Here is a 144,179-nt window from a genome sequence, read left to right on the forward strand (position 1 = left end):
TTTCAGTTTTCTCCACATGGTCGCCTCCAGTCACACACTGAACCGCTGCAGCTCTTTCACAAGTTCATTCAGCTGTTTTAGTCCTTATCCTAAAAAAAATCTCTACTTTTATTCCTCTGTAGGTCAGGATCACTCTGTGCTATATCATTTGCACTCTGTCGCTCCCATTTCCCCTTGGAAAATTAACTTTCTCACCCTCTGTGCTCAGACCAAGCTTCAAGGCAGAGCAAAATTAGAAGGGGGGGAGGAAAGGGGAAAAAGAGAGGGAAGAGTTGGGAGTTTGAGAAGTGCGGGCCCCTCCCACTTTCCGGAGATGCTCCAGCCCATCCCTAAGTTGTGGGCCAATGGGGCTGGCTCATTCACTCCTTTTACAATAGGTAAGGAGAGAGAGGCACAGAGCAACAGATATATATTCAGACAGAGATAGACAGAAAGAGGGAGAGATACTGAATTTAGCAGGAGGAGAAAGACAGTGCAGAGAAAAGATTTAAGAAGGGAGACGGAAGGAGGAAGGGAAGTTAAGATTAAGTGAAACCCTAGGGGAGTAAAGTAAAAGCTCGGAGACAAGCAGATTAATGGAGATGAAGAAGCAGATCTTCTGACAGGACAGATTTACAGTGTGGACAACCCACTGGGAGGAAAAGCAGTAACTAAAAAAAAAGGAGGACAGGAACATCTGAGAGGAAACCATTTATCACAGCTGCCTCGTAAGACATTTCATAGGACAGAGGGGAAGCTCTTTGCAGGTGTAGATGCAGACAGGTGGACGGACAGACATGCTGCTTGGGGTACTGCTTCTCTGTGCTGCTGGAGGAAACTGGGGGTCCACCCCTGGAGCGTGGGGGTATGGACAGGTCCAAGACAGACAGGAGTCTGAGGCAGCTTGCCCGGCCCCTTGCCAGTGTGAGGAAGATGGCATTTTTATCATGGTGGACTGCTCGGAGCTGGGTCTGTCATCTGTGCCGGCGGGCCTGAGCCCTTTCACCACATACCTGTAGGTAACATCTTGAAGTTAAAGAATGTTTTACTGCCTGATCAGACCTGGTTTCCCTGAAATACCTTTAAAATTATGGATCTCTTGAAGTGTTTTAATGGCTGTTTGACTGTGTGGTTGTGCTTAAAGAGTTATCATCATCTAAACATCTGGCTTGCTTATTTTTTATGATGGAAACTTATATTCAAAATATTGTTAGAAACTGTAATACTGCAATAATGGTTGCATGTGTGATCACCAGTCAATGGCATAACACACATTATGTTAAAACTGGAACTAGAGCAACTCCAGCTCAACATATCAATGTAAGAACAAGTGACAGCGCGTGTGGGGGCGTTCGAGTGAGTGTGTTGTGCTGTCCACTACGGTTAAATAGCCGAAGTACTTTCAGTGTCAGGTTTCTCAACACCAACTGGAGACCATGAATATTTGTGTATGGGTGTATGTGTGTGCTCACACACATTGGAGTTGAGCATGGCTTCTGCATGGTTTGGGCTTAATTTCTCTCCTTTGCCAATTAGTATCTCCATTTCATACCTACATGTTTTCATTTCCCTCTGCCTATTTTCAATTCACATCTAAAGACATAAGCTAGTGGAAATTACTCTTTTTTTCATAAAGTTGTTTTTTAATAAATTATTGAGATAAATTGTTATAAAAATTTTAAAATTTCATGTATGTAATTGTTTCTTTCAATTACCGTACATTATATTTCCATATAGATGTTTCATTGGCATTTGAACCACATGAACAATGACAGATTATGAATCCTGATTAAATCAAAAAATTACTAAGCAAACTTTAGCTAATAGATATCATTTAAAGGTGTAAATAACTTTGTTTTTTCACAGCAGATTATGTTCAGAGGGTAGGAAATGTTCTTCTGGAGGGTACAAAATGACATGCAGACAGCTCCGTTTTGTATAATTTTGTACATGTTGTTCGTACAAACTTCTCTACAGCCATTGCAGTCAATGCTCCACAAAAGACCATCGTTGTTAGTTGTGCTCTCTTTTTATTCGCTTCCATTGTCTTATGAGCTTGTCAGAATACTGTCAGCTCCCATTGCTGAATAACTTTAAAATCAATCCAGAGACGTCCATTCTTACATCCACACACAGTGTGCTGCTATGTGACATCAATGTTGTTCTTCTTGGCATGTGGAAGAAGTACACACAGAAGTCTGCTTGCATCATTCGGTGGCACCACACACACAAAAGACAGGATTTCAGTCAAATATTGAAAGTGAGCATCAAAACCTGCTGTGTGAATCTAGACAAAGAGAAGGGTTAAAATGGGCTGAAGTATGCTTCAGTGTTTGTTCGTCTCCAGGCTTTTGTGGACTTTACTGATGTGCACGAACATATATTTGTTTAAAATGTACTATGTCACTCTCACACGTTGGTCTCTCATCATCAATCAGGTAAAAATAAAACATCTACAATCATTTCTATTTGTAACTTCACAAAATGACTCAGTTGTGTAACTAATTCATAAATGGCAAAATACACAGTTTGTAGATGATTTGTGCGGTTATGTGTTTGAAAGGTTGCCATATCCTCCAAATGCATCTAAGAGCTACCAGCCACTTTAGAGGTAATAAGAGACACTTTAGACATCTTACAGAGCTCTTTCTCGCACCACCCTGCTGTTGCCTAAAAGCACATCTGTCAAATGTCTTCACGGTACAAGCCTTCAGATGAAAGATTACCAACACTCTGCGATACTGAAGTGATAAAAAGTGATAAAAGTGAAATCCTGACTTATAGAGGTATGCTTGAATGATGCCTTGCTCTATGGACGTCTTGGGGGCCTGCAGCAATCAGATTTCACTGTGAAAGTTTAAATACACATAGTGTTTAGGTTTTAACTCTTAATCAAAGAATCCCTGTATAGTGGAAGCAAACAATTTACGTACACTATAAAAAAATAACAAGAGAAGATATTATTTTTGATGATTTTTTTAACTCCTTAACACTCAATACCGGAAAATACAATGGAAAAATGGCACGCAGGTTCTTTGCTGCAGGTTATTGAACCGACAATAAAGTTATGCCTTTAAGTCATTTGGGAAACCCATGGTGGTAATGATGCGATGGCTTTGTAAGCTTTTAATTCACACATTTTTAGATAAGTGAATGCAGATGTATTTTATGGCAACACATCAAACTCACTACTTCCTTGTTCGCCATCACTAAAAACAACAACAAATAAGCAAAATATCAGAAAGAGAATTGTGACCCACCACAATCGAGCAGCATGGCATAGAAACTTGTTACAGTTACACCTGTTCTATCAGGAGCAATGGGCAAAAAAATAGTACTATCAAGTGTACTACTAAATACTGTATATGTGTATGTGTGCATGTTGCACCTAAAACATGTTTTGTATGGCCTTTTTACATGTGTAGCCAATGAAAGGTTTGTAGTTCTTAATGCTGCTGATAAAAGAGATTTTTTTTATTTCCTGTGGGCAGGATTGCGTCTTATCCTGCATAAGGACAGTCAGGATTTTCAGAATTGGTATTGCTTGGTTATAGTGACAGATATAAGGGCTTGTCCTGCCACAGTTTCCAACAGTGAGAAAGAATGGCTTTGTTTGCAAATATCTAATTATAACTACATATGAGCATAGAAATTATTGGTTTGGGGCAACAAAAAAAACAAAAGCAAAACGAGAGTGACCTGAAAGACTATTCCTCTTTGGCAATTCTAATTGCTCCTAGCTGCTCCTCTGCAGCCACACACAAATACTCATCATTCCCTGCAAACACAGGCTTAATTGTTCATTTCCCTCCGTTACCTAACATTGGAACTGACCAATTAGTGAGTTTGAGGGCTGATTTAGAATAAGATAAATAAACTCAGAGGCCAACTACACACACCCACCCCGACTCACTCACACACATGCAGTACTCTTAGAGAAGACAAGAAAGGAATGTGGGATGGCAGTGAAGATGCCACAACAAATGAAGTTCCTACAGGAAAAAAAAAGAAAAAAAAACTCAAAAGATTTCTCTTTTAAGTTGTTGATAAAAATGATGAAAGAGAAACAACTTCTGCCTGACTGCACTCAAGTGCATGCACAAACACACTAGGTCCAGTCTCCATGGCGAGGATATACAGTTCAACATATTGTACAAAAGTTTATGACAGGGGTGAGCTGATCTCCACCAGCATCTGCTGAAGTGTCCACATCACCCCGTTGGGGTGTTCAGGCAGGATTAGCCTCTGAGTGCACAGTGCAAAGAGATTTTCTTTGGGATTTACTCGGAAACTGTCCACCTTAAAAACTGCATTAACACAAATCTCTGAAAGTGTATGACATCATTCGCTCGTGTCACCAGAGAGCTCTTCAAAGCCAGCCAAAATGTTCACGCTACGACATTGGAGAGGGTGATTCGGGCAGCGCAGGGACTATTACGTCTTCCAGAGTTTATTTGCAAACCTGGAAGGCCTTACTGAATTCATGTATAAACATAATTAAATGTGAATCAGCAAAAACAATTGTATCCTAACACTGAGGGGGAGTGCAGTGTGGAACTCTGCAAAGGAATTTAACCACTGGGAGGCAAAAGGTGCTGCGAGAGGCTCAGAGCAAAGTTGCTGAAGATTTATGGCAATAATCGTTTCTGTGGGCAACGCATAAAATGAGCTGTCATGTGTGACGCTTTGAAAATCCTGCTCTTTGATATGAGATTAGGAAGGAAAGACAGTGCCCCAGGGTGAGAGACTTTGTGAGTGTGCATGGATGTGTGCAATGCTAGAGAACACTAAGTACAGTGGAGTTGTTTGAGGATCTAAATAGTTTGATGTTTAGCTGAAGGCTGAGTGTCACAAGAGACGGGGTTACAATGATTCAGTAAGTAGCCTGTATGTAAGAAATGTTATATGACACTAAATGAATTAGTCAACTGTCCTAATGACAGAACTGCTCATACTTAATGCAATTTTTGAAATAGCAACTAACTTGATTTTTGTTTCATGTTATATTGCATGCGAAGACTGATAGCATTTTTATATTTTGCCTTATTACAATCAAAAATGTCTGTTTTTTGCTGGGGTTTGATTTCAGCTCTCCCAAGTCAATACTTTGTAGAGCAACTTTCATAAGTGGGCCAATCTGACAGATGGTTGTGCTTTGATCTGAATCATTTCATTGTAGGCTTGTTGTACAAGGTTATTGTCCTGCTGAAAGGTGAATTTCTGCCCAGTCTTGAGGCTTCTGCAGCATTTAAGGATTGCCCAGTATTTAGCACCAGACATCAATCTATCCGATCTGTCAAATGTTTGAGTTCCTGCAAAAGTAAAGTGTTCCTACAATATGATGCTGTCACCGCCAGGTTTTATAGTGAGAACAATGTAGTCAGCGGAATGTTGGTTTACTGCCAAATGTAGGGCTTTGCATATATCTCAAAATGTTCATCTCACAAGAGCACCTTCTGTCACATGTTTGCTTGAATCCCAAGTAAGATTTATTTCTTTAAATAGTAGCTTTTCGCTTGCCACTATTCCAGAACGGCCAGATTTGTAAAACACACAAAAAAACAAAAAAAAAAAACAAAACAGCAAAAACATCAGTGTTGTCTTAACCATTAACAAACATGAACTGGTACCTTTAACCCAAAATAAAGGCATTTTGTGTCAAAATAGGAGAAATGTTTGGACTCCAGACATGTACAGCTGTACATAGACAAGTGTGAATAGAACAGGTTCATTGGACAGCATGCCTTAAATCGTCATCAGCTGACCAAATACAGGACATGAGGGTGTAAAATAATTGTAACATATTTCTTAACACATGTCTGATGCTGCCAATGTGTATTGACCTTAATAGTAACACGTTTTTTTTTCCCCATTTTTTTCTCTGAAGAGTTTTTGCGGCGCTAGTGGCTCGTATTTTTTCTACAGTAGGCAGACAGGAAGGAGGGTGAGGAAGACATGCGGTAAAGGTCGTCGGGACTGGGAGTCGAACCCGCGACGTCCGCGTCGAGGACTAAGGCCTCCAAACGTGGGGCGTGCTAACCCCCTGCACCACCACAGCACGCCCCAATAGTAACTCTTTTTACCGGGTTGTTGATTTCTCCTTGTCCTCCAAAGTCACCTTGGATGTCTTAGCTGCTTCTACCATTAGTGTTCTCCTTAATGGCTAATCAGTTTAGGTGAATAGCCAGGATCTGGTAGGTTTTGTGGTTCTGTCTTAGTGTTTGCATTTCGAACGATTGATTGATTGAACAGTTTTCCACCTGATGTCAGAAATGTAGCATATTGTTTTATAACCTACATCTGCTTTAACCTTCTCCACAATGTAATCACTCTTCACACTGTTTGTTCACTGATGTTTTCTAACAAACCTCTGACACTTTTACAAACCAACTGTATTAATACTGAGAATTGCAGAGGATTTAATTTATCAGTATCAGAGTAAAGGGAACACATTAAGATGCAAGCCACAAGATAACGTTTTTAATTGTCAATTATTAAACAAATTATTAAAAGCCATGCATCAGTTTTGTTCCATTTTACAATTATGTGCTGTTATGGTGGTCTATCGCATAGAATCAGAATAAAAATATGTAAGCTTGTGATTATACGGAGAAAATATGGAGAAAGTGCAGAGGGTACGAACCCTTTTGCAAAGCACTGCAAAGTTCTAAGTCCTAAACTTTCCAGAGGCTCATCTTCAAGTGTTTCATGCCACTGTAATCGGTATTTCTTATGTGTATGCGTGTGGTGTGCGTGTGCATGTGGGGGTGCGTGGGGGTGTGTGTGAACTAGGAAAAGAGAGTGGAGCGTTTAGGTAAAGCTTCATGGTAAAGCGGTGGGTGCGGTGAACTTCTAACAGTGTTTTGGCCGAGGCCAGGAAACCACAGCTAGTGCATTACCAGACAGAGAAAAACCAAGGAGAGGGTGAGGATGTGTGCGTGTGCATGTGTGTGAGGACCACCCACACTGCAAGGGTGATTTCTTTTTTTTTTTTTCTTTTCTATTCGGAAGAGTTGAAACAAGAAAGCAAGGATGATGACGGGGCGGAATATGAAGAGAGTCGGAGAAATGCTCAAATCGGTATTGAGGACGCAGGATTGCATTTTGAATGACTTTGAAGATTTTATTGGGAGAGGCAGCGTGCGTATGGAGGGGACAACATCCTGCCTCTGTGGTGGCCATGACAGTAACAGGCGTGTGCGTGTCATTTAGCCATTATGTTGATGGAATGATTCCTATCAGGAGTGACCGGGGGTCACACTGTAAACATAGCCTCTTAGAGACAGAAGTTAGAGAAATTGTTGAGGGGAGCAAGAGGGGAAAGCAAACTGAAGTCAGAGAAGTGAGGAAAAAAAATAAAATAAAAAGACAACGCTCTGTGACGGGGTGTGTGTATGTATGTGTGTACACTGACAGCAGAAGGTTCTCTTTAGAGCAGTTATCAGCTCAAGCATCAGTGTCCTGGCTCCAGACGTCTCTGTTAGACCCCCGCTTTAACGACCCAGTCCTCCCTTGGTCTCTCTGTTTGACTCACCACAGCCCCCACCCATACCTATTCTCCTTTCCTCACCTGCTCTCTCCTATCAGTTTCAGATTGGAAGAATTTATATGCTCCAGCTTGTGTGCCTTCAGAGCAGGTGCTGAAGTTGCCCATGCTGCACTAAAGTGTAAATGTATCATTTCTTTAAAAAGTTCATTGCTCGGACCTCAGGTCTGAAGAGAAGAAATGAAGGGTGTGAAGTGAAGTCAGATTTTGTAAATGTTCATATGTCCAATCTGGCTGTGAGCCAAACAACTGTTGGAGAGCTAAGAGGCCCATATCAGTGACCTACACTATCACGGTTAATCTGCTCTGCTGAAAAGCGTGCAAAAAGAAGTTATTTCCCTTTGCTTTCCTTTGTCCTTTATTATCCCTCATCCGCTCTTTTGTTCCTTCCTTCCTTGACAAAAACCTAAAGTGTTTACTTCCAAGGTGTCAGTTCCTTAGAACCTTTCAAGGTTCCCCTGAGGCCCGGTGGCAAGCACTTGCAGAGAAAGTCTTTTTCTGCTTGTTAGAAGACATATATTCATACCAGAGGATTCGGAGAAAAAAAGGGATAGGAAGTACATTGGATTGTCCTTTCCTGAGAGTAATCTGGAAGGCCTTTTAAACCCCGCTCAAGGACAGACGGCAGGCAGGCAGGTACAGAACAACAATGAGAACAATGACTTTTCCCTTAGGAGCCACAGGCGGAGAAGACACTGTGGCCATGGTGTACTCTGCCGCTGCACATCCTGTCCTTTAGAAAAAAGGCAGAAACCTATCACGACACAAGATCTTTAAGGGAATCAGGATGGAGGCGGGAGAGATCAATGAAGTATCTGTTTGGACAGCATATGCACAAATGTCGTCTCAGGCCAGACACCGCTATCCTCGCCATTGTCTTCTTGTGCAATTCTGCTTGAATAAAGTCTTGTTTGGGGAGCACAGTTTAGGGTTTCTCCCCTTTGCTTGGATTCCCTCTGGTAGATGTTCTACTGGGCCAATCATCGAACAGAAGGACAAGTTGTGAACAATGACATTGATATTCTGCACTGTTTTAAAATTGCAGTCTGCATGTATTTTTAGCAATAGCAACAAAGGAAGTGAACGAAGCCATTAAGTTCACGCTGGTTACGCTTCCAAATATTGAATTACCATTAACAGCCGCCTCCTTCATTTCTGTCTTTGCAGTGAACGATAGTTGTTTATAGCACAGGCAATTTCTGTTAAGCTACACAGGGTCAAACTGGTGCATTACATACGTCACAGGTAAACATTAGCAATTGGGTAAAATTTAAAACCTCCAGGAAGCAATAATTTCTAACTAGCCCAAACTTTCAGTGCGAAGCAAATAGCGGTGGAGTAGGAGCTGGTTTTTACTAGGCTAGGTCACCGCTGGCTGAATTTATTAATCTGTATGTTTCAAGTAATGGCAGTGTGACGCAAATGTATGACACACAGGGGCTAGGAATGCCCTTCTTTTAATGTGTGGTTGTGTGGTGAAGGGCTGCTTGTGTGCCGGCATGGCCCAGATTCCTATTCAGGCCCTTTCCGATCCTGGGAATCCATGGGAATGTTTGTTTGTGTGTGTGCTCACGGGTATATGTGCATGAATTTGTGCGAAAGGACGAGTCCTTTCATTTTCACCACAGAGACGGCATTGTCCTGTCCAGGGACAAACTACAGTTTGGTGCAGATGCGTGTATGTTTCAATGATACACGTATTCAGTTATTAGTAGCTGTTTTTTTGCTTTGGCATAATGAAGTCATCTTTATGAGTATTTGTATTAATTTGCAATTAATACAAAAATATTGCTACTTCCTGTGGTCTTGCTCTAAATACATTATCACAAGTCAAACAACTGATATTTGCTGAATAATTAGTCAAACTAAGTGTCAGACTAGAGCCTGCAGGCGGATGCTAAACACATATGCCACTTGCGGCTTTAAAAGTGGTTTCCCAAAACCAGTTATTTCTTATACTATGACTGGCTGAGTTTTGTGTGACTAGACATATTTTTCCTTCTTGTAAGCAAGGGAAGCATATAGTGACATTTTTTTAATGCAACTTACTGTCAGTGTGCAGAAACATGTGAGGATGTGAGAGTGCTGGCTTGGTTTTAAAATCTCGTCACACTGGCACTTTCTCTGGTTTACAATCAAAAGGACTTCAAAACATAGAAACAATATGCTGGAAAATTTGTTAAAAGAGTGATGGCCCCAGTGGCCTTTATAAATAGTAAGAGAGAACAATGGTCCCAAGATCAGGAATCAAACCCCACACAGCTGCACTGAGGACTAATAACCTTTATATATGAAGAGGAGGGGTGTACTGGCCCTGGATGATACAAGGTTGTATCTGTTTTGAAACCATAACTTTTTAAACCGCTGATATACCTTGATACTTGAAGCTAACCGATACTTATTTAGTTCAGTTATTTTTCAAGATTCAAAAATAATAACCCCACAATTATCAGACATAAAGGAGAATGCGAGCGGCAGTGTTGACAGCAGAGTGTGTAAGACACAGACTTCTAAGTTCCTTCCCTACATCTCAACATAGTTTCTGTCTGTCTCCATCTACCTATCTGTAAGATTGCTGGCCAGGTCTGCTGAGCAGAGTGGTTCATATCGGACTGGCAGTCTGCAGGTGATGACTAGCAAGAGCTAATGATACTTAATGCTTCTTACAACAATGGTCACACAAACACACATTCACACACTTTCAAGATCTTATGGGGCACATTGCATGTGAATGTGTTGCACAAGCCTGAGAGCGTGTATTAATATAAATACATCCTTCTTCCACACACAGAAGAGCTGTTAGTGGGTAATGGTGGATAATGCATCAGTGTTTCCCACAGAGTAGTAATTATTATTATTGTTATTAACCTTTATTTCACCAGGAAAATCCCACTGAGATTAAAAATCTCTTTTGAACGAGAATTCTGGCCAAGTCTGGTAGCAGTAAACAGTTTACTGAACAGTCACACCAAAAAGGGAAGTTGAAATGAGGATCAGATCAGATAAATAAAAAGGTCTGATTGATGCAAGTTTATTATAATTATGAAACACTCACAAATATGGATAAATATCAAATAGTCAGCCAATTAAATTGTCAAAAAAATAAATGGAAATATGATATTCATATCTTTCTGTAAAGTCTCTTAATATAAGCTAGCTTTAAATGGAGAAAAAAAACAGAATTTGGGTCGTTAATAACTGGCACCTTAATATTTTTGCATAGCAAAATGATGCTTGTTGAGAATGGTAGAAAGCAGACATTTTTATAAACAACTCTTATCTTAAAACAGGAATGGATGGACTCATAGTATTAGTATATAAATTCTTTTTAATATATTTTTTGAAAGACATTCACTGCTGCAAGGCCACTGCAACTGCTGCCAGACTTGCTCATGTCTCTATTACACGTCTGAGAAGGAATAAAAAGGGAAATCTGGATTTTTACACGTGTGGCAAGAGGCCAAGCTAAATCTCTTTAAACCAACAGCAGCCACATGCCTTCATTGGAAGGAGGTAAGATTTCATCAAGTGCTGATCAACATTCTGTTCTAGATATTATCCATGGGTGCCCATAAAATAGACGGCACAACTGCGATGATCACAGCTCTGTAAATGCATGAGCAAAGTAGGACAGATGCCAGTAATGGAGTTGAGTGGTTTTCTAAAAAAAAAAAAAATGCATCGTCCTCCTGTTTCTGCCATTCAACCAAATGAAGTCATAATAGAGGATGACATTAATACTCATGAGGTTTCCTTTTACTGCTGGACTTTCTGCTAAGAATTGAATCAGCATGAAGGATAAAATAAATAAATAAAGCTCCTTAGCTTTATTAGCCAAGACTGTGCACAAACAAATAATTTGTCTTAGGATTTATGTGCTTAATGTGAAAATACATTTAGAATAGATACATAAGTAAGTATTTAAACTGAAAACACCTGCGTAAGAGTAATTTGTAATCTTTTCCAGACATTTGTAGCATCAGCAAATGTTTTTATTCTTAACCTCATAGCTTTCATGGTTAGAAAATATCACAAACATATTAAAACCAGAAAAAAAAGCCCAACTTGCTACATTGACTGATTAGTGGGCAGGGCAATGCATGCCTCTCTGCCTCCTAAAGTCATGGCCTACTCACAACAGCTGCCTGTCAGTCCTGTCCACATATTGGAGACAGTTGTATGTTGTGTAGCACCGACTGTTCCAATGCTTCCTGTTCCATTACTGAAGTGCTTGACCTTTCACCCCTCCCTCCGCTCTATCTCATGACAGGGTGTGTGTGTGTGTGTGTGCATGTGTGTGGGAGGACAGGGAGCGGACGTAGAGTGTGTGCGTGCACGTGGTTATGTGCGTGTGCTGTATACCAGGGTATGAATAAGTCCCAAAGGGCACGAGTACGTTTCCCATGACATGGCCTTAGACTAAACAGCCGTTCTCTCCACCCAGACATCCGCCTGCCATTCTCCCCAAAACCGCAGCAAGGGGAGAAGAGCACAAAACATGGAGGCATCTCTCGTTTTTTGTTTTTTTTTTCGTGTTTTTTTTTCTCTCTTCATTCCCCCCTCCGTGTTTCCTGGCACTTTTGTAGGCAGGTCCTCACCGTATCGCTCCTTGTCCAGGTGAAAGACTTCTCCCTCGCCCTCTCCCTTTAGTCTTTGTGCCCCGTGAATGAGAGACAGAGAGAATAAGAGAGGGAAAGATAAAGAGAGAGTGCATTTCGACACAAAGGCTGGTGTACCCCTCCCAGGAAGTCTGGGAGAGAGGGAGAATGAAAAAAACATCTTCAGAGGAAGGAGGAGGGAGAAAGGCATTGTGCCCTTCTTCCTGACTCTTTGTAAGTGTGTATACGTGTGTGCAAGCTCATGTGTGACCAACAAGAGAAACTGAATGCCAGTGCAGTCAGTCTATTCAGATTGAAAAAAAGAAAAGAAAAAGCAAACACACTTAAACCTCACCCTTGCATACAATCCACACATACACAAACATGCTGTTATGCACACAACCATTTAGAGCCTCTTAAAGGCAGCACCCAAGCGCTGACTACCAGTGGCATTGTGAGGAATAAAAGATCCTCTTTCATCGAGCCTTAACCATTTCAAAGCTCTAAGCGGAGAGGATCAGACTGAATCCAGCTGAAGACATCACTATCATAATTACTGTAAAAGAGAGTCAAGGTGCGGCTCAAGCAACCCTGCTGCAGAAGTCCTGCCCTCTGGCTGCTGATTTTCGCTGAAGATCTATTACTCTAATGTTTCTCACATCTAAGCTGCCTTCAAAGGGAGTGAGCTTACTGCCATTATTGGCTGTTTGTCGGCTAAATATCTCCACCTGAGGAATGGGGTAAGGGATTGACAGAGAAGCATGAAAAAAGATGGAGAAGACGAGGAAGTGAAAATAACGGCCTTAGGTTATGGTGCTTTTGATTTTGGGTGTAAGTGTTTTAGATGTTGTACCTACATGCAGCGTTATGACTGTCTTTCAAAACATATCACTTTTTGACACCTCTAGCATTTCTAGATATACTATCTCGGTATGGAAGCATTATGACGAATGAGAGGTCTTAACTGTGGCCCAATTGATGCAAAACAATTTTAATAAGCTACAACATCTGCATTGGGAATGCAAATCTGACATTTTCATTTTTACTAGACTGTCTAGATTATTGAATGATTTGAAATATTTTGCAATAGACCTTTATTTGGCCCAGTTCACTATTGTTAGAAATGATCAATCTAAACAACTCAGTGATTGGTATGAAACATCCCAAAGCAAGCATTTTTTTTTTTTTACATTTAAAAAGTTGGGCACAAAATGGTTGATTGTTTGGCCATGCATATAAAGTGTTTGGTTAGGCTATGGTTGCACTGAGATGCTACTTTTTTATAATCATATGAATGGAACTTTGCAACATTCAGTGTTGATATCTGCTTACTCTCGAGATTACAGCAACTACGTGGACTCATTGTCCTTGTTTGTAGATTTCTCATGCTACGAATTTGATTTGTTGATTATTTATTAAAATCATTGTTCAGGTTGGTGTAACAGAGACTGTCATTGGTTATCAGTATACTGTTTCACAAAAGACTTCAAGTCAGAATGAAATATCTTCTGGCAGTGACTGTAATTATGAAAGGACTGAGAAGGCACAGACGGTGGAAGTCAGTCTGAGTAGTGTCATTCCCATAGCAACCATGTACTGCAAAGCTTAGCTGGTTTCACAGATTCAAAGTTATTGTAGAAATCATTGAAGGTCTGCTTTCCTATTACAACACATTGATGAGACAGAACAGACTGCTGGACTTTGTGGGTTGTTAGTTATCACCATGAGTACGACTGTGTTTCTCCAGTCAATCCAACATCACCTCTGTAAACCAATTAATTTTCCATGCTTAACCTTGTTGACCTAATTGCTTTTTTTAGTCTTGTGTTGTCTTGTGCATGAAAACTGCTAAAACGTGCATGCTATATCAAACCTGCTGAGCTCTACTCCACACCTCCTGTGTTTCTGTGATGTCAGCTTCCTTTACAAAACATTTTTCCCCATTGAGACCAGTTCAATTGCTCAGAGCTGTTTGTCTATACAGCAATATGATGGACATATTTTTGTGAAAGAGGATACAGAGATCCAAGCTTGCTAAACCTCCTCCTATATGTTAGTTCAAAAATATTGTTATTTTTATGTTATTGACAAGAGAAACTGTTCTCTCTTTGTGCAAAGCTTTTCAATTAGTAATGCCTGACATAAAAAATATATATATATTGGTCAAAACATTTGGCTGTGTTCCTATACCTCATTCAGAATTTCTTATAGGGATCATTGGACTTCCATGCACACTGAAAAATGATGCTTGAGTGGTAGAGGGAGATGTTACAGTGAGTGGTCTTGCCAAATGATCATGACTGATAAACTGGAATTTAAACAAGCTGCAAGGCTTTTCATTAAAGCAAAATTTTCCCTGCTCAGCTTTGTCTAACTGATGCATGTCACTAAACACTAACACTAAAATCCAAAAACAAACACCTGGTGGTATCTGGCCTGATCTGTGGGCGTATTCACTCACCAGGGTGGTCCGTCAAATACACCCAGAGTCTGGAGTGTGGTGTACGCTTCTCATATGATGTGGCCAGTTGTTGTGCTGTGCTAAATCACCAGCTCTTGTCAGCGAGGCTTCAAGTTTAAAACTGGCAACAATGGAGCTAGGGGCACATTCACACCCACGCATACACACAGCCTTTGATCATGGTGGTGATAACATACTTCAGTAGTTCTGTTGATGCCAAAGTGGAAATTTGATAAATCACATTATTGTAACTACAGAACTGTGTAACTCCATGCTCCAATTGAAATTTAAAACACGGATGTACAGAGAAAGAAGGAGTGTTAGAGATAAAGAGGTATAAAGAGCAACTGAAAGGGCCAAGGCTTATGAATGGAAATGTGCTTCTACTTCTTCCTACTTTTGTTCCTCCCTTTACTCAAGCTCTGTGCCATGCATTCACTATCAATCACAACATAAAGCATTTAAATACCCGGTGTTTTATGTTTATTCCAATGCCAAACCTTTTCTTTTTCTTACATTCTCATGTGCAAAATTGTACACACTTAGTGGAAGAAAGACAGATCTATCAAAGCAAATCTTGAAACAAAGACAGAGTAGAAATGGGAAAATGTTCAAGTCTTTAATTTCTCGATAACTAGCTCACAGTTCCTCACACACTACTGGGTTTAACTTAATAAATTTAATATAAGCACAATGAAATAGAATTCCTTTCACATGAAGGTGAAAATGATCATTTAGTTTCTTACACAGCTGACATCCTCTGGTATCAGTAAAACCTTATCAGACATCAACGCAAATAACCTTAACTGTAGGCTGAAGAAAAAAAAGTCTGAACAAACTAACCAGACTAACTAATCAGAGAAGCCAAAGGCCTCAGACCAAGTGTCGCCACCCTCAGGCCTTAACAGGTAACACGTGGAATTCAGCAATTGTGTAACACCAGAGGGCACTGTTTTTTTCTATGAGCACACCTTAACCTCTGTTGTCATGTGATATGTCTGATATGCAGAAGGCATGCTTTCACTTCCTCATCTTTCTCATTGGGTTTTTTCACCATTGTGGTTTCAGTGTTAAATTAGATTAAAGCCAACAGCAACTTCCTAAGTAGCTCTAAAAAAGCAATTTCTTGAGCTACAATATCACATAATTCACTTTTGTGTCTTTTAAGGCCTGAAGGTGGCTGCAGACTTGTCACCAGTAGTTAGATAGTTCTGTTTGAGTTTATTAGATCTTGTAGTATTTGGTCTCAAGCCATTTGTACTAAGACTGATTTGCCTTAGACTGATTGATACGTGGCTGTTGAGTAAAATGGAATTAGGTCTAAGTTGGTTTGGTTTGAGGGCTTTTGGTCTTAGTCCAGGTTGTTTGAGGCCATTTGGCTGATGAGATTTGGTCAGAGGATGTTTTGCCTTGAATTGTTTTGCCTGTGGTCACTTGGTTTCACGCCATTTTGTCTGAGACAGTTTAGGATGAGACTGTTTCACCTAATTCTGGGATGATGCTGTTTGGTCTGAGGCTGATTGCCCTCAAGCCATTTGGGCTAATGGCATTTTGTCTGAGTAAATTCTGTCTGAAATTGTTTAGTCATTTTAGTCTGGTGCTATTTTTTTCTGCATTTTGTATGAGACTTTTTTCTCTGACAGCTTGTGCATCGGGGTCTTTGTTCTAAGTGCTTTTGGGCTGTTATCTAGTATCCCAAGATCATCTTATTTTTTGTCTATGGTCTTATGTTTGATGTTGTCTTCTCTACTGTCTGAAAAAAATTTTCTGAGACCAAAGGACTGTATTGCTAATCCTTGTGTAGAATCAACAAAAGGAGAATAAAAGGACCTGTTTAGAGTTGCTTTTCAGAGTATATAGTGATGAGCAGCTGTCTGGTTTCTGTGATGCAAGCACTGCTGAGGAGTCTTTAATTTCTCCTTCAACAGTAGAGGGAAATCTAAGCAGTGGTGTTGCTTTGTGAGACCCTTCTTGTTGAGAGATGGGTTCTTCTACAGGCAACATCAGACTGCTGAGTGTGATGGCTAAGATAGGGCAAAAACAATTCCCTGCTGAATTCTCTCATAAAAAATTAAGGGTGCAAACCACATGTGCTTCCATTCTGTCTCCCCCCACACACAGCAATCTATTTCTACGGCCCAGCAGCGTCGCTTGTCTGTGATGTGGTGAAAGGGTGACCAAGAACTGTAGCCACCACATCTGCAGACCCACTGGGAAACAATGGGGGTGTGAAAATGAGCGACAGACATCTTACCACACACACCACAGCCACCTATAAATGGAAGTAATATCATAAGGCACAAGCAGACACAAATACTGACACTCTGTGTTTCTCTCTCGCACACAAAAGTCACACAGTGGAGATGTGCATAAAATGAGGGATAGAGAAAACCAAAATTCTAACTGTGAAACTCCAATACACCACACAGCCTGAGAAACCTTTAAGCGCCCTTTCTCTCATTTCTTTTTGCGGCCGTTTGTTTGCGCTGAAAATATCTGCACGTCACAGCGCCAGCCGACACAATGCACATGTGGTAGTCATCAATCATAATTATCATGGTTTAAAAAAGCCACAGCTGTTATTTGATTTTAAAAACAAGCCATAACACAGTGCCTTCCAACGATACGTCAAGTTGTCAGCGGAGGCCTTGGCCTGCGCAGCAGAAACGTCTCTCTCGAGCTTCCCAATGAGCTTGCTGGAGCGCACAGCCGAGCTGAGCTGCATTCAACCTTTCCCCATGACTCACCAGCCTGTGTCTTTATTTTTAAACCTTTCCTTTCTGACTCTCTCTTTCACTTCATTGCGGCGTGCTTATTCTGTCTGAGCGCGGCGGCAGTCACGGACTTCACACAACGTTTGTTTATGACTTCTTTAATCAGGCCCAGATAATGTAGAGTTGTCTCCATCTGTGGGCACATCCCCAGAAACAGCCTGGATATGCCTGAATGGGAGGTGTGCGTGCGTGTGGAGGCGTGTGTGTGTGTGTGTGTGTGTGTGTGTGCAGCAGTGCTTTAATGATTGTTCTAGAATGCTCTAATAAATAGTTTGCTAAGTAGATTATTTGCACACGTACAATAAGCAGCATTGAGGTGTGTGTGTGTATTGTTTCCTGAGGCCACACAGATTTTTGGTGTGGTACATGATGTCACACATTTTTTTGATATGATAACAGTGGCATACACTGAAATTTTGGGGGGCACCTTGTGCGGCACATGGAAATGCTGGATGAGTTGGGAGTGTGATTTATTTATTTTTTTTTAACATGAACAGCTTGAACGTCATATATATACCTTTTTCATATCTATAGCCACATGCTGTCTGATTCATGTTAACCATGTTTTAACACTCTTGTTTTTCCTAACAATCAAAACAAAGAATAGTATTAAACAAAAGACGCTGAAGAATTTTATGTGATTGGGTTTTCAGTTTCAGAACAGGAGATATAAACTAGCAACTCCATTCTGAGTAAAGTCACCCCTAAGTTAAATATGAAGGCTTCATCCCATTGATGATGCCCTCCTCAATGGGATGCAGATAATGCTATTCAACATGGCGACGAGAGAACAGAAGAAGGCTGAAAGTGAGCATTAATGAAAATAGACATTTTAATGATGGTACAGGAGAATATCAAAACATTTTTAACAATAATAAAAAAAAAAAAGCAATACTGTTGCTGCTGCAAAATTGAGAGTTAGCAGGACAGAACCTCCGGGAATGACAAATCATAGAAATCTTCAGACTGAAATTTCTGCAGAATATTTACTCTCCAATATTTACAGACTCCCCCAGAAAAGGACACGTCATTTATGATTCTTTCCTTGTGCCAGGTCTCAGCTAAAAAGTAGGACAAGCTCGAGGTTTGCGCAAACAATCCTGCTACCGAGAAAGTTTGGTTCACAAAGTAAATTGTGGTAGTAAGTTGACCCGGGATAACAGCTATCTGGCTTTCTGAAACCAAAAACCCAGGATATGCACATAGTTACCCAGGAATTAACTCAGGATTTTTACACTTATTTCACTTCTGAAACGGGGCACCAGTGTTCAGGTGTGGCACGCAGCATGCTTCTATGTCCACCTATCTGCTTTGAGCACTGTGGTTCACCTTGAGAGAAGTGTGGCTTGTCATTGTGTGTTTATAGGGGAGTGTTGTAATATAGGCTTTTAAGTCCGGAACTGCTACTTGGGCCACACAGTATACACTGCAAAAACAATCAAAAGGAAAAAAAACAAACTATTTTGTTAGGGCACTTTTTCGTCCAGTAGAAAACAGACTGGTGCTCTAGCACCACCTAGTGTCTATGTGTGCATGCCCCTGCCTGGAAACTGTGTTATGATTTCAGACTTAACATTTGTTACACTTGTTGCACCGTTCACCTGAAATGAGAGCAGGAACAATATTTAACACAAATGCAGCAATGCGACCCACAGTTACTCTGAAATGTTCCAGAAATCCTAAATTAGGTAATCTTTTGTCTTTTGGCAGGACAAACATTAATGTGCTTCACATATTAGGTTATTGTGGAAGAAGGTCTGTGGGAAAAGGTGATCTGATTAGACGAGAGCCGTATACAAATGATATAAAATATGTCACAATAAAAATTACAGATTTTCATGTTTCTTAGTTTAAAGTTAATTATTAATAATAGCATATTATTGCACCTTGATATTTGGGGATTATCTAGAGGTCCTGTAAAAATAGCTTGATCTACTTCTTTTTCAGCAATGTATGCTAAGCCGACAAGGGACAATGCATCTGGTTTAATGAAAACCTTGGGGGAAAATTAGATACAAGAACATTCATAGGAAGGCTAATAAGTATTCAGAAACTTTAAAGTTTCAGAGAGCTTAAACTAATGACGGCACACACTGCAAAATCCAATAGCTCACCAGAACCTAAGAGTCGGATATTTAAATAGGACAGGTAGCTCTTTTCACTACATTTTGAGTTTTTAATCTTTGGTGTTTATCTGGTGCCTTTGATTCTAATTTTAAGGATTTATGGGTTCAATACAAAGACATTTTCCATGCACTTCAAAGGGGATTAAGAGCTTTTTTGTCTAAATATTTTTAAAAAGTCAATCCTTTCCAAGGGATTTGCTTATTTTCTTAAGAATTATTTAAAATTATAGCACCATGAAAGAATATTTTCACAAAGTATGTTGCATGCTTTGTTTATGCTTTATCTCAAATTTCGATCCTGCAAGATTTGGCTTTCAGGTGCTAAACTTAATCAGTCAACTCATTTCTCAGCTCAAGAGAAAGACTGATAGAGAATGTTGCTTATATCTGATGAGGCAACATTTCAAGGTGCCTGGGGTCATTGGAAGTATACAGAGAGCTTGGGTTACACAAACATGTCGAACAAATATCCTGTTCCTTCTTAAACATTTTCCAAATTTTATTGAATGTTTCTGTACATGGATTATTTCCGCTGCTTTGCAGTCTCCGTTCCTCCCTTGTTTCATTGGCCCTATCCTACTGAACAGCACCCAGTGTCAAAGCATTTCATAGTGCTCCATTTGATAAATCTGTGCAGAGCTTTAGGTTTGGCTCGCAACCAAAAATCCAAATGGTGGGGGCTGTGTTTCTAATAAACTTTATTAGCCAAGTAGATTAAAATTTGATGCACAGAAACTAAAAGAATGCATGTTATTCATTTCAGTTGAATGTGTTTGACGATTAGAAATCTCTGACTTCAGCTCTGCTCACATATGCATCCTTCACAAATGCCTTAAACTCTATGTAGTCAGAGCCAAGAGTCTTTGTAACAGGAAATTCCCATGCAAAGGAAAGTTGCATGCCATTATGGTATCTTCATAAGAAAGTAATAAATGCAAGCAGATGATGTAAAAAGGCAGACAGAAACATTAAGAACTGGCTGCTCATCCCCCCCAAGAAAAGTCCACCTCATCAGTTAGAGTTGAATGTTAGACTCCAATCAAATGTCCAAATGTCTACAGTAGACAGTTGCCTTAAAGTGATTTGCTCAGGACTCCCTGAAAGTTAGCTGTAGATCACACGTATGATGACAGATCTATTCAGCCCCCCGGCCAGCTTGGTTGATTAGACAAACAAATAGCAAGAGTGTCAAAACTCACAACTGCAAAGCGCTTCCGAAAGCACAGTTTACGCTTGCTAGCCTGGTGGTCTGCCATTATGAGCAATGGTTAGTGTCATACACATATGCAGGCACACACACAGATGAAGCTGACTCTCAAAGACTCAAGCAAGACCCCAAAGGGCCATGAAAGCACAGAACTGGTTGCTTTCATTGTGTTTATCAAACAGACAACTTTACACGACTGGGGCCATGCAGATATACTTGTTCCCTTACTAAAGTCTGAATCATTAGTTTGTCTTGAAATGTTTTAAAAAAGGGTATTTGTATTTTGAAAGTTTCTCTATCTGTGCGTCCTACACTTTATTTCACCATAATACAGCTGCATCAACACTCACCACGAAACACCCATTCTCACGTTAGCATAGAAACAAACTGTGTCTGTTAGAGCAATGAACAAAGAGGGAGGGTGGTGGTCTCCCAGAAAACCTGAGGGGGGAAAAAAGAAGAGTAATCAGAGAGGGAGAAGGAGAAAGCAAGAGGTAGATATAAGGGGAGCCTAAGGGGGTCAGATGTGAAAGAGAGTAGAGTGAGACATCTGGAAAAGAGAAAAAGTCCACAGGACAAGGAGGAAATTGCAGCTGCCCAACTGTGATTCATTGGGGAAAATTCTCTTCAGCATCTCCCTCTTCACCCTTTTGTACCCCGACCTCTCTAACTAACCCCCCAACCTCTTCCCATCTTGCTCCTGCTTCAAATGACATTTTGCCAAATGAAAACACATTTTATCATTCGTTTTTTCCCCCCACATCACACAAATAATATAAGGTATGCATTGATGCTTTTCCATTTTGTGCCTCCAGGGATCTCAGTATGAACAACATCAGCGAGATCCAGCCCAGAGCCTTCCATCGACTACACCTGTTATCAGAACTGTGAGTACAAAATCATTCAGCTCACACTTAGCTTATGAAACCCCGCTGTCAGAATTTACACTTGACAAGAAACACACATTTCCTGAGCAGTTGATATGAGCAGACCTTGGAGATGGGGTTGATGGGTCTGGCTTGCCTCTGATCTCTCCCACTAAGAAAGTGCCTGCAGTAACACGCTAGTTGATTTTGGGATGGTGGTAAAAAAAAAAAAGGAACAAAAGGGAACCGGATAGTCACTCGGAGAGGGAATGCAGTCCTTAAAATATTTATAGGTTAGGTTTTACTATCCAAAGTACTGCTTTCGTCTTCTACCTTGAATTATTTTTCAGAGAATGCAGCAGAGAAAAATACACTTGTAGACGTGAGTATTAGCCAAAATAGACACATTATAGCTTGAGGTCAATTTAATGTAATTATATAAGCAGCACTCCAAGTTAAAAGAAGAATGCTTATGAGGAATTTTCAATCCTTAGTGTACATAAATATGATCATACACAGTTTAATATTTCTTGTCCCGTACAGTCACAGAGTATTTTTTTCCATAATGTCAATAATTGGATGGACCAGAATTTTCTTTGGCTTAATCCAGAAAACTATATTTCTGTGCATTTTTGTAAATGCACATTTTAAAATTAGGACTCAACTACATTTGTAAGGCTGAAAACTACAGAGCATGCAAAAAACCTAAGTGCTGTTATGGACCTACATTTAACTAGCAATAAATCAGTGTACTCACATCTTTAAACATTGCTATAAATGTTTAGTATTGAAGCAGAACATGGGAAACTAGCTCAAGCTTCTGTTTTCAGTAGGTTTGGTTATTGTCGACACAGGTGTTGTGCAAAATCAAAAGCAGGTAGGTGCAGCTTATTGAAAAATCCTACTGCCAAATGCCTCTGGACTAGTCATCTCTTTAGAGAAAGGTTTTCTTAGAGTCCACCTCCACGTCTATGCTTCTCAGCTCTAAAAGCAACTCCCTGAAACCAGAGATGTGCAGGTGGCTCTTTTACGTTACAATTAAAACACAATTGTTCACCCCAGCTTTCCAATGAATCCTCAGGACATTTTTAGACCTGTGTGCTTTAGCCCAAATCAATTATTGAGTTGGTTGAGCTATGGCTTTTTTCCTGCTGGTTTGGTTTCCTTTCATACAAAGATTACTCCAAGTGAACTAAATCACTGCAAACCGCAAGAGAACGTCCAAGTTGTTTATTGGTAAGGTGTGTCCAGGGCAGGAGTATCAGATGTAAATGCAGAAAGCAGATGCTGTGTTCTGAGCTGGTAGAAAAAACTGATTATTTAGTCATATAATTAGAGTGCTTCCGAGTACCATTTCAGTCATTCAGCTGAGAAGTACTGAATGATTTTGAGGAGACGTCTCAATGCGTTGAGCTTTGGAAAACAGAAGTGTGACTTTCATTTATTAGTTTGCCTACTGTACTGGGTCCTGGCTAAAGGAAGGCATTTGGATCATCTTTTCCATCCACATCTGCTATGACACCTGAAGGAGGTGGTCTCAATACGTTGGCATGGAAATCTGTTAACTGTGTTCACAAACTGCACCAACGAGGGAAATTAGTCAGAGCTGGTTTTGATTGTGAAAATATTATCTTGTTTACTTTTTTAGTTTGTTTTTTAATCATGTATTATGTATAATTGGTATTTTGATGCCAAAAAAACCCCAAAAAACTATTATATATGGATTAAATTTCTTATGAAACTTAGCTGTGCTTAGTTTGGTCAGAACCAATTTGTTTTGTGGCAATAGATAGTTTAAAACTTAATGAAACTGTTGCTTGCTGCCCCAGCCCAGCCTTCACAGTCTTAGGAGTACCTTCAGATGAACAAATCTTTAATGTTTTGGTCACTAATTTTAATATTTCCACACAGGTGTCAAAACACTATTTTAAATATATTCAAACCTATATGACATAATGTTTATGTCTTAAGAAAGAAAGTTTCTAGTATAAAGTGTGCAAAATTCAGCAAAGAAATTCCCACAACCTTTTGAACGTAGACTCCTGTGGCATTGCCGATATTTGATCTGACACTCAGCACATTTAAGCTAAGTCCCTGTTTAAGAAAAAAATAAAAACAGCTTGAAAATTTTCCCTCAGGTTGTGAATGTGAGCATGTCACTCTTCTCAACTGTTTTTTCCTTGAGTCCTGCAGTGTGTGCGTGTAGAGGGGACATGGAGTATGTGTGTGTGTGTGTCAGCTTTGTGTGTTTGCACAGCACACTGTTTTCTTTACTAATTCTTGCAGCTGCAGTCTGTGAAGCATGAGATGATAGTCATGATGGTGATCGTGGAAGGAAAGAAGAATAACTGAGTAACCACTTGTTTTACAAATGCAATTCTGAGCATCTGTCAACCAAAACACCTTAAAGAACAGATATTGGTGTTGGTCGGACAATAACAACCACACAAAAGGGGGTTATGTTGAACATAGAACCTGACATTTGCCTGCCCTTGGAGAATTAAGGGAATGCATTCTTGGATTGAGCCACACCTGCAGATTTTGTCTAGAGCCAGTATTCTAAATGTTTTACAACCCCATTGATCTCGCTTCGCCTCTATTGCTATGAAATTCTGACACTTTATGGAGACATTCAGCTGCTGTGTACTTCTTCCAAGGAGGATGTTTCTACTCTAAAGCCAAGGTATGTTGCTTGGTCATTTCTGGAAATGTGCTGAGATGAGGAAGATGATAATAACGGTGTTCCAAGGCAGGGAGAAATATAACATAGTTTTTTGGGGGTTTTTTCACATCCACTTCTGTCTAGACAGTTTAGAGAGATGAGTTAAAGCAGACAACTGTAAAGCAATTATAATGAAAACAACTTATAGTGATTACCAAAACAAACCAATGGTCTAAGGTGGGCTGGTTTTGAAACAGACAGCTTTTGAAGTGGGGACTATCACACAGGATGGTAGCAGAAGGAGAGGCGAGGGCCAGGCATGTTGTGACTGGTAGAGTGGTAAACTGTTTGATGTTGGGCTGCACCTTACTGCCTGCCCCCCCTCTCTCTGTGTTTCCCTCCCTTCCAATTAATTCTATAGCCCCCTCTGTTCATTTCACTGCAGGTTATTACAAGCTGGAAATCTCTGCCTTTGATATTGCTTTTCTCCTTTTTGCTTTTCCCACATTTTTACGAACCAAGCAAAGCAATCAATACAAATCCGCTTTTGGCAACCTACTTGAATCTAATGCAGAAGAGAGAGAGAGAGTCAGATTTGAGAAGCTTTGGAGTGTCAATGAAAAATACAGCTATTAAGCAGAACCATTTTTATCTTTTTGCTCAGTTCTCACCCCTACGACACGAAAGTACGAACATTTAATCTCTATTAACCCAGAAATCAGTAATTACATTAACATGCAAAGCAAGTAGAAAATCTCACCAGGATAAACCTGCGTTTGATTCACCGTAGTATCAACACTGATACTAAACTGTTTGTGCAGTTGTTGTCTTTCAAACCCTTTCATTGCCTCTAATTGCCCTATTCTTTTTAAGCTTTCAGTTAATGCTTTGATCAGTGAATCATCTCTTAATTTACACTCAGACCTCAGTGACACGCAGCATGAAAAGAATAAACTGAGAGGTGGATGGTTTAATGAGAGGGCAGAGATGCCCACGCTTAAGACACATTGACTGCTTACTTGTCTGCCTGATATTTCAAAGACATCCCCCTCTCTTCGGTTGTCTGCTCTAGTATCAAAGATGGTCTACCTGGTTCTCATCAAATTGCAACTAGGAGGCAGAAGGGGGATGGTTGCCCTGTAAAAAGCTCTTCCTGTAATCCACTTTAGAAGGCGACAGTGGTTTCAGCCTATCATCTTTATCAAAGTCTCCACACACTGTGGAGCCACAGATCACATTTCACTTTTCCTTCTGTGTTTGGCTCTCCACAAAATCACCAGGTTTTGTCAAGTTGCATTGTATGTAGCCATCAATCAGCTACATTTGGTATTTTTACAATAGAACGGGGACGATTTGACACCCTCACCAGATTTTCTGCTTTGTGTTTTATTGGCATAGGAAGACATGTTGCCTAAGGCAAATAACTCTCCTGCATCACCTTCCTACCCATTCATTTTTGTAGTAATTTTAATTTGACCACCAGGTGATGTGAAAAAAAACTAAGTGGGTGTTGCAGCTCCCACTCATAATGTATAATGCAGATACCACTGTTACCAACACAGCTCCTACTTAAATTTCACAATCGCCCAATACCATCCTTAAATCCAAAGAAATACTATGAAAGTAAAGATGATCTCAACTCATGAAATGAACTTGAAACAGAAACATGACCTACTTTCTGATTAAATCAGTAATTTTTTCTGACCACTGGGGTCACTCAAGCATTCAACAGACATATGCCTTATGCATATACATTAATTAAAGAAGTGACAGAAACTGATATGCTACAAGATCTGTTTTATGGCTCTAGATGCATTTTTTCAGTACTCTAACAGACACAATGTGACAGCAGCCTAACATGGCCATATAGGAAAAACTATTTGACAAAGCAGCTGTTCTTTCTTTTTCTCAAATTCAATTTTGCAAATTTGCATTTTTAAAATGATACAAATAAAACATGACTGCTCCATTTCTTGGTCTAAAACTAAGTTGTTATCAATCTAGCCTTGTCTTGACCACAAACAGAGCGTAGAAAAATTCATCCAGCCTCGTCAAACAGCTTCAGCAATCACTCTTTCTGCAACGCAGTTAAAATGTAAGAGGAATGAGGTCGGGAGAAGAAGCCAGAGCTACCCTGCTCTACTTCTGTACGATAAGATTGTCTGCTGATAAGCCAGGAATATGATGCGGTCGGGGTTTGAGAGGTTATGATATTGGCTTCGTTGATGCTCCAGGTGCAGCCCACAGCTGGGACTATCAAGGTCAATTAGAAGTTCTCATTTTAAAGCTGCCAACATGACCATTTGTCAGCAAGTCTATCCCTGAGAAACACACAGCCTCTCACACAGAACAGACACTCCTGCTGTGTATGTTTTACTCCCACAAATTTGGAGGTTAATGGCAGGTTAAGTGGTTGACCTTGGGAGTGAGCTGAGGGGTCAAACACCAGTAAGGTTGCTACAGTCAGAATTTTACTTCTATGTGTCACAAATGAGCATGTCCAGATAGAAGACACTGCTGTGCAAAATGGTGCGTTCTCAGATAAGTCCTGTTTAATCTCTCTGTCTTCTTTCATCATCAGCTCCCATCACTCACCAACGCTCTGCTTTTCTTCTATCACTATGCAAGATTGGATCCAGAAAAAATGATCTTGTTTTTCATCCTTGCTCTCTAACTCTTTAATCTGTCAGTTTGTTTATTATTCTGAGGCAATAAGTGATACGTAGGATAATCAGCAGTTGGCACGCTTCAGTAAAGTCCTCGTTGATTAGCGCTGATAGCAGGGTGGTCTCATCTTCATGAAAAGCAGCGCCACTCCTGTTTTTCTCTCCCCTTTACATTTCAACACCACTGTCCTCTGTTGTTTTATATATAAATCATTTTAGCAGAGCTGTGCCGAGGTGTAGTTTTTAATCTATGCAGAGCAGGGGCCAAGAACAATTCTAGCAATCCCCAAATCAAATTAAAAGCAAAAACAGCCGGAGCTCCGGTTTGACAAGTGCAAGGCGCCTTTCATTAGAATGAGATTGATGAGGAACGACTCAAAGCCCGAGTGTGGAACATTCACTCAAACATGCGGTCCTTTACACACAAAAATGCACGTACTCATACCATGGAAAGAGATGGTCCATGGCAACTGTCAGTGTTCTGTTGATGTTGTTTTTTCCCCCCCTTTCTTAAATATCCATCTTCAATTTTGACACAAATTGTCTGTTTGACAAAGTCTGAAAATGAAGAAGGAGACAAAAGGCTAAAGTGTAATTCCAGACTGTTAATTTGGATTCTGTGGTGTAGTTCTTTGATAGCTCACACAAAAACATAAATACAAGGCTTATTATCTAAAACTTGAAATATAATATAATTGCAAGACTTTGATGCAATCATTTATTTTTCATCCAGTACATACACCACTGATCTCTACTTGTGAACAATAAACAGCAATTAGCTGACTAGCTGGTGTGTTTGTCATTTTATGTACAGTAAATATGTATAATGACAGAAAATTGGCTCTTTTTTGAGAATATTAATATTTTTTCAGAGGAAGCAGATAAAGCAGAGCTTATCACAGCATCTCTTACATCTCTTAGTGTCCAATCAGAAAGAGGACTTGCATCAGAAATCGGTGTGATCTTTTGGTCAACAGTGTTTCTTTACCTGCCTATATCCCGCATCTCCAACAGCTTCACCACTTGATGGTTCTGATCACTTCCGTTAATGCTTTGGGTCTTAACTTAGATTTATCTGCCACACTGTCAGGAAACATGTTTCACTTTGCCAACTGAATATTTGCTGTCAGTCAGGACTGATAGTATGTCTATCTCAATTCAAAGATGTTGCTATGTTTCTCTCTTGCTGTTGTACATGTTTCAACTATACTTGCAACTCTAAACTATCGATTATATCAAAAAGACAAAAATTAGCAGCAAGAAGGAGTGCTGCTCAGTCTCCATTCCCAGGCATATTTCATGTCTTACATCCTTGCTTACAGTCATATGGTCAACTGCCTGCAGCAGTTCATCATGACGACTTCTTAATTATCTTCCAAACATCACTGAAGGTTATCCTAATCACGATTAAAATCAAATCCCAAGGATTGTTACAATTGGCGTCAAAATACACATCATTTTTCATACACAAGAGGGGAGACAGCATTCTGGAAGACAATTAAATATAAACTAAGTTCAAATACTGGTTTAGATTTGTTTTACAATTGCGTAGAGCTTTCAACACTTCTCCCTAGAAATGTGACTTTTTAATTGCCTCAAATAGCAATCTTATGCAACAACAAAACCTGACACAGCCCAAGGGTTGGAGAGCTTTCGTTTTTTGAGAGACAGTAAAACCATTTGTTGTAAACAAATCAGACGAACGGACAAAACTGAACTTCCTTTTCTAGATTTCATAAATTCAGGGACCATAGACCACATGTCTCCAATGCATTTTCCGTTGACATCCAGACGCTGTGAGGGACATTTAATCAATCACTGTCAGTTGAACTGTAGCATTAAGTAACTGAACTGTAGCTATTATAACTTTGTATTTTATTATACTGATGCACATCTTTTTTTTTTTAGTAAATCTAAGTTTTATAATGGTCTTACACTGAGCTGAGTTTGAGATTTGGCTTTTGTGATTGGAGTTGTGCAGTTCAATACTATGCAGTAATAATCATCTGTGATGCTGACAGCAACATCAGATGTCAGATGAAGTTTTTCCTGAGTTCTCCTTCATTACTGAATGGATGATAGCATGTTGGAAAAGCAGACAGTCCTTGATACTAATATTTCAGTACATTGATATTCATGTTGCAGCTTTGCCAGACAAAAAGCTGCTTAGCATAAAGCTGCACCTGTAGAGAATTGGTCTGATTTGGAGGAGGGTGCCAATGACTAACCTTTAGCGTATGTGTGCATGTGTTTAATAAAAGTGGGTGGTCTTGGGCTGTGAAGAACCAAATCTGTGTTTAAATTGCGATTCCAGCTTGTGACCTTGGGAGTTAAATCTGTTGGACTGAATGTTATTTATTTGGATATTTCATACACACACTCGCAAATGACCATTAGGTGCTGTGTTTGATAAACAAACTGATTGGATTGCTTGTGTGAATGTGTGTGGTTTCTCTGCCGTGCTGTCCTCATGGACCCTCAGAACGGGCCCAATTTCTCCTCAAGGACATGAGAATAGGCACACATATTCACATTGCACATGTGTTTGTGTGCACAAACACTGCATATGTCCCCACGCACATATAATTTCTTGCAGTGCACTCAGTTTTTACTCACTCATCGGAGCTCCCAGGATTGGTTAAGGTTTCAGTTTGAGTTTTCAGCCAATAGTAACCACACAGAAAGGAATCAAATATTGTTATTTGCATACTGCCCCAACTGTAACCCCAAAGTTGTAAATATGGAATGAAGTCATATTGGCGGAGCCTAATCCAAAATCGTAGAGGAAAATAAACGATAAAACTGTTCATCTGAGACTTGTACAACTTTTTAGTTAGTGTAGCTATGGTTGAATTTTTACTTTAAAAAGGCTCTTTTCTAAAACGTATGTTTCTCTTCCAGACGAATCTCCGGGAATCAGCTGAGGTATATATCAGGCAGCGCTCTCCAGGGTCTTCACAACCTCAGAGTTCTGTAAGTAAGCACCTTATGTCTTAGTCCTGTTCTGATATGGCTTTAACTTAATCCAGTGCTAAACAATCTTGGATTGTTCTGAGAAGCAGTCTTCCTGCCTGAAATAAAATGCACTGGCCATGGATTGTTAAAAACAGTTAAAGTTTATGGATTGAGAGAGACATGGTCTGCTTATAATTCCCTTCAAGTCCTAAACAAGTTTAAGTTTCAAGACTGGATTTATGGACAAACACACAAGTCTGGCCTTCCAAGTCAGACTTCCCAACAGGACTGCACCAAGTGTCAAAAAATTTCTTCAGAACCTGTTTAAAGCTGTTTTTTCTGACACTGCAGTTCTCATCCCATGCATGGTCAAAGTACAAGTCAGCAACAAAGCACATAGTACCTTTGGACGTGTGGCATCCACTGAGTTATGGTCATATTTCCTGTGAATTTTTAAAGGTTCTAAGGAGGTTTTCACAAGCAATGGCAAGCAGCCCGTCTTTGGTCTTGGCTCGGAAGATTTGGGGTATTTATGCCACAAAATATAAACTTAGCTATTTACACTGCAGTTTGAAATCTGAGGAAATTTGGAAAGAAATAAGGCAAAGCGGTGTATATTTTAAGATCATGGTTTGTGAAACCCTCCAAGATATAAAAAGTCTACCAGCCATAAATTCAACCGATACCAATTAAAAAAAACAAATACATGTCTAAAGGTTTTCATTCACACTACGACAATGAAACTAACTTCAGAAGTTAGGCCTCAAGGCAAACAGATTCCTTTCCAGGATTCTCTTTGGAAATGTCAACATCTCAAATGCTGTGTTTCAACGTCTTGCAAAATTATTCAAATTCACTTGATCCTTTTACATTTTTTTCCATGTTATCACAGATTTCAGTAATTCAGTAATATTTCATATTATAGAAAACAGAAGATCGATTTCAAAATTGTTTGTTAAAGAAACGAAAACTTGTCATTCATTTTTATTTTGCTTCTTTTTACTTCCAACCCCTAAATAAAACCCTGTGTAATCAGAAGTGATCTAATTAAGAAATAGAGTATGCCATTTAATCTCTGGATAAACACAACTGTTCTGTGAAGGTCTTAGAAGTTTGTTAGTGAAAGTTTGTGAACAAACAGCACTATGGAACACAACAGAAAAGCCTGGGATAAACCTCTGGGGAAGCTTAAGGGAGAGTTAGGTTAAAAAACAATATCACATTATTTAAACATCTTACAAGAGCATTGCTTTATCCGAAAATGGAAAGAGCATGGCACAACTGCAAAACAACAAAGACATCACAGTTTACCAAAACTGGAGTGCGTGGTAATTTTGGTGTAGCTGCAGATGGGGAAAAACTGTAAATGATTAGCCCAGTACCCATTTCTCTGGCTTCTGTAAAAGAGAGGCAAAAAGATGATACATGATAGAAGGCTTTATGGTCAGATGAAACCAAAATAGTGAAAAGTTGTTTAGTCCATTTATTTTTCTATTTGTTGTTTTCCCACTTTTCATATTTTTTATTCACTTGCTCATTTGCTCACTGGAATGGAACTGTTTAGTCTATATTCAACATGCTACATGTGGTGGAATTGTAACACTGTCCATCTGCTTAAACACACCATCGACAAAGTGGAAAATGGTTGTGGCAGCATCATGCTCTTGGAATGCTTTTTTCCATCAGTGAAACATGTTAAAGCTAATAGGGAAATGGATAGACTGGGGAAGTGGGGCTACCTTACAGCAGAAAGACTCTTAAATCTTAGCCAGAGCTGCAATGGAGTTGTTTAAATCAAAGGATAGTCATATGCTAGAATGGCCTAGCCAAAGTACAGACCTAATACCAGCAAGTCATTTTGAGACTGTGGCAAGACACATAAATGCTATTTATCCAATTGTAGTTTCCTCAGGTCAGATTTGTATGTCCTATTTTGAAAATAATGGCAGCAACAGTCGCATCATTACAGTTGCCCACAACAGTGCCGCTAAGAAACATATTGAGATTGATATGCTTTGTAGAAACTGATGTCGAGCAATAGATAGAGAAAATGAAAAATGAAGGAAGGAAGAGAGAAGACAATTGTTTCCTTCCCATTTCCCCCTCATTTTTGCGCCATTCTTTTGAGGATGACATCACCAGCCCACCCAAGGAGGTCCTGGTTGTTTTCCCCTTTTCCTCTGCTTCTCTTCAGACTTACTCAGACCACGCTACCTCCTGTGTCAGATTTCCGTCACAATGGAATTATTTGTTCTGCTTGATGTGAGCTGACAAATTAACTGCACTGATCTGATGCCTGAAGCTGACTCATTTGTTTGTGCCTTTATTAGGATGCTACAAAACAACCAACTGGAGAGACTTCCTGATGATGCTCCATGGGATCTCCCCAACCTCCTGTCCTTGTGAGTCTCTCGCTCTCACTCTCATTGCACACACAGTCTAATTATGCTGCTCTAGCAGGGAATAAGACACCCTGTCCATGGCCACCCACACTTGTCAGCTTTAACCACAGTGCAGGTATAGTGTACCGCTGACAAACTGCAGACTGTACCCCGGTGTCGGCTGCAACGGTCCTGCTTTCAATGCGAGAGCCTGACGGTAGGAGTCACGGCTCCGATTGTGTCATGGTAGCATCTGGAAACCATGAGGGAAACAGCAGACACTGCAGGCCAGCGAGAGCATCTCCAATGAGCTGTGAAACAACCCCATTTTCCACCAATTCTCTCTCTCTTCCTCCTCCGCTCATACTCCTCCGTTCTTCCCCCACCACCCACGCAGCTATCCCCCGGCTAATGAGCGTGTTTGGTCGTTTAATTGTCTAATCTGTGGGGTCAGCGTATAAATGTCAGCGTGCATGTTTAGACGAGCGCATTTGGACTTCCACTCCTGCAATTCCTCAACCCTGGCTGTTCCTCTCAACTTTGCCCCAAAATACATACCCCACTTCTCTGCTTTCCAAATTAATAATTTTCTGCAAACATTCTCTCTTTCATCAGACAGACGCACAAATTGCTCGAGTTGTAATGTACTAGGGGCCGGGCATGAAAGACATGAAGTCCTCTACAGAAAACCTACAACCTACCTTTCTGTTTGCTGTGAAGCAGGCCTGTGTTCCCTAAATAGCTAGAAATCCTGCACTCTCTCTCACACACACACATATTCACGCGCACATTGGACTTTGCATTGACTTCCATTCGTTTTTCATTAATTTCTATAGCATAACTCTGTCCCTTTCCCTAAACCAGCCATTACCGGTTCATGCCTACCCCTACACCTAACCTAAATTCACTCTATCTTGCTGATCTTTGTTTTTTTTTTACTTCTGTATGGAAAGGTTAAAAATGACCGAAGATAAATAAATAGAAAAATAGTCCTAAACCTAACCGCCATCTCAAAGGAAACCTCTAATGAGCTCACAACATAATATTTATTGGAAAACTGGACCCTACACTATAACAAATACAAGGCCACAAAACACACACACACGCATGCCCGCGCACACATGCACCTATTTATTGCTTAGGGTCCCCATTAGCTTGGCTTTATACCCAGCTGCTGCTGTCCATCATTTAAAAACGCACTTTGTACAGTAAAATCATTCAAATACATGACAAATGACAAAATTAAAATAATTACAGTTCATACAAAATGTTGATAAATTTATAAAATATACAATAATTAAGCGTTTCAGTTAGAAGTATGTTGGTCCTAAAAACCTTTTCAGATTCCTTTTTTTAAGAAAAAAAACATATTCTGTTAAACCTTTTTGAGAGTTAATGGTAGAGTTGCACTCTTTTATTAAACATGAATACCATCTACACTGTACAGCACAGGAGATGGTCTACTTGTTGCTGTCTTTGACCCAATACCTTTACATCTGATTAAACAATGAGCTATCTCATCGATACCTGGTTGTCTTCAGGCTCTGTGTGTGGGAGGTCTTCTTACAGTGCCTTTGAGATAGAAATCACATCGGGTAATGAAAAAAATACACTCAAATATACACACAAAGCCAATGAACAGAGACGCACCTTGTCATTATAGTAATGATAAGCTCTGAAGAGTAAGATTACTGGAAAGGCTTTTGAGAATGAATCTTGTTGGCGCCTCTCATTGGCATAAGGCAAATCAGGTAAAAAGATGGAGATGGCAAATGAGTCAGCACATGGATCTTACATTGGCATAAACATATAAAGAAGGGTATATCCTAAGTAAACCATTGCTTAATCTCAGCAAAAATCCCTCTAAGTGCAGGAACTGATTCAAAGTTTTTCTCTCACCATTTGAAACAGGAAGCAGTGTTGTTGTTGAGTTTGGTGCCTGTCACAAGCTGACACATGTGTTTTGGGCCTCAACCCGCTGGTTAAGAAGCGTAATCACCACTGATGATCTTCACAAATGGTTGTAAATCGGCCCAAGCCTGTTTTTTAGAGATTTGACTCAAAACACTGACTTTAAAAATGTGGTCCTCCAACTCCCTTATTGCATAAACGCTTAGCCATCTGGAGAATTGAACAAACTCAAGCAGGTTCCCAGATCTCTGGGGTATTTTAAGAGATCCTTTTCTTTTTCTGCCTGCTCCTCATTCCTATAGATGTCGGTTAGACTTTGATGTGATGGGCAGGAAATAGTCTGCTTTATTGGGTTCAGTGGAACTTTCCCTATTTGTCTTGATCCTGTAAAGACCTGAACATTCTACCAAAATTATTTAGTATTTTGCTCCATAGGAATGGATAGGAATTTGAAGAGTCTTCAATACTTTTCACCCTTTGAATTTGTTCAAGGACAAACAAGTTCCCTTCTAAAGAGTAGGTACATGGCCGATCTCTAGGACTGTACAAAAGGCATGTTTTAAACGATTATATTATTTTGAAGAGCAAAAAAGCAGTTGCCCCCTTTCTTCAATTATGAATTAAATTTGATTAACCAAATTTTTGATTACATTTCACTCGTCACAGCCACACTTCAGACTAACAGTCTGATTACTGCCAGATCTCTGGTTAAAATAATTAAATTAAATATAACCTTTATGACAACATGGAGTACACTAAAGGATTTCAAAAGCAACACATCATTGTCTTATCTACAGAAATTTATGAAAAGATGACAAAGTCGCTGACATCTATCAGACTGGAAATTAATACAAAACATTTTCTGTGGCATTGGAAATCTCATATTCACCAAAAATAAACAAAGAAACATCAACCAAAAAAACATCCTGATGATCCCCAAGAGTTTTGGAAAGTGTATCCTATTACATTGTTTATGCAACTATGCAGCATTTTGGAATAAAATCTAAAGTGAAATATGGTGGTGACACAGTAATGATCTTGAACTGCTTTGCTTTTTAAAGACATAAATCATATTATAATTGATGGAACCATGAATTCTGTTCTTTAGCCCCAAACTCTGAAGGATAAAATCAGGCAATAGCTTATGACTGATTGAAGGTTTTTGAGGCCCTGGGTTTGAATCCTGTCCTGGCATCCGGCTGCATGGAGTTTGGTTTTATTCTCAAACTTCTGAGAGAAAAAAAACACTGAAACTGACACTGGCACTCAAGAAACATGTTTCATGTTTATCGGTCTAAATTGCCCTTAGAGGAGAGTGTGCAGTTGTTTGTAAGGTCTATCTCTGTGGTTCCCTTTGACTGACTGGACAGGATGCTTTTTACCCGATGACTGCTGGAGATATGCACCTGCTCCCCTGTGACCCTTTGAGGATAAGCAGGTATTGAGTATATGTACTATACCTGCTATACTATAGACAGTGGATGGATGGAGAGACCTTGTCAAAATTGAGATTTAAATCTTATTGCGATTTTGTGGCATAGACTTAAATAGGTCGTCCATGTTCTGAAACACCCAGTGTAGCTGAACTCAAACAATCCTGCAAAAAGGATTGGGAAGACATTGTAAAATAACTTCAGAAAGACTGAATGCTAGGTATTGCAAATGCTTGCCAATGTTTGCCAAGTGTGGTACAAACCCTAAATAGTTCTATAAGATAATTTTCCTTAGAAGGCCGAGGTTAGTTTGAAGAGGATTTACCATTTTCTCAGGATAAAATCGATGTGATAATCTGAAGCATTTAGGTGCTACAAACAAAAACAGAAGTAAGAGGACAAATATTTTTTAATAACACTTAGAACATAACTCAGTGCAATGAAGCTGTGTGTGTATACATATATGTATGTTCCATGGGCCTTTCGATTTCAGCATCTGCCAGTGTGTACAGTTGCTCCCCTTAATGGAAAATCTTTCTGCAGAGAAAAGTTCAGAGTTCAAGTTCACATTTCACTTTGATGACGCTTTCTCTTTGGTGTAGCCTCAGAGGGGTGATGAGGATGAGGACCAAGGGAATCAAAGGCGCTCAGTGAAAGACTGATAAGCAGGGATGTTTGAAAGATGGAAAAGAGCTAACGAGAGAGATTCAAGAGTTCACAAAAGCTGGGAATGGATCAGCATTGATGTTGAAAATGAATGGAGAGGGGCCAGAGGGAGCAATGAGAGATTAATGAATGAATGTGAAGGGCCAGAGAAAAAAGAACAGTAAAAGGAAGTGGTCTCAGCTTGTCAACCCTGCCTTGAGGGGATCGTTCATCACTATCGACAGTGTGTATCCATGTGCGTTTTTACCCGGGATGTGTGTATCCAGACTCTTTGCTTCTGGGTATAGGATATTAAAGGATAAAGAGGACAAACATATTTTAGGTTTTCTATGGTTCAAGACAAAAAAGTGTTCACGGTCATAACTTCTGCAGATGAAAGAAAATGTGTTTGTGGTGTTTGATGGAGCACCGTCAGTCCCGATAGTAACTGAGATTCTGATGGAAAGAATGCCGACAGGAAGAACGGCTGAGGACGCCTTTAATGGCCTTTCCCTTTTTCCAGACATGGATCGAAGAAATCTTTATACAGCATAAATAACTCGAGGACAGGGAAAACAGGCTCAGTGTAGTCATTCCTACATGTTTGTGTTTTTCTCATCTTGCATTTGATACTTGTCTGTACTGGTGAAGGTCGACATAGCTTATTTAGCAGGGGAATAAATCATAATGAGGCACTCTAAAGAGGTTCCAGTAAAGATGAAAGAGAGGAAATAAACGGGCTGTAATCCTTATAATACCATTCCCATAATCCAAAGTGTCTAGCGTCATGACGCATAACCACAAATATACAAAGGTATTCACACAAAAACACAAAACTTAAGTAATTATTGTGCTTTTGGTCCCACAGGCGTCTTGATGCCAACCTCCTGAGCAGGGTTCCATCTGAGGCCTTCAAAGGCGTTCGCTCTTTGAGACACCTGTGGTTGGACGACAACTCCCTAACAGAAATACCAGTGACGGCTTTGGACTCCCTGTCCTCTTTGCAGGCAATGACGCTGGCCCTCAACCAGATCACCCACATACCTGATTATGCATTTACCAACCTCTCTGGCCTTGTGGTGCTGTAAGTGACATCTTGATTTGTGCCTTTTTACAGCAGAAATGATAAACATGTCAATGTCTGTTTAAGTGAATGCATATTCAGAGGCCATCTTTACAAGAAATTTACACCAGATTTCAGTAACAACCCTATTAATCCACACAAGTCCATAAATAAAATCATGTGCCATAAAGTGGAATGGAACAGGAAATAAGTACTGAAAACATACTGAAATTGAGTTACCACTTGGGAAAAAATACTTTATTTTTTAATGATAAATGTGAGTGGTGGAAATTGAGAAAATGCTGCAGATGTAATTTTGACCCATCATTCCACATAAAATGTGTTCTGGATTATAGAGATCTTTTCCATTTACTCTAATCTTTAGTTCTTTAAATTTAAATGAATTCAAGTTATGGGACTGACCTGGTCATTAAAATATATATATATTTTTTTTCCATCTAGTTGAGGGTTTCCCTGACTGTTAGGAATAATTTAACTGAAAAATTTACCCGTTTCATCTTCATATTCTCATCAAGAATATCCCAGTTCATTTTAATCTTCTCTTTATAAGTCTGCCACTAGCATTTGCTGAAAAACAACCCCACCCCATGATGTTCCCTCTTACAAATATTGTTGGTATGGTGTTTTTGGGGTGGTCTGCAGTGTTTCTTCTGCATCCCGGTGTGCAATAACATCCCAGCAGATCAGCTTTGGTTTCATTTGATCAGACTGTATTTTGCCAGTATTTGATATGTCTAAATATTTTGCAGAAAACTTTAAACAAGTTTCAACATGTTTATTTCTGTAGTGGACGCTTGTGCAGTGAATGCTCATAGATGCCATTGTGGTTGAATGCATTACTTACTGTTTCCATGAAAACACTGTTCTAGTTAATTCCAGGTCTTTTTTTAATCACTCGGCAAGAGATTCTTGGCTCTTGCAGAACTGATCCGATTAATCTTTTGACTCCTCAGTCTGAAATATTGTGCGATGGCTGTTTCATTATGGAATAATATTATTTCTCCTTCTGGATTAAGGCTTCAGTGGTGTTTACAGGAATAATCCAAAATTCTAAAAATGTGTGTGTAGCCAACGGCATTAGTATTATGTGCATAAAGGTTGCAAATGCCATTAGAGGTCTTTGCTTTTACCCATAATGATATGTGCAATGCTTAGGTAATGAAAACATTTTTACTATGTAGCATGCTGATGCTGTCATGCTACAACATGAGCCCAGTCCGCCTTATTATCCACGCTAAACATAGTGAAAGTTAGTTCTAAGAATTCTCCATTTCAAACATCCATCAACATTTTTATAGTTTATCAATAAGAACTAAAAGTTAATAATATACCTAAAAAGAGCAGAATTCCTTTCTTCAGTTATTTTTTAAGCTTTCTCTTTTTTTTAATACAGCTTTTCATCATAACTTATCTCCAGTTTATTGCACAGAACTTACTTTATGGAGCAATTTGTGGTGTTAATTTCTTTGTATGTGTCAATTACCTTGGTTGTTGCATACATCTGGTGTAAATGTTAGATCAATAGCCTCATTAGAAATAAATTGAACTAGAAATACTTATTTACTATTCTGCATCTCTCCTGAGTGTTAACAGGCAAACTAATTGGCCATTTTTGCTCCCCAAAAACATGAATCTTTATGGACTTTTCCCAGGCATCTCCACAACAACCACATACAGAGCATGGGTTCAAGATGTTTTGAAGGTTTACAGAGTCTGGAGACACTGTGAGTATCCCCGAATTTAGAATATAATACCTCAGAAAGCAAATGCAATTAAAAGCCATCATTTCTCATACTGTATGCAGTTTTTCCTCATATTTTACACACATAATTGTGCTGGGTGTCATGAAGAAAGCCTTGAGATGTGTTTTTATAAATCATAGGTAACGTGTGCCAAAACGTTTGCACTGCAGCTCTAAATTATAAAGTCATAATGATTAATGTACTGGTGATTTCAGCAGGTGCTCGAGCCATTCGTAAAACCACAAGCGACAATTGAATAGGAATGCAAAGATGAAAAGATCCACTTTGATTACCTTGAAGCATCGTCAATGGAGTCCTCTGTGTTATGTTTAGTAATTGCTAGGCAGTAAGGTCAAGAACAGCACAGCGTGGCTCCAGCAGAGTTTTCCTGGAGGACGTGCCACAGCCTCAATAACCTAATCCTAACCACATGCCAGTATGGAGACCGCAGAAAACTGACACAGTGAAAGAAAGTGTGAGAAGCCTCCTGCAAAATTCATGGTGGTCTGATGAAAACACAGTTTCTGGCATACTGCTTTAACAACCTGTTGAAGTGTAAAAAAATTATGCATTATTTCTTTACGAGAATGTGTGTGGGCGAGTGAGCATATGTGCGAATATATTCAAGTACCTTCGCCTGTGCAATCATAAACGTATGGCTCACTTTATACTCATGTTGAAAGCCATAATGCATGCCGGGAAACTGCAGAGGATGAAGGGAAACCAGAGAAAGTGAAAAAGAGATGGAGCCTTTTGGACAAGAATAGTGTGTGTTAAAGTGATTGGGCTATCACAGGGTGGTAGAGACAGATGGTTCGGTGGGGTAAGATGACAGGTGTCACTGACGTGGAGATTGTGCTGGTATGAGGGGTTAATCTCTTGCAGCGGCTTCCTTTATGAGATATATGCATTACCACATCCTACATCAATCCCCAGCATGTATATATAAAGCATTAGCCTGAGGAGCTGTCCAGTGAACTTCTAAAAAACACAACAACATATGCAAACCGGACAAAAGAGCAATAAATTCTCAACCGATTTGGACGGCTTAATAGCATTTATGTACGGAAGAGGATTAGGGCCACCGAAAAAAAAAGAAAGAATTCTGAGATTAAAGTCAGAATTCTGAGTTTAATCTCAGAATTCTGACTTTAAAGTCAGAATTACTTTTTTTTATTTTTTCGGTGGCCCTAATCCTCTTCCGTATTTATGTGCATAAAAGTCCAGCACTTAATTTGGTAGAGAATGGGAAACTTTAAAGACATTACGTAAGTGTACAGCTGCAATGGCATACAGTACAAGTGTACACATATGCAACTCTACTCATACACACAATCGGGAACATCACTAGAGGCAATAAATGTTGCTGTTAGTGCTTCTACTGTGGATCCACATTTGGAGGGGGTCCTTTGAAAAGTTAAGATGGTCAATATGACTTAGCGGACGCTCATAAGAACTGGGATGTGTCGTAGATTGGCTAACAAATATACCATTATTGCAATCTCGGTGTGCACAATATTAAAATCCATAACTTTTTCTTAGAGTTACTTTTGTCTGAAAGTGTGTCTTTAAGAGACCCATTTAGATTTGCAAAGAATTGTGTCACAAAGCCAAAGTATATAGCCTTACTTTCTTTAACACTAACCACTGCTTTGACCACAAAGAGAAGAACAAATGAAGTGAGATGGTGCAGTAAAGAGTGAGGTGAGCAGCTAGCCCTTACCATGTAAAACCAGCACATCTGTGCAAAAGGCAATTTTAAAATGAGATCTCCAGTACTTTCTCATTCTTGCATCATGGTAGGCATTGCATAAAGACCACAGAAAATCTCAGTGGCTTGTTGAAAAAGCAAAGTGTGTCTCCTTTAAATCGGCCACGCACTTTGCCAAAAGTGATTTTAATTTGAGTAAAAAAATAAACTTTGAAAAGGTTGTCTAACTTTGTTACACAAAAACCACACTAATGAGATTGATTTCATGTGCAAACACATTAACATTAATTTCTCATTTAGTTTGTTTCTGGTGTTGTTTAAGCCTGATTAACTTGTCTCTGTTTTTTTTGGATTGGACTGGCTTCACTGTGCTACTGAGGGAGAAAGTCATTATGAAACGTTGATGCCATGTAGGGGGCAAAATCGAACACAATGACTTTAGATATTATTTAAGCATGACTGTTTATTTGACTTGCAGGGATTTGAACTACAATGATCTACAGGAGTTCCCTATGGCAATCAGAACACTGAGCAAACTTCAGGAACTGTGAGTACCAGTGCGCACACACACACACCCAAACACACCTGCCCGGCATGACTATCGTGGTTGTGTTATCCCGAGTAATCCCGTTAAGTGATTTTAATGTGGCACTCGGATACAATCTCTCTCGCCCCAAGCAGGTGCTGGCTACACACCCACGCAGCCACTCGCCCTGCACATACACACAGACGCACACGCACAAACCATGTTTTTTCCTCGGCTTCAGCAGATGTTTCGCAGCGTGCATATGTGTCACAGATACAGCGTATGTGTTGTGTGTTTACGTCTCATGTATCCAAAAATGTTCTTCAGCTGTGCAACGGCAGGTGCAACGCGAGGGGCACATGACTCACACTCTCACTCACAAACACAATGTCGCTCCTGCAATCGGCCCGAAATGCAAAACATATTGATTGAGAGAATAACTAACAGGTTGTTTTTGCATGTTCAGGGGCTTCCATAACAACAACATCAAAGCAATCCCTGAGAGGGCCTTTGTGGGAAACCCTCAGCTCCAAACCATGTGAGTTTCATGCTGAATCACAATGCTACAACTTGAACATATCAAATAAACACAACTGGAATTGCATGTCAACATCACTTACAACGCAGCTCATTCAGAGCACATTATACAGCATGTGTCTACATACAGTTGAAATCAGAGATTTACATACAGTGGATTTAAAAAGGAACAACATTTTCCCTTCTCAGTGTCTGAGATTAAATCGGATTAAATTGTTCCTGATTTAGCTCAGTTAGAATTACCAAGAGGATTTTCCTTTTTACTAAATGGGATAATAATGAGAAATAGATTTCTTTATTAAGTTCACGTGTTTAAACCATCATTCGCCAGTATAAACACCATGGGAATGTTCAACTATCATACTCCTTAGGAGGGTCAGTATGTTTTTTGTCCGTCCCAGACATGAATAGCATTTGCTGTAAAATGTATAAGTCAGTCCCCGAAAAAAGAAACAGAAGATCTTTTAAAGATGCTGATTAAAATTGGAAGGAAAGCATCATTAACTACAGCTAAATAAAACGACTCCCCTACTGGCATGGGCTGAAAGGCCACTAAGAGGAAGATGGATTTACTCCAGTGGTAACACAAAAAGGCAGATTACATTTTGCAAATGTGCTCCAGTTATGAATTTACATTGGGCAGAATTGTCCTGTGGTTTGACAGAACTAATATCAAAGTGTTAGGCCATAATGACTATTGTTGCAATTACAGGAAAAAGAGGGAAGCCAAAAAGCCTGATACCAGCCTTTCATCTATGAAGTATGGCAGTGATAGTATCATTTTGTGAAGATGTTTGGTTGCAGAAAGGGTTTCTGCATGAGAAAAGAATATTGTGTGCAAATATTGAAGCAACGTCTCAATAAATCAGTCAGGGTGTCAAAGTCTAAATTAACTTAAAAGCACAAATGGGTTCCTTTTAAACAATGCACAAAAGCATTGTGCATTGTTGCAGCTATAGTGTTTGTACACTATAGCTAGTTTGTATAGTGTACAAACTAGCTATAAGCAAAACAGAAATTATTTTGGTCATCCACACTGACATAAAGCAGATGTTTAATTTAATATTGTGCAAAAAATGGTTATTTGTGTTTTTCTATATAGTATATTTAAATATCTGGTCCAGACTGTATGTTTTCCTCTTTTTCTTGCAGTCACTTTTATGAGAACCCAATCCAGTTTGTGGGGAAATCTGCTTTCCAATTCTTACCAAAGCTGCACACACTGTAAGTATGTGGTCAATAAAAGCCATTCCAGTGAGTTAGTGCAAACACTGTTTAAATCATCCTCTAGCCATTGCAGCCAGAGCTCAGCGGACATGTGTAATGGCCTACTGAATGATGTTGTGTTACTGTATTGCTGTGCCGTGTGCTGATGTGGTAAGAGAGAGTGTGCTGTAAGAACATGTTGAATAGTAATGACTTATGATGTCTGGTGAGAGGGCCAAAACATCCCGTGTTGATGTTGGAGGAATAGCTTGATGGCTGCAATGAGCTGTTAGACAGGTTATGCGTTTGTGCATGTGTGTGTGAGCATAAGAGGGGAAGAGAGGCAAAAAAAGCAATTGTTTAGGTTTTTGTTCTTTTTCTTTTTGCTTGACATCAGTTCCTTGAATGGAGCAACCCAAATTCAAGAGTTTCCGGATTTGAAAGGAACAACCAGCCTTGAGATTTTGTAAGTATCAAACACGCAAAGTAATATTTAAGAAATTATAGGATGCTCTAAGACACAAGGAACAAAGATTTGGCAAACCAAGCCAATTGCCTGTCCACCTAAGTTAGACTGATGAGATTCTGGGATCATTTCATTTACTTGCTCTCCAACAATATGTTTTTTTTTTTTTTTTTTTGTTCTCTATAGGACATTGACTCGGGCCGGTCTCTCAACTCTTCCCCTGGACCTATGTGAGCAGCTGCCTCATCTCAGAGTGCTGTGAGTGCACACATATAGACATGCACACACATGAATAGGATGAACATAACTTAAAAAATGATAGAAAAACCAAATCAAGAGAACTGTGTCCTTAAAGCTATCACTCAAATTCACCTCATGAAATAGCAAATAAAATAAATATATGTATAAAAAAACAAAAATGTATTGTTCTGCAGTATACCCCTGCTCACAGAACTGACACCCAAGTTTTCCTGTCAGCCCATAATTTCCCACACCATAAATTCACAGCTGGTCAAGGGTTTCTCAACGTCTAACACTGCATGTGATTTTTTTTTAAATGCATTATTTCTATGTGCTGTTGTAGAGAGCTGTCATACAACCAGATACAGGATCTTCCCAGTTTTTACCACTGCTCTGCACTTCAAGAGATGTGAGTAATGTTCCCTTTCTAAATTACTGTTTACATTCAGGGATGGGCCGGATACTGGGAACAAGGTGGTTATGCATTTTGAACAATTACATTTTTAAAAGCTCAAGTTTTTTCCACGTGTATGAAGTATAAAATAAGGTAGCACTCCCCCTCCCCATTTATTACTGACCACTGCTGTTGAGTTGGCTCATAGAAGGTCATTGCACTTTTCCCTCACAAAAAAAGGCTGTTTGGAAAATATTTCCTTGAAAATGCAGTATTGTATAGGCAACTAAAGAAAAGCCAACTCAACACATTAAAAAGTTTTGAATTCCATAAAGAGTAGGCATGTTTTTTTGTAATCTACTAAATTTTGGGTTTTGTATTCATTTAAACATGATTATATCTTAACTAATCAATATTTTAGGTTGGTTTTGCAGCAGTTTTCATTTTCTCTTTGAAACAATTCCAACTTGTAACAAATGTTTATTTTACAATGTGCGTACAATTACCATATATGCCATGCTATGGACCTATGTGTCAGAATTTTTTATTCAACTTGTGTACATTTTATTTACGTCACTGCATGAAAGAGTCTGTATCTTTGTGTACAACAGTGGACTGCAACATAATCAAGTCAGAAGAATAGAGTCAAGCACCTTTCAGCAGCTCACCTCTCTTAGAGCACTGTGAGTTGATCCTTGATCTATGTTTTTCTCTTCTCTCTTTGTCTTACATTAGTTCTGTTGAAATTTGTTGTCTACATTAGAGTGGGTCAGTATCTAGTTCATATGTTTGAATTTTGGCAGTAACTCCAAATTGCCCCAATGTTTCAGAGTAATAGCGGATATTAGAAGATAGTGTATACTGTATTCCATTATGCCATTTGGTGAATGTGGCTTTTAATGTAAAGTACTTTGACAGGCTAGTAATATTTGAAAAGTGATAGATAAATGAAGTCCATTTGTGAATACAAGATTTTGAGACTTACAACATGCCAGTGAAAATAGTAAATGATAAATGTATAGGAGCTTTTCATAGCTCTTTCAGAAATACGAAATGGGTTTACCTCTTTAAAATATTAGAAGTATGAAACAGAAATAACATTAAAGAGAAGAAATGACTTTCTTAATGAATTTAAGAGATAAAAACATGACTAGTGAAAGATGAAAACGCATTGGTCAAGTCAAAATTAGTATTTTAGATTTCCTGATACTGACATCTACAGGATCAGACTACAAAGTTCCTAAACAGTTTTCATATCCAAATTTCATACTTTGTAATACTATGTAGGAAGCCTGAATAATGAGCAGAACTGTAACTCCAATAAGTGCATTGAGTTCACTTTATTGTTTTTCTCTCACAGTGATCTAAGCTGGAACATGATTGAGAGGATCCACCCAGATGCCTTCACCTCACTTCATTCTTTGATCAAACTGTAAGCAAAAAACAGATACACATCTCTCACTTAGCCTGTCATACAGTTTATCTGATTCTTTAGTAGTCCCTTTCCCACTTAAAGTGGGTGACAAGGTTGTGTATCAGAATATATCAGTATGTCAGAAATGTGGGCATAATCACTACGGGTTAACACAACATTTTTAGCCTTAACACATTTGTAGCCAACAATCTCATTTCAAGTCATGCCAACTTAAAATCGCATACTTTGAGTGAAGACTGAAGTTTGTCTATCTAATCTGATAGTAGGTACTATCCAGAGATAATCTGATAGCATGTCTGAACAGGTTAAAGTATCAAAGAGACTAAACATTTTCCTTTTACTCTAAGGACTTCACATGCATAACATTTTACTTCTTTTATTTTTTATTTTTAACCATAGGGACCTGACTGAGAACCGCCTCAGCTCTGTACCAGTTGCAGGTTTAGGAGGCCTCACTCATCTCAAACTGAGAGGGAACAAAGACTTATATGAGGCCTTCAGTCCTGATCACTTCCCACAAATGAGGTAATGTACAAAAATATCACCTATCAGCCATATAGCCTATGCTAAAAAAACATATTTGCTTAACAAAGCCGGTTCAAAAATTCAGGTGGCCATGCTGTACACAACCAGTAAAATACAAAGTACTGCTGCAAAGCATTTCTGAATTCAACTTAGAGAATAAAAATACATCTCGATTACAAAGTTAACTCTTTATGCTAATTTTTTTGAAAGTCTGAGTGGCACCTAAAAGCCATAATGTCAAGGGTCAAACCAAAAGCATTATGGTTTGAACCTCAAAGGTCGTACTTTGCCTAAATACCACCTGCCATGGAATCTTCTTCGTTATGATGATTAATATTGCTCCCATTTGCAACAGGGTGATAGAGATGCCTTATGCCTACCAGTGCTGTGTGTATGCATCCTGTAACACCTACAAGCCCACCACCCAGTGGGACACAGAGCTGAGCAACACAAATGAAGACCTTCACAAGAGGACGGTGGCCATATACCCAGTCCATGCAGACACTAACTGTAAGACTACAATCCACACTCAACCACATTAAGTTCAATTGCTTAACAAAAATGCCAAACCTTGGTGATTAACAACAATATGATCAAAAGCATAAAAACTAAGATTATATTACTGAGTGTACAAATTCTGTAACTATAACAAAGAGCTGTTAAGCTCTGATATCTGTGTAATTGAGCTTTGTTGCACCTTAAATGATAAAAATTAGACACTGACAATTGAATTTTATGAGTACCAGTTACCTCACTGAAAAAATAACAACAATACAAACATTGGCCACTTAATATCCACACACAATGCAAAGAATGTCAGTCCTTGTATTTTGATCATATAAACAATGTTATCTTCTAGATGACCCTGATCTGGAGGAGTTTCAGTTGGAAATAGAAGAATCCAAGTTACAGACCAGTGTCCAATGCACCCCCATACCTGGTAGGTGAAGTCAGATTTGATATGACAAAGCTTTAAATTTGCTGTGACAAGTATTGACAACAGTTTTGTGTTCGTTATGTTGCAGGTCCGTTCCGTCCCTGTGACTCCCTCCTGGGCAGCTGGCTAGTCCGCATTGGCTTGTGGTCCATCTCCCTGGTGTCTTTGCTGGGAAACGCCATTCTGTTCCTGTCTCTCTTTGGATCACCAGGCAGTCTGTCGCCACTCCGCTTTATTGTGGCCTGTATGGGTGCCTCTAACCTGCTGATGGGTGTGTGCACATGCACACTGGTCCTTGTGGATGCTCTGACCTTTGGAGAATTCAATGACCATGGAGCCCGCTGGGAGGGCGGACCTGGTTGTCAAGCAACAGGATGGGTTTGGGTGTTTGCGTCTGAGGCAAGCGTGCTGCTCCTGACTCTGGCAGCAGTGCAGTGTGGTGCAAGCGTGACATGTGCCCGCGCCTATGGGAAATCACCATCCCTTAGCAGTGTACGCACATGCGCATATTTCTGCCTCACTCTCTGCCTCACAATTGCGTCACTCCCACTAGTTGGAGTGGGGGAGTATGGGTCTTCACCGTTCTGCCTTCCGTCACCCCTGCCTACCCCATCTTCTCGCTTGCCATCCTCCCTGGGCTTCCCCTTGGCACTCATAATGATGAACACCATTTGCTTGCTTATTGTCACAGGTTCATATATCCGCCTGTATTGGGAGCTACTTCGGGGGGAGTGTGAGGGGTTGTGGGACTGTGCCATGATCAAACATGTTGCCTGGCTTATCTTTACTAATGGCCTTCTCTACATACCGGTAGCTTTTCTATCACTTTGTTCTCTTCTGGGTCTTCTTTCTTTGGGGGAAGAGGTTCTAAAATCAGTCCTCCTTCTGTTACAGCCCCTGCCCGCTTGCCTCAACCCTCTGCTCTTTCTTCTTTTCACAAGAGATCACTCTCAGTTGTTCTCCTGGTCTCGCCCCAAAACTCACCCACAGCTGCGCCGCGACCGCACCTTGGACTCGCTAGTTTCTGTCGAGACAGAAAAGAGCTCCTGCTCGGATTCTTCAACACAGGTGTCAATGACTGATGCCGATGCCACATACAGGGAAGGGTCTTCTCCCCAGCCTGGACGAGAAACAACCAGGTTTTCTCAATGCTCCTCTACATCCTCCGTTCACCTCATCCCTTGCCAAGTACCAACCGCGACAGCCAAAGGGAGGGAGAGGGTGACAGAATGAGGAAGCATGGGGAGTTTGGATCAAGATGCGATTCTTACCATTTTTCCTTCCGTGATGTGCTACAATGACTCATCTTATATCAATGAGCCCCTGAAACAGATGTCTAAAAATATAGGGGAAAAAATTTGAAGATTCAAGGACCGAAGCATTTCTGGGCTACCTATCTATAAACTCTTGAGAATGAGTCAACAAAAGATGTTGACTAATAAAGAGAGGTCGACAAGCGAACACTCTTTCTGACCAGAGAGCAGGATGGAAGGTTTCTTCTTTTGCCAGTACTGTTGAACTAAAGGACAATTTTGGAGACTATTCAGCGGACTAAGTCAAACAAGGAGCTGAATAAACAAAGCAATGCAAAAAAAAAGCTGTTAATCACATTGAGAATCAAAGCTACAGACAAATTAATCGTCTACTCTGAGGGAATAAATGTTTATACTGAAATGTGATGAGAAATGCAGCTCAGAAGTTGCATATTGTTTAACAGCATTTAAGTGGAGTTTTGTTTTTAAATGCAATTCTATCATAGCATTAAGTTGTTTTGTTCCAAAAAGGGGGTATTGTCAATCATACTAGCAAATTTCCCTAGTTTAAGCTAATGTGTTTTGTCCAGAGCAATTTTTATAGCCACATATAAAACGTTACAGCTGTGTAATAGAGCAATTTTTATGAAATATTCTAAGTGGAAAATAATCCAAAAATGATCTGGGTTGCACATGTATTTTATATGGTTTACATAATTACACTCAAAAACATGCAACTTTGTCAAACAAGAGTTAAGCAGTCTTATGGTTTAAATGGGACGTAGCTGTATTTCTGCCAACCTTAGAGTAGGAAAGCGATCTTTATATACATACAATGTAACTACCTCTGAACTATGGTATTGACTCACTACAGCCTTATTGATGTTTGTCTCCTTTTTATAAACAGCAAATATATAATTTTATACATTGAGAAATAAAAATTTTTGTTTGTACAAAATAAACACTTGTACCACTTAGGTTGTACATACTTTATATGTCTTTTAAATGTATGTTAGAATAAAATTATGATCAACATAGTGTATGAACTTGTACCTCTCTGATACAAAAAAACACCCAAATAATACACAATGTCCAGAAAGTCTATAACGTAGATCCTCAAAGTTTTATTATACACAGAAACATACAGTTAACTTATAAAGACGCAGTTCATGAAATGTATCTATTCAACATATAAGCAGCACGTTAGAACAAGAAAAACAAAAAAGAAAGGATGTATATGCTATGCTAACCAATGTCAGATAGCTCCAACAACTGAATGAAGAAAACTACACGCAAGGTCTCTTCAGCGGGTCTTCTGCCTCCTGCTGGGAACAGAGTGCATCCCGTTTCCGAGATGATAATTTCTGATCCGGAGCATTTTCTTTGTTGTCTTCCACAACTCCCTGATCAAGGATACATAAAAACTATTTAATCTTTTCGAAAAACCCTACAAGTTTATAATATTCTGTAGACTATAAATTCAGAACAAAATGAGTACAAATTACAACAAACTCAAGATTTGAAACTGGTGCTTGAAGATGCAACACAGTAAAACATATATATAAATTGCAATCCGTTGCCAATAATAGTCTAACACAGCAACACATTTTTTCCAGGTTATTCAGATGCATTGTTTCATTAGTTGAGCCCACAAAGCTATTAGTAAAATTGTGTAGGAATTCTGGGAAGAAAGGAGCGATGGAAAAGATGCTGCAAGCTAACTATATCCTAAAGATCTCAAATATAAGTTCAAAAGTTAATTATAATTTCAGTAAATCCATTCACTATGTGCAATATTGAGGTGATATTGTTGTGGGAATAAGTGTGACAACTTGCTTTGTGAGACAACCAGCTCCTCACCAAAAATAATCTAACTTTTTCTAATAAGAGTATACGGAATAGACAGAAAACAAGTAAAGCTGCAGATACCCAGGTGAAACTTTTTTGAAAAATCTACAAAAAGACTCACAACATGTCAATCAATATAAAATCCTATAAATAAATCTGTTGTATTTTGTCGTGCTTAAAGCAAAACAACAAAATAACGGGTGCCCCAAAACCTTTTAATGAAATTTAACTTAAAATTGCAGAAGATACATTATCCTGTAGACTATGTTCAATCTAGAATCCACAGCACAGCCTTGTGGTTCAGATGAACTACTACACAATTGGTACTAGCAGGACCAAAAATAAAGTATTATGGAAATAAAAACATCCTATTCATGCAGAGATCACACAACAAAATGAGATAATATGTCTTACTTTGTTTGTCTGAATTGCATGTTCCTGTGTCCATTTCTTGGCCTTCTCTGTGAAGAGGTATTTGTTGTACTTGAACTCTGATGACTGGATTTAAAGTACATAAATAAACATTCAATAAATAAGAATCAAAAGACTTTCGATTTAGAGCAGTGGCAATATCCAAAAATATATTTTAAGTTCCTTCAAACCCTTAATGAAGCAGCTCAAACACATAGAAATATACGGCTGAAGGAAAACAAAAATGAGAATGAATGCAACTCACTATGTCAGCCATAAGTGGGTCATCTGGATTGGGCTCAGCCATGAGAAGTTGGATTGAGGTGAGGACTGTGGAGATATTTAGAGATGGTTTCCAGGCACCCTGAATAAAAACAAACAAAAAAAACCCCAGCAGATTATTGCGTCTGATTTGAGAATAGAACCTTAAATAGTTGACAGCAAATACAAAATACAACACTATACTTTTCACAACCTTTGGTGGGAGTTTAAGAGCATCATGGCAGATTCGTCCTGAGTTGTCAATGTTTGGGTGATAGATTGGGGTCAAGAAGCGAATGTTTGGAGGTTCAAATGGATACCTAAGGCACATAAATAGCAGACCTGTTGTATTTAAATGGTTACATCGGTTTTATGAATGTTCAAAAGGACAGAAAAGTACCTTTCTGGGATCTTCACCTCCAGGGAGAAGATTCCACCTTCATAAGGAGTTCCTACACCACCAACGATCTCTGCAAAGTAAGATGACACTAATAAATTACCAAGATAGATCTGAATTGAAATAACAACAAAACATCAGTTAATTAAGTAAAAAAATATAATTCAGTGATTCTTGAGAAGAGGAACAAAACAGGTATTATGGATAAAGCACAGAATTTGAATAACATATACACAAAATATAATTTTTCAAATATCTGACTAAACTAATGTTTAATTTTACTATACTGTAAAGATTTCAAGGACCTGATGAGCTACAATATGGCCTCCTTCAGAATAACCTCATATAAATTGAGGTAGTTTGGCATTTCTTCAACTCCGTCAGACGTCAACTCCATCGGAGTTTTTAAATGACGATGTGACTCTTTCAGTGATAGTGTTGACAAATCTCACTTAAATGTGCAGTTAATTCATTTTAATTTATTTTACATAAATGGCATTACTTCACATGTATCAAGTATTTCTTTTTACTCACTAGTTTGTCACCACCTCCAGTTCTGTGTCAACGCTGTCATGTACTGTCAACTCTGTCAGATGGAGTTTATGTTGTTTTTTGTTTTAAATAATATTTCTTTTGTTTCTTGAGAAGCATTTGTCTGTAAAACTGAGTAAAAATATCACTAATAGGGTCATTAAACAATAATTTTATATTCATTTTTGTCAGATGGTGATGACAAAGTTCTAGGTCAGATCCATTAAAAATGTAATTTCCAAAAAAATGTTGCGACTGGGAGCCTGCACCTTAGCATCTTTACATTTCCAAAACATTCCATCCATCCATCCATCTTCTTCCGCTTATCCGAGGTCGGGTCGCGGGGGTAGCAGCTTCAGAAGGGAGGCCCAGACTTCCCTCTCCCCAGCCACTTCTTCCAGCTCCTCCGGGGGAATCCCGAGGCGTTCCCAGGCCAGCCGAGAGACATAGTCCCTCCAGCGTGTCCTGGGTCTTCCCCGGGGCCTCCTCCCGGTGGGACGTGCCCGGAACACCTCACCAGGGAGGCGTCCAGGAGGCATCCTGACCAGATGCCCAAGCCACCTCAACTGGCTCCTCTCGATGTGAAGGAGCAGCGGCTCTACTCTGAGTCCCTCCCGGATGACTGAGCTTCTCACCCTATCTCTAAGGGAGAGCCCAGCCACCCTACGGAGAAAACCCATTTCGGCCGCTTGTATCCGCGATCTCGTTCTTTCGGTCATGACCCAAAGCTCATGACCATAGATGAGGGTGGGAATGTAGATCGACCGGTAAATCGAGAGCTTCGCTTTTTGGCTCAGCTCTCTCTTCACCACGACGGACCGGTACAGCGCCCGCTTGACAGCAGACGCTGCGCCAATCCGCCTGTCGATCTCCCGCTCCCTTCTTCCCCCATTCGTGAACAAGATCCCGAGATACTTAAACTCCTCCACTTGGGGCAGGACACCCCCCCTGACCCGGAGAAGGCACTCTACCCTTTTCCGGCTCAAGACCATGGCCTCGGATTTGGAGGCACTGATCCCCATCCCGGCCGCTTCACACTCGGCTGCGAACCGATCCAGCGAGAGCTGCAGATCACGATCTGATGAAGCCAAAAGGACCACATCGTCTGCGAAAAGCAGAGATGAGATCCTGAGGCCACCAAATCGGATCCCCTCAACACCTTGGCTGCGCCTAGAAATTCTGTCCATGAAAGTGATGAACAGAATCGGTGACAAAGGGCAGCCCTGGCGGAGTCCAACTCTCACCGGAAACGAGCCCGACTTACTGCCGGCAATGCGGACCAGACTCTGACACCGGTCATACAGGGACCTGACAGCCCGTATCAAAGGGCCCGGTACCCCATACTCCCGGAGAACCCCCCACAGGGCTCCCCGAGGGACACGGTCGAACGCCTTCTCCAAGTCCACAAAACACATGTAGACTGGTTGGGCGAACTCCCATGCACCCTCCAGGACCCTGCTGAGGGTGTAGAGCTGGTCCAGTGTTCCACGACCAGGACGAAAACCACACTGCTCTTCCTGAATCCGAGGTTCGACTATCCGACGGACCCTCCTCTCCAGGACCCCTGAATAGACCTTGCCAGGGAGGCTTAAGAGTGTGACCCCTCGATAATTGGAGCACACCCTCCGGTCCCCCTTTTTGAACAGGGGGACCACCACCCCAGTCTGCCAATCCAGGGGAACTGCCCCCGATGTCCATGCGATATTGCAGAGTCGCGTCAACCAACACAACCCTACAACATCCAGAGCCTTAAGGAACTCCGGGCGGATCTCATCCACCCCCGGGGCCTTGCCACCGAGGAGCTTTTTAACCACCTTGGCGACCTCGCCCCCAGAGATTGGAGAGCCCAACCCAGAGTCCCCAGGCTCCGCTTCCTCAGTGGAAGGCATGTTGGTGGGATTGAGGAGGTCTTCGAAGTACTCTGCCCACCGGCCCACAACGTCCCGAGTAGAGGTCAGCAGCACACCATCCCCACTATAAACAGTGTTGGTGCTGCACCGCTTCCCCCCCCTGAGACGCCGGATGGTGGACCAGAATCGCCTCGAAGCCGTGCGGAAGTCTTTCTCCATGGCCTCTCCAAACTCCTCCCACACCCGAGTTTTTGCCTCAGCAACCGCCCGAGCCGCATGCCGCTTCGCCCGCCGGTACCCATCAGCTGCTTCCGGAGTCCCACAGGCCAAAAAGGCTCGATAGGACTCCTTCTTCAGCCTGACGGCATCCCTCACCGAAGGTGTCCACCAACGGGTTCGAGGGTTGCCGCCGCGACAGGCACCGACAACCTTGCGGCCACAGCTCCGATCGGCCGCCTCGACAATGGAGGCACGGAACACGGTCCACTCAGACTCCATGTCCCCCACCTCCCCCGGGACGTGTTCGAAGTTTTGCCGGAGATGGGAGTTAAAGCTCCGTCTCACAGGGGATTCCGCCAGACGTTCCCAGCAGACCCTCACAACACGTTTGGGCCTGCCAGGTCTGACCGGCTTTCGCCCCCGCCACCGGAGCCAACTCACCACCAGGTAGTGGTCAGTGGACAGCTCCGCACCTCTCTTCACCCGAGTGTCCAAGACATACGGCCGCAGATCCGATGAAACGATGACAAAGTCGATCATCGAACTGCGGCCTAGGGTGTCCTGGTGCCAAGTGCACATATGGACACCCTTATGCTTGAACATGGTGTTCGTTATGGACAATCCATGGCGAGCACAGAAGTCCAGCAACAGAACACCGCTCGAGTTCAGGTCGGGTGGGCCGTTCCTCCCAACCACGCCCCTCCAGGTCTCACTGTCGTTGCCCACGTGAGCGTTGAAGTCCCCCAGCAGAACAAGGGAGTCCCCAGGAGGAGCACTCTCCAGTACCCCCTCTAAGGACTCCAAAAAGGGTGGGTAATCTGAACTGTCGTTCGGCCCGTAAGCACAAACGACAGTCAGAACCCGTCCCCCCACCCGTAGGCGGAGGGATCCTACCCTCTCGTTCACCGGGGTAAACCCCAACGTACAGGCGCCGAGATGGGGAGCAACAAGTATGCCCACTCCTGCCCGACGTCTCTCTCCCTGGGCAACTCCAGAGTGGAAGTATGTCCAGCCCCTCTCAAGGAGACTGGTTCCAGAACCAGAGCCATGCGTCGAGGTGAGACCGACTATTTCTAGCCGGAACCTCTCGACCTCACGCACTAGCTCCGGCTCCTTCCCCACCAGAGAGGTGACATTCCACGTCCCAAGAGCCAGTTTCTGCAACCGAGGATCGGACCGCCAGGGTCCCCTCCCTTGGCCGCCACCCATCACACAGTGCACCCGACCCCTTTGGCCCCTCCCACGGGTGGTGGGCCCATGGGAGGGGTTCCAAAACATTATTTGTCATATTTGTATATGTAAGCTTGAGGAACAATTAAAACATTTTTGGGGAAAATTTAAACCCATTTTATCCATCTTCTCAAGAATCACTGAATTATGTAATTATATCCAAAAGGTTTAAGTAACATGTAAAAGTAATAAGAATCAAAATTTAGACCATAGTGAAACTTAAATATCTATCTAATACATATTTTTACTTTGTCATACCCAGGAACATGGGTATGTTTATGGTTTATCCTCATGTAAAGTTATAGTTCCCATCATTTCTGGACTGTCATCCTGACTATTGCTCCATTATGGAAATATCTCTAACTGCTTTAGGCCCAGTGACAGTAAGCGTACGTGCTCGGAGGTCATCAATCCGCTCCTTGGTCTGCCAGCATGTTATCCCAGGAGGCGGCTCAGTGCTCAACATCTGAAGTTCACGCTTCAAACGGGAAGCTCTCTGCATTCTTTAGAGTGGGGAAAAAAAAGTAAACTCAAAGCAATTTTCTCACACAATTACAAATGATGTCATATAAACACGAGGGTGCGGCATACCATATGAAAATTGAACCCGACTCCTCATCAAAGCAATATAAAAATTGTGAAATTAGATCCTCTCATTCTGATTAGCAACAAACTATGAGACTATTACGGGATATTTTAAAACTGTTTATTGTTGGTGAAGACTGAAAAAACGTGTTTTTTAAATAAGATTTGGCTATGGTGTCCTTAAATCAAAAAGCTTTTAAGCTCAATCACTTTTGTTGAGCTTTTGAAATTTTTCAAATCATATGCAGTGCTTTAACTAGTGCCTGTCATTTTTTGTTGACTTAAAGCAGTTTTTTGTTGTTTTTTAAAAAAAACTCAGATTACACAAATCACAAACTTTGCTCTGGTCCGAGGTTATCTATAGACTGAGTCTTGAAATCATAACAATTCTGTCAATGTCTGACTTAATTGGTTTATTATTTTAAGCCGAATCTCATGTAATATTAATATTTCTCACAGTTTTTTGTAAATTTAACGAGGATTTGACTAATTTCACAAACTGTGCTTTACATAGTATGTGGCCATTTTAAAATTAATCCAGCTCGGCGTAATTTAAACGCCGAACTAAACGTCATCTTCAGCGTCGTGGTAGCACCGATATTTATAAGATAATTGGTCATCTCGTCTGTATTTCTCTCGGTTGTTAACCGACCATAAATAAGCTAACTGATGATGATCCAGATCATCCACACATAATATTATCAGCTCATTTCTTTACGTTTTCTTACCTGTCACAGACGTTGTACTCACTGATGAAGAATTAAAAACTCGTAAACTCAATGAGGGGGAAAAAAAGCTCAGAGAGGACGGTTTTCGGATTTCCCTCTTCAGCGTCACACTTCTTCTCGTGCTAATCTTGTTGTGGTTGAAAAAGAGAATAGCGCCATCTACTGTTAGGGAGCCGCGATAACGGAACCAGCCCCCCCAAACTATGTGCACTATATTCATATCAGTCGAAGTAAATGGGGACTACAAAAAATATTTTAGTACACCGTATCAAGAAGTGGATGTTCATTCTCCTAGGTTTCTCACAAGTAGTCAATAAAAATATTGTCATGCTATGTTGAAGGAGCGTTTTCAAACTGTTTTTTTTTTTTTATCTCAGTTTGATAAACACACATTGCATCATAACACATATGTATTTGGCCAATAAAGCCATTATTTTTCAATCAGACATAAAAAGGAAAATTCTGTATATCCGAAATAATTTGTTGTATTTACATTTTGTTTTCAGATGTATTTTTGTGCTAATGCAATCACACTGTAAGTTATCAATTATTTTCTTTAATTGATCTCTCTCTACAGTGTGTTGTTTATTTATTTGTTTTATTATATTTTCATTTACTTTTTTGATCATCCCATTGAGCTAAACAAATATAATCTTTGCAATTAGCTGCTATGTTTTTTCTTCTGGTGACATTTCCATTTACCTGTGCTTTGTTCCTCCTTTGCACAACACCCAAGCTGAAAGTGTAGTACTCCTTCTAATTCTCTTCATTTCTCAATTTTCCTTCAAATTCTATAGAATAATGAGTTTTTTCACATTTTCTATTGCTTTTTCCTTGTCAATAGGTCTAAGTTCAGTGCATTCAATTTGTAAAAGTATTGATCTAATAATTTATTTGGTCACTGATGTGTTTTTTCCCAAGCAGTACATACCACAATTATTTTCTCACAAAATTATTTCAGGAAAGGTTTATCTTTTATTCTTTAGAGTTACAAATATGATTTATTGACCGGTTCATTCGTTTTGCAAATGTCTGCAATAATTATAAACTACCTTTGAAACAGTCTCTATTGGCAAGAAGCACAGTAATTAAAGAAAACAAATCCGGAGGAGAATATTTCTGATGCCAAAACTGCTTAATCTTCTTGTGTTTACATCATATAAGAGGGTGAAGATTGCAACTTGATCAGAAATTTGCGTCTCAGTGCCCGGTCATAGTTTATCCATTTAAATGGCACACAATGAAAACCTTGTATCTTAATCCTGAGTGCAGCAGTCACAGAGGCAGAGTGAATTAAACACTGTCTCACTTTAATGCCGTGGCATAAATAGCCTGAAAGGTTATGTTTCTGTGTTGCGTGTCTTCCATCCTGACGTCAGTGAAGCCAGAGTCTCTCAAAGCTGCCATGTAGGCCTCAGGGCGCCAGTTCTCCCCCGGCATCACTCGCTTAGCTGCTAAAACAGCTACATGGGAATGCCTCAGTGTTGTGACAATAAGTCCTCCTAGGGTCAAAATGTATTTTAAAAAAGCTGTGTTTAAATTTGACCTTTTTTATATACCTCAAGAACATAGTATGTCTTACCTGGTTTTATTACACGGTGGATTTCTAAGGCTGCTTTCCGGAGGTCGGGCCAAAAGTAGTAGCAGTTGCAGTGAAAAACTTTATCCACACTGTTGTCCTTCAGAGGCATTGCTGAGACATCACAGAGATGGAGGCTCACTTTGCCACTTTCTAAAAATTCCTTCACTCGTTCTTTGGCCATCTGTCATGGCAGAAAATAAAACAATTTGAAGTTTCAAAGGGAAAATATGACCGCTCTTTCCACATGTCTAAAATCTATTTTGTCATTAATTAGTAATAAATGCAGGGATTGTTGTTTTTCAGACACTTTCTTCATTAAAATTTGGAAAAAACACAGATCTATGTAATAATATGAAAACATCTCACCTGATGCATGTAGTCAGAGTAATCCACTCCTATCATGTGACCTGTAGGCGCTGTGAGGAGTTTGGCTGCTACCTCCAGACCCAGACCTGGGCCATGACCAAGCTCCAGCACCGTGTCCCCTGGTTGGATCCCACACAGCTGAACAGCACGCTCCTCAAGAACCTTGTTGCGTGTTTTGAACATCTTGCTGACCAACCATCCCCCCACAGATCGAGTTGGCCTGCCCAACTGACTCCCCAATTTTGTAGCCCACATGCCTGGGGAAATTAGACTCCAGAGATTACACTTAGAATATATGTGGAGCCTTTTAAATGCAAACTGATGGTAACACAAACAGAGTAGAAAAAATTTATTGTCACCTTATTAACAAAAGTAATGAGCTGTTGTTCATTATTTTTGTCATTATGACCAATAATGAATAGCAAATAACTTCTATAAACAACACACAAAAAAATATTTGCAACGATCATTAAGCAATTTGAATTATTTAAATCCAAAGAGTTTTAATACAGTTTTCATGTTCAGATAAAAAAAAAAAAAATATTCAGCATTATTGAATAATCCTCAATAATGCTGAAATATTATCAGTCAACACTTTTTCTTTTAAAGGATAATGAAAGTAATGATAAAAAATAAAAGTGAATATAATTTAACAATATAAATTCACAATAGCTGCAATTCACTGAAAGCCCACACGTAAATCTGTCGAGTTCGAGTCTGAGACGCAATTTCTGTTCCTTTATCAAATGTTGTTCCACTATGCAAACACCTCTTTGTGGGTTTCTGGTTGTACAAAAATACCTTAAAAGACCTGCAGGAAGATTTGTGTGAGAAAAACATGTGCTGGAGCTTAAGAAAAACGTAGGCTCCAGCACCGTGTGTTGCTACTTTCAGTATTAGGATTATATAAAAATCCTATTAAAAGTTCAAAATTGGCTAAAACAATATTAGGCACTTTATCACATAAAGCGATATAATTATATATTCATGAACCTGTTGCATTAAGTAAATGTGTTTTGTAATAAATGTGTTTTTTTTTCTGATGTGGGCCCCACTTTATTCACAACAATAGCTAATGGGGATCCTAATAAACAAACAGAATGTATAGCCTTTTTGCTGATTTTTTCTTTACTCTTTCTTCAGTAATTTCTTTTGTCTACTTCTTACTTTTACTTGAGTGAAAATATGTTGAAGTGCCATCTTGAAATAAATCTGTTGAACTCAGTTTTTGGGTTGTCTACCGCCTTTGTTTACTTCTATCTGAAAAGAGAACTTTGGACCACTGATTAGCCCAGGTTTTAATTCTCCTTCTTCCAGGTTAAATGCCTCTTGTTTTCTTACTTTCGCTTTTCTTAAAAACAGAATAACTTAGCTGGATGGATGATGTTGCAGCTAGTTACTCCTAAAAAGACACGATTTTCGGAGTTTTTTCCTCTCCATATTTAAAGGGATTGTCTTGAGCGGTGTTCCATAGGGAGCCCGTTCAAGCTTTTTTTTTTTTTAATTTTATTTTAATTTTCCTCAACCTATTGCAAGTAACATCAACATGGCGGCTGTCGTTTTAAGGCTATGTTTAATCCAGCCCGTCCCTCTCGCTTTGCCTTAATATATCACTTACTTTCTCTTGCAGAGAAACTCTCTCAAGTGTTTGAGGACTTCCTGTATTAGAAGAGGAGGAGCAAAAGGACGAGCTCCTATTCGTGTTTGGTCGACGCAAGCGCGTCTCCTTTCTTTTCCTTTTCACACTCCCACTGCTTTATAGCCACCCTCGTCCTTCTGCTTTTGTCTTTACCCTTCATTTTAGCAGGAAGTTCCTTGAGATGAAATCTTTTGCTTTCTTTCGACGGAGAAATGGCCTCGGGGCACACAGACAGTTTACAAAATCAAATGGTTCAAAGGTTTCATACAATTACATGTTTTCTGTCAGTCTCTTCCACTGAAGTTATTTTTATTATTTAATACGCAAAAGCACCGGGGAAAATCCCTTTACATGTAACATCTAATAATTTATTTCTTCCTTAACCGCCCTGTGGAGCTGCAGTCAGGGTTTTTTGGAAAGGTGCGCGATGCCTTCCACCAATGAGCTTGTTTTGCACACACCCCCTACGGGGATTAGGTTTCTTTCGTTTTCATTTCCCGGAAGGGTCGAATGTGAAAATAGTGCAGTTGTTTTATTTGTTCATCGACAACATCGTGTTTTCTTTTTATAAAAAAATGGAGTTTGGAAAGGCGTGACGCAATTTTTTTGAGTTACTCGAGGAATCAGCTTATGAGAAAAATAGCCCCGTTTTTCTGGTGCAAACTAAAAGATAAGGGACATTTACATGGCGAGCGTTTCCCCGTCACCTTTGATCAAGGTAAGTAAAAGTCTCTGGGGCTAAACTTCCAACAATCCAAGTCATTCTCTTAAACTTCAATCAGTTTTAATGTTTTATTAAACACACATAGTCAATCTTGAACAGAAGCCAGTTTATGTTTTATTAAAAAAAAGTTAGTTTTTTTTTCTGCACTACTCTTCTGTTGTTTCCAATGTCGTGTGTATGTTCTTAGCAAGAAACCAGTCCTTCAGCCATAATGCATGGGAGGGAGGTCAACCTTCCTCCAACTGTACATCACCCTCCCTCAAATCAACCTCCTTTGGTCAGTCTCCACACTCAGGAGGACCTGTGGCATCTACCTGGAAGACTGAGTGAGACCTATTTTTGACCATCTTAAATGAAATTAATACATGTATTCATTTCCCATAAACAGTTTCACTCCACCTGTTAAAGTCAGTGTTTTCTGATTAGGAATAAATCCATCTCTGTGGGATAAGGAGGATGTTGCCCACTGGCTCCACTGGGCGCAGAAGGAGTACTCGTTACGCCGACCAGAAAAGGGACATTTTGAGATGAATGGCAGGGCCCTTTGCCTCTTGACAAAAGAAGACTTTAGACGGCGCTGTCCGAGCTCAGGTACAATTTAATCTCTTTTTTCGTTATATGTAAAAAATACATATTTCTTTTAATAATCTATGGTGGTTTTCCTCAAGGTGACGTTCTTTATGAGATCCTTCAATGTGTAAAGCAACAAAGGAGGAGTGTTGTTTGCCAGTCCCCTAATGTTTCTGCTCTGGCGGCGAGTGGACACATTCAGGCTCCGGTCAGCAGCCAGATACCACCTCACTCTGTCCAAGAGCCACAGTCTCCCATTGTCAGCCCAGGTCAGAACATGGACTTCTAGTCTCTTTTTGTTTTAGCCACACTACAAATGTCTTTCGATCTTTTTTTTACTAAGTGTATTGCACTTAGTAAGTAACATTTAGTAACATTTGCAAATCAAAACCTGCGTAGTGACATGAAAAATTTTGTACCCCTCTTTAGACTTTTTCACAATTTTTTACGTTGCAACCACAAACTTCAGTGTATTTCATCTGGGCTTTAAGTGATGGATAAACACAACGTAGTGCAGAATTGTCACACTCAAATAGTTACATATCCAAAACAGTATGTGTAACCATTAAGAAAACAATGCTAACACACCATCTTTACTTTGAAACATGGAGGTAGCACAATAATGCCAGGCGCTTTTTTTTGGCAGGAACACAGAAGTTGATTTGAGCTGATGCAAACATGTATGAAGATAAACACAGAACCATGTGGGGACAAATCCTACTAAAGGCTGCAAAACAATAGATTAGGATGATCACATTTAGTAAGGACAACAACCCTAAACATAAAGCAAGACATCCAAGGTAATGGGTTTGAATGACCAAGTAAAAGCTCAGACATATGTTCAACTGGCGAGGCCATTGTTGTTTACAGATGCTCGTCATCCAATATTAGTTGGAACTATTTTGTCCCTTCCACTGAATAGACAAGAATTTTAGCTGGATGCGCAAAGCAGGGAGAGACATTATATTCACTAAAAAGGGTAGTGAATACAAATGCACATCACACTTATTAGATACTTATTTGTAAAAAAAAAAAAAAAAAAAAAGAGTTGAAATGCCATGCTCCACCTTTCTTTTCCTCCAAACATATGCACTATTTTACATAAGTTTGCTAGCCAATAAAATCCTTTTTTTGGTTCATAGCATGGTGAAATTTGAAAAGGCTTGATGCTTATGCAAAGTTTTCCACAGCATTGTAAAGCTAAATTTGTTCTCCTTATCAGGAATAATGTGTTCAGCTTGGAATTTCTTCAGTTGCATTTTGGCAAGCGCAGACAAGAAAAACTAAATCCAAATTACACCACATAAAAAAAAAGTGTCTTAAGGAGCACTGGGGTGGCATTTTCCAAACAATAATTTTAGAATTAAGGAGATCCAGCTGTATGATCACACCATACTAAAGTCAGATCAAAATCCGGAAAAGAAACTTAATAGAAACTAATGCAACATGTATAAAAAAAGAATGCTATGAAGCATTTGCAGAAAGTTGTGAAACCAAGTACATATTCTTGTAGAAAGAAAAACAGTATAGAGAAACAAGTACTATAAATTCAGTGTGCTCAAATTTAATATTTGTTTTTGGTTTGGTGCATATCAAATCAGACTTGTTTATTCTAGAGAGTGTGTTGGCTAAGAGACTTTCTGATCAACATGTCTCAACACACTGAGGCTACGTTCATGCTCTTTCTTGCTGCATTTCTGAAGAGGCAAATCAAATTGCCTTATCTCTGCAACTTACCCAGCAATGACCATCACGAGTATTAAGAACCCTTTTTGACTTCCATTTAATGCTTTTTGCTTTGGCAAGTTATTGACGCAGATGTTGCAAAATGCCTCCAAATAATGTTACATGTTACTGTTTTTAATCGTAGTGTAGCCGTGAATTTATTTATTTGTTACAACTCTTTCGACCATTTTGTTCAAAAAGAAAAGTGTTAACTCAAATACCAGTAACTTATGAGCTGCCTAATTCATAAAGCTGAACATGAGTGCAGTTGAGCCACATGCATTCCTGTTCTTTGACCCAACCACAACAGGGTGATTTCCATTCTAGAAAGACGGATGTGTGCTAATGGGAGGTAGCTGCATGGATTGTGGTATAATCTCACAACTCCATTGTCTTCCTTTTTGTTTTGGCTTTATTCGATGCCTTACAGAGCCCCATGTAAACCGATGAGAAAATATATTTGTACATTAAACTTTAAATTGATGTTTGATAACTCCTGTTTATGTAAAATTTTGAAGTTGTTGCAAGACATTGGTTTTACTTTCTGTTTAGCTTTTCACATTTCCTCATATTTCACTCTGACAGTTTTCCTTGCAGTCACTGCGGCAGCGCCTGCAGCTGTTGTAGCTACTGTGAGCAATCAGCCTGAGCCCATTTCTCCTCTCAGAGAGCGTCCGCCTGTTTTTTACCCTTACTCTGCTCCACTCACTCATAACAGTGAGTATTAAAAAAAACAACTATTCCAGAAATACTTGAATTCTCTGTCCTGCTCTATTGACCAAGATGGTTTATTTGTTTTATCTCTTTACTTTGCCTCTCTCATAGTTGGTTCTGCAGCTGTGTCTGTTTTACCTCCAAACCAAATTCAATCACTTCCTCTAAAAGAAAGCGTAATACAGGAGCCTCTCAACCTATCCAGCCGAGAGAAGCCAAGGAGCCCACTGCACAAAGCCAATGGACGCATACCAGGTACTGTCAACTTGGTTTGAAGAGTTGAACAATGATCTTAAGCTGTTTTTGTGGCCTCCAAACTTCTTGGATCTCAATCTATCAATCATACGTAGGACATGGCGAATAATCAAGTCTGATCCATGCAGGTTTCACCTTTGAACTTGCAATATTTTTGTATCAGATACCATCTCATACATTCAGGGATCCAGTTAAGCCTATGGCCTAAATATATATCTTTTGTGTTCTGGGGATATCTACAATGGGTGAAAGAAGCTTAAACAGACATAATTTGTGTTTGGCCAGAGTGCAGACTGCTGTGGGACTACGTGTATCAGTTGCTGTGTGACGATCGTTACCAAGACTACATTCGGTGGGAAGATCCCGACACACATGTATTCAGGGTGGTTGACCCCAATGGACTGGCACGCCTCTGGGGAAACCACAAGGTGAGTCAAGAGATCTTCACCTCATGAGGAATTTGAACAGATTAAGGAAAATCAGGGCACACAGAACTGTTATATCAAGCAGTACAGACTTTTTTAGTGACGTCTTTACTCCATTGACAGAACCGAGACAACATGACCTATGAGAAAATGTCTCGGGCTCTGCGGCACTACTACAAGCTTAACATCATCCAAAAGGAACGAGGACAAAAACTCCTGTTCAGGTCTCTGTTGATTTAGCTTTTTTCACCATTATGCTATTTTCTCTTCTCAAAAACCTAGCAATATCATGCTTACTGTTTTCCCATTGATTCCCCTCAGGTTTCTGAAACTCCCCCTTGACATCAAGAAACACCAAATTGACACATCTGGGTCCCCTGAACATACACCACCTCAGGATGCGGACTTTGCAGACAGCAGTCCTTTACAGGATCTCAGTGACGACCACTTTGAGGTTTCGCCTGACCGAGCTTCTCCACAGCCTCCCCCGACTGGTGCTCCAGTGGGATAGAGAAGAATAATATACAATTTAAATATTCAGGCAGAACAAATAAATATATATTTATTCATTTTCAAAACCGAAACTGTTTTGAAAATGATCCATGCTTGTACAGATTGACTTGAATATTCTAGATGTTTTCTGAGGTTGCGTTATGTGCTGTTCATCATTTTACATGTGAACACTAACATTCAGGTAAAAAGAAATATGGAAAAAAATATCTTGATTCATCCATAAAATCATTGTAGCACATATGGATTTGTTAAACACAATCACAATATGATTTCTGGGTTTATTTTCACAAACCATTCCAGTCTGGTATATAAGTAATAGCTGAAGCAGGGGCTAACTGTGATCAAACAAAATTTCTGCTGGTTCTGTTGTTTTAATATTTTTTTTTATAATGAATTAGTTTTTGTGAGAGTTTTGGATGGTTGCTTTGCTTATGGAAATAAATATTTTATATGACAGTCAAAATTTCTATTGCTGTTCATAAAAGTATTCACAACACTCGAACTGCTGCCGCCATGTTTTACAATAAAATTGGAAACTATTAGCTTTCCACCACATGTAACATTTTGAATGTATCCCAAAAAAGTAAAGTTTAGTTGGTCATCTGACAGAAGCCTGATGTTTCACTTGTATATTATGGGAAGCTTTAAATATAACTTCCCATGGCTTTCTGGAAACAACAAAGGTTGGCTTCCAAAACTATTAGAGCTCTCAATCTCTGTAGCTTCCCCAGATCCACTATGGGACTAATATTTGATTCTCTGAGTGGAGTTCACCTAGCTCCAATCAGAGAATGAAGAATGTCCATTCTTCCTGTCAAGAAGGGACATTTCTTGACAGGTTTGCAGTTCAGCCAAACTTTCTACTTTTGATATTTTCAAAGCTTAGAATAATGTTTTCTAAGCTACGGCTTTATGTAACTTTTCCACAACTTTATTTATGACCTGTCAAATGTTCTCAAACAAACTCTTGAGGCTTTCATAGACCTGGGTTTCAAAATTAAATTAAACACACGTACTGTTTCATAATGAGGTGACTTCTGAATGTAGCAGGTTGCACATGATTTTATGCAGAGATAACAGAATAAAAGGTGTGCATGCCACACTTTCGATTTTTATTCATACCGTTTGCTTTTATCCTTAATACAAATTGAAAACATTTCTTGGGGTATGAATACTTTTAGAGGGCATCTTATCATACAGCATCTTTTGCTAAAATAAAAATAACAAAATCTGTCTTTGCAGATGGGAAAGAGATCTCCCTTTACACTCTGTTGTTTAGGAGTGTGCCAAACTTGTACCTGCAGGGGATGCTGTGGAAGTGCTTTGGTTAAGCTGTTACCTGACTGCTTGCTTTCTCTCTCTCTTTTGGTTTATGTGTGTTTTGTGAAAATTGCCAGTTGCGCTAATGGTCTTTAAATCCCGTCAAAGCAAAGAAAAAAGCTGTTTGAATTTGGTTTGAAAAAATTAGGAAATTAAGGAAAATCTAAATGAAATAAATACCACAGGCATTACATGTATTTTTGGGTGTGTTTTGCAGAAATAAACTATTGTAGATATCTTTTAAATTCTCTGGTGTATATCAGTCATAAGCCTATATTTTCTATGTAACAACATAATAAACTTAAGAACTGAAAGTGCCTTCTGACTTAAACAAGAAGGCCTTGAAACTGCCAAATCACATGGCCATGACCAATACGATGTGTCCAATCAGGATGTATTTAAAAACTCTGCCTGACTAGCCCTCAAACACTTTTGACTGAATGCTTCATAAATGCCTGTTCCAACTTGGTATTTTTCATTTGCTGTTGACTCTCTAATGTTGATTAGATTAATGCTGATAAATAATTATTAGGTTGTTGACACTTTTCAAGATGCCCCATAGTATCTCCAGCTCTCACTTTCGTGAGGTTCCTTATGATATTTCCTTCTCTGGGTCTGGATTCCTGGCTACCTATCAGCTCGGGGTTGTTCTGTGCTTCCTGAAGTATACACCCTGGATCCTGCAATCGGCTCCCCACATCCTTGGTGCATCTGCCGGATCTGTGGTAGCAGCTGCAGTTGTCTGTGAAATCAACCCAGGTGAGTGAACTTGTTGATTGTTCTGAATTTACTTTGCTATTTGCGTCTATGACTTTAACCTCGGTGTTCTTTCATGTCACAGCTGTCATTCGGGATGAGATCATCCTTTTTGTCAAACAAGTGATGGCTGCCCCACTTGGACCACTGACCCCTTCCGTCAATGTTTTCAAGTGGTTGGAAAGTGTTTTGCACAAGCACCTTCCTTCGGATGCACACCATTTTGCAAATGGTCGCCTTGGTGTTGCTGTGACACGACTGTCAGATGGGAAGCACCTAATCATGTCAGAATTTCAGTCCAAAGAAGATGTAGTGAAAGTAAGTTTGTGCTTGTGCAAAATATTATTATTTTTTCTCAAATAATAATATATTATTAACATTAATAATAATAGTGGAACACTGCATTCTATTTAATGGTTTATTGTGGAAACCATTAAATAGATTGCATTACAGTGCATATATTGCAATCTGTCTTTATAACATGTCTATGTAATGTGTCTCCTTATACATAAGGAGACACATAAGCTAACTACCAACATACCCTCATATTTTAACTGTCTGATATTCAATCACACTTTAAAAGTGATTTTTATGACATCAAAATGTTTCTTTTATCAGCTAATTCAAAATTGCCAAAATTATTTCTATTTGCTAGCAGTTAAAAAGGGTGAGATTCTTTTTTTTTTTTAGAAAAACTTGTTATTATTCTTTTCAAAGTCAGAACTTTGTGTTTCCTCTGGCAACAAAATATCTAGGCTTGTTCATGTCTGAATGTCTGATGCCTGACAGTGTTGATCTTTTTGAACCTGCCTTTGTTGTAGGTTGGCACAATCACAAATGATGATGTAAAACTGTGCACAGTTTTCCACTGTGAACAGTTTCACAAAATCAAAGTTTTTGAGCTTAATATCAAGTTATATTGTTATTCTCTCATCAAAATAGCACCTGGAGTATTTCTTTAATTCTTTCATGCATGGTTGAGTACGAATCTCCTGAGAATGGCTGTAAACGGCATAATGGAAACGTGTTCTTGTGATGATGTCTTAAGAGACTCAAATTTCTTTTAAGTTATGTATGTTATATATAGTACACACCATTTTTATAACTACTGAATGTATCGTAGTTACTTGATTGTGCAATAAAACAAGATACATAACTTTGTCCCTTTAAAGCACAAAATTGATGACATTTATATCCGTGCTTTGTTTGTTGTCTAATAGTTACTTGTTGTGTGTTGTCTCTAGGCTCTCCTCTGTAGCTGTTTTGTCCCTGGATATTGTGGCTTTCTGCCTCCAGCCTTCAAAGGAGTGGTGAGCATTTCAGAAGAACATTGCGAACTAATTCCAGGAGTTTGCTAAGTCACAAGGTTTTTATGTGTCAACAGCACTATCTTGATGGTGGCTTGAGTGGATTCCAGCCCTTTTTCTCTGAGCCATCCAGCCACACACTAACTGTATGCCCATTCTCTGGAGAAGCTGATATATGTCCAGCTGATCCTCCTTCTATGATGGACCTGGTAGCTCCTGGAACTTTTCTAAAGTTCAACATGGCTAACACCTTCAGAATCATCAATGGTCTTTACCCTGTGACTTTAGAGGTAAGATTCTGTATTGGACTTTTTCTTTTTTAGATAAAAGTTTTATTTTTTGCATTGCTAATGTGTTATACAGTAGTCTTATTGAATGACATTCAGAGAGTTCAGTAGTTAGAAATCTTACTTGTCTCTGTTTTATTCTAATGAATTGCCAACAACTTTTTTCAATAACCCCACTGTAGCAAACAATGCTGGGCAATAATCACATTATCCTAACATCCTAACACAGCTGAAAAAAATGTTTTATTTCCACAAATTCCACTATTTACACATAATTAAAATACTTATACATTTCATTACATTTCCTAAGACTTAGGAAGATCTAATTAGGGACTATTTTTTTCTTATAAGTTATTATGTCGAAATAGTACCTATGTCTTTCAACTTAGTAACTTGGCGTAACTGCATTATTGACAAGGTATTACATTATTAATTTAATATAAAACACAAAATGGCCAAAAGTATTACAATACTTAGCAGTGTTTGCATTACTGACCATCATTACAAAATTAGTTTTGAGACCCTACTCTCTGCTCATTTAACAAGACTAAGCTACACACACATTTTCACTTCAGGTTAAGCAGGTGAACTTTCCACAATGTCAGCATATATTTGTGTCGAGCTAAATTCCCTTGATTCAAAACAGTTCAAAACCCCTTATGTAGCTAAGCCTAGTAACTATGTTATATAAACATTCATTGTTTTTAAAAAAGAGATTTAACTTGGTTTTGGTCTTTGAAAACATATGCAACTACTGACACACGGATTTCATATTGCCCTGTAGTTGCACTGTTTGTTTACCCTTGTAGGCTGCAGAGCAAGCCTTCAATTTTGGCTACAAAGATGCCATCAACTTCCTTCAGCGCAATGGTGAGTCAAGTTAGAAATTAAATGCTTTAAGTTTACAAAGCATTTAATTTCTGTATTGATGCATTTATTACATTGATGTATTTATTTTCTTTTTTAGATGTTGCTCTTGCTAAGATAGGGCATAGTGTATCCCACGGGTCCTCAAATGGTAACTCCACCAATCCAAAGACATCCAAAGTAGAGGAGCAGAAGATGAAAGGAGGGGAACAAACCGACCTGAAAACATTTTTTAAAGAACACAGATGCATGCAAATGTTCAGCTCCACCGTGCAAGAACCCAGTGAAGATCCTCTTCACCATTTTTACTTAATGAAGAATGGTAAGGTTCTCACTAAGCACAGACAATCATCTTTAGCAGCTAATTGATTAATGTTAAAATTTACTGAATTGTTTAGCCAAACAAGAGTTAGCTGTAAACCATAGGGTGGTAATCACAATCAGAACATCTCTAAGAAAACATGCATTCTCAAAGTCAAAGCAATGAGTCATTCTGTTGACATCTGACATTACTAACCATAGCTTCATGAAGGCAGCTTTAGAGTACTGAGAGACATGGCTTTCAGTTCAAAGAAATAATGGAACAATGTAACAATGAATTTTTTTCAAATTATTAAGCTGCATTTGGAGTGGCATTTGTCTTTAAAATTGAGATCAGTATACTGATTTTTTCCATTAACTGTGTTCTTTTATCTTTCAGTTCTGATGGGGAATGTGACAACTTACCTGAGTATGTTTGGGTTACCAGTGAGGATCTTCTCTCATCTGCTTCTACCTCTCGTGGTGTCATTCTATGCTGTGCTCCAAAGGAGACAAGGGTAATTAATACACTTAAGGCAACACAAAATGTTTTTTTTTTTATCAAAACTGGTCTGATGTGAAAGTAGAAATTACCCTTTGTTAAACAAGGAATTGTGATACATGGTGATCTACCATATGTTTTGGGGAGCGTTCAGTTTCATAAGCCACCACCAGGGTTAATTAATGCCAGAGCTGATAAATAAAAATATACATTAAAGGAACCCGTCAGGCTAAAAGATCCTGATGCATAATCACATCATGCATGGATTTTTGGGTAAATATTCTATGGACTCAGGAGACAAAAGTGGAACATTTTGAACGGTGTGCGTGCATCCTTTGGCATATAACGAACGCATTCACTTAGTGATCTATAAGTAGATCACCAACTGAACATAGATCACCAAGTGAATGAATTCGTTATATGCCAAAGGATCTATCTATGGGTGTGCGTGCATCACCATAGATAGATAGGACATAAATCACCAAGTGAACATAGATCAATGACACAGGGATTAATGTCTTTAAGCCTTTATATTTGTATATTACAAGCTTAATCATGCTGTCTTTGTCTGGAAAAATGATGAATGTGACTCTAAAGAGGAAACATTTGTTTTTACAGCCAGATATACAGTATATGTTAACACAATTTAACCATAACTATGTATTTTTTTTCACTTAGACTGAAGATGCTGCTTAAAGACATCCCTGAGTTTCTTGTTTGGAATTGGTATTTCATAGGGCATTGTGGGCTTTTCTTCCTGAACATTTTCATCTGTAGCCTCAAGAAACTAATAAAAGACCGGTAAGATGTTCTTCACCTCGACCTGGAAATGTTATTACATGTTATTATATACATATGGAGATATTGTTTTTACCATGAACACAAGCTTTCCATTTAATTTTAGCAACTCAATTCTGACTTGATTTGACTGAAATGAACTGACTTTGTGTTTTAGGTTAACACGGATCATCTTGCTGCTGCAATGGCTAAGGGTTTACACATAGCACAAAGACATGTGAGAGGAGCAGGATTTATTACTTTCTGATGTACTTTTTGATTTCAAAAGAAATCAGCCGCAGGAGCATTTGAAAAATGATGAGTCTCTTTATCTCAGGTTCATGGAACCACAGAAAAACAGTGTATGCTTGTGCAATTAGCAGAAATGTAATGATATATATTCTTTTGGGTAGGATGTTAGAGCTGTTTAGGTTTAACAATATAACCAATTATTTCCAATTAGGTTTTAAAGAAAAAAAATAACAATAATATATATATATATAGTACTCTACTTCTGTTTCGTTTAAATCCATCATTTACTAAAATTAAAGCCAGAATGACTTACAATATGATGTACTGATGTATTTTTCAGGTGTAAAGCCTGAGAGCCTTTAAACCTGAAAACAACATTTAAGTTGTTTTAGATTAGTTGATTGAATTTAGCTATTAAAAATAAATCAGTAAAACTCATCAGTCTCCTAATTTTCCTGTTTTCATATTTTTTGAGCAGCATTTAGGATTAAAAAAGTACAGCGAGCTTAAATTGTAGTTTAATGAGTAAAGATGTACGATTTATTGGCATTAACATTAGTATCAGCCGATGTCAGCTGTCTTTTTTTTTTTCCATATCTATATTGGTCTTTTTTGTTTGCGAACACTGTGGAGACTGTGAGCTTGATTCAGTAAAATTACAGTGTCTGTATAAAGTGCACTACTATCCCAGGTTTATTGACGTAAAAAAATTACACCATGATGACCAATTTAAAAACTTTGTTGGCATATGTGACATTTACCTAATTCAGCTTGACTACAAACATAGATTTGTAAAAGAAAAAATTTAAACCATGTTGCACTAGTGTGAACACTCCTAAACAATTACAAGGTTGAGGCTTTATTGACTTTTGGTGGTACATCAGCTAGAATTTCTCTTCATCCTCAGCTTTCTGACACACAACTGCAGGATTTTAGTCTAAACCTGCTGGTATATTAAATAGTAAATAGTAAATAAATGGCTTGTCCTTGCATTGAGCTTTATGAAGTCCAGAGGACCCCAAAGTGCTTCACACTACATTTAGTCTGTCTGTTGCTTTTGCACAATGAGATTATTTTTTATCCCTTTTCATTGCTCTACAAAATATGTATTATTACATTGTTTATACTTTTACCTAACAGATTAGCTTGTTTATCAGTTGCATTATGCTAAGCTAATATTGGTAAGATTCTAAGAAATTTGGGGCTATAGTCATGTGTCAGAAGCAGACAGTAATTGAACACATTTATAACCGTTACAGTAATTGAAAATATTAAGCACTCTGATCCACTAAAACCACATTTATTACAAAGTATAAAATGCTGACATTTATGAATGTCAGGCTACTGTCACAGACTCTTATTCTCACAGGGAAATACAGAGTTACAGTCTGATTTTCTTGTTTGTTTCTGTTTTGTCTGTTTTATTGTGTCCTTTGGTGTTTTTCACATTTAGAGAGAAGGTGTGGAGAAAAAATGCCTTAGGTCTGTGATAACAGTTACCAGGAACGGGTATGCCTTGTTAAACACTTCTTTTGAATTCAGTGTGTTGTTCACATTTTTATTGCTTGTCCAGTCAGTTTCTCTAAATTTTCAATACATTTTTTTTTTCTAATTTTTGATTAGTGCTGCTAAGTTTTTCAATAAATGTGTTTGGATTCTTACTTTTTTTTTTTTCTTTTAAAATACACTGACATGTTGCTTGAATAGATAAGACAATAGCAGTAGTCAAAGTTAAGTCACTTAAACAGTATTAGTTCCAATAAACTAATACGTACATTTCATGGCTAGTCGAGAAGTTGAATGTTATACTGTTTTATTCATTACAAATCCAGTTCTGATGGATGTACGGGAATATTTTCTGTTTGAAACGTCCAGTTGAATCCAAGTTTACACTCGCTGACTGAAACTGGCACTTTGAAATCAAGGCAAATTTGTTAGTTCATCCCAAGAACCTAGTTTCTGATGACAGCATCATCCAGTGATACACACTTTGTACAAGTTTGGACCAAGTTTGTTGAATAATGAATAGCGAGAACTGCCTATAAGTCATTTAACTTTAACCTGAAATTAACAACGTAATAGTCTGAGCTGCTACATATACACTGTCCTCCTCGAGCTCTTAGATCAGCGAGCCAAATGAACCTGGAGGTGCCGAGGACTTCCAGGAGGCAGAGAGGAGACAGGGCGTTTGCTGTTGCAGCTCCCAAACTTTGGAATTCTTTACCTATGTTGGTAAAACAGGCCCCCTCTTTAGCAATTTTTAAATCTGCTCTTAAGACTTACTTTTTTCGGTTGGCCTTTGATTCAGTTTGAGATGCTGCTTGTCTGTATTTATCTGGGTATGTTTATGTATTATATAGAGTGTTTTACGTCACTGCATTGTTGGTTTTGATGTGTTTTAATTTTGATTTTTATTTGTTTAATCTTGTGATTGTACAGCACTTTGGTCAGTGGTACTGTTTTAAAGTGCTATATAAATAAACTTGCCTTGCCTTGCCTAGTCAAACATAATTGGGTAAAACAATTTTTACATAATGACAGATAATGCTTTGTTATGTGATCAGAGAGACGAGCTTGTTGGCTCCATTAAATCCAACAAAACCTGTTAAGTGTTCATGGTTCAAACTTGAATAAAAAAAGCGAGCAGAAGTGAAACACTGTATTGTTCTAAATTGGTCTCACAGAGACATTTTAAAACTTGTGATTAAATAGCAGCTCTAATGTTTTACTGCTATAACCAGGAGATGAGACATACATCTTGTTTCCAGAGTTTTTTTTAACCACTTTTGCCCAGAGTAAATGTTCAATTTCTAGAATGTCCTGTTTCCGTTTTGTGCATTTCAACCACAATCGAGTTGAAGCCTCAGATGGCTGTGGGGCTTTTGGAAGAGGAGATTGTTGACAGCAGCTGCTTTGTCAAAGTGCAGAGTTACTTGTATAATGGTCTTTGTGTGCTTATATGTTTATTGTGGTTAGGTTGCTACCTGATCTAAATGCCACTTGCCCAGATTCAGTAATATTTTACAAATATTTGTTGAAATGTGCCCAGTAGCTCTCTGTAATTTAGCACAAATTTACTATTTTAGTCTCACCAACTATGATGTTTTCCCCGTTTTATGAATGAAATTAAATAAATGCAACAACAAAGTGTTTTGTAAGCATTATTTGACAGTCAGTGATAAGTATGTAAAAGACAAAACATCTCTTTGTAAGTTTATTTATTTCTGCTGTCACTGAAGTGACCATCTACACACAATACAAACACTGCTTCTGGTGACCTTGTTGTTTTATCTTATAAAAACGTATTTTCCTCTTACTTCCTACACTTGGAAATAAGAGGAACTCAGGGATTTTTCTGCCCTAACTCAGTGATTACACAAAAGTCTACGTGTTTAGAATTAAGATTAATGACAAACAGTCAAAATAACATCCAAAAGGTTAGCAAAGCACTTTACAGTGAAAATAAAACATGAAGTCACTGTAAAGCCAGAACAGTCAGTAAATGAGAACAAAATGAGCATTTTTGCACCACTTTCTATTTTTAATCAAATAAAATGTCACAACTATTGTTACATATTGTTCCTTTATTTGTATTTTATTTTTTCTAAAGTTTAAACGTTTAAACTTTTTGCCTGTTTGAAGTGCCACTTGAAAGCCAAAGTCAAGTTTCTTGGTTTTGCATACAGCTTTGGCCAATGAAGAGGATTTTGAAAATAAACCAAAACGCACATGCATGCACGCCCCCACACACGCACACACACACACCCCTCCCCTCACACAATAATAATGAACTATAACAAATTAAAAGCATATAAAAGGGTTATATTGCCCTTGTAGATAGTAGGAGCAGAGTGAAAGTGATGATGCAATGATGACAACAAACAAACACAACTACTGTGAGGACAACAGGAGGATCTGACATCGAGTGACTAAACGAGAAGCCCTCGCAATGGAGATTTTGAGTACTGGATGCAGCATAATTAAACATTAAATAATCATTAAATTAAATTAAATAAATGTGCAGATGAGGAACAGGTTTAAGAAGACCAGGAAACTGAAGCACTGAGTAAAAGTAACACAAGTAATCTGAAACGCAAGAAAAATGAGACACTCAAAGCTCAACAGATCATGGTGACTGTAAAATCAATTTAAAAATGTGGAAACAAAGAAACAAAAATCTCCTAAAATGTGCGCCAGGGCATCACAGTGGCGCTAAGTATTAGAAGCCAATTTGAATAAATAAGTCTTAAGTTGTGACATAAAAAGCACCAGATCGCCAGTTTAGCATAAATTATGGGGAAGTTTTTTCCACATCCTGGAAGCAGCACAGGCAAAAACAACGACCATCCAGTTGTTTATAATTTGACCATAGTAAGGTGAATTAATTGGAAGACCTCTCATATGATAAAGAAGAATGAAAATTTCTGAGACTGGGGTGAATATTACTTACATACTGTAACTAATAAAGACTAATAACTATTTATTCAAGTCTATTTGTTTAAGAGACCATGCTCCTGTCTGTGAAACAACTACAAATTTCTAGAATTCAGCTGAAACTTGCACCATCAGCTGATTTAATTATGAATGAAGGGAAATACTTGTGTGAGTGTTTGATATTGAATCTAAATGAGAACAAAAAGAAAAAAAAAAAGGTAATTTATCAATGCTTTGATAAATATTGTAGTAGTTCTCCCAATCACAATAGTAATATTTTTTGTAACTCTGCTCTTTGCTTTCCTTCTAACCTCAGCTTTTTTGTGCCCTTCTAACTTATCTGTAATGTCCCTCACTCCTTGTCCATTATCTCGAAATCGTTGTGGAACTTTCCGTCTTGACGTCTCGTTAATGATGAAGCACTCTCATGCATCTTTAAGCACTTGACAGGAATCTTCCACAGTGAAGTCTCAGTTTGTGCAACACAGCAACTCTGAGAGGTATTCTTGTTTCTTGTATTATTTGTCTCCCAACTGGACTGGGACTTGTTGCATGTTGCATTCTTTAGGAACTCTATTAGGTCTTCTTACATCTCGATGCAATGAGGCATGGGATCCCCCGTCTTCCTGCATTTGAATCATTTAGAGAGAGTCTGCGCTTAAAGCTGCTGTAAAGAGACAAGGAAGTTCTGGATGGAAAATGCAGCCTTTTGTGGTATTTTGTCAAAGACATATCACAGACATATTAGGAAACAAGGAACTAAATTCAGTTTGAGAAAATATAAAGACTTGACGAAAGTCCATTGTGGGGACCAATTCCATGAAAAAATACAGTTTTTGTTTTGTATTTGCTTGTTTGACACTGATATAGTTCAGAGCTTTATGCAAATTTTAATATCACACTAGGAAAAAGACTGGAAAAATCCTAAAGGAGAATGTCCTTCAGTCATTTTGGGACCATAAGCTTGAATACACCAGTAAGTTCACTTTAACATGGCTCCAAAAAATAAAAATAAAATAAAAAGTCTCGAATAAAGGTTTTGGAGTGGTCATAGTCTTGGTCTTAAACATTTATTTTTGTAGACATAAGTGTGGCTTAATTAAAACAATTCCATATAGAAGAGTGAAGCAAAACTCCTCCACAGAACTCAAATGTGCTGTGGTGGTGCAGGGGGTTAGCACGCCCCACATTTGGAGGCCTTAGACCCGCGGGTTCGACTCCCGGTCCCGACGACCTTTGCCGCATGTCCTCCTTCAAAAATGGCGCCGGCTCAGACGCAGCTCCTGTCGTGTGTGTGTGTGTGTTAATCTGTTTATAAGAAACAATTCTTGCTGTAACTGCGACATAATTTCCCTGCTGGGATGAATAAAGTAATTCTTCTTCTTCTTAAATGACTCCTGTGTTTGCAAACGCTTGAGAGCAGCTACAGCCACTAATGGTGACATAACCAGCCATTGTTTTATAAAATTGACTTTTTTAAACTTTACATCATGTTTTAATGTTGTGAAGCTTTAATCATTTAATCTCCCAGGGCAGCCATTATGTAGTGGCTAAATGCTTGCTTATGAAATGCGCTACCTATTTACCCAAAGCTCTGCCTTGGAGCTTCATTCTCCAGTCAAACATTCAGCCCGCAGAGCACCCCATACTCACACACACACACGCACAGACCTACCCACCCCTACCCACCCCCAAACACCCCAACACACACACACACACATGGCCACACACAAAAAAAGATAAAAAGAAGATGAAATCTGTGAAGGGGGAAATACTTATAACAGTTAAATTTCTAATAAAACTGTAATATAATGTTCAGCATTGGTCCAGTAACCCTACTGACTTTAAAACAACTGAGCTTTGAGTGAAACACATAATTGTGTATACCTACTAGTTTTAGGGTCACAGTTCTTCTTTGCAAGGTAAGATGCACAACTGGACAAAAATAACCTAAACATTTCATTTCAGCTGGTACAAAAACAGCCACTGAAAAATTCTCATATTTTCTACACCTACGTAATACGGCAGAGTTTTACTTTTTTTCAAAAATCTGTCCATTGCGATATGCTGCCCTCATGTGAAGACGTTATCAGCCGAGACATAAAATAAAATCTTCCATCTCTCAAACCCAATTGCATCTACAGTAGAGAGTTTTTCAACTCTCAACCCCGTTACCGGGGCTGCTCGTAAGGTATCATTATGTCCAACAGTCCATTATGCAGACTAGGTGGCATGTGACCTCACAGCTCCTGTTTCTTCATAAGCATCAATCACCCCTCCTTTCCCTCGTTTCATTTACATCTCTGTTTCTCACAATGACCTTGAGGGCTCCATAGTGTCAGTACAGTGTAAAATGTAAAGTCAAACTCTACAACTGAAGGTTTGATATGTTCTCTGCAGAGGTTACAGCCGACAGTGACTAGAATAACTTGGAAATGTTCTAATGAGGAGGTGATTAAAAACACTTACTTGTTCTACTTCAGCTTGAAATTTTGGAAACATGTTCACAGTCATTGTTCATAGTCTTGCATAACAGTACAACAGTTGTAATGTGACAACACAATTCAGCTCTAAAGTTGCATGCTTCAAGAAGTTGTTAAGATTGTGTTATTCATTGTGTCGCTCCCTGCTGCTTACTGAGTTTTTTTTTTTTCTGCTGGGGCAGCGACAGTATCATGCTTGATGTAAAAAAAACATCACTTTTTTATTTATTCAATATGAAAATGTAGTTTTATGATTATCTTGAGCAACTTGATCACAGTTAACAATATTAGCAAAGTTTTGTTAAAATGCATTGAAAATATGATAAAAGAATTATTACAGTTGTGAGATAATTCACAAAGAATGAAAGCAACTGCATAAATACAATAATCAAAATCACATAGCGGTATTAAACTCTATGTATTATCAAATTTGACTACTGTGCTTAACTGCTGTCATGAAAAAAATAGTCAGCAGCTTGAAACCCACAATAGAACTATTCGAGTCAAACAAAGTTGATCAAACTACACTAGAATGGCTGGAGTTAGGCCATTTGGACATATACCTATTCAGGCTAGAGATAGTCCAACTGGCCTGAAGCCCGTTGCACTGAAGCCCTTTTGTTCAGTAAATAGGGCCATTACCTTAGAAGTACCCTGGTAATGGCCTCAACACATCTCACAGTTGCACAATTGTTCCTTAGACTTCGACTTCGACTTCGACTGACTTTGTTGTCATTTTCAATGCACAGGGTGTATACAGAACGAAATTTCGTTGCATACGGCTCAGGATAATGTTTGAGGTTCCAATGTTGTGAGTAAAATAAAATACAGTATAAAATATGAATATAAATCCAGCCATCCATCCATCCATTTTCTGTTCACCCTTGTCCCTAATGGGGTCGGGAGGGTTGCTGGTGCCCATCTCCAGCTACGTTCCGGGCGAGAGGCGGGGTACACCCTGGACAGGTCGCCAGTCTGTCGCAGGGCAACACAGAGACATACAGGACAAACAACCATGCACACACACACTCACACCTAGGGAGAATTTAGAGAAACCAATTGACCTGACAGTCATGTTTTTGGACTATGGGAGGAAGCCGGAGTACCCGGAGAGAAGCCACGCATGCACAGGGAGAACATGCAAACTCCATGCAGAAAGACCCCGGCCGGGAATCGAACTGAATATAAATCTAAATATAAAATATAAAGTGCAGGACTGACAGTAAAATAGAAGTTATTTAGCTCTGTACATGTGCAAGGTATAAAGTGGAGACCAGTTTTTGAGTGCAGTCCAGTTAAGAGTTCAGCAGTCTGATGGCAAGTAGGAAAGAGCTGTTTCGGAACCAGGTGGACCTGCACCGGATGCTGCAGAACCTCTTTCCAGAGGGCAGCAGGGAGAACAGTCCATGGTGGGGGTGTGAGGGGTCACTGACGATGTTTCGGCCTCAGGACATGCATCCTGCATCGATGGTTGACCTGACACTTCGCCCTTTTGCCTGAGCTGGGTGTGGAAGGTTGTTGCCGAAGCAGTTTCTCCTTGTGTGCCTTCTTCTCACTCACATGAGAGTTACCGAACTCTTTTGCAAGCTCAACCAGGAAGTCCACCCGTCTCTCCTGCACCCCAATGCATGCCTGATAAAGCACATGTGCATTCAGTGCTGCCATGTCAATCATGTTTGCCAGGTTTGCTGACCAGCTGTCACATAGTGATGGAACCTTGGTCACCCCCCGCAAGATTATGACTGAAATAAATGCCATTAGTTCTTGTGAACTAAATAGGTGAAGCAGTCACCTATTTATCCTCCACAGCACAAAAGGCTGCATGCAAATTTGCATGTGCTAAGTCTCCCAGATTTCTTTTGCTTACACTTTTTGCATGATTTTTTTGAGGTGGATCAACACAATTAATTTGGTTAGTTTATTTCTAAACTGTCATTTTATACCCTCTTAGCTTTATTTCAAAGAAAAACATTACTAATTTCTTTTAGAAAAACCTTTGCATATTTCTTGAAACAGATTGTATGTTTTGCGAACTCTATGTACATTCGGCAAAATGACCTGGATAATGCAGCACAACATCATGGATCAGCTGCAAAAGGTCACATCTCTCCAAAAACACTTCATGACGAGTTGTAGGTATCATAGATACCCACCCCCAACATGGACTATTCACATTCCTACATTCTGGCCTGACGGTCAACGGCCACATTTACAATTGAAGAAGAATGCTAATTTGAGCCATCAGAGTCGTCAGGGTGGACTCGGGGCCTTTTGGCCCTGTTCAGCCATTCTAGGGAGAAATCGAAAACCCAGCCATAATTAGCAAGCTAAATATTTAGCTATGAGCTCAGTTTTTCATTTGAAGCTAAATATTCAGTTAGCAAGCTAGTTAGCCTCACACTAAATATCTTGCTCCAAAAGAAATATTTAGTTAGCAAGCTAAATATTTAGTTCGAAGCCAAACATTTACCAACTACATATTTAGTTCAGAGCTAAATATTCTGTTTGTAGCTTCAAACTAAATGGCTTTCTAGATAAATATTTAGTTTAAATCTCTAGGTGACCTCTATCGGTATTGAGGGACTAACAATAGAGTGAAAGTGGAGACATATTCTTACCTGAAAGGGCTCACAAGTTGGAATTCATGAATATGAACTCTTTTTCTAGTAAACATGATTTAATTGGCTGCATAAAAAATTGGAATACATGACTTTGAAATCTGTCTGAAATCTCATTTTGGAATTTGATTCTTCTCTGCAAGATGTTTTTTTTCTTGGATTACCAAATACTTATGCCGAGAACAATTTTACAATATACATTGAGATTTTCAGCACAGAGCCAAATAGAGCCATTCCTCTACCTTTCAGTTAATGACCTGTATAAGTCTATCGTATTTCTGTATTTTGTTACTTTAATGTTTATTTGGCACATTTTCTTTTAGACAGTTCAATCCCCCAATAGGTTCTTTGACTTATCAAAGTAGGAAGAGTCACAGGAATGACCTTCTAGAGATGCTTTTGGAAAATGTTAGTCTAGAATCTAGACTAACATTTTCCAAAAGCATCTGCATGAGCAATTTAGAAATCTTTGTGAATCATGTTTTGTTGAGTTGTTTTCCTTTGCAATATGTCAATAATCAATTTACTTTTGTGTTATTCTGAAATAACTGAATACCACATATGAATAATTGTTCATTAAATATTCATTTGATGGCATATTTAGGTTAAGCTTAGCATAAAATAAAAACATTGTGCTCTAAAGAGCAACATTAACATAGAAGCAGAGACGAGACAAAAGAATTAAAGCTGTGGTTTATTGCTTTATTAATACATAATGTCTTCGCTACTGTGAATAAACAAAATCAGTATATGATTATGAAAGAGAAAATGCAACTTGTGTTTGGTTTACAAACATTCTGTAAATACACAGTTAGGCCCACTGTGGCCCATATGTGATGGACAGCGGCTGTGTTTGGAATAGCTGTCGGCTATATCTTTGCATATTATGCAAAGACTATTTTAAAACTAAAATATTTCATATTACTATTGACTAATTTATAAACCCTTCTATCATTTTATTCAAAACATAGTTGGTAAATTAGTTATTTACAAATTAGGCTCTGCTAAGTTTAAGTCAGTAACAATGACCTGTCCATTGCAGCATACAGGATGGGAAGCAATATATATATATATATATATATATATATATATATATATATATATATATATATATATATATATATATATAATGGTCATTGTAATAGATCGTTGTGTTTTTTGTTGTTTCATCTATGAAAAAAGATACATTTCTTATGCAAAATTTATTCAATAAGCTAATATATTTATATTAACAAATAAATGCTATTTTCTCATTAGTTAGCTATACTTGAAATGTATTCAAATATCTTAAAGGAAACAAGGAATAGCTTAGTTATGACTTTTTTTTTTTTAGAATTTATAAACGAAAAATGAAAAAAAAGGTTTCTTTTTAACAACCAACCTGAAATGGAAAACAATGAAGATGAATGCTTTTTAAATATCATTGTTAAGTATGGCAAATTCAGCAGTACACTAACATTATATAATTTAAGGCACTCCATTGGAATCCATAATGTGGAGTAAGTTAAACTGTAGGTAGGTAGTTTTTTTAAATCTCACAGTAAGTGAGAAATTGTTAGGAAAACAATATTTTTAAGTAAACAAACACAGCAGCACATAAAACATAAAAACATTTTTCACAAGCAGAATTGAAGGAACTCTGTCAGCTTTTTATTTAAGTTTTATTTTAGAACTTTGGTTGTATTGGGGCTGCGACAGACTGGCGACCTGTCCAGGGTGTACCCCGCCTCTCGCCCGGAACGTAGCTGGAGATGGGCACCAGCAACCCTCCCGACCCCATTGGGGACAAGGGTGAACAGAAAATGGATGGATGGATGGATGGGTTGTATTGGGTAAGACCTGGCCATACTTCCAATCAAAATAAGTTTATCCTTAGCAACATTTTAGGGTTGACTGAACAAGTAATGTTTTCAAACCAAAATAATATACCAAAATTTGGACAGATATCTGATAAGATCTTGGTCAGTTTATAAAAGCATGGGTTTTGCAGTAAAATTTTATTGTATAATGCCTTGAAAGGCTGTTCAATCACAGTGGTTTTTCAAAGGGGTTTGTTGGGTGGGATTGGAAACACTAATTCTTCAACTCTTGCTACACATTCACAAACAAATATAGACCTGGGCTTTGATTCAACCCATTCCATCACATAGTATTTAAGCTCACTGTCCTCCTGGATAATGAACCTCCAAGTCTTCTGTTGTCATAATAGATTTTTATCAAGAATTGCCTGTACGTAGCTCCATCCATTATTCAGTAATCTCTTACCACCTTTCCCGATACTGTGAAGAAAAGCATGTCTACAGCATGATGCTGCCAACACTGCAATTGAAATATAGTGGTGTATTTTTTGCATGTAGGTCAAAACGTTACATTCTAACCTGGTCAAAACAACGTATTGTTTGATGTGTTCCCAATATGGCTTTTGGCATTTTGCAAGCAGGACTCCTAATGGAGTCAATAATGGCTTTCTTTCAGCTACTCTTCCATGAGGATCAGATTTCCAGAGAGGATGATAGAACAGTCAACCTATCAGCTGACCTGATCTGTGGATTTTTAAGGTTTCCACAGTGTTACCATGGGCTTCTGGCTGCTTTTTTAATGAATGCTCTCCTTGTATGGTCTGTTGGTTGATCTGGATGACAGTGGTGGGTTTAAAGTCTTGCCATACTACCTCTTCACAATTCTGCATTAGTTTGTTTTAGTTCACCATATAGGGTTTTAATAAAAATATACTGAGGCCTGTAGTTGTAACATGACCAAATCTGTAAAAGTTCAAAGAATATGACTACTTTTGCAGAGCATTATATATATTTAATTAGTGGTCATCGTTATGATCATCTTTAGCTACATTTGACATTAAATGTCTGAAAATTGTGTTGTAAATAAAGATATGTGCATAAATATCTTTTAACCAAAATAAGCTAAGGTTGAGAGAAATAATGGCAAAGTTTATGAAAAAAACAATGTTAAAAATGAAACTGTTTAACACTTAATTTGCATCTTGAATGATAGTAATGAAAGATTTACATATCTAAAGCGACAACAAACAGTGAAGTTAACCTAAAATAGTGAAGAATGACAAAAATTCCTAAACAATAACAGTGAATTTTCAGGTAAATCCACAAAGTGCCATTTTCATACAAAAATAAATAAATAAATAAATAAATAAATAAATACAAGAGGTAAGTCTGGTACACCCTGTTTGTTGCTATAAAACATTTTTTCACCAAAAGAATAAGTATTTATTCAATCTTAAATTCATTCTTTGGACTCATTCTCACTAAAATTTAATTCGTTTTATGTTTCCACTATTTTTGCTGCTTGATTGAAAAGTTCTTTCTTAGTCAGCAGTGTTTCTCCTTTTCCTGTCAGATACCATTGACCTTATTAACTGAAGGATTGCTACCCTGTTTGGTACTTTCTTCTGCCTTTATGGCTTGCTCAAGAGCCTCTGTCATGGGAACCTTGTCCTCTGCTTCTGTCTCTCTGTGGTAGAAGTAGTTGAAGTTGGAGACAATGACAGGAACAGGCAAAGCAATTGTCAACACACCAGCTATTGCACACAGTGTGCCCACCACTTTTCCCCCAAGTGTGATAGGACACATGTCTCCATAACCTACAGTTGTCATGGTCACCACAGCCCACCAGAACCCATCAGGAATGCTGACAAACTGTGTGTCAGGGTCATCTACTTCAGCAAAGTAGATGGCACTGGAGAAAAGAATAACTCCAATGAAAAGAAAGAAGATGAGCAAACCAAGCTCCCGCATGCTTGCTTTTAGAGTTTGTCCCAAGATCTGCAGTCCCTTTGAGTGACGTGACAGCTTGAAAATACGGAAGACTCTGACCAAGCGGATGATACGCAAAATGGCCAAAGACATGTTCTGTCCTGAGCTCTCCTGAGGGGTTGTGGCCAGTTCTGTCATCAAAGTTACAAAATAGGGGATAATGGATATAATGTCGATCATGTTCATGAGGTTGTGGAAAAACTCACTTTTGCTCGGGCACACCACAAACCGAACAATCAACTCAAAGGCAAACCAAGCTATGCAGACAGTTTCAACAAAAAAGAAAGGATCGGATAATGTTTTGAGCTTTGCACCAGCTAAAGAGCCAGAGTGGGATGCTTTGGACTGGTTGACATGTTGAACCACTCTTGGAAAAAAGAGTTCAGTGTCATCTCTGAACTCTGGCAGTGTCTCCATGCAGAATATGATGATAGATATGACAATGACCAAGACAGAAACTAGCGCTACACCCCGTGCTGCATTGGAGCTCTCTGGGTATTCAAACAGGAGCCAAAATTGCCTATGGATTTCATTTTTAGGGAGAGGTATGTCAACATCTTTTATGAATCCTTCATCTTCTCTGAACTGTTCCATAGCTTCATGTCCGAGCTCATAGAATACAATTTCATCAGCAAACACATCAAGGGGAACATTAGCTGGTCTTCTAATTTTGCCGCCAGACTGATAGTAATACAAGATCCCATCAAAACTTGGTCGATTCCGATCGAAGAAGTATTCATTCCTCATTGGATCAAAGTACTCTGTCCTCTTAAAGGGGTCTCCAAGAAGTGTTTCAGGGAACTGGTCCAGTGTTTTGAGCTGTGTCTCAAAGCGAAGACCAGCTATGTTGATGATGACTTTCTGGTCTCCATCATCCAACCCTCTTTTATCTGCAAACAGATCCTCACAGCACTCCTTCGTGAGCCGACTGAAGATTGTTTCACTTTCCTTCATGCCTTCACTGTTTAACAGCAGCTTCCAGTTGGAGATAATGCTGGCACAACTACTGCGACCCTTTCTGCTTGGTGATGGCATCACTGGTGACTGAGGTACTTCCAGTCTCTGCGTTGGTGGAATGGGTGAAGAGGAGGTGGATTCCCAAATGTAGGAGGGCATTGGGCTGTAATGTGAAGGGTTGGAGGAGAGTTGATGGGGTCGTTGACGGTTATTGATGTCAGAGCTGTTTTGCTCTGGAGGAACATCCACTGTGAGAGCTGTTGTCTCATCAGCATAGGTGTCAATCTCATCCTCAAGGGTGCCATTAATGTCCTCCAGGCTCTCAAAGTCAACCAGGGCCACCTCCATGGCTGGGGTTCAGCCAGTGCAATGCCTTAAAACTACCAGGATAAGAGAATCTCACACTTTGAGTAACAGAGGGATAACTCAGTTGTCAAAATATGTAGCAGCATCAGCCCACCAGAGTTGAGTCTTTAGGAAGACTCATAGGACAAACAGGAAGCCATTGCTGTTCTTAGCTTTCCTTCAACACCTATAAAAGAAAAGACAGAGTAAAGAGAATTTGTCAGTTTTGATTAGTGGTTAAAGACTTTTTATACATTACCTTTCTTAAGGTAAGAATATTACCATATCTAAAAATGCCTTATTTTATCTTTGATTGTTTCATAGAAGATTGCCTTCTTTTTGGAAATGGCATAATAGAAAAATCAGCAGCAAAGGAAGAAGTCAATCTCAATGGCATAACTTTGATTACGAATACTTTTCAACATGTTTCTACAGCCTTTTGAAGTTGCAATTATGGACCTTAGGAGTGGATGTTGCCGTTATTAGCACTGTTATCATGTGCTCTTTTTCAGTACTCTGGTTTCCTCCTAAAGTTCATAAACCCGCACATTATGTTAATCAGTCTCTCAAAGTTGTCTTGAGAGAGTGTGTGAAGGTAAGAATGATAGTTTTTCCTATGTGTGTGTACTGGCCTGAAAAAGAATGGCGATTTGTCCAAGTTGTACCCTGCATCATATTCAATAACTACTGTAGATAGGCACCAGTCCCTCTGTGATACTGCAAGAATAAGGAGATAAAGACAATGGATGGAAAATAATTTTGATAAATTTTAAGAGATGTTTTAAAATTTCTGAACTGAAGAAATACACATATTTTCATGCCATACCAGTGTTTATTTTAAGTTATCAGGTCAAACATTTGATTTCTTGTAATGTAAAAATAAGTAAATAATCAGACAAATATTTGCTAATTATTTTTCATTTTATCTAAGTTTGTAGTAGTGTACACCTGAGCACCTGAAAGGAAACATAAGTGTACCCTTTGTAGTGCCCTCACTACAAGCTACACAAGGACAGGGTAGTACAAGGTAACCATGGCTTTGCATAAATTAATGCATAATTAATTGGGGTAAAGTAATAGCATGGGTCTCCCTTCTTCCAGACAAGACATTTAAACTGCACAATGCCTTGTAATTTCCAGAGGCCATGATACTGGAAACCTTTGTCATTTGTGATTACACTTAACTACCCTTGATTGCGTACAATTTAACTGGTCTAAAAAAGGCATAAAATAGAAATAGTTGATTGTGTAATAAGATGGCACCATGTCCCTGGAAACACATAATACTGCTCCTTTAAGTGACTAAATATGTGATTGAAATGTCTGCAGATGTTTAATTAAAGACTTCAGAGATGAATCAACACCTAAAACCAGCAATGCTGATTCCAGCCCTGCTCTGCAAGAAATAAGCAAAAAGCAAGTGAATGAGGAGAATGACATGGAAATTGTTGGGAAGATTAATGTGGGTGGAAGAACTGGGTGGGAAGAGAACTGTGCTGCAAAAAAGGGAAAGTGACAATGAGACAAAATGGGAGCTGTGATGTGGGTGGATGGATAGACGGGATGATGAGAAAGAACCTCTGGCAAGGAAAGAGGAATTATTTATCACAAGGAAGGAAATATATAATGAATAGGGCATGAAGGAAGCAAAAAAGATTACTATCACAGGATATAAATCAACCAGTCTGCTGTAAACACAAATACTTAGTTTTAATTTTCCAGTATATTCGTGATTAACAAACATGTTTGCTCAGTTTCAGAAAATCAAATAGCATTTCATCTTTTGCAGTGTAACATCTTTGAAAATGTATTTGTATTGCCTGCCTTTTCAATTCTGCTGTAAAAGATTAAAAGGATAATCAAACCCTCACATTCAGATCCAGTTACATACAATCCTATTTATTTGAAAACCATGCAATTAAACTAATCCCAATGCCATAAGATCTAGTTTAAAATCCAATTTCAGTCAAATCCAACCCAATAATATTCTGGTACTCTGTTCCAATAATGTCATGAATTCAGCAAGTAATATTAGAATTAAACAAAAATGGTGTGAATTTATCATCTGTCTATATATAAAACAGTGTGCTCACAATGACTATATAGTCCTATTATTAATAGTTAAATATTATACTGACCCCAAGCTCTCCAGGACTCAAAACACTGTACTGAAACAAAGTATACAAAACTATTCAAAAAGATTTGGACAACTACTAAAAAATAACATACACTATAAAATGGAAATGCATAAAAATGTTTGAAATTTATCCTAGAATAAACTTAATATACTTTACACATATAAACCCAGTAAAAGCTGACCTCTCCGAGGTCAGCAAAAAATGTCCTTTTTTTGAGCATCCATTTCACGGAATAAGGCAAGGCAAGGCAAGTTTATTTATATAGCACTTTAAAACAGTACCACTGACCAAAGTGCTGTACAATCACAAGATTAAACAAATAAAAATCAAAATTAAAACACATCAAAACCAACAATGCAGTGACGTAAAACACTCTATATAATACATAAACATACCCAGATAAATACAGACAAGCAGCATCTCAAACTGAATCAAAGGCCAACCGAAAAAAGTAAGTCTTAAGAGCAGATTTAAAAATTGCTAAAGAGGGGGCCTGTTTTACCAACATAGGTAAAGAATTCCAAAGTTTGGGAGCTGCAACAGCAAAGGCCCTGTCTCCTCTCTGCCTCCTGGAAGTCCTCGGCACCTCCAGGTTCATTTGGCTCGCTGATCTAAGAGCTCGAATAAACCCAATAGTACATCTTTTAAACAGGTTGTAAATCAGAGAAGTGCATAAACAACACAGATTTTACCTTCTTTTAAAAGATGCTCTCCAAATCTGGTCTTTGCAATATGGTAGAAAATTTCAACAACTAAAGAAAGATACAAGAATTATCTAAGTTCTACTCCTCCTGCAACTTCCTGCTGCTCTTCTGCTTTAGGCGAGAATGCTTTATCTTTCTTGGACTACACTGGGTAACCTTATGCTGAAGAAGAAACTGGAGCTGTGGCAAAGGCCAAACAAACCTACACACAGGCACGCATGCATACACACACTGATAAACACACAAACCCGCACTATTTCTGTGGCGTTTGTCTATATATATTGACATTCGTCCACACATGTCAACATACATACACACAGGAACAGATATATACCAGTGGACGGCTTTCTTAGATTTTAAATGGCTAGCAGTGTTATTTTTCTTATGAAGTGTGAGTGGTATCTTGTTTGGACAGAGGGGGTGTTCATGCGTGGCATATGCTGTCTATCAGTGATCTAAGTGATGTGCTCAAGACCTTCTAGACTGGAACGAGCCTCAGATTTCTCAATGCTTGACTCACTTACCTTACACACACATGCCCCTGTCGTATCAATATCTGACTTATTTACAGTATCACAATGAATATTTAATATCTTACTTCACAATGCACTTGTTCAATACTGGAGGGTAAACAGAATGATGGAGCTCCCTTTACACAGCCTTTCACTTTCAACACGTCCTTTATTACCACTATCTTTAAGCCTTTTAACTGCCCACTGTGTCTAAGCTGTGTATCTTCAGAGCATAAATCTTTAATGACCATGAGTTTAAATTACTGTTTAATATGTTCCAACATTAAATTGGAGAAACTGGATATCTGAGCTCTTAAAGGGGTCTCTGGATATTTTTTGGCAGCTAAATGTGAAGGATTTGGTATTATAATTCAATCCATTATGATCTTCTGAACATATCTCTGTTCTCTCATTGTAGAAATTATTTGCACAAAATGGTATGTATGGAAGCTGAGTCTAAAATTAAAGGGATGATGTGTACACTAAGACACATCACGTTATCGCTAATTATATATATATATATATATATATATATATATATATATATATATATTTTTTTTTTTTAACTTAAAAAATTTATATAATTTTTCTAAAAAACATTGTAATGTTCCAAAACCTTCAACATCTTTCTCTAAAGAATGTCAAAAATCCCAAGCTACTTTGTATCAATGTCAGTTCTTTTAAAGTAAGCTCATAGTAAAAATGTCCTCCCCCCTTTCAAAAGCAGTTAAATTATCAATTAAATTACTCATGCTTAAATTGATTCTACATTAAGATATTTAATTTGAATCCTGACAGCTCAAAACATTGAAGACTTGTTGTGTTGTTGGGGATTTATGTGGGTGTGTATGTGTAGGGGCTTTCCCTTTAAGAGGCGCAGGCCAGCTGCATGTCATGTGACTTCGGCCAGGAAGCCAAGCTGAGTTATATTTCATGTCACCCATGTGTTTAGTCAATCCATCCATCTTTGCCTGGACGAAGCATTGTGGGTAGGTTATGTTTAATGTATTATTATACATCATTATTTCTTACATCATTTCTGGTTGTTGAGGTGGATGTTAAATATGTTTGAATGTGTATTGTAGGAACAGTATTTAATTTGGTTATACTAAATTTGTATGTACATGCTTGTAAAAAGAATGTAAAGTCATGTATCCCCTTTTTGTGTGTTTCAGTTTCACACTTCCTTGAAGTCAATAAACCTGTGGACAAAGGTCAACTTTCCTCAGAGTCTTTGTGTCAGGGAAGAGTTTAGCTGTACTGTCTAGTTGCATTTCATATGGCGAAGGCAGTATAATTGTTGAAAACATTGTGTTGTGTGCTAATATTTATTTGCACGGTAAGCCTTACCAGATTACGCATAAACGTCCTAGTACAAAGAATAGACACTCAAAAAACTCAAACATTTCAGTAAAGTTTCTCTATGAGAATTTCATCAACAGCATAACTTCAAAATTATACTATACCCTCAATAAAATTACTCATATTCTGGCAAATGTAGCTTTGAAAACATTTTTATTCACACAAGAAGTTTGTTTCTCATGGAAAATGAGAAAGATAGTCCTCAAAAGTTAATAAAACCAAATGAACTTATCAGTGCTGTTTAGAAAATAAAACCTCGTGAGTTATAAAATCTCTTATGACATCTGATCCACTAAAACAGCCCCACTCCCTTTACCCCTTTCTTTCCTCCCAGTGCTGGACAAGGATTAAAAAAACTCCACATTGATAACAATATAGTAATTTAGATTAAAAAAACAAAGAAAAAATATGGTGAAGCATGCTGAGCTGAGCTGCGCACTTCAGTAAGCTATTCCCTGTGAATTTATTACATGTGGGTAAACACGAGCAGATGTTCTGGCAAATCTAGCTTAAGCCAATCCCTTGCTGGCTGGTTTGCTTAAAAATGAATATATTCGGTATTTAACAATGTCAAAAGGTATACAGTTGAAACCGGATATTTACATACACAAAAAAAATGGTCACAAACACATTTTTTTCTCACTTTGCGAAGGAAGTAGTGGCTTCTTCTTCACTGAAAGGCCTTTCAGCCCACGTAGACACAGGACTTGTTTCACAGTGGATAATGAATGTCTCTTACCAGCTTCATCCAGCATCTTCACAAATTCTTTAGCTTTTGTTCTGGGGTCAAACTGCACATTTTGGACCACAATCCATTCATCTCTGAAATTCATCACATTTATTGTGCAGCTGCACAATTCTGTTCCTGATATCTTGGCTGGTTTCTTTTGACTGTGTCAAAAAAGAAAGCATTATATTTAAAGTGTGGTCTTAAAATACATCTACAGGTGTGACTACAATCAACTCAAATGTGTCAAGTTAACCAAACGTTTGTGGAAGGAAGCCCAAAAAGTTTAACCCAAGTCATGCTATGTATCTGGGAGAAGTATGAATAAAAGTATGAGTCGTAATTTAGTGTTCAAATAAAGAGCGGGGTTTTTTTTGTGCTACATTTCATGTAAAGATATTAAAGGTTTTTTTCATCAGTTTTTATTGTGTCCTTGTGTTACAGTATTGTTTAAAATTATGTTACATATACATTCATCCAAATCTTAAACAAAAAGACTTTCATGCGACTTAATTTAACTTTGCATCAGATTATTTGTACCTCAATTAAACAGTAACAAACAGTAATATGCTTTTAATTTTTGGAGATGTTTGACTGCACGCATCCCGTTGCTAATAATTTATAATTTTCTCCAGTGATACATTAGTTCATCTACTAGTTTCCTATTTTAACTGTCCACAGGAAGCTTTTAATTTATCAAGAAGAGATTTACTTTTGTGATGTTTTGTTCCAATGCGTGTGTGTGTGTCTGTGTGTGTACATGCCTTGTCAGAAAGCCAAGGGAGGATTTTGGTCCCAGCTGCTCTGCACTGAGACTTGGCCTGCGGCCTGTAGACACACCCATGTCAACATCAGCAGCTTACAGCTTATAAATGCCTTGCAGGGATGACACATCAACTAACCAAGCTGTTCTCGAAAGACATATGGAGTGGAAAGCCACAGTGAGAGGAAAATAATTTTCAGATGTCTTCTAATAGTTACGTTTTCTTCAATTCAGCTTGCATCAGTCATCTAAACTAGTGTCGTAAGCTATTGAATTTGCTAAATGGATTCCCAAAGTTTTACTGTCCCTTACAATTATTGTAAATAAGGATCAGAGATCAGTCAAAGTTTGATCATAAAGAGAATTCCCAAACACACAGCTAAGATAAGGGGAATCTGTTTGACAGGGGAACCTGCCAAATGCTATCATTTCTGTTTCATAAGTGTCTTCCTGCTCTACCCACAGTGGAAAACACATATGTTTGGATAACTGATCAATCTGAATCTAGTTTAGTTATGTGAATGTACAGGAAGGAGGAAAATTATAACACTTTTGAAGGCAAAGCTGTTAGTACCCCACCTGGGTAGAGTAAGGGAACTACTGTAGTGTCGTATCTAGAGTCACTTGCGAAAGCTGTAGCAACTTTTGGCACTGGTAAAAGTTGCCAACGAAGATTAGGAAATGCTATTTTAAGTTGCTTCAGACTTCCTGCTGTGATTGGTTATTTGTTCATTTATTTATTTACGTCCCAGGCATGCATGTGGAATAGGAGCAGCTTTAAAACAGGATTTTTACTAGTGTTAATATTTTACAATGGAGAAAAAAAAAATCATTGGAGTCTCTGTAAATGAGATTTTGGATCTCAATGAGTTTGAATAAATAAAGGTCATATAAATAAATAGAAAAAACATGTTAAACTGTATTTACTGCAGAAAAATATGCTTTCTCTATTTAGTTAAAAGGTGTCTAAACCTGTAAAAGAGTACAAAAGTGTTAAGTTAGAGTGTAATCAGTAATTGAAAAAAGATCAGATTTCTGAATGTTTCTGATCAAAAATTCGCCAATTTCATCAACCAGCTGATTTATTCATACATCTCCAACAACAGATACTTAATTATGCAATGCTTTGCGGTTGGTTAGATCACTTGCTGCTATGTTTTTGCACAAAGTGTTAACACTTTATCCACTACAATTGCAGTGAACGTTGCATTTACATTAATTTGATTTTAATACTTAAGTGCTGTGCTGGATCAGCCAAGTGCTGATCCAGCACTTGGCACTCAATGCCAGGTAATGGGCACCTGGCACCACACAACATGTTTGTTGTGTGGGGTGTTACATTTGACCCCTGATGTCCCATATTCGAATCTAATTTGGTTTGAAAGCATTAGAGGGAAGTCAGATGTCACATCCTCCAATTAAACAGTGTTTAAGGGATCATTTTTTAACATTCTAGCATGACACATCTCAGGACCTAATGTTGTTTGTTCAATTACTAATTATTCTGCTCAGCTTTGGAGAACAATATGGGCCTGGTGCTATTGCTGGGTGATCAATGTATAAAATGCCATGTTTTTTTTTTTCTCTTGGGGGAAAAAAAGATGTAGTAGAGCATCGCCACTCGGAACTTGGAAGAGAGAATTGTAAAAACCCATATTCTAAATACAAGTAGAAAATAGGAAGTTTTCCATTTGAAATCATAAAATACAACATGTTATACTATCGGTGCTTATTTACTTTTCATCTCTTTCTTCCCTGAGTACAGAACTGCCTGGCTCACCAGCTCAATGGTATCTGTGATGATCCAGTGGAAGAGATTCCTCGGCTTATAGCACTGAGCTGCCTATCCTGCATTAATCTGCTTAATAGGGCGAAAATTCTGATCCAAAAATACCAGCCCAACCAGCCAAAGCACTCCTACAACTTGGGACTCCCCCTGTCCCACACACACCATTGCATTAGTGTCCCAACAATCGTTGAGTAGGAGACCCTGTACACCCAGGGTACCAGTCTATCACAGGACCGGCACAGAGACACATGAAACAGATTTGTGATTATTAGGTGTTTGAAAACCAAATTAAATGTCTGGAGTTTGAGATCACAACACACAGCAAATTTAGGAATTAATACAAATAACTGGATTATAGCTTGCAGAGAGAACAACAAAGACAATTCCAGTGGTTTTTAGAAGGTTTTTGGAAAACTGCAACAATTAATTTAAATGCAGGAGTGGAAAATGCCCTTGCTCTGTGCATAAACAACATAGAGGATCCCCGATTCCTCTGACAGAAAGTTGTAATGACAAATCTTATGGGATTGATATCTAAGCTGGGTTGAAATTGTGCAATTACAACATGAAAAACTGACTCTTTAAAGAAAGGCATTGCAATAGAAGATGTTCAGATGTTGGTATAGTTTTGTAGCAATTGACTGGAATTAGCCAACTCAAAATCATAACATCCACTAAAGCAGTATGTCAGGTTTTTCTTAATGTTTTTACTTTAAATTAAGAACACATTCAGGTTTCTGGAGTGTCTGCTTAGCATAGTAAGAGAAATGAGGAAACACCAGAAAAACACTAAACTTGCCCTTTAGTGTGAGTGTGTGCATAAATGATATGTCAATGTTGCATTTTGCCCTATAATTTTTAAATAGCTTTGGTCAAAGTTGATGTAAATTGTACACATTTGTTTCTGTCTAACCCATTTTGTAACCTAGAAACCATGCAATGCTATATCAGAAGTGATTCAAATTAATTAAACAGAGCATACCATGTGTATTAGAAAAATAATCAGGATTATTTAAACTCTATTTCCTACTTATTTATTTTTAACTTTATGCACAGAAACTGGGAATATGGCATACAGAGATTTGTTGTGTTCTTTATTTTTCTAAGTTGTTGTCCAGAGGTGAGAGTGAGATTAACACACACTTATCTTAACAAAGAGGTTAAGATGAACATCAGACCTGTCAGAACCATGAATTTGGTTCTCATTCACCGTTTTAATCTATTCTCAAGATCTTTCCCTGCACATCCCAGACAAAAGACATCTTACCAAAAAGTATTTTGGCAGCTTCTGGTATTGTTTTTTGAAAGGTGTTTGATGTTAGAAAGAGGTATTAGTAAATTAGCCAAGCAAAGCAGTAAAGTTTATTTTAACTGTATGCAATTGAGACCAGATATTTGCATGCATTGAATAAAAAGACATGTACAATTTTTTTTCTTGCCGTCTCAAGCTAAATTTGACAAATTTTTAATTGGTTTAGGTCAGTTAGAATTAATCATTTGTGTTTGCTAAATGCCAGAAAACGTAGTGAGAACATTTCTTTTTATTATTATTTTTTTTTAAAACTTCCTCTGAATTCAGTTATCCAAGTCATACATTTTAAAATGCATATTAGGTATGCATGCTTAAAACATTCTTACCAAGCAAATTGAAGGATGCTTCCCCGGTTTAAGCCTCATATATTTAGCATAGCGTTCCCTTGACTGTTGATATGTGAATAAACACCATGGTGTTTATTCACAAAAAGATGTCTGAGACATTCAGAAAGAAAGCTGTGACAGTTTATGACACTGGAATAAAAGGTTTAAATAGATGTCTAAAGAATTTGAAATAAATCATTCCACTGTATGGAAAATACTATAGGCTACAGTGGAGACCATGCAAAGCAACTGCTAACATGCCTAGCAGGCTAGTTTACACTGACATCTGACAACAAGATGCTAAAATTAGTTTTCAAAAACCATAAAATGTTATCGCAGGGCAGCTATAGCAAGTACTTGTAACTACTGGTATAAGTGCTTTCCTGCATATTCAGAAAGAGACAACAAATGTTTATCTTTCATTGGAAATGTGCAAGGAGGAACATGTGTTCAAAACAATCTGAAGGCAAGTCTTGAGATTTTCTCTTTAAAGAATAATCTACTAGCAAAATTACGTTTTACGAAGATAGGCCTACAAATGTTTTTACTCCTTCAATGTCAAATAGTTATTATTGAGGAATAATAATTTAACAACTGCACCAATAATATGTTTCTCAGGTTGTTTGCATAGAGAGAAAATGCCGTTTCCTATTTGGGTAAAAACACAAATCAGCAATAACATCTCTAACTGTTTTGACAAGGCATTTTCCACTGCAGGCACTGACTGATGCACCAGGCTGTTTCTATCTGCTAACACAGCCAACAGAACATGCCCACATATCCACCTAACCACAGGCCAGCCATTATAAAACCATTCCTCCAGCTGCAACTCTGTATCTATGACAGACAAGAGTACTAAAAAGCACTTTTGTACTCTTAGAATGAAATGTATCTTATTCTCTTATTTAATGCAAAAAACAAAACTCAAAATGAGCATGGTGATATTATTCACACACACATTTGTGACCCTCTATGATCTTTTATGTCTCTTGTATAATTTCAAACATGTTTTTTTTTTCCTTGTATGATGTATTTACCAATATACCTTTAAATTTGCTGTGCTCTAACAAGGCTCATTTACTCCTATTTGTTAATAAGCACAACCACAGGATTACACCGCAGCGTTTAATGTTACTTAGAAGCAATGAAGTGTATGCTCTCATCTGTTCTATCATGCACCCAGGTCACCTCATCCTCACCCTCTGGCATCAGTCTGGCACAGATGGGATTAAGGGTCTCTCATTTCCACAAATATTAAATTATTTTTCAGAAGCCTTTTTAGTGCTAGAACCAGACGGGGAAAATATGGACATCTGGTCTGACTCTATGACATATCACTAATCTCAGGTGGTGCACAAGCTAGCAACAGGCATGCTCACATATATCGCATAAACTGATACAAAACTGCACATGTACACAGGGTGAAGCCACATCTGCTCCTAAAATTACCACATGACACATACTGTACTACTTTATTTGACCCCTAAAGTCTTAAATGCATGGAAACACAGTCTGAGCAAGATCTTTAATAAGTATGTAGTTAATTAGGAAGCTGAATATATCTTTTAGCAGGTGGTCATCACAAGGTCACAGGTTCATCTGTTTACTATAGGTCATTTTAGAATTTTGCTGTCTCCATAATAATCCACTTGTCAACACTAGGATTACCTGCAGTGTAATCCGAAATGCAGTAGGTGCCACATTTTTTTAAGAAAAGGTTTTCTTTTTGTTTGTTTTTCCACACAGTCAAATACAACCAAGAGATGTTGAACTGAGAAACCTGGGGAAGTTCTCTCTCTTATAGAGCTACACAGAGAACTAATGCCAGTTTACAGAAAATGGCTTGTTGGGAGTATGTAACAGAGTAAAAGGTCCAGTACCTGGCCGGGGATTAAAACAAGGAAAGACTAACTACACGTGTCCATCTTTTCGAAAAATGTTTGTAACTTGGAAAACAAGGCTGATTATTTAACATTTCCATTGCACATGCACCAAGAGGCAGTTTGTTTATGTTTTGTCTGAAACTTGGCCAATATCCCTGACTTGATAATCCAGCTGGATGTGCGAACAGACAGCAATTAGATAGCTCCATTACATAACCTGAGCATCTTGGCTCGGAAACTCCTCTCTGAGCACAATAACAAAATGGTGAAATAAGTGGTGAGGATATACTGAAAACTCAGTTCCTGGAACATACATAATAACCACAGAGACAGTGGAGCAGACATGTTCACAAGTTTGCTTCCCCCCCAAGTCGAATCTACAGTCTCAAATGACAGAAACAAACATTTTCTCATCAAATGGATGCATCTACTCAGTCTATAACAATGTATTACAGTAGGCTGTGAATTCAGTTTCATCCTTACATTTCATCCTTAGACCTCATTTGAAACAAACACATCTTAAAGTTCAAAAGTCAGCATGAGGATCATGGCCTTAACTCAACCCCTTTAGCCCCAGACACGTTAATCAGGTGAATGGCGCAAATTTTAATCCACAATCTCAGAGCGTCCTGTGTAGGCACACATGGACTGTGATCTTGATAGAGCGACTTGTATGGTGTGCAAAGACAAAATCATCCATGATGGGGGTTAATTGAAAATCTATGTTCTGAAAAGATGAACTTAACCATTAAGCCTATTTCACATATTAAACAAAACAATGAACACAAATTAAGTCTTTAGTAGAGGAAACAAGTAGGACATCCTCCCTAAAATATCTAGTGTTATCTAGTGAAATGTTTGTTGAAGCCATCTAGCAGTCTCAGAAAAAAAGTCTGAGGAAAGCTTCCCTCAGCTTTCCTTTCATTATCAAATATCACTATGCAACATCACAAAAGTTAAAGTTCAAATCAACTTCAGATTTGTTTATCAGAAATGTATTAATGCAATAATGTTTTAGAATAGCTACCCTCTGTTTGTGCATTTTATAATGTTGAGTTAGTCAGGTCCTGCTGTAGCAAAGCCTTCCCAAACTACACTTCCTACTTTAGGTGTTGCTTTTTCTTTAAGGCTATAATTGCTTTATGCCAAATAGACACATTTTATTTGTATTCAAAGATCCTTAACCCACAAGTCTTGATTGGTATCTATATTATATCTGGCAAACTGTATCTGGCCTTTTTTGTTTTTTTAAGAAAACCAAGATTTAGTCCTTAACATTTCCCATTAAAATTGTGCAGTCTCTTTATGTTGTGCAGTCCTGCACTTTCATATCAACAGCAGTAAGAACCTGACATAAGTCATCCAATGACATTCTCAGGGTTTTGGAGACTTCTTTTAGCATCTTGCATTTGATCTGTTTGATCCTCAGGACCAGAAATAAGGAAAACTGTAATAATTAGCTTCTCTATTAGTGTTAAGTTGGTTTCCACTGTGAATATGTATAAATATTAAGGTATATTCAGTCTTTGGATTATTAATAAATGCATTCTTAGAGAGGATCTCAAGTATTTGTGGATTTTGGCTATTTGTGGGTAGATGTGATTCTTAAACCCAGTGAATAGCAGGGATTCACTGTACTGTAATTAAAACACTTAGGATATTAAGATAGTAAAATAAACCTTGCACCCAAAAAAATAACAGCAATTTTGCAATAACAGCAAAATAACAGCAATTAAATTGTTTTTAAATTTCACCCCAAGTGTTTCAAATGAAAAATCTCACAATATCTACTCATAAAAAATATAATTGAGACAGACCTAGAACTCAGAGGAGCTTGACACTTTACATTTCAGACCTTTAGAACCAAGTCAGAATATACAGATCTTACTAGAGACAGCTAAATGCTCTCTTTGTAGATTAAGGGATTAAGCAGCATTTCTCTTATTGAGTAAATCAGTGCATGTCAAGTAATCTAATCCTTGCAGTTTCCAGTCAGGGATTTTACTTGAAAACGGTCATATGACAATTTAAATTAATAAAACATGTGTAGGTTAAATGCAGTCCTGTCTGTGGCATGAAAGTAATTTCATATTTCTTGAAATCTAAAGATGGAAATATTATAGTTTCTGACATGTCAATTTATAATTCTTAGAGCATCAATACAATGTTACAATCCAGCAATCAAACTTAGAAATCACTGTTAAATGGAGAAGACAGTAGTTATTAATAGACTGTTTCTTTTTCCTTTTCATTTTTTATTTTTATTGTTCAGTAATATTAGTAAGGATAACCTCAGTTACAGTCTTTCAAGACTGGTAAGGAAAGATTAGCAACAACACATGCATAAAAAAGTATTTTATTTTGCTAAAACTGCATAAGACTATCTTAAGAGCCTTCTTGAGAAAGTACATTTTTTTTGCCCAGGTCTCTCTTGAAAATGAGATCTAGATCTCAACGGGGTTTACCTGGTTAAATAAAGGAATATATATAGGGATATATATATATATATATATATATATAAAGCTCCAAATGAAAAAGCTTGATTGTATCTAGGAAGCTTTAGTAGTTAAGTACTTCCTCAACAAAGCACGTCATTTTCAGAAAATACATTTCTTATAATTCATAGAGTTTCAAATAGAGATTGGGGTCTTCTATTCTTTTTGAAGGCCAAATACTCACTCCCAATCAATTTTATTATGCTCCACTGACTGTAAATACAAACTGCAAATCAGTCAATTACATGGTGGCAACTCAATCTGTCTATGCATCTGGATATGGTGCACTGCAAACCAAGCATCAGAATGGGTCAGAGTTGTTAGTAACAGACCTTTTTCAGAACTGCAGATGTACTGCTACGCTCACACAAAACCATCAACAAACTAGGGCTACACATTTATTGAATATTGTGATGTGGGTTTAATGATGTGAGGAACTTTTCTTGGTCAACTTTAATCTCCCTAATAATAGCTGAGTATAATTTCAATAAATGGGAAATTGACTGAATTTTGACACAGCCTTTCACAAATGTGAATGCTGTATGAATGTGTGCACATTCACATATGTGAACTCACTCATACACTGATGTGGAGATCATAGGCAAGTTGGGCTAAAGTGTCTCTACCCAGGGGGGCGTTGATATGTAGCTGAAGGAAGCTGGAATCAAATTCAGAAATTACAGAATGCAAAACAACTACTCTGTCCATTTCTGGACAACTCAAATTGTCTAATTAGTTTGGTGAGCGTGATATAATCTGAGCTTACTTTGCTACACAAGGCCTTTATCATCACAGACTCTCATCAGAGATGAGCAGCTGAAAAATCTACTGCAACCGTGTGATGCTATCACATCAATATAGATCAAAATCTTTGAGGAATGTTGATGACAACTTGTTAAAATTCACAAGCTACAAGAATTGAGGAAGCTGAATTGAGGACTTAAAGCTGTACTTAAAGGGCTACTTCATATTGTTGCAGTTGAGTATACAGTATATAAACATCTGAACTGGTTCCTATAACGTTTTGAGCAATATATCACAATTCTCTATCCAAAAATGCAAGCAACTGCTGTCATTTTTAAATATCACAAATAACTTCAGATGTAAAGTGTTTCTACATACAGCTTCTACATAGACTATACAGCTAATCAACAGTCTTTTAAAAAAAATCACAAATTAAGAAAGGACGCAAATGCAAAGGCACCTGCAGCACTGGCAAACGACACTCCCTGCTAACGAAAACGTGGGCAAACGTAAGTGATATCTGTTCTGTGGTTCTGATTGGATGGTTTTTTTTAATGTTTACTTGTTTATTTTTGCTTATCGGAACTAATATTCCCAATATAACAAACCTGTAGAACATAGTTGGCACATAAAATAAACATAACTGCCTACCTTTAAAAGAGAGAAGGTCCTGTGGACTTCAGGTATCGTTGGGAAAGTTTGCCCGAAGGCATTGTTAGTCTATGCGCACCGGATCGCCAGACCAAACGGCGCTTCCAGCCCTCCCAGCTACGACAGCTTGAGCTGGCGGGGTCACCGGCCAATCACTCACTGGGAGCAGATGTGAGTGATATAACCGCGTCATAATTACCCGTTGTTTAATTTGGCCAATTCCCTTACTTTGTAAAGTCCTTGTTTTTATTCGTCCACCAAATAAGGCTGCGCGGATTTCATCAGGGAGAGAGCGCGAGAGAGAGAAAGAGAGAGAGAAAGAGAGAGAGTTGTGTCCGAACATCTGTCAGTCTGCTCACAACACCACACTTGAACGGCTCAATATGGGTTTGTTTTCTGCAATCTTTTGAAGACTATTGTATTTGATTTGAAGAAATGCACGTATGCATCCTGGACAGTTTCTCAAATAACAGTCCTTTGCGCAGCTCTGTTTCTGTAGACAACTTTTTATCGACTTAATAGTTATCGTAAATGTAATGCACAGCTTTCTAAACTCTATGAAATGCAAAGTACTTAGAAAGCTATAGATCAAACATAAAATTTCCAAGGAGAGTGGAACTATAATTCATTATATTTGTCTGTTAAACAGCTGACCAGCAGACCATACTGTCCCTGCATTGTGAGTCTGCTTATATGTAGCAGCACCAGAAGAGGGCACCCGTGTGGCCTTGTGTTCATGTAGGCTAGATTTAAAACAACGCAGACTTTTCTGTTGTTTTCCTGTTCCTTGCTGTTCCACTAGCACAGTGGTTCTCAAATGGGGGTACGTGTACCCCTGGGGGTACGTGGAGGTACTGCAGGGGGTACGTGAAGCTTTTCAAAATATCTTTAAAAAATCAGTAGGCTCCTCATAATAAGTCTTAGGAAAAATTATTTTGTAAAAAGTTCGATAAAATATAAATGTGTGTTCATGCACTGAATTTTATATTCAGTATTTAGTTTCAATATCCTATAAAATAAAACAGTTTGACTGGTTTTATACCTTCCTGATGGTCACAGTCTTCTGTTTTTCTTTTTTGTTTAACCATGCAATGTTTGCAATATGGATGTATTTGTCAAGTTCACTGATATAAGTTGTTTGGCTTTAATAAATCAGACAGTGATTTTACAGCACTGTACCTCTTTTTAATTCCAAAAATGTTTTGCCCGTGTCAGGGGGTACTTGACTAAAAATATATTTTTAAGGGGGTACATCACTGAAAAAAGTTTGAGAACCACTGCACTAGCACATCATCTCAGATTCTGCTCTGCTGGCCTTTTTTAAATATATATAAAGATGGTTAAAAAGAAACTATTAATTACAGAACCAACTATAATGACTTAACCATTAAACATCTTTGATTTGACATGTATTACAGAAATTGGCCTTTGGACCTGCAAGCCTCTACACTTGGAGAGGAAAAGCAACTGTTGATATAGCTGCCAGAGTAGTCAGACAGGGAATACTAAAAAGTAAAAGTAAGAATAGGTTTCCATCTACAGGCAGATAGTGACACTGCTGTTTGTCACACTAGCAAAACATCAAGCTTTTTAAACCCTTTAATGTGCCACATAATGTATACATTTTAGCTAACTATCAGATACATTAATGGAAAAAACCTGCAGCATCCTGATTTTGAAGACACTCCTATGTAATGCCAAACATCCCTGATGTTCAAATTTGGATTGGGAGATTTTACTCAGGCCTAGATAATATCATGGGGACAAAATGCATTTAACCCTTGTGATTTTTCAATATGTTCCATAACTTAAATAAGGAAAACTGATTTCATTTTTATTTTTTCTGATTGTACATAAACCTTAGCTCATCTTTATTTGTTTTTCACTATTATAAATACTTACTTCTAATGCCCATTTCATATGTAAATCTATTTGTAAGATAATACCAACACTTAACATTCACATCTCAAAGAAGAGGAATTTCTCACAAATAGCCCCACAATACTGATTTCATCCAGATATTCTTGAGGATATCTTTTTTTTTCCTGGAAGCTCTGGTTACATATCCCAGCAGGCCTTCTTTTCTTCTCCCACTCATTTTCTCCCACTGATTTTTCTGTCTTGAGAGCTGTTCTACTATAACACTCTGTTATTTCCACATTCTCTTAACTGAGTGACACACTTAGAACAAGGTAGAGTGGCAGTAAGGAGAAGAGATAACTTAGAAAAAGGAAGCTTTTTCTTCATAGGTTTTCTTATGTTTTTTTTTTTTTGTCAGCCACAATAGCTCGTGGGTTATATAATTTGCAAAAAAAATAAAGCATATCAAACAAGAACATTCATGCCTCTTCCTCTTTAGTAAGTATTAGTTTACAGGAAAACACATGAGCCAAATAGCCAGTAAGTAATAATGTTTTCTAACCACTCACTCAGTCACATCCCTCTAGATCCAAGAGTAATGCAATATGAGACATTAAGGATAAAAATAAAAATTTGTAAGAGCTTATTTGTGAACGTTTTTCCGAGCGGACTGTGAGCCATCTTTCTTTTCGTATTAACCTGGAAGTGAAACACACACCCAGGATATCACATAATTCTAGCAATAAAGCAATTTCAAGCTTGTGAATCTAATGATCTAAAAACAGACAACATTAGAGAGGGAGGGCGAGAGAAACCAAAAACCAGAAGGGCGATTGTAGAGCATGGTTTTAGAGCTTATGAATTATTTATGTGAGTGGGATATTTTAAGGCCGTCACATTATGTCTGGGAGCGATGAGTTAGTGGGAAGTTCAGAGAGAAGAAGATGAAGTGGATATCATAGCCTTTGTTTTTACTGTGGCTACTACGACTGTACTTTGCAAAGCCCTCAGTGACACGTACGCACTCAGCAGCCCTTGATTCCCAGGCCCTTATAAAAATTACAAAGGGCTTATAGAAGTGCTGCAAACTGGGCATTTATTAACATATTTCTCCATAAAAGCCTGTGAATGGCTCTTTTGCAGCATGACATACAGTATGTACTCTGTTGTTTCTGTTAATAGATTCTGTACAAATGTATTTAATGATTTCATGTGTATACAAGTTAGTGTTGATTTTATAAAAGTACTTATAGCCACTTATTTGTAAAGTAACAGGTGACTATAAAACACAAAAGATTTGAATTGTCCGGCAGGTGGCAGAAATGAAGATGAAGAATTTTCAGCAAACTCCATAGCTGATTAATCTGTTGCTCATATTTTTGCTTTTTGTCAAAAATTTGAATATAACCCATAGATGTGTGCTCACTTTTATGTTTTCTACATGACAGAGTTGTTTTATTGTATTTGTTCAAGTTATTTGTAAAATACAGGAGGTTCTCAAGAAGTGACTGTCCTAAACAAGATATGTTTATGTTTTATATTAATGGGAGGGTTTTTTTTTTTAGCTTGAAACATGTTAATGTTTTCTCCAAGCCACTGTTTTATCTGGCTTGTATGTATGTGCTTTTGTTGCTGGTAAAACTAATACATCAATGGAGAAAATACTAACAGAGGGAAAAAGTTTGTCACTTGGTAAATAAGCCAGGATAACCTTATTCTTTTAATGCTACTGAAATTAAAGAATAATTAATTTATTCACATCTACAGTGGTAGATGCAAATCTCAGCAACATTAATATCATAAAGGGTCTTACATCATGTTCAGGAAGTGATTCTTCTGGTGAGTGCCATGATTGTTTAGGTCTGAGAGTATTTACACCCTCCTGAATGTATCTTTTCATTTCTCAAATTACACTGCTCGTGACTGTAGTCATTTTAACCTTGTTGTAACAATCTACTAACTCCTTTAAAAAAAGTCCGTCAAGACTTATATCCTCCATTTACTCAGCAAATAACTGCAGTGAGGAACAAAAAGGAACCATGCTTCAGTCAAAAGAGGGGATTAATTAGAGATAAGAAAAAAGTGTCATCTTATTCCAAGACAAATAGGAACACAAATGCGAGCACCGTAACTGAACAACATTCTCCCTCTGAGAATAATGTGGCATAAAGGAAAGTTCAGATTTACAGGCCATTAAATGCGTTATGCATAAGGTGGTAAATCAGTTCTCACTGTATTGGGGAAGTGCTGCCCGGCATTCATTTAGCTTATTGCATATGGGCTCAAATTACATACAGACACAAGTGCACTTGTGCTGGTCAAGATGATTGAATGGAAGAAACAGGATAGGAAAATGTATTGGAAATATATGGTTCAATATATCTTTATTACAACCAATGGGCAATTGTATGCTTGGTTGACAGGGTGAAATGCATTTGTTTTATTATTATCAAATAGCTAATGTAAAAATTTTATAGGAATCACAAAAAATAAAGGCCAACATAACACACAATGCAAAAAGCCACAAATGTTAGATATATGTTGTATTTTGGTTAAAAGATAACTGAATGAGACCCTTATGAGGAAAAAAATCTCATTATATTACTGTTTTTCATAACGTATGTAAGACATTTTTTTATGTACATAATTAGGATAATAAAGCAGTGGAAAAATACCCATTAGTTATCATGAAAGATACTAGACTGCCTTCCTCTGCTAACATACCGGAACCCAGTCAACTGAGACGTCCAGGGGGAGTTCTGCACTCCACCTATATGTCTGAGAGGAGAATCAGCTCAACCGCTGAGCATTACCTCAGTGCTTAGAGCTGCTGGAGCTAGAGGGTAATGAACAAGGGAGAAAAATTTGTTAGACATGAAGTGCCAGAGAAAGCAAAAAGTGGAAAAACTCAAGTAAAAAAAAACACAAAGGCAAGAGCAGGACAAGCAAAGATTATGTCTCAAAAACAGCTGATATAAGGAAATATTCATACATTTTCATGAACAGGAATGTCATATTAACTTTAAATAGCTTTCAAGGATGCTTTTGAACAATTATTCCAAAAGCATCAGTAAACAACAATAAACAACTTTAACAAATTATAAGAACAAGATGAAAGTTTTGGTGCCCAAGTTTGAACTTGTTGTGGATTTTCCTTTCAACCAGACCAAATCAAAGACTCAAATACATAAACACACCTTCAGCAGTTTATGGACATATGTCCCTTAGCAACTTGCAGGAAGACACATATCAACGATCTGATGGCTGTTCAAACACAACAACAATCCCACATGCATATTAATATTAGTTTGGGAATAGATAAAGTGGGCTAATAAGCTTCTGGAATTAGCTTAAAAATCAATATGGGTGATTGATTCCAAGTCTCAAAACTACCTGAATGTCACATCGTGGCCACCATAAATTTCCCATGTCTAGTGTGTCCTGTCTGTGCTAACTGTGGACCTTTGGAAAGCACTTCAGCACAGCCAATAAAAACAACATTTGATGCTCTACATGAAACACTTTTCTGAATTTCTAGTTCTACCAAGTTAAGATTAATTCAAAGTAAGCCCCTAAATATTCAGACCTGACTTGAATGTGCTAGAGAATATGTGGAGGTAACTAAAGATGTGAGGCTTATTATCAAAATTAAGACAGAGGAAACATCCAAAACTCTGGTCAGCAGCTATGAAACCGAATTCTTATTGCCAAAAATATTTTTCAATTGATTAATAAGAAGCCTATTAACAATTTTCTGTAAGTAAAATGTAAATGACAATAGATTTTTTTCCCCTCAAAAGTTATATTGCTTTTATATTAATTTATTACCTTTGAATAAAAAAAAGGAGTAGAATAAGCACAAAAACAAAGCCAAGTAATTTAAGGAGTGCAGGTAAATGTGTGTAAAATATAACATATAGAAGTTTATGATTTATGAAATTTTCTAGTTAAAAATGTAACATTATTGGACTCATAAAAAGAAACACAACAGTAACTTGTGTTTATATAGAAGTTTTTTTTTTCTTTTTTTCTTTTACTGACATAATCATTTAGATCATTACATGTTCCAGTTTTACAATATTTTTAAAATAATGACACTGGAAGATTTTCCTGACTACCGTATTTATGTCCATCAGAAGTCCATGGGTAGCAGTCCGACACATAATTCTTCTGTAGGCAACAACATACAGTTTGTTTCAAGGGCTTTTCAACACAGTGGTGAAAGACAGCAGCTACACAGAAAATTGAGAAGAACCATAGGATTAGTTAGTCTTTATGAGTGTCACACAATTGGCTCAAGGTATAGAAAGTAGACAGAGTAAGACACAAAGTATTTAAGCAAGGCCCATGTGTGTATCTTCAACAAACCTCATTCACTGCATTTGATTTAATGACATTCAACAAAAAGCAATATTTTGTGGTAGTACACATTTCATTTTTCACTTAAATTGTATTATATATTTACTATATGTTCATATATATATATATATATATATATATATATATATATATATATATATATATATACATACAGTAGATATATATATAAATTGTGATTAGATTAGCAGCATAAATTTCAGTTTTGAAACACATGGGAGTCTATACATACTGTAGCAGTAGCTTTAAGCATTGTTAGACAAAAGACATCATATAGAGCAGCTAGAAACATTAGATAAATTAGCATGGCTACACAAGTGCAATCATCTGTGGGTTTTAGTCCTTGGTGGCCTTTAGGCTACACAAAGCCACATGTAGGTTTTCCATCCTCAGGCATGTCCATTAAAATAATTTTCCACAGGCAGTGTATGTACACATTAGTACACAAGCTATAAGTTCAAATGGTCGGTGTGGGTTTTTGTGTGTAAATATCCACGAGTTGGAGGAGTTTTCGGCAGTTCACATTCTGTTCTTAGACTCCTGTTGGATTCTCCAGGAGAACAATTTTGTCTCGGCAGTGTGTCACTTCAGTTGTGTGTTTGGTAACAAGAACTGAAAGAACAGGGCTCAAGGCCAAACTTAAAGTGACATAGATGTTCAATAACAGAGAGTTTAGAGAAGCACAAACCACTGTAAAAAAAAACAAAAAAAAACTAAAAGAGAAAAAATAGGAACTTGGGTGTAGGCAGTGTTTATTTTACATTCTTTATCAGATGTACTGCATCCTAAGACATTTTTTCATGCTTCCTGCAATATAGACCTTGGCAGACACTACAGCTTATCCCATAAGCCAACACATCCTTTGTGAAGCACATCTTCTGTGTAACAGGGAATTCTGTCAGCGTCCCATATTAGATGTACTTTATGCATATGTTATGTATACAGACTGTAAACAGTACACAGGGATACATTAGAAGACAATGACCGCCCCTGTCATTTGAGCTAGCAGTTAACAGGACTAGCTACAATGTTGTCTCTAAAAGCTCAACACTCAGCTTGTGTGTGTGTACAAGCTTTCCATTCCTCTCGTCTCTCCCGAACACACACATGCACAGATACGAATGTACGCCACACATCTGGCTTGATGGAACGATATGTCAGTGAGAGGAGCACTCAGACGTTTCCTTGGAGCATTATAATACACTCAGCTGAGCAAAAACTCTAACTATGAATCTCGTTGCATCCACTGGGTACAGCAGGTAGTAGCTGTTGTGCTTTTATTTGGACAATATTCAAGACGCTGGACTGTTGGGAGAAAGAATGAGTAACTAATGTCAAACTGTAGATTTCCAGGACCATAATCATACTTTCCCTGTTTCCTGTCATAAATTATCTGTCGAATCATAAGGACTCATAGACATACAGCACTCTCTTAAAATGGATTGTGACCTAAGTGAGTTTTGGAGCACAGTTAAGTCAGTTTAATACTTAAATGTTATTCATTCTAGGGCATGCTACAACTTTACAGGGCGAGTAGTTCTACAAAAGCAGAATGATACAAGTTAAGGAGGAACAGTAAATGGCAACCCTGCCTGTTCTACATTACTGCATTTATGCATAATAGATTGATACAACAGCTGAGCTAACAGGATACTAAACAACTGAGATACACACAACAATCAGGTATAACATAAAGTGTTTTCTGTTTTGCTGTTGAAACAGCCCTGACTTTTCCACCAGATCCCTAAAGGTGTGTTGTGTATTAGCAGTGTTAGCTGTATCTCCTTCTAAGGTGCTTACACAAATGTATAGACCAGGGCGCTTTGATTCTTTCTGGTAAACTTTCACTCTGTACTTGTGAAAGAAGACCAGACCATCATGCAGCTGAAGCAGCTATGTATTTAAGAAGGTATTGCCAAAATGTTTGTTGACCAGGAAGGAGAAAAAAAAAACCCATAAAGATTTAAGAAACAAACTCATTGATTGACAAGCACCAAAAATGTAAATCTAATCCCAGCACCTTTTTCATAAGAGAACAAACAATGGAGCAACACAAAATTTATTCAGTCTGGGTGCAGATTTATTTCTTAAGCATAAGAGGCAGGCCACTATGCATATCATACAGGACAGCAAGCTATCCTCCATGCTCCTGATGTTCTTTCTTTAGTTTGCTGGACACTCTGTTTGTGTTTCCCACTATATGCAAACAGCACGAGGGTTCCCAGCATAACATTGAGCGAGCATCACATTGACTCCGCCGGCTTGCTAGTTCTCACAGTGAATCTTGATTCCACTTATTTTCCATGTGAACAATGTACATGCACCAGTATTAACTTATTCTTCAATTTGAGCTACAGTTGCTCATCTGTTGCATTAGGCCACACGGCACACTTATCGCTAAACACATGGATTAGTCAAACCATTGCCCCTTCCTTAAATCCTCATTGTTAGATACTAACCACCACAGGCTGGCATGCCCCTCAAAAGAAGCAGTTTTGAAGATGATCACAAGTTAGCTCTCGTCAAATTTGCTTCCAACCATGACAACCCATTTTCTTCTAACACATTATCTTTGAGGGGAAAATGCACTCTTGCTACCTAGTATTTCCTTCCCACAAACAAGATACACAATAACAGAGTCCAGTGTTATCTACTTCTTCTGTCAGTGATTATGTTATGGGTAATAAGTGCATGTTTTTTCAGCCTAAGATACAAGAGGGAACATGGCAGCCTGCATCTACAGTACAGGAAAATAGGTGCCTTAATTTGATTTACTCCAGAAGGACGTAGTTTACTAATTTGGATTTATTGGTTGGGAGAAAATGACAGGGGAAAGCAGGCATGAAGAAGTAAAGCATTACATTAAGTCAATAAATTAGTATTAATGTTTCTACTGCAGCTACAGTACCGCTTAATGTTGTCAGCACGTTTCTACATAGATTTTAAAATGCTAACAATTATTTCATACCTGAATAACAACCACAAAAAATATGTAACACTCCAGGTAAATGACAGACCTTATAACACTCAGAGTAACTTTAGTTGAGCTCCTTCTTTGGTTGAATGTGGTTCTAAAAACAATGGACAATGCAGCATAAAGCATAAATAATCAAAATCATACATAAGGTCGGTTTTCTGCAATATATATAAAATGCACCTGACATCAGCTTCAAGATAAAGTACATGGCATAATAAAGCTTCTCCTTAATCTCTTCATAACATGGAATGATTTGAAGTCCAGAACAGCAAAGATTTATGTTGGGCAGTGGTGTTAAAATCTAACTTCACAGACATTTATAGGTTGTGGAGTGTGGGGCATGTCCTAACACGGAGGTTATTTCAAGCACAGACATTTTACAGAGTTTCTTAGAGTTAAGTAGTGTGTACATCCAGACATTTTGAGATTTTGTCAAAAGAAAATACAGTGCACATTTTCAGACAGCTACCACTTAAATTCATAGAGATTTGCTAAACAATTTACAGCACCTGTGGGGCAGGATGTAAAATGTCTCTGCTGCTACTTTCAGTGATGATTTAGAAACCCTGTAGGTTACTAGAACAGACATTGAGTTTCATTTGCAGCATACCAATTAAAATGGTTGAAATTAAGATTAAAAATTAGAATAAGGAAATCTATGTCCAATGGTTGTACATGGTTGCAAAAAAAGTGTTAGGTTGTGCCCCGCTCTCCCTTACAGTCAAAGAGAAACAGGCACTGACTCTGAGCAATACAGTGAAAATATTCCCTATATCCTTGAGCATTGAAAACATAAATGAGACATGTATTTAACACAATAAAAATATACTACAAAAATATCAAAAATATACAAAGTAAACATTCTCATCATTCAGTTCAGACAACTCTTCTAGTTGTCTGAACTGATTAGCCCAATAGTTTGGGTTATTAGTAGAGATAATTGCTTGTCCCCACATTGACCTCTAGTTTATACTAAAAGAAACAGAGCAAAGGGATGAATGCTAAATGCAAGTCTCTGCTTGTACTGAAACACCATTATGACTGTCTCAGACTCTCTCTGTTGCTCCGATGAGTATTTCCCCCAACAGAATAGTGTGATTCTGTTTTTCTTTTAAACGGGGCCTCGGTAGTTTGAGTAGCAGGTTAAAATTGCCCATGAATTCTCACACCAGACCTTTTGTCATTACAAGCTAGGTTACAAATTCATAAAAAATGCGAACACTAAAATGATCTTGACTGTCCATTTTTGTCTGGAGCAGTTTAAGTAATATAATACATACTACTGGTCCCTTTATGTTGCAATAATGAATTATTATTTATTAGGCTACTAGTTGGCTACTGATGCAAGCAGGACAACCACTGTTACAAACTATTTCTACTGTATAAGACTAACTCCATGCAGACATGAAAATGTCCTAAACAAGATGACTGGCAGTTCTGCAAAGTGCACTGTTTATTCTGCGTGATAGGAGAACTTGAGGTCTTCTCCATCTACCCTTTGTGTGAGTTCATCTTGCTCTCATCTTGTTCTGCTTTCTTATCCTTGGTACTATAATTCATGAGCAGAGGGAGACATGAATTCACCTTCCTGCAATACTAACAATGTTTGACCTTCCATTGCAAGTCACATTATACATCTGTACGCATTTTAGTGATATTTACGAAATTAGTATTGACCAGAGTGCAGTTTCCTGTTTTTTTGCCCTCTGGTCGGAAGTTCTCAGTATTGTGGTTAACAGGCTCCTGGATCTCAACATAGTCAGACTTACTGAGGGTGGATCCACTCCCACTTCGACCACTCTTCTTCAGATCATCAGCAGAACTGCCTTTAGGCACACTTGGGATATTCAGATACTGTGCTTGTTCTTCACCCTCTGTCTCTCTGTGGTAGAAATAGTTAAAATTTGATACAATGACAGGCACGGGCAAGGCAATAGTCAGCACACCAGCAATTGCACAGAGAGAGCCCACAATTTTTCCTCCAATAGTGGTCGGTACCATGTCTCCGTAGCCTACAGTGGTCATGGAAACCACTGCCCACCAAAATGCTTCAGGGATGCTGCTAAACTGTGAATGTGGCTCATCTGCTTCTGCAAAGTAGACAGCGCTAGAGAAGAGAATTACACCAATAAACAGGAAAAAGATTAGGAGGCCCAGCTCACGCATACTGGCCTTCAGTGTCTGTCCTAAGATCTGGAGACCCTTAGAGTGACGTGAGAGTTTGAAGATGCGAAACACCCTTACTAGACGAATGACACGGAGTATGGCCAAGGACATGGCCTGCTGGCCAGCCTGGCTATCCTCTGGCCTTTCCGCAAGCTCTGTGCCCAGGGTGATGAAGTATGGAATGATTGCCACAATATCTATGATGTTCATAATGTTACCAAAAAATCCAGCTTTGCTTGGACAGGCAAAAAATCGAACGAGGAACTCAAAAGAAAACCAGATGATGCAGAGGGTCTCCACAATGAAGAAAGGATCTGTAAAATATGTTGAGGGGTCATACGTAGAGGTGGAGTTGGACATGGAATGCAGTTGGTAATTGTACATCTCCTCATCTTCATTTCGGAAAAGTGGCAGTGTTTCCAGGCAGAAGCTTACAATCGATATAAGAATCACCATGACGGAAATGATGGCAATGATTCGAGCTGGACCCGAGCTCTCTGGGTATTCAAACAGAAGCCACACTTGTCTCTGAAACTCATTTTCTGGCAGTGGTCTCTCCTCTTCCTTTATAAAACCTTCATCTTCTCTGAAAATTTCCATAGCCTCCTCACCCAACTCATAAAATCGGATTTCCTCAGAAAATATGTCCAGAGTCACATTGACAGGCCGGCGAAGCCTCCCACCAGATTGGTAGTAATACAGGATAGCATCAAAACTTGGTCGATTACGGTCAAAGAAGTACTCATTCCGGAGGGGATCAAAATATCTCATCCTTTTCTTGGGATCACCCAGCAGCGTATCTGGAAACTGAGACAGGGTCTTCAGCTGAGTCTCAAAGCGCAAGCCTGAAATGTTGATGACAACTCTCTCGCAACACTCATGGTCTGGCTCTGGGTCATACTGGTCATGAGGCTGACCTGAATGCGTCGCTGCTTCATCTGCAGGGTCGCTGGTGGCAACCGTCATGGTGGAGGAAGATGGGGCCTGCAGCTTTCAGACAGGATGGGGCCACAGTGGGCTGGATGAGAAAGTTCTTTGCACTTGTGGGATGGGGCACAGGCACCTCTGCCTGCAAAAAGCTAAAAGGACAGAAAGGGGAGAAAAGCTGCAATATTAATGTAACCACTTGTTACATTAATAACAAGTGTATTTACTATTAAGTGAAACAAATGCTAAATTCAAACTGAATTTATTTTTTAGATTCTAAATCACTACAAAGACAAACTACCTTCAAGTGTGTTGTATAGATTTCTACAAAAGGAGTAGATACTGCCAAGCAAAGCAGAATTAGTGACTGGGGTTGAACAACAGGAGTCTCCTTGACTCTACTGAGTTTAAATATTAGGTTAGGAGTTCTCTCTCACATAAGCACCCTGCAGGATCAATATTCTCACCATAATGCTGTATCCAATTTTACAGGGTGAAATTACAACAAGCAGATCTGATTAAAAGTTGAGTGCTTCTCACGTTCTCAAAGGTGGATGCTCAGATTATATATGTCATGACTGGCATTTTTCTAAAAACAAAGAAATTCAAGTTTCTATTGCTTTATATTTCAACTACATTTGGGAGGTAGTTCACATGATCTTTAAGATAATTTAGCTTTAAGATGTTATGAAGTTTAAATCAGTATGCCTGAATACAATCTGAAACTTGTGCCTATTTGTCTGTTAACAAAAATATACCTTGATGACAATGGCTCAGGTGATGAGTTTGGTCCAAAGTAAATCCCCTCTGACAGATGAGCTCGTTTTTGAAGGGTTATCAGTCCCCAGATGACTCCGCCTCTGCTTCAAGGCGGCAGCGGGACTACAGGAGGGGGGAGAAGGTGTGAGGATGCTGGATCAACCCCCCTCCCCTCTGCGTCCTAACAGAAACATGCTGGGCAAAAAGTACTACAGACTGAAGCTGCTTGGCTAGGTTACGCTGGGAAAGGCGATTTATCTTAAGATCATTTGAAAATGCTGTCATCAGCAAAAGCGGACCTCTGTTTTCTTCAGAATAACATGCGGACGCGACAGGCGGCAACAGCCAAGGTGATCCTCTGCAACCTCTTATCAGCAGAGGCAGTGAGGAAGGGAGGCTGAGCGGGAAACGCTGCTGGCAGCATTTTTATTCAGACACCCAATGCTTCAGCAAATATGTAAGGCGCAATCACCTGTTTGATTCTCAGACATGTTTCGCCCCGAGGGGCTTTGCATCTCTTTTAGTCTTGAATTGTGGTTTTTAAAAGCCAACCCCATGTACATTTCACCATCTTTTTTTTTTTTTCTAATGGGAAATATCCATGAAAAATAACAAGTGATGCGCATAACAAGCGGATGCTTATGTTCACAACCCATTCCATGGACACGCAATCCTCCGATTACGTATTTAATCGCTAATATGGACTTAAGGTTTCTCCATGACTTTTAAAATAAAGCAGCCAGCCAGGTTCATGCACTGGGATTATCATACATTTAACGGCATCTTGTTCGGTAAAGTCGGGTTAGTTTGGAACGACAGGTGCCAGACATGCTCAAGCCATTTGCAGCCATCCTGTTTGGAAGGACAGCCACAACAGTCTTCATGCACTAAACAAAGCAGCATAGCATTATCTTCGTACTATAGGATTGCTTCAGAGGCTAATGGCATGCAGGAATTCACCGGGATTCTCTTGTTGCGCAGACGCATGGATTTTTATCCAGTTTGTTTCTTCTTTTGAGTTGCCTTCAGGTCGTTCTTCTGCTCCTTGGCATCTGTCCGTCTCAGCATTGGTTTGACTAACAGCGACAGCGGCTATGTTTTTGTCATCACGACTATCTGTTTTTGAACCGCCGGCTCGTCTTCTAGTTTCTCATATTTCACCGTAATTCACCATAGTTGAGATGAGTGGGCTGCAGTTGGGCATTGCAGCGCATACTAAAAGCTTCTTGTGCGCCTCGCCCTATCCCTCTGCGCTCCGTCTTCCCCGACTCTCCCGTCCTTAGTGGTTCACATTAAAGAGGAAGCGTCGACCATCACAGTGTGGGGGAAACACGCGCTTCTACAGAGTGAATAAAACACAAGTGTTTCCCAAATGTTGCAAATCGATCGCTTTAACAGATGCAACATAATAACCTGATTTGAAGGAATTCAACCTTTTATTTTTGGTGTTATCACAGAAAAAACAACAAGAGCTTGTGTTATATTTCTTTTCGTAGGTATCCATACCTTGTGAACTGCTTTTAAATGGATAGTTGTTACTTTTTTTTTTTTTTTAAATGTAATTATTTGAAAAGTGTGGCGTGTATCTTTATTCAGTCCCTCAGATTTATATTGTATTTTCCACAATTACTGCTGCTGCAAATTATTTCATGAATGTTTTAACCCACAAATCAAAAATGGGGCAGATGGAGAACTTATTAAATGCCAATGACTTCTGCAGATTGCACTTTTTTTATTGTTGTTGCATACATTAGAACTGGTTGCTGTTACTTAATTGTGCATTCTGTTTTTTTTTTTTTTTCAGATGGGGCAGGTTCATTAATGAAGAGGGAAAAATAAGAAAAATAAAGCTAATGAAAAAAAAAAAAACTCTGCCCAATCTTTTCTACATAAGGACTTAAGTCCAATATGATTGAATTGAGCATATCTGGCTGCAATATTTTGGTAAGTCTGAAGTTGTGCCACTCTCTTTCTGTTTTGAGGTCATGGACTGAACAGTGCTGGAACAAGTTACATGCAGTTTTGTGGTTACAATGTGACAAATGGGGTATGAATACTTTTGCAAGCCTTTGCTTAAAACTTTTAGACACCAGCTGGATAGTAATATGTGAGCCACTTAAGGTAGATGTTTAACGCAAAGGGCTTTATTATCATTTATACAATTAACTTTTTTATCTTCTCATCTTCATTCAAAACACACAAAACTAAATAAAAAAATGCTGCCATGTTATTAATGTTCTCACAAAGGCAATTACCTGCTCTTTAAATTATTAATCACAGGAATTAGCATGTGAAGTTTTGCTTCTGTTTTCACTTGTTTTTCTTACCTATAGTTGTAAAAGTAGGGCAGGCGGGAAACCCAGAGGTCTTCAGGCTTAGACAGTACCTTCTCCTGATCTATACCACCCAGATTCCACTTTTATTTCCAATCTCTTTGTGATAAATGTGCAGAAATAATAAACATTAAGACATTTGACAAATCAAACAACTGCAGGTTTCTCTGCTCAGAGCTGGTGACCAGTTTCTGCACTGCTATCTACCAAGAACAAGAATTTGTTCCATTACAGATGTATTTTATTTTAATTATTTCGACACACTGTGGTTCCGTTTCATAGGTCAGTCCCAGTCCTTATTATTCCAGACCCCTAGAATCAATTAATATCTTAAATGCAATCTGTCTGACAACAAGTAATAGGCTAAAAATGCTAAATAAAAGCAACAAATAATTAATTAAATGAATTAATGAAGTTCAAGCACAGTTAAGAAAGCCAACCATTTGTATCAACCAGTCTGGAAGGGGTTACAAAGCCATTTCTATGGCTTTGGGACTCCATGCAACCAAAGTCAGGGCTATTATCTACAAATGGAGAAAACATTAACAGTGGTGATGCTTCTTAGGAGTGGTCAGCCTACCATAATAACACCAAGAGCCACACTGATGACTCATCTGGGAGGACACAAAAGAACCCTGAACAACATCTAAAGAACTGTAGACCTCGCTTGCGTCAGTTCGGGCCAGCATTTTCTGATTCAACAATAACACACTGGACACTGGACAACAATGGCATCCAGCTCAGAGTTTGGAGCTAAAAGCTATTGCTAACCAAAAGGAGTAGAAAGGCCTGTCATCTTTGATGGTCCCTGGGAAAATCCTCACCTTTTTTCATGCAGTCAGAAAGGCAGTGGTAAATGAGTGGAGGATGGCAGTGGGGAAGAGACAAAATGAAGAAATAAGGTTGTGACAGCAGACTGCAGGGGAGGAGCTTCGTCCTGGATGACCTTTGCTGTTTCTGCAGCACGTGATCATTCACTTACGAACTGCAAAACCTTCAATTTACACAGTCAACCAGAGTGCACATCAATACATTTGTTTGAATTTCACAAAGCACACTGAAAAGAAATAAGCAGGTGTACAAAATAGATAGATTTTGTAGCTGATATTTTGAGAAAATATTTTCTATGCCTATGGAAAGAAAATTGATCAGAACAATGTTTTAAAGATAAATTTTATTGCTTTCTTCAAATTATTACATTCAAATACACAAAGACTACCATGTCTTCATACAATTTTAGAAGCTGATGAACAAGCTAACTTCTTAAACGTAACATAAATACTTTATATTTACGTTACAGCTGATCCCAACTTCCTAATGGCTTTGTTTTCAAACCTTCCTTTTTTTTTGTCCTGCTACCTAAATTTTCTCTTCCTGTTCTCCTCAAGGGAATACCTATAAATAGAAACTGACCTTGGACGTTCTTCACCTGCTGACTGCATTCAGCTGGAATTATCACAACCTCTGCTTCCCTCAGAGGTATGTTCACTCTCAGATGGGAGTACTCTCAGACTGATTTAGTTTCAAATTCTCCAAAGAAGGAGAACAGTGCCATTTTACGATATCTAATTTGCTGACCTACAACCAATTATCAAATCATTCCCAGATTTACCTGATCAAGATTAATAGGTCCAACACAACAAGTAGCAATTAAAGGATGTCCACGCAATTGTATTCTAAGGTGTAGAATGTTTAAACTTTATTCTGACAGCCATAATCAAGAGTCAGCTAACTGTGGCATGAAGAGTGTGTGTGTTTTTTGTTTATGCCTCTTCTAGGTACACTGTGTAAAAGACAGCATTCATCCCTAGGGAAGAATAAAGCTACTCCCAGGAGGAATAAGAAGACCAAAGGGAGTGTTTGTGAAAAAAAAAATCCAAAACATAATCATGAAGAACAGTTATGTATAACCGACTGATCGTATGAAGTGATAATTAAAGATTGTGACTTCGTCAGCAGGACAGGAGTTTGCAGAAAATCAAATTGGAAAGGAGTGGATAGAAGAAAAATAAGTAGAGAAGGGTGAACAGATAAAGGTCACGGTGACAGTATGATGAGTCATTCAGTGTGGAGCACAGCAGCATCTTTCCCAATGTTATACTATCACCCTCTCCACCATCTGTCTACTTGCTATGACAGTAAAAACTGCCATGACTGGCAGCAGACCGTCGTTTTCCCATCACCGCTACAAAAATAAAAATACAACCTATGCCACTGAGAACTACAACTGAAATTGAGAGAAAATCTGGAATTGAAGTCACGTCAGTGTATCTCTGAGGGTGTTGTATTTCACATTTTGTGTATGGAGTATCTGTCAGGATTGCCTGGCTGCTGATCAACCAATGAGCTTCCAGAAGTAATTGAATTTTTGTGAAACCACTAGCAACAGCATCAACATCCATGGCAACCTATTCTGGTCAACACTGCCAAAGGCTGCTAAAGAGGAAAACACCACACGCAAAGTCACTACAACACTCCTAAAAAAAAACCAATCCCTAAATGATTGTCTTATATAATATTTGTGAAAAACTGAACATTTATGTCTTAATTTTACAGTAGATTCTAAAGGTTCTAGGAAAGGAAGCACAATATATATTTAAGTATAATATTAGGAGCAATTTTTAATTTTAATTACTTTTAATGACAAAAGATCCCCATTCAGATGCATGCTTGGATTTATTGAATATAACCATAAATCTTTTTAGTCCAATCATACAGACTTATTCAAAGTCAATACATTCCATCAGCTGTGGTCAACTGGGGGCTTGAGAAATCTAAGTAGACACACCACAAAACCACAAACCCAACTGCCCCTCACCCACAAGATGCTGATCCTTAAGTGCTTTCTATGTGAAAGAAACAGTAAAACGTTTATCTGATAACTGCATCAACAAGAGAAACACATCCAAACATATAAATCCTGAGTCAGTGGTAAAATCTATGTCATGAAAAACAAGTTTGTAACAACAAAGTTCATTTGGATGCTTTGTCTAGAAGAGAGGGCGTTTTAAACATAGAGGCAGGGTCAAAGACTAACAGAAAATGAAATTATTGGCAGCAATTGCTCAGCATAAGTCCCCATTCAGCTAAACAGAATTCCAGGGACAGGCATAACTTCTGTAGAAAAAAAAACAGGGAACACATAAAGTTAATGTGAGTGAAATCACTCACATTATATCATAGAAGTAACAGTAATAATTTCTATTTTGTAAGGGGAGAAAAATCAGTTTGCTGACCTCTGAATGATAGCTCAGTGGGGACCAACAAATTAAAAATAGTACAGGTTATATTAAAGTTGCTACATTATTGTCCAAAATATCTACTGTGATTAAATTTTCTCTCAGGGGGAGTGTATAGTGCAGAAACAGGAGAGAGGTGTGTTAAACTACAAACCTGTTTCCTAGTCTGCATCCTGAGCTCTCAATCTTTCAGAGATTCCAAGAAGGAAGAGCTGCTCTGCCTAAACTGCGATGGATGCCATCTTTTTGGATCAGACTAGATTTTTCCATAAATCTTTGCCAATTATCAATGTGGCATGAACAATCTCATTTCCAAGCTTTCGTCCAATAGATTCTGGAATATCCCTTCGTCATTTTTCTGTTCTGAAACAAAAGTTTATGGATTTTACTGACAACATTTCTCTAGTATGACCTGTGTTACTGACATTAGTCTGACTCAGCTGCTGTTCAAATAATCTTTGCGCGGTGACTTTCAATCTACACGTGGAACATCAATCCTCTTGTCAGAGACACACATACAGTAACAGATCATTGTAAATATTATAACAAATGCATGACAGAGTTCCACAGCTCCCACCCTTTTCAGAAGTTGTACGGACACACAGTAAATGATCTGGCAGCTATTACAAATGCAGACATTGGAAGTAGCTATATCTTCTGTTTACCTGCAGGGCTGAATCTCCCAGTCTCTTCATCTTACCAGCTGCCCTCCTTTGTTTCTATGGAGATATTCTGCTGCAGAGCCAAGGGTGGTTGTGAGCTTCTGTGACATCAGATGTACTATAGTAACATCAGATGGAGCTGCAGACATTGAATGAACATGCAAAAGGCCAAGTAACAGAAGCGGACAGACAAGGTTAGGAAAACCAATAGAGAAACATGTGAGGTAACACTTTTCCAATATGCCTTATGAAAAAGCATATTGGAAAGGAATCACTAGTAAAGTGGTAGGTTATTCATTGAAGCAGTAACTCATACCTGCTGTTATACAGCATGACAGTGCAACTGCTGTAAACCTTTGTGAGAATGTTAATATTTACCCCTTTGGCACAGACAGGATTGGAAGTTTTCCACTCTGCTTCGGCTCACTTCTGTTATCTTTACGGTCCAAACACGCTGCCAACGCAGCAGGGAATCACCACGTCTTTTCCAAGCCAAACATAAATCCCTGTAGCTTGTTCTGCTTTAGTTGTTTTTTTTTTTTTTAATGTCTGCCACAGTGTGGTGCATCTTTTATTTTCTGTATGTCTTTCTTTTCATTCCATTGATGTTTACTGACTTTGTGTTCTTTAAACAGACTGGACCATTTATGATGTAACAGGGAGCTTTCAATTGTTTTAACATATGTTATGTTTGATGTGTTTCCCTGTGATCCAGAGACGACTGCTCACTACAAAAAAGTGCAAAACTCTGCTTGGTAATGTGATTAAATAGTGAGGTTCCCTGTGTGTGAAAGATTCCATCCAGTAGTGTATTCTTTTAACAAAGAGATCTTCAATGACTACAAATATAACAAAGTACTGAAAAAGAGATTTCAATCGCAAGACTTTACAAAATACACTTTTTAAAAGCAAGAGGGGAAAACATGACTACACATTCTGTGTATGGTTGATGATAACACAAGGGAAAGCATAATCAAGCTCAACAGCTGTATTTGTAAACGCTGGTGAACAACTAACCTTCGACACATTTAAAGAAGTAATTAAAAACAAAACAGAAACATCGTACAACTGAACATACTCAGAGGAACTGATCAGATACTTTATGTGATGTCATCAGAGGCATGTGCATATAGAAGATTGTCTCAGGTAGGATAGATTTTAACTTGATCGTCTAATGATTTACATTGAAAATTACAAAACGAACTATCAAATCTTGTTTTATAGATGCCAAACTGTATTTAAAATGACTTTGACAAAACAAGAATAAAGCCTGAAATATTTTCACAGGCTCGAGTCAGTTCTAGTATCTGTAAATAAGTGGAAACAGGCTGCAGCTCCTGTGAAAGAAAGACAGTACACCTCATAATCTCTTTATATGGGTCATGTTGAAGACAGTGCACAACGCAGAATAAATCCAGGCACACACAGCCTTCAACTGTCAATATTCTGCTCTGTCCCAAATGGAAAAACAACAATAAAAAAAACCCCAAAGTGCACTGTGGGATAGAGCTGAGACATGTAAACAAGTGTGTGTTTGTGTGTATATGTCTAGAGTGTCTGTATTGACATGTGCCTAAATGCATTTGCGTTGTTCTTCATGAATATGTCAAAAGAATAGCAGCAACCAGCACACATGAGAATGTGTCTGTTTCACATATTTAGCAATACAGAGCACACACATATAACAAAGGCATATGGCTAACAGTCTTTGATTGGTATCACAGTTTCATATCAGTCTAATCACAGATGGACTCAGTTTTTTTTGCCACTTCTTTTTTTAAACTTGCTTTCAAATATTTCTTATTTTTTTATTGTCCATGATTATTATCACCTTTGGGGGAAAATAAATAAAAAACAAAGTTTAAAAAAAAAACAACAACAAAGTCCCCGTAAAGTGAAAGGTGCTTTGCAAAAATGCTGGCAGTTTGCTGTGCTTAACTATTGTATGCCATTTAGAAAATGTCCAGATGATTTTTTTTTTTTTTTTTTTTACATCTAAATTACCTTTGACCCTGCAAAAGCTCCATTCATAGAGTATCAAGTCCAAACTGTGTGCTACAAAATGTTCTGAGAACAGCTTTATGTGCCTGTTGATTATGCATTTTGAATTGAAAAGTGGGAGAATTACTAGTCACCAATTGGAGGGCACCCGTTGAAATTAAGAAGGCAGGGGAAGTAGATCAAATCCACCAGGCCTATCCAGTCCAACAGAACCAGAACGAAGTCTCTGCATCCTGAGGGGAAAAATAGATTCAGTCCAGGTTATTGGATGAGGTGAGAGGCAGATGGGAAACCCATAAAACATGAGGGGCAGTGGGTTCTGAGGAAAAGTACAGAGAATCTCTGACCTAAACTATACTGTTTTAAATTTTGCCTTAACCCTATAATCCCAGATGTATTATTTTTGACATGTCTGAGCCTTCTTACACAAAGTTCTCCCTTTCTTCTGAGACCTGTTGTGTAAAAGCCAGTCCTTTCTTATTCCCTCTGGTGGATGATCTGAGTACTACAGGAAGCAAGAGCCAGTTTTGCTTTAGGGGTAATATGGCTGGGCACACCTTGTATATAGTAATGATTTTACAGAGTACAGCAATCGTTTTTTAAATAATTAGAAAATGAAATGTAAAGCAACTAAATATTTAGTCAAGTGAACATTTAGTAGACTAAAAAAGCCAAGATTAACTTAAATATCCATAGATACTTTATTTTTTAAAAGAAAGTGAAAATGTGTTTATTAGTTGGACTAATTTACATTTAAAATGACATTTTATGAGTCACTCTCAGTTGTTATAAGAGGATTGATTTGCACTCTAATGAAAAATGTACAAAATACAGTCATATGTTTATTTAGACTTCTGTATTGCACTAAATATGTTCTTGATTATTCCAAACTGGCGTCCTGTCCAGGGTGTACCCAATCTCTCGCCCGGAACGTTAGCTGGAGATAGGCACCAGCACCTCTCCCGACCCCAGTAGGGTGTTAGAAAATGGATGGATGGATGGATTATTCCTTGATGTTTAAGCCAATGTGCAATTTATCAATGTAACACTGAAATGATTTCAATATTTTGATATGTAATTTAACAAAAGCTTTTTCTGAGAATTATTTTATGTGTCAGACTTTGTGGGGTCAGGGTAATTTAAAACACATAATGAATTATAATGGTTGTATTGTTGTTTTTTACCTTGAAGGGAGGCAACTGAAATGAGATCATCAGGGGATCCGGGACGTCTGAGCAGAAACAAATTCTTTCACCTGAGGGTTTGAGAAGAGAAAGAAAGAAAAGGTGTCAGAACTGCAGAGTATGTCACTCTGATAGTCTCATTAACAAAGGAATCATCTTTCTTCTTCAAGTTTGGTCTTGCCATGCCAAAGCCCACATTGGAAATGCTCAAAATTCAAATCAAGTTATGCAATTTTCATTTGATTTTTATTCATATATGTTCAATTATTTATACAACACATCAATGATAATAGACCTATTTTGATAAAACAAAAGAAAAACATACAAACACAGTAGTAACAGAGTTAATTAAGAATGTCATCTCAATTAATTACGTTAATAAAATATAAGCTAAAAAGAAGAGCATGTCTCATAAAATTATTTCTCTTTTTGTCTTAACGGACATTTTTAGTAATGGGAAACTGAAGTAAGTATCTAAGGACAAATAATCTGAATTCCCATAGTTTGTTTCCATTAATAGCTGCATTTTTACTGGTAGCTGTTCAGCTGAGGCACTGTTTTTTTTTTTCAAGAAACAAAGTAAAAGTATTTAATAGCATAAAATACATGTGAACTGCAGCAATAAAAAAGAGAAGTAAGTAAAATATAGAAAACAAAGGCAAACTCAAGTGACAGAATGAGAATTAGAAAATTAGAAAAAAAAGTAGAAGTCTGGGTTGTAAATCAATGGGAACCTTTCATAAAATCAGAAAGTCCTAAATATTTATATAGCACCACTTATTTCAATTTTCAAAGTAAGATATGCACACCCTGATTATATTTAAAATGCCACAGATTGCACTATTTTTCATTAAACTTTTTCACCCACTTCTATTGAACATGCTTAACATATATCAGCATATAACGTGGTATGACCATAACTTATATCTATACACAAATGTGTAGCTTTACGGCATGTTTAAAATGAGCTGAAATCAACTTAATGTTTTACTTCAAAGGGTAATTAAGCTGAATGCATAGACATTTGCGCACGAAAGCATTTACATAGCCTCCAGTGGATAAGCCATCACAGAATAAGATAATCCATAACACAGATGAAGAATGAACTGGGTTTTTTTTGTTGTTTGTTTTTTTGCACTTTTTGTGTTTTATCCCAATGTTGGTGAACCTCTGGAGAACACAGAGGTCATGAAAGCAGGTGTGAGCCACTTGGCCTGTTAGAAGCAAACAGTGGCCACCAGGGGGCACAGCTTAGACACGCTGATTTGGCATGCTGTTGCTGGTCCTACTGATTTTATATCCAAAGTCAAATGAAGGTGAAAGGCAACCTGGACACAAAGGAAGAACATTTTGCCCTTCGCACAAAGTACACAGAGATGCACACTGGCTGGAAGGCTAAACATGTGAAATATGTGCACCTGTAACTGATCAGATGCCAGATTATTAGAATTATACACTTATTAAAAATGAATAAGTAAAAAAATAACTGTGATGGACTGGCAACCTTTCTGCCTCTTGTAAAATGACTGCTGGAGACAGACATCAGACACCTGAGAAAGCTGCAAGTAAAAGCAGGTAAAGAGAATAGGTGGGTTTAAGGATGGATGAATGAAAAAATGTTTTTCACAAAAAAAGAGATCTACTGATAAATACCATGAAACAAATCTAAATGCCACAACAACCTGTTCTTTCATGTGTGGGGGAGCCCTGTGCACAATCATTGATGTTGACCTGCTTGTTTGAGTTTTTTATGTCAAACCTTTGTCTGACTACTAGACACGCAGATATAGAAATACTGTAAGACTTTTTCAATATAAACAAAGGGATCACAGACAGAGCTTACCATTTTTTGTCAGTGGAACAGCATCCTCCGATGGCCACCCGCAGTAGTGCACTCGGGACAGTCGTGCAACGTATTCCCAGTCCATTCATAATTCTTCACACGCTGCCTCTTCCTTTCAGTCTCCCACCACAACACCGTTTTGAGTCGTGGCTCGGGATTGTTGACCAGTTCAGAGTGGCTGAGGTCTTCACTGAATTTTTTAATTTTTTTTTTTGTACCGGCAGTCTTTAACAGTCGTTGAATCTGAATATGTTTTGGTCTGATTGATTAAGACACCGAAAAGACAAGCCACTCACACTTGAATCTCCAATATAGCTTTGAAACCATCTGGGAGGTTACTGTGGAAACAGTGATGCTATGGCAACGGTGACTTGGGGAGGGGGGAAGGGTTACCGAGGAAACACGCGTCACCATGGAGACTGCATCACAGCGGGCTATATTCGAGGTTACCACAAGAGAAACGCGCCCCATCTTTGATCGGAGAACGCGCCCTATTTTCTCTCCCTCCTCACGTGTGTATAGTATCTATAATGAGACCCTGACGGCCGTCTTGACTCTGGTGGTTTACGTGGAGCTGCTTACGCATTAAATAGCCTACCAAGACAATTTATATCTATGGATTATTTTTTTTAAGACAGTAGTATTTAGACTAGACTTTAACGCACAATAAAGGTATACCACAAAACGGTTTATATGACATAGATATATATTATGCTGGACTACGTCATTCTGACATGATCTCTGCTTGACCACACACAGAGGCTACACATATTTAAATGACTCCGAATATTAAACATATAGGCTATTACTGTCGAATCACGACTCTTGACGCATGATAACACCGTGTGAGCGTCCTTTCTCAGAAGTATCTACTTGTACTCGTTTTTCACAGTCATACAGCTTTTATCTCTACCTGTTGTAATGTGCTTAACATACTGGTCACTGCACGGCGCACAGCAGGTTCGTTACCGCTCATTCAGAGAACAACAGTAGATATGAAGGTGGAGGTCGTTCTCTTTTTGCAAGCAAGAATTACTTAAATATATCGATTTTTTTAAAAATTCAAATTGTTGGAATGGCGCACAAAGCATCTCTTTAAAACAGACGGGCTGTGCCCATTTTTATCCCCCCCTTTCGCTCTCATTTTATCTGCCGTTGCTTCCAAACGCTGCTGCATATAAGTTTTGACTCATCACGTCCTCCTGTGCCCAGGGGTCATTTACTGTAAAGCTGGCTACACGTCGGTGAAGATCTTTTTGTTTATGTTGACACAGTTCTGAGAGTTGTTCTGAGCGGTGGTCGTGGTGGTCGGGAAGTTTGGCTGCTGCTTGAACGCGCTGTTGATCCCGTGCTCCTCTATCACCATGTACTCGCTTTTACTGAGTGAGGAGGAAGACCGAGTCTTCCTCAGCTCCTCCGTGTCCGCCAGGGGTTGACAGCTCCCCACGTGCAGATACTGCGCCTGCTCCTCCCCGTCAGTCTCTCTGTGGTAGAAGTAGTTAAAGTTGGAAACGATGACGGGCACGGGCAACGCTATGGTCAACACACCCGCGATCGCGCACAGGGATCCCACAATCTTGCCCCCGATCGTCACGGGGTGCATATCCCCGTAACCCACGGTGGTCATGGTGACGACCGCCCACCAGAACGCGTCCGGGATGCTGTTGAACCCCGATTCCGGGTCGTCTGCCTCGGCGAAGTAGACAGCGCTGGAGAAGAGGATGACCCCGATAAACAAGAAGAAGATGAGCAGCCCCAGTTCGCGCATGCTGGCCTTTAGAGTCTGCCCTAAAATCTGGAGGCCCTTGGAGTGCCGCGAAAGCTTAAAGATGCGAAACACCCGAACAAGCCTGATTACGCGCAGAATGGCCAGAGACATGGCCTGCTGTCCGTTCCCCTGCCTCTCTGCCAGCTCCGTGCCCAGGGTGATGAAGTAGGGAATGATGGCAACGATGTCAATGATGTTCATAATGTTTTTGGAGAACGTGGCTTTACTCGGGCATGCAAAGAAGCGCACCAGCAGCTCGAATGAAAACCAGATGATGCATAGCGTCTCCACCACGAAGAAGGGGTCTGAGAAGGGGCTAATGAAATAGGGCAGCGTGCCATTTATCAGAGGCGCAATGGTGATCGGGTCCCTGTTCTCGTCCCTGAACTCCGGCAGCGTCTCTAAGCAGAAGATGACAATGGAGATGAGAATGACCAAGACAGACACTATCGCGATTCCCCGGGCGGGACCCGAGCTCTCTGGATACTCAAAGAGCAGCCACACCTGCCTTTGAAACTCATTATCAGGCAGCGGCCGCTCCTCCTCCTTAATAAAGCCCTCATCCTCTCTGAACTTCTCCATAGCCTCCTCGCCCAGCTCGTAGAAGCGGATCTCCTCAGAAAAAATGTCAATGGGCACGTTAACAGGTCTCCTGATGCGCCCGCCTGACTGATAATAATAAAGAATGGCATCGAAGCTGGGTCGGTTCCGATCAAAAAAGTATTCGTTCCTGAGGGGGTCGAAGTATCTCATTCTCTTCTTGGGGTCCCCCAGCAGCGTCTCTGGGAACTGTGACAGCGTCTTCAGCTGCGTCTCGAAGCGCAACCCAGAGATGTTGATGACCACCCGCTCGCAGCACTCATGGTCCGGCTCGTATCGGTCCAGAGAGTGGTGCCCCGGCAAAGCCGCCGACTCCTCCAGCATGTTGTCACACGCCACGACCGTCATCACGTCGGTCTCTGTCTCGGTGTAGCCGTGGTTCACCAGGTTGTCGCCTCTGGTTTTGGTTGCGCTCGGCGGGGGTGATTGCAGGAGACTGAGGTGGTCGTCCATGCGCGGCTGAAGTCGCATGCAGGGGCGGACGCCTCGCCCCCTCCGCGGACCCCGGTCAACCACAGCCGCCGCCACAGCCTCGGTTCTTCCACGTCTCTTTCTCTCTCTCGCTACTCATGCGCCTCACTTTCGCTCTTCTACTGTTGCCGTTCCCGCCCACGGGAGAGAGATCTGGATTTATCAACCAGCGATCCACCCGCCTTTGGCGCGCCGCTGATTGCTTTATTTTTCCAATAGTCCGCCAATAGCAGGGCGCACCGATACAGAAGACACAACAGACGGACGTCATTCAGTACTTTAGCTTGGGCGTGCCAGCCTCCCTCTGCCCCCATCCCCACATCGTGCTCACACACGCACGCACACACATCAGCTTACACTCTCATTTTAAACAAGGTCATTCCTCACAGACAGGACAGTTTCAATTAGGCAACTTATAAATATATCAAAGCCCAATTTATTCTTGAAGTAAAAAAAAAGTCTGTTCTCAATTTCCACCACCTTAGGTTACTTCTTAAATTCAAAAGCAGCAAAACTGCACATAAAAGTATTTGCAAGGTGTTAAATGTGTCTTGTTGTATATCACTTTGTGGCCTTAAATGTCTATACAAAGGAAAAGGCATTGTTATGTTTTACAGACAATACATAAAACTGTAACTTTTAACTGTATTTTAACTTCTTATTCTGCTTACAGCATAGGATAAGTGGTATGAATGTAAACTGATTCACTACACAGCATATTTGCAGTTTAGCTCAAAATTGTTGATACCTCTGGCTGATTAAGATGTAAGAGTTTAAAATTGAACCAAGAGGTTCAAGAAATGACCCTAGTTTCTAGAGATAATCGACAAGTGGCTGGGCCACTCCAAAACATTAACATCCCTTCCACTCAGAATCAAAATGTTGGTCAAATTAAAAGATTTTTAAAACTCTCAGGGTGTCATTATTATGCTATAGGCTTAGGCTACTGGAAGATAAACTGATCACTTTTTCTAATTTCCTTCATCCATCACTCTCCAATTTGCACAACTTGACATTTGTTCAGCTGTGAACTTTGTTTTATCTCTCTTATTTTTCTCTCTGTAGAAGCTACACCTGGTCTGGCATTCTCTTTGGCTGTTTTTCTTTCCTAGAGGGGGGCATCTCACTCTTCAGCAATAAAACCCAAGTGATTTTCTGCTGTCGCAATGAGCTCATCCAGGTTGAGTGAATGCTACAAGTCAATGACTTGAGGCAATCTGTTGGGCTTTATAAGATAGAAACTTTTTAAAACTACTTTGAATATTTAATTGAGGTTGTGTTACTCTTTGATAATAGGATCAATTGGAATGTATGCGTGATTGAATTGAATATTTTTTAAAGTGCCTCGAGACAACACTTCTTGTGGATTGGTGCTTTATCAGTAAATTGAACTGAAATGAATTCAGACTGTTTGACTAATCACTGTAGTTTGGTTTATATTTGCAAACTTAGTTTGCCAGGTTTTAATTTGCTTTATTTAATTCAGACAATATTTATTGTGATTTTCTGGGGGTTTTGTATAAACATTACTGTTCAGGACAGTGGCTTGCTGTTTGATTCCCAATTTAACGATTTGTTTTTCATCCACCAGCTGTGTTGTTAGACCCTCCAAAAGGAACCCCTCATTGTTTAACAGTCTTTATTTTTTGTGGACACATGAAGCCATGTGCAGTCTGTTCGGTTGTGTTAAAAGATATCAGCTTTACTATCTGCATGACGCAGGAAAATTTCAAGAAATGGCACAGACTTTTTCATTCCCCCAAAAGAACTGAACACCCACAAGTGATTGATTCTCTCTCAATCACTTGTTGATACTTCTGGCTGATTAAAAGGTATCAAAACGCATCGTATGCATGTTTGACAATGCATACAGTGTCAAACATGTATGCATTTGTTTCTGTGTCATGTGCGCTGAGGGAAAATTAAATAAAAGCATGACAGCTGACAGCTAACTGAGCTGAATCTGTTCAGTACAGAAAATACCAAACAGATGAGGCATCATTAAGTACTTTGCCAGTTGTTATCTTGGCTCTTCTGATGTCTTTTACAGATGGAGCTGACCTTGCAGATGTGTCCAGCATTTTTATTTGTATTTTTTTTTACCTTCACTTTCTTAGGTTCATTGCATGCTAGCACACAGGCATGCACCCTGACAAGAAGTGGAAGGAAGAAAGCACAAAAGAGAGGAAAGGGGGAAAAAAAGATAACCAATTGTGAGAGATGATTGTGCTTGTGGCCTAACAACATCTGCTTCCTCAAGATTAAATTAAAGTGAGTAATAAATGACTGAACTAATCTATAAAGTCTCTCATTAGTGTAGGCAATCTGTGCCAACACCCAGACACACATATTCAGCCATACTTATAATTTACGGTATAAATGTTCAAACCGCTGTTCATCCATATGTGTAGGAGCATTGATTTACGTGTTACAAAGTAAATATATAGAGGAAAAGATGTCATATCATTAAAAAAAACATAATTGTGCAAAGGTGATGTAGGCTATGCATTTCCATTTTTGGTTTTCAAGATTCTACACAGATCAGAAGCTTTGATACAAAGATCCTGGGCAGGAAACTCATTGAAATTTATGCTTTTGATAATGAAATTATTTTTGATGGTCTAATATTCAAGCAAAGGGGAAAAAACTGTATGGAGTTTTAAATATAAAGGTTATGAGCACATGTTTGTTTTTATGTGAATGGTTTCACACAAACCATTCCGATCAATGGTTGACAGGCTGGCCCTGTGTGACCGGGAGTTACAAGCTGCTGATGTAAACAGATTTTAGTTACTGTGAATTTTTTTATGTGAATGGTTTCACATAAAAACATTGTTCAGCATTGTTGTCCTGTTGGAACATGTAATAATGTCCAGGTTCCAATCATCAAACTTGAACTCTCGCTGAGAAGAAAGGAAATTGGTAAGGCTCCTCAGAAGGAGGCATCAAAAGTCAAACTTCTCAACTTCGAAGTGAAAAGTACAAATCAACAGAAGAGGCATCTGAACCAAAGCTGATACGTTTAACATCGGCAGTCCTCCACTTGGACAAGGCAAATGTTTTGTGAGGACAAGTTTCAAGACAAGTTGGAGAAGGCAGATATTTGGTATTTAGTCAGAACAATAAGTGTGTTTGAAGGAATCACTGAGACGCTTTCAGACTGAGCCTCTAAACCCACACCTACTGCATATTGCTTGCGAGAACCATAATCTCAGCGTCTTTCATGAAGGCTCTTTTATCAATGAAATACTTTGAATTATTTTTTTTATTTACATACGCTGTTATCTTTGTGTTATATCCAGGGATCTTCAGTTGTTTTTGTGGAAGAATACAGCAGTCTTTTAACACAGAGAGGGCGCCATATGAGGACACATTTGCCAGCCTTGGAATCCCAAGACTGATGACCGAGTTTATGTCCTGAACTGTTTGTTTTGATGTGCTGGCTCTCTCTTATACCCCCCCCCCCCCCCCCCCCCCCCCCCCCCCCCCCCACCCCCACACACACACACATCATTTCAGCTTTAAGGTAACTCCCCTGTGCCTGCTGAACAGGTCTGCTGCGCAACAACCTGATTTTGGATCATAAGAACAAAACTGGTTATTACACTGTTATTTTTATTTTCTCAGTTTTAGCTCTATTTACTTGACTTAATCTTCCTTTAAAACGTTAGCTTAGTAAATATTATAAAGCTTTACAATCTGTTACACCTGGGCTTTCATGACAATGACATTAATTAACCATTTACTGTAGAACTTAATTATCGTCTGAGGAATTGATTAAATGTAATTGCAAATGTGTAAACCTTTCGGATGTTTTGTTTTTTTCCATCTTTACTTTCACTGTAAATGTGCAGAAAAGAACAATATCTTATTCCTGCTTCAACTTTTTAGAAATTGAAACTTTGTGTCTTTTAAAGATCAGTACAACTTTTATTCATCCTTCACAGTAAGAGTGATTTTAATGGATGCATTTAGCTGTGGCACATTCAGTTTAGACCCTGTTTTCTTATTGAGGCCACATTGAAGCTGTCTTGCACAAAAAAGGGCCAGTCAGTCTACAGGGACAAAGCTCTGGGACAGCCAAAGGGCCTTCATATGGTTTCCTCCCTCCATGTTAAATATAGGTCCACTCTAGCTCCCTTATTAACCTACGAAATGAGGCTACCTTTCACAGAGCACTTGAACGCATCCAAAGTGGAGTGTAGCAGACTGAGAGTCAGTGAAACAGAGCCGAGAAGCAAACAAAATCGGGCCATTTGAAGAAGGAAATGCTTTGATGGCTGAGCTTGTGAACATCTGGTGACACTTGAGGAACCATACTGGTTAGGATCATTTTTTTTATGGATGCGCAGTAGCATGCACTTGAAAGACTTCTGGGGAAAGGATGACAAACAGGTGTTCTATAGAAATTGTATACTCAGTTTAAGTTTCCACCGGTAAACAATTTCAATTCATTAGAATTTGACCACAAATACAGTAATTAATCTTTTTCTTCTTCCCATATTTTAGTAATACTGCTACTGATATCTGGAAACCATGGAAAGTCTTGTGTGCCATGGATGGTCAGGGATTGTCTTGTGATCTCTGATGGTGAAGTGTCTTTGGTGCTGCTCTTGTTTTCACCAACAAGCAGGAGGAAGGGCTATCTTGGTTCCACACCAATGAGGAAGGCTTTAACATTGGCTCCCATCTTTGACAAAATGCTAAGACGACAAAAAAAAATTATTAACAATATATAGCACAGCTACTGTACATTTAAATAGCAAACTAAGCCAATGACAAAGTGCTTCTACAAAGAAATAGGATCATTAGAATAACCTCATACCTGCACATATCCGACAACATGGTCCACGGTTTGACATGAGCTGTTTTGACATTTTTCTTGTGGCCTTTGGATGTGGGAAGAAGCACATGAACCAACAGAAGAATGCTGGTTTTTCCCAGCCTGGAGGGAAAACAAGAAAAATAGCAGAAACTATTATAATAAAAACATATTTTAAAGAGAAGTGTGAGCAAAACTAATCAGACCCACCTGTGTGTGTCACCATCATATTCATTCAAAATACTCTTAGAAACAGGCACAGTCTGAAACTCCTTCAGCCGCTGCTTTCTTGCTACTCAGCTTGTGCAACTTTCTCTCCAGGCCCACATCCTGTTCTTTACCACATGTCCATAAACAGCAAGTGCACATAAGCGCTGCCAAAGAATATTTGCAAGTGAAGAGTTGGCTTGTGGAGATAGAGCATTTGCACGTGTGAGTAAATTTATTAAAACATTCAAATTAGCATAACTAGTGACACAGGATGGCTGGCGTGCAGCTGCACATGACGGAGGATCATGGGAGGTAGAAAGGAGCAGTAGCACCAAATGAAAGAGGACAGGGCCATCTGTAGAACAAAGCCTGACTGGCCAGGAGCCATGTCAGGGCCTACTGTAACCCCAGCAACTGAGAGAAAAATGTGGGAGAAAGGGTAAGTATGGCGGAGGAACATTGTAAAATTTCAGCTGGTCAAGACACTGTGTACTTGATGGAACTTATTGGACTTTTTTCCATGGTGTTTAGAGAAAAGGATATAAATAAATCTCAAGCACTTGCATAAAGCATTCGTGTGCACTTCTGTACGTGGTTGGACAAATACCGGATAAACATATTGACACAACTGCATCCAAGGTTAGCCTTTATCAAGCGCTGCTTTTTGTTTCAATTCCTGGAGACACACTGTGCCACTATCTGACATGTGGTTGTCAAACTGAATTAGGCACAGCAAGGGATTCTGGAGAGTTCTAGCTTGTGTTTCATGTCGTAAATGTGAAGATGCCAAGCAGCAGGTTGTATGACGGTATACATAAAACAGTAAAGTCTTAGAGAGTCATGGGATTATTATGCTGCAGGAGTAAAACCAGGGTATTCCCTGTTTTCCAGTCATAAATTATGTTTAGATAAAAACACAAGAATAGACAGCGAAAAGAAAAAAATGACTTGGGAAGAAAAGTTCACAGAGATTGATTATTAAAAATGATACACCTCATCTTGAAACACTGGAGACAATGCAGAGTTTGTATGGTTACATAATGCCACACCCTGCTGAGGATTCAAAGCAGGAAGATGTTCATGTTTCCAATAAGTAGGTATATTGTTAACTTGATAACTTAAAACAATGGACATTTATAAAACAAAATAACTTTATAAATCAATGAGGTCCAGTCTCTCTGCTTCTTAAGAGTGTTTCATTAAATTAGAGACAACGCTTAATTGTGGATTGTGAAACCACTTTATGAGTAAATCCACACTGGACCAGGAGGCATGAACAGCTTCACTAAAGAGCAGCTAAGCATTTAAACCTGGTTCAAAGTTATGCTACATGACCTTTACATGATTATATCACAACATTTAACATGGGGAAAAGTGAAAACCTGAAACTGTGAAGCCACACAGTACACAGTAAAATCTGCTTGGACTCTGAGTTTTGTACATCCAGATATTGTGACAAGAGAGCATAGCTGCAAAAAGTTGAGAGAGATGGCCTCCCCCGCTGGCCACCCATCCACCTAGTTTGAGAGGCAATAAGTCATTATGAGTCTGACACACACGCACACACACACACCCCTCCACACACGCACACACACACACACACACAGATAATTACTTTGTGCCTGGAGCTCCTTGGTGGACTACCCAACCTCAGCTTACATCCTCTCTAAAGTGGCACATCCCTCATGAAGTGGGTCAGCATGTCTTTGCTTCCTTTTTATTTTGCTGTCTCACATCCAGTTCATCTAACGTTCTGCCATATTTTTCTTATAACAATAAGAAAATGATTAGCCAAAGTGAAATGTTGTTTCGTAAGCGGGTGCTCAGAGAACCTAATGCAACACAAAATTTCCGAATTAATTAATTTCCTTGAAATCAAGGTCGCACAAGCAAAATCAGACTCGTACAAGTCAAGCACCCTTCTCATTGAAACATCTGTCTCTATGTTTCAATGTTTACTCCCGTCTCTCCCTATTGACTACTTCTTGCTTGAATGAATCATTGCTAAAGGTTTCGTTTTGTTAAATGCGCAATATGAGGGGTTGTTGCCAAGTTAAAGGGGCCGTATTATGTAAAATCAACTTTTTGGATGTTTACATCAGGTTATAAGGTTATTCCCTCTTCAAACACATACCTGGAGTGTTGTGTTGATTCTTTCATGCATATTTGAGAAATTCCTTAATCTCCCATGGCAACCATTCAGCTGTGCAAAAAGCTCAGGGGGACTGAACACCGCCTCCGAGATGCAGAGCACCGCCTGACCCTGACCCCACAGCTGCCTCAGTCAGCAACCCCAGACTAGCCAGCAGCAATTAGCAAACACCTGGTGGAACTGCACATCTGTTGAGCTTATTGCAGGAGCTACTGTTCTGTACTATGACAATAAAAATGTTGTTAAAAGGTTAACAGAGGAACGATGTTAAGTCAAATTTCAAAATGTTTAATTGATTTTGACTGATTAAGTGTGTTGTTGGGGATTTATGTGTGTGTATATGGGTGGGGCTTTCCCTTTAAGAGGTGTGGCCCAGCTGCATGTCATGTGACTTTGGCCAGGAAGCCAAGCTGCGTTAGATTCATGTCACCCATGTGTTTAATCAATCCAGTTTAATCTGTATCTATCTTTGCCCGGACGAAGCATTGTGGGTAGGTTATGTTTAATATATTATTATATATCATTATTTCTTACATCATTTTTTGGTTGTTGCGGTGGATGTTAAATATTTTTTGAATATGTTGTAAGTCTTGTATCCCCTTTTGTGCTTTTCATATGGCGAAGGCAGTATATTAAGACTTATTGAATTGACTGTGTATTTCTGTATTTTTGCCTTGAGATGACTTTTGCTGTGAAATGAATTTGTACAATAAACTGAATTGTACTGAAGTGAGGTTATCATATAGAAGAAACAGTGTGGCATCTAGATTTGCATATTTCCTATAAAAGCTAAGGAGTACAGATTGAAACTCTTCCAAATGTCACTTGACACTAAATTTAAAAAAATTAATATGGATATATTTTCATTAATCCTTCCTTGCATTATCTTAGCATTGCTACCTTGTTTCTGTTTGTATTTTCTTCTGCCCACAGGTCATTATTTATTCATTTTCACACTTACTCAGAGTTAGTTAATTACTCTCCCAGTGTAAATATACCTCCAGGTTGTTCTTTATCAGATTCACATTGATCCTCGTCTCCTTGTTTGTGCAGTCTCTTCCAGTTCATGCTCAGGAAGGTTTTGTTTACCCTACCATTGCCGTTTTGTTACTTTTGCTTAATGAGGTTTGCTTAAACCACTTCCCTGCTTCCCGGTTCACTGATTAGGCATTTCTTCTCCCTTTCAACAATAGCCTGTGATGCATTTTAAGGGACAATGCTACACGTTTTGTGCAGATGTCCTAATTTTATGTAGAATATTACCGCTTGATCACATTTATTCATTTATTAATGTAGCAGAAAAATGATTTTTGGAAGTTGTAAAAATGACATGAATGATGTTTGCAGTGGAGTCAAATGCAAAGAAATATTGTTTTAATGAACACAAACCAGGAAGCAGATAACTTGTAAAGAGGCTGACAAAAAACTAAAGGACCTGATAAGTGACTTGCTGAAATAATCAGACTAAAGAACGATAAACTTAAGCCCAAAATCCATAACAGCATAAAGTAAAACTCATATGTCCAGTCTATTTCTCCTTTATTTAAAGGGTTCCTTATATTTCAGTCACATGACCAACAATTGTCATGTATCTGAAACTGTACTGTCTTTAAATAAAAACCATAGTGTTCTGCAGTCACTATTCACATTCGTCTTCCAAATGTTTAAACTGCAAACTGATCACGGTTACATTATTTTACCTCCAGTTATTTCTGTGACACTACAATAGGAAACATTTAGATGAATAAATAATTATTGACCTTAATGTGGAATCAGATTTCTCACAATAAGTTAAGAGGAAAGCTTATGTGTGTTAGTATTAGAGAGACAATTTCGCTGATCTGTTAATGTGCTAATAAGACATTTGGTCGCATGCCATATTTTTATACAAACACACATAGTGACTGTGTGTGCATGATGTTTCTTTAGCAGCCGTTTTCTCCAGCCTCTCAATCATCCAACTCATTTTCCTTAATTCCCAATCACTGTCATCTCTCAAAGGTGTCGCCTTGATAAATAATTCAGCACTGGCATTTAGGAGTCTGCCCTTATGAACAGAGGGGACACACATTTAAAAGCCAATATCACACGTCTGGCCTCAATGTACTTTTCTGCCTGAGCAGAAACGATATAACTGTGAGGTTTCTGCGTGTGTCTAGATGAAAACATGTTCAACAAAAGCAGAAAGCAAAAAGGCTTTGTGAACTACAAATGAGCTCAAAAAGCCACCACAAATGAAGGAGTTACCCTTTCAGCTGCAGCTGAATGAATAAAAGAGTGAGACATAATGCAAGCTTTCAGGCAGCAGTAAATATAACTAAGGAATTATTGTAATAACCTAATAAAAAAAACAAAGATGCTGCTATGGAACATAATGAAAGAAACAACATGGTTGTTGTAAATGCAACACTGCACGATAACTAAAAGACAGCACAAGCATACGACTGAGAACAAAGTAAACAAAGGAGTATTTATATTGAAGGAGGATCAGCAAACAAAGGTAAGTCATGAGAACAAAACAAATCCAAAACGAACAAAAGAAGAAAAATTAGAACTTAAAACTAAAGGTATGAACAGAAAGTGTCATAAGACCTGGCACGGCACAACAAATACGCTGGATGTCAATGGATCTTAAAGCAAATTAGTTTACCAATAGTGCATGGTACATTCATGTTTGTTTAACTGTAAATAGCCAGTTGCGTAAAAGATTACTTCTTTTCCTTTGGCACATTTCCCAGATCTTCATTACCAGATAAAAGTATTACATCTTTTTTCTACTACTTAATTTGAGTTGTTTTCCCTTCATTTTCCTCTTCTTTTCTTCTCTTCTTACCATGTTATTAACATCAAAGATAACTTACAGAGCCATTTTAGCAGAAATTCTACCATGTACCAATATTTAATTTTATTTCATATATGTTAAAGTGACTGCTGGAAAAAGGCACCACAATGGATAAAGCATGTTGCATAATGTATGGATGGATATGATAAAGTATCATATTGCCACTATGAAAGAATGACAGAAATGAATCATCTCAAATCTTTAAAGTCAGGGTATTGTCAACAATCACATAAGAGTCACAAACTCAGAGTTTAACCTATCAAACTCACTTCTCACACTTGTACTGCAACATATTCACTATCGTGCTATAAATCCACTGTTTTTGCACAATTTTATCTGACAACTTGTTTTCCTCAGTATAATAAGCCTTATTTTTATATCATGTCACCTGGCATTTTAATTCCCTCTTCCACCAAGCACATTGTGTGACTTTGATTCTGTTCCTGGTAATTAGATGCACAAGCTGTCTGTTGCCAGTTGTTGTGGAGTTCAACATGATGAAAGAAGTAACCCAATTTTCCACCACTTCAGATAGAAAAACCTTGAGATCTTATTATCCCCTGTGAACACAGACACAGAAACATCTAAAAGAAATCTAAAACCACACAAAAAACCCCATTCAGTCCCCTTAAACCACTTAACATTTGTATCTCATTATAACCAAATATCTATAATGGGTTTGACTGGGATTTTAGAAACCAACACAAAGCAGGGAAAACGTCTTCGCTGGAAGAAACACTATATAAACACATTTAATATTAATCTACCTTTCTCTCTGTATGACATGGTTTTATTTGGATCATATCCCTTTAGCTCCTGTAAATAAAACCCAGTCCACCCAAATGCATTCAGAAGTCACCACAAAGAGTCCACCTGTGTGTTATTTAAACACAGCTGTTCCGCCATGCCTCAGAGATTTATCAAAAAACAATAGTGAGCTAATGGCATCGTTGACATGAAAAGAATCATTGGGATTGAATTGAATTTTGACCAAGGAACACACCAGAAAGGTCAGGCAAACGTTCACCTTCCAGCAAAAACCCAAAACGCACAGCTAAAATTAAATGGTTCAGATCAAAGAATATGCATGTGTTCAAATGGTCTAATTAATGTCCAGGCCTAAATGCAATTGCAATCCATGGCCAGATTAAAATTGTTGATGTTCACAAATGTTCTCCTTCCTATCTGACCGAGGTCAAGCAGTTTTGCAAAGAACAAATGCTTTGGTATTTTTAAAAGTGCAAAGCTGGAAGAGGCACACACCAGACGATTAAGATGTAATTGAAGTAAAAGTGGCTGTACAGTCTATTTTCTCAGGAGGGGCTGAAAATAAATGTGCACCACATGTTCCCAAATTTGATTTGTGAAATGAAATGAAATCTCTGCATCATTTTCCTTCTTGCTTTATTGTGTCCTACTTAGTTTGTCACTTAAGTCCCAATAAAAATAATTTATTTTGGAGTCTTAATGTTCAGAAAACGTATAAAAATTTCAAGACTATAAATCCCAATTGCCAGGCAATGTATTAGTAATCAAATGACTAATCCCTCCTGGAATATGGAAACTGTGAACCCATGCCAATGACGATGACTCAAACACACTCTTTAAGATTACTTAGTGTTTTCAAAGAAGGTACATCTGTGCCTTTCTATCACCTCTGTTATAACAGACTTCAGAGCTTTTGGAAGTCAATGCTGTTTAGCTTTGAAGGAGAGAAGTTGTTCAGAGTACAAATGTACTGTCAGCACAACAGTGTTTTGTTCCAACTTCACCTTTACAAGAGGGCAAAGGGCTAATAGCACTGAGACTGTGAAGGACCTGAGCAACTGAAGGAATCAGGGCAAATAAAAACTGTCCCAGAAATAACCAGACACACAAATACCAGATACACTGCGAGGAGCTACCCTCAATTTTCACAAACCCACTTTGACAGTTGACTTCCTCAGACATCCAGCCGATGTGAGACAGTGTGAATTGAATTTATATAAAAAAGGACAAACACACAGGCGAACACACATGTTAAAATGCACACGCCTACACACATCCAATAATCACAATCAGACAGACACTGTTAAATCGCAATAACATCGCAGCCACGCATCGTTTTGGCCACTTATCTACTTCTCTATCATCATTTCCAACTTTTTGTGTCTTTAAATTTATGCCCAAAACACCTGATTTCAAAAGGATTATAAATATTTAGCATTTGTGCATGAGAATCTATTACTGCTACTTTGTGCCTTGATAATTGTTGGATGTTTTGGGGCTTGAGGGGTGGGGAGGCAGAGGGTGTTGGGGTCATTCAAAGGGAAGATCAGTGTTTGAAAGACTGAAAAAGAAAATCATGTTGACAAAAAGGTGAGACAGAGAGGGTGTGAGGCTGCAGGAGCTGTGTTTGTTCTTGAGGAAGTAATTTCAGACGCATGTGGCAGAACGCAGGCCTAAGAGTTGTTGATGTCTAACCTCATTTCCAGAAGCACACCATGGCTGAGAGGCTTCAACTAAGAACATATGGGTTACATGGTGAGAAAAGTACATGGGGGGAAAAAGGTCAAACAGGTAATAAGCTAAGTTCATATGAATTTTGCATGAAGAACCATGGACACCATCCTTCAGCTCTTGTTGTTTGAGTGTTATTTTGGTAAAGCTTACAAAAGTAATTAAATACAAACGGAACCAGTAAAGTAAAAATACTTTTCGGTTGGATATTTTTGTAGAAAAAAATACAACGTAAATAAAACACAGTTGGAGTTAAGTATGGATATCTATTAAATGATTTCATAAAATACATTAAATAGGACGTGCAGGAGGTGCTGGGAGGTGGGGCTAACTGGCAGGACTGGGCTGACCACAAACTTTGAGTGGAAGCTGTGGGTGATGCAACCATATCACAATTTGGATTTGGAAATTATCTTAATTCAGCACATAAAGGCCACATATTTTTATAAAAACCTTACACAAAACGATAAATGAAGATCTTTTATATCAAGTTGTGGCCAGTCCTGCTCATTTATGTCAGAAAAAAAACATTGAGGAAGTATTTGATTTAAAAAATCTACATAAAGAAAAAAAAATACAAGGAAAAATATAAATGCACATCCTCAAAAGAACAGTTGCCTTATACCTATTGTGATTTAACCAGTGGACAGAGTAGATGCAATTTTTATTAAGTAGTAACTTTATAATATAATATAATATAATATAATATAATAAACAGATGGCCAAAAAATTAAAACCAGTTTTTAATTAAATAAAATTTCTTTATTTCCACGTCACAGGCATTCCTTACTTTGTGTTGTTGGTTGTAATAATAGAAAATGCAATAAGAATTCAAGCACAATTTTGAATAGCACTTTAGCAGAATAATCCAAAAAGTACATTACTTAGCCTCTGGAAACATAACAAACATGTCTTACTGCAAAGGCACAGCTGCAAATGGATCATGTGCAGAAAGTTGAAGTTTTATAAATCTGAGTAATAAGTTCTTACACATATTTTAATTGTAGTTCTTCTTTAGCCAAAACTGCTCTGCACTACAGGTTGAGAAGCAAATTGCACAGACTCTAAAGGAGTACAACTAGCGAGATTAAATGCAATTTTACTTTCACTAATTCAAAGACATTAAAGAGGCATGAAGTACATAAATCTAGAGCAAACTTAAACAAACTTCAACTTTACATGAAAGAGAAACAAGTCTAATTTGTAACAAAGAAGCAGAACTGACTGTAGGGACCAAAAGAACGCCATGCAGGCGCTGACTTACTGAAGGGAGATAATGGCTAAGGGAATAAAAGTGGTAATTGGAAGCAAAGGACCAGATGTGTAGGAAGAGTGGAAGACAGGAATGAGCGCCCACAGGGGGAATTTCTCAAATTAACGCAGAACAAAACAAGAAAATAAAGTGTCGCAGGACACAAAATGAAATGCTCAACTAATACCAAAGGAAGGATGGGATGTTGAACTAAAAATGCTGGGATGGAGGAGAAAGGCGATGTGAGTTTGTAAAAGGGAAGGTCTTTCCAATGAACCAATAACTCCCCTCTGCCCTTCATTAGCTCTCCTTATAGTAACAATACCCAGTAGAGGTATTTTAATAATGTAAGAGATGGTAAAATAAAGCTGCCAATCAAAGAGCTTCATTCCCCAGTGCCCCGAGTGAATTATTCACCACAGGCAGTGATTAGTAACAGGCAGACGGACGAGGAGAAAGACATTGACAAAGGTGTGGGGAGAGTGACAAAGGATGCAGATTTGACTTGCAGGAGAGTGGAAAGGATGGCATTCACATGTTACGTAACTCAGAAGTATAAAGAAATGTTTATTTCACATAGTGAAATAGAAAAAATAAGGCAGTATTCTCATGGAACAATATTACTTGGACTGAATTGTTATTTAAGTCAAAAACCTCAATCTCTTTTGAAAAAAAGTAAAATAATTTTACTTTTATTCCTGACAAAGTTATTAAACTTTTTGGGAAAAAATTAACTTTAGTGCCAAATCTTTTTTATGCTTTTTTTTTTTTAATACAAAAATTATTCTGTAGGTGATATATTTTATCACCATATTTTACATTTTAAAAATATGCAAATTAAATTTTCTTTTAATTAAGGAATACATTCAAGAGGATCGAGTTAATATTCATGGAAGGATTTGTTTTCCTTCACTTCTTATCCTTTATATGAGAAATGCTGGGAACACATTTCTTCCTGGCAAACTTTTCATAATTATGATGCAATTAGTGACTTAAACACATTGAGCTCATGTGTAATTTCAGTCTTTATTTGATCACTTCAACATAAGGCAGCATAAGACGTGGAAAGAAGCTTCTAATTAGAAGCCTTTGGCTGAAAAGGAAGTGTGCCACGTTCGGTAATCACTTACACATGTACACACATAGAAAGCTCCTTAAAATTTTTTGCTTCTTTTCAGGTGTTTACCATCCAACCAGGCGGGAAATGAAAATGAAAATGGCGAAACCCTGCACTTCACATCTCTGAGGGAAATACAATCACCAGTTAATATTTTTCTTCTTTAATGGAGTTTATGGTTTTTCAAGGACTGATGAAGCTGTTAGATAAAAAGTTGGTTACTTGTTTGCATGTGTGTCTGCACTTGTAAAAAACACAAACAAAAAAAAAACATCCTCTCAGGCACAGTTTATATGTGTTAAAGAATAAGTTTACATTAAGGCTTAAGGTAGGGATCTTGGTTTGGGATGGCTGACTGTCCAAAAAATGAACATAAGTCAATGCACAGCCATGTGTCTGTCTCTTTCTCTCTCTCTCTCTCTGTCTCTCTCTCTCTTTCCAAGCATCTCTGTGTGTGTCTAGCATGTGTGCATATGTGTGCAAGTGTTTGTTGACGGTGGTAAAATGTTCCTGAGTTCTGTTTATGTCATGATTACACATGGTGGAATAACGCTTCTGGCAAACAGATGGAGTCGCGCTGTGTTAGAGCTACATAATGCAATTTCTATTTGCTTTTATTCACGATGAAAAACAAATGTATTGAAAATGTTCTGACTTTGAAGCACTACTTATTTAAATAAGAAACAAGAGCTTTAAATTGTAAAGTTCTGTATTTTTTGTTTTGTTTGTTTTTGTTTTAACCTAACCGAGCTCAAAATGTCTTCATCACGTTCTAACTGATATATCTGGTAAGTTCCTTTGCCTTTATAATGCCTCTAAGGCCTGAGGCTGATTCCACTAGCCGAATTACCTTCTCAGTTTGCCATTTAGTTCTGCACAG

At 38.5% G+C, this 144,179-nt stretch overlaps 8 protein-coding genes across 14 annotated transcripts; 3 read left to right on the forward strand and 5 right to left on the reverse strand.

The window, feature by feature from the left end:
• The first annotated feature begins 392 nt into the window (after positions 1 to 392).
• Positions 393 to 49,308, forward strand: lgr6 (leucine-rich repeat containing G protein-coupled receptor 6). Its single transcript, XM_028026781.1, has 18 exons — positions 393 to 994; positions 21,507 to 21,578; positions 29,787 to 29,858; positions 32,171 to 32,242; positions 37,079 to 37,294; positions 38,947 to 39,018; positions 41,226 to 41,294; positions 41,740 to 41,811; positions 42,963 to 43,034; positions 43,414 to 43,482; positions 43,669 to 43,740; positions 44,066 to 44,131; positions 44,728 to 44,799; positions 45,477 to 45,548; positions 45,951 to 46,076; positions 46,432 to 46,586; positions 46,936 to 47,016; positions 47,102 to 49,308. Exons 1-18 carry the CDS (start codon positions 753 to 755, stop codon positions 48,244 to 48,246), a joined length of 2,817 nt encoding a protein of 938 aa, XP_027882582.1. The 5' UTR covers positions 393 to 752; the 3' UTR covers positions 48,247 to 49,308.
• A 60-nt stretch (positions 49,309 to 49,368) lies between these two features.
• On the reverse strand, positions 49,369 to 56,484 carry ube2t (ubiquitin-conjugating enzyme E2T (putative)). Its single transcript, XM_028031892.1, has 7 exons — positions 56,327 to 56,484; positions 55,407 to 55,516; positions 51,187 to 51,256; positions 51,001 to 51,106; positions 50,791 to 50,889; positions 50,529 to 50,612; positions 49,369 to 49,669 (listed from the first exon to the last, which is right to left on the reverse strand). Exons 2-7 carry the CDS (start codon positions 55,513 to 55,515, stop codon positions 49,553 to 49,555), a joined length of 585 nt encoding a protein of 194 aa, XP_027887693.1. The 5' UTR covers position 55,516; positions 56,327 to 56,484; the 3' UTR covers positions 49,369 to 49,552.
• A 794-nt stretch (positions 56,485 to 57,278) lies between these two features.
• Positions 57,279 to 59,973, reverse strand: LOC114153059 (uncharacterized methyltransferase YdaC). 2 transcript variants are annotated; one of them, XM_028031362.1, is made up of 4 exons: positions 59,893 to 59,973; positions 58,275 to 58,531; positions 57,909 to 58,089; positions 57,279 to 57,828 (listed from the first exon to the last, which is right to left on the reverse strand). In XM_028031362.1, exons 2-4 carry the CDS (start codon positions 58,527 to 58,529, stop codon positions 57,632 to 57,634), a joined length of 633 nt encoding a protein of 210 aa, XP_027887163.1. In that variant the 5' UTR covers positions 58,530 to 58,531; positions 59,893 to 59,973; the 3' UTR covers positions 57,279 to 57,631. The 2 variants fall into 2 exon arrangements, with proteins under 2 accessions (XP_027887163.1, XP_027887251.1); XM_028031450.1 differs by having other exon boundaries at positions 58,275 to 58,592; positions 59,893 to 59,908.
• Positions 59,974 to 60,097: 124 nt separating this feature from the next.
• etv7 (ETS variant transcription factor 7) lies at positions 60,098 to 65,302 on the forward strand. 2 transcript variants are annotated; one of them, XM_028029327.1, is made up of 9 exons: positions 60,098 to 60,631; positions 60,825 to 60,963; positions 61,064 to 61,228; positions 61,306 to 61,476; positions 63,518 to 63,649; positions 63,758 to 63,901; positions 64,187 to 64,329; positions 64,450 to 64,550; positions 64,648 to 65,302. In XM_028029327.1, exons 1-9 carry the CDS (start codon positions 60,599 to 60,601, stop codon positions 64,835 to 64,837), a joined length of 1,218 nt encoding a protein of 405 aa, XP_027885128.1. In that variant the 5' UTR covers positions 60,098 to 60,598; the 3' UTR covers positions 64,838 to 65,302. The 2 variants fall into 2 exon arrangements, with proteins under 2 accessions (XP_027885128.1, XP_027885216.1); XM_028029415.1 differs by having other exon boundaries at positions 63,530 to 63,649.
• A 1,232-nt stretch (positions 65,303 to 66,534) lies between these two features.
• pnpla1 (patatin-like phospholipase domain containing 1) lies at positions 66,535 to 73,291 on the forward strand. Of its 2 annotated transcripts, XM_028029203.1 has the most exons (10): positions 66,535 to 66,918; positions 67,001 to 67,233; positions 68,160 to 68,225; positions 68,300 to 68,512; positions 69,319 to 69,379; positions 69,477 to 69,698; positions 70,077 to 70,194; positions 70,857 to 70,979; positions 71,134 to 71,193; positions 72,661 to 73,291. In XM_028029203.1, exons 1-9 carry the CDS (start codon positions 66,711 to 66,713, stop codon positions 71,180 to 71,182), a joined length of 1,293 nt encoding a protein of 430 aa, XP_027885004.1. In that variant the 5' UTR covers positions 66,535 to 66,710; the 3' UTR covers positions 71,183 to 71,193; positions 72,661 to 73,291. The 2 variants fall into 2 exon arrangements, with proteins under 2 accessions (XP_027885004.1, XP_027884929.1); XM_028029128.1 differs by having other exon boundaries at positions 71,134 to 73,291.
• A 9,278-nt stretch (positions 73,292 to 82,569) lies between these two features.
• kcna10a (potassium voltage-gated channel, shaker-related subfamily, member 10a) lies at positions 82,570 to 101,533 on the reverse strand. Of its 2 annotated transcripts, none has more exons than XM_028027513.1 (2): positions 101,239 to 101,533; positions 82,570 to 86,019 (listed from the first exon to the last, which is right to left on the reverse strand). In XM_028027513.1, the coding sequence occupies exon 2, from the start codon at positions 85,833 to 85,835 to the stop codon at positions 84,111 to 84,113; it is 1,725 nt and encodes a 574-aa protein (XP_027883314.1). In that variant the 5' UTR covers positions 85,836 to 86,019; positions 101,239 to 101,533; the 3' UTR covers positions 82,570 to 84,110. The 2 variants fall into 2 exon arrangements, 1 of the variants encoding a protein (XP_027883314.1); XR_003596848.1 differs by lacking the exon at positions 82,570 to 86,019 and adding an exon at positions 86,038 to 86,549.
• A 4,093-nt stretch (positions 101,534 to 105,626) lies between these two features.
• Positions 105,627 to 117,644, reverse strand: kcna2b (potassium voltage-gated channel, shaker-related subfamily, member 2b). 3 transcript variants are annotated; one of them, XM_028028821.1, is made up of 3 exons: positions 115,265 to 117,644; positions 114,304 to 114,427; positions 105,627 to 113,697 (listed from the first exon to the last, which is right to left on the reverse strand). In XM_028028821.1, exon 3 carries the CDS (start codon positions 113,582 to 113,584, stop codon positions 112,082 to 112,084), a length of 1,503 nt encoding a protein of 500 aa, XP_027884622.1. In that variant the 5' UTR covers positions 113,585 to 113,697; positions 114,304 to 114,427; positions 115,265 to 117,644; the 3' UTR covers positions 105,627 to 112,081. The 3 variants fall into 3 exon arrangements, with proteins under 3 accessions (XP_027884622.1, XP_027884542.1, XP_027884705.1); XM_028028741.1 differs by having other exon boundaries at positions 114,304 to 117,644; XM_028028904.1 differs by having other exon boundaries at positions 105,627 to 113,723; positions 114,304 to 117,644.
• A 4,259-nt stretch (positions 117,645 to 121,903) lies between these two features.
• Positions 121,904 to 131,874, reverse strand: LOC114150883 (potassium voltage-gated channel subfamily A member 3). Its single transcript, XM_028027683.1, has 3 exons — positions 125,567 to 131,874; positions 123,724 to 123,794; positions 121,904 to 122,772 (listed from the first exon to the last, which is right to left on the reverse strand). The coding sequence occupies exon 1, from the start codon at positions 128,403 to 128,405 to the stop codon at positions 126,801 to 126,803; it is 1,605 nt and encodes a 534-aa protein (XP_027883484.1). The 5' UTR covers positions 128,406 to 131,874; the 3' UTR covers positions 121,904 to 122,772; positions 123,724 to 123,794; positions 125,567 to 126,800.
• Positions 131,875 to 144,179: the final 12,305 nt, after the last annotated feature.

Source organism: Xiphophorus couchianus, chromosome 1, assembly GCF_001444195.1.
Source record: "Xiphophorus couchianus chromosome 1, X_couchianus-1.0, whole genome shotgun sequence".
NCBI lineage: Eukaryota > Metazoa > Chordata > Actinopteri > Cyprinodontiformes > Poeciliidae > Xiphophorus > Xiphophorus couchianus.

Coding starts and splice junctions, on each gene's coding strand:
- lgr6 (XM_028026781.1), top strand. CDS start 753: ATGCAGACAGGTGGACGGACAGACATGCTGCTTGGGGTACTGCTTCTC. Junction 43,741..44,065: donor CTGCCTCATCTCAGAGTGCT/GTGAGTGCACAC, acceptor GTGCTGTTGTAG/AGAGCTGTCATACAACCAGA. Junction 45,549..45,950: donor CTTCATTCTTTGATCAAACT/GTAAGCAAAAAA, acceptor TTTTAACCATAG/GGACCTGACTGAGAACCGCC.
- ube2t (XM_028031892.1), bottom strand. CDS start 55,515: ATGCAGAGAGCTTCCCGTTTGAAGCGTGAACTTCAGATGTTGAGCACT. Junction 51,107..51,186: donor GAGGTGAAGATCCCAGAAAG/GTACTTTTCTGT, acceptor TATGTGCCTTAG/GTATCCATTTGAACCTCCAA. Junction 49,670..50,528: donor ATGCAATTCAGACAAACAAA/GTAAGACATATT, acceptor ATCCTTGATCAG/GGAGTTGTGGAAGACAACAA.
- LOC114153059 (XM_028031362.1), bottom strand. CDS start 58,529: ATGTGGGCTACAAAATTGGGGAGTCAGTTGGGCAGGCCAACTCGATCT. Junction 58,090..58,274: donor ACTCTGACTACATGCATCAG/GTGAGATGTTTT, acceptor CTGCCATGACAG/ATGGCCAAAGAACGAGTGAA. Junction 57,829..57,908: donor CCACCGTGTAATAAAACCAG/GTAAGACATACT, acceptor TTTTGACCCTAG/GAGGACTTATTGTCACAACA.
- etv7 (XM_028029327.1), top strand. CDS start 60,599: ATGGCGAGCGTTTCCCCGTCACCTTTGATCAAG. Junction 61,229..61,305: donor ACGGCGCTGTCCGAGCTCAG/GTACAATTTAAT, acceptor GTTTTCCTCAAG/GTGACGTTCTTTATGAGATC. Junction 64,551..64,647: donor GGACAAAAACTCCTGTTCAG/GTCTCTGTTGAT, acceptor GATTCCCCTCAG/GTTTCTGAAACTCCCCCTTG.
- pnpla1 (XM_028029128.1), top strand. CDS start 66,711: ATGCCCCATAGTATCTCCAGCTCTCACTTTCGTGAGGTTCCTTATGAT. Junction 68,513..69,318: donor TTTACCCTGTGACTTTAGAG/GTAAGATTCTGT, acceptor TTACCCTTGTAG/GCTGCAGAGCAAGCCTTCAA. Junction 70,195..70,856: donor GTGCTCCAAAGGAGACAAGG/GTAATTAATACA, acceptor TTTTTCACTTAG/ACTGAAGATGCTGCTTAAAG.
- kcna10a (XM_028027513.1), bottom strand. CDS start 85,835: ATGGAGGTGGCCCTGGTTGACTTTGAGAGCCTGGAGGACATTAATGGC.
- kcna2b (XM_028028821.1), bottom strand. CDS start 113,584: ATGACGGTTGCCACCAGCGACCCTGCAGATGAAGCAGCGACGCATTCA.
- LOC114150883 (XM_028027683.1), bottom strand. CDS start 128,405: ATGCGACTTCAGCCGCGCATGGACGACCACCTCAGTCTCCTGCAATCA.